Source organism: Lissotriton vulgaris, chromosome 3_2 (genome assembly GCF_964263255.1).
Source record: "Lissotriton vulgaris chromosome 3_2, aLisVul1.2, whole genome shotgun sequence".
NCBI classification, from domain to species: Eukaryota; Metazoa; Chordata; class Amphibia; order Caudata; family Salamandridae; genus Lissotriton; species Lissotriton vulgaris.
The window spans coordinates 140,527,969-140,672,147 of record NC_141690.1 but is presented as its reverse complement, the minus strand read 5'-3'; positions in this window follow the sequence as shown (position 1 = coordinate 140,672,147).

The window sequence follows — 144,179 nt, the reverse complement described above, 5'->3', positions numbered from 1 at the left end:
CCTGATTTTGAATCTGTTGAAGGCGACGGATCAGGTAGTCTGGGGCGCCATTGTAGACCACATTCCCATAGTCAAGGCGCGATAGCACCATGGCCATGAGGATAAGCTTAAGGGCGGGAACAGAAAAAAAACGGGACACCTTGCGAATAGTGCGAAGTGAAAAGAAACAAGAGGACACCACTGAGTGAACCTGCGTGTGAAGGGAGAGCTGGGAATTGATAAAAATGCCCAGGGTTTTGACCTTTGGAACCGGAAGGGGAGGGGAGCCAAGTGAGTCGGGCCAAAAAGACGGGGACCAGAGACTGCAACCACTCCCGGTCAAAACCAGTTCGGTTTTGTCGGGATTTAGTTTGAGGTGGTTGCAGTTCATCTAATCTTGGATGAAGAGCATCACCCTCTGGAAATTCTGGGCAGAGGAGGAAGAATGGGACAGGTTAAAAATAAGTTGGAGGTCGTCGGCGTAATTGAACACCGAGACCTCCATCTGCTGTAAAGAAAAAATAAGAGGTGAGATGTATAAATTAAATAGCAGGGGGGACAAAGAGGAGCCCTGGGGAACGCCGCATGTCACTCCACGAGGAGGGGCAGCGAAGTCGGCCAGATGGACAGCCTGCTCCCTGTCCGTTAGGAAGGACCGGAGCCAGGCGTGAGCCGTGCCCCCAATGCCCACCGCCTCGACACGGGTCAGCAGGATGTCATGGTCTACCGCGTCGAACGCGGCGGACAGATCTAAGAGGACCAGGGCCTGAGGGAGGCAGATGTCAATGCCCTCCCTCAGTTTGTCCATCACCGAAACTACCACCTTCTCGGTTGAGTGCAGCGGGCGAAAACCTGCCTGACAGGAGGAGAGGCGGCCAGTGGACTCCACAAAGGAGCTCAGGGTCCCGGTAACATGAGCCTCTGAGACCTTTGCTAAGTAAGGGAGAAGGGAAATGGGACGATAGTTAGCGGGCAAAGATGGATCGGCACCTGCCTTTTTCAGAATCGGAATGATAACTGCTGATTTATGGGCGTTTGGGACGATGCCAGTTTTAAGGGAGTGATTAATTAATGTGAGTGGAGGGGAATAACAGCTGGAGAAGATCTCTTTCAGGGCAAAAGCCGGGCCGATGTCCTGGGGTGAGCCCGATTTTACCCGAGCCAGTAAGGGGAGAAGGGTTTCTCGTGTCAGAAGGGGAAGCTGAGTGAGGAGTGGAGCAGCACTGCCCTATGACCTAAATTTAAACACAGATTATTAAGGAGACTTGTCTTCATAGAAAAATCTTCTTTATTCTTGATCCACACAGCCAACGGGTTTCACCCCAGCGGGCTTCATCAGGGCTGTTAAAAACAACAGATCATTGATAATGCATAAATATCATAAATACAATTATGAACCTTCACCATATGTGTAGTGGTGGAAATATTCTCAAACCGAAAAAATCCCAGCGATGGTACACAGAGAATAATAAGATCTGCCATGAGAACACCCTTATTGACAACCATAATCTCATGGAGTGATGAACAACAACAGAAAATATAAAGACCCAATCGACCCATATCTACAAGACTACACATCTCACCAATCTTTGTGAGGCTAAAAGACCGCCTGGGATGACAGCCATTCAATGCACATGTCAAACCCGTTTGGTTTTAACAAACACTAGGTAACCAAAAATCAATACCTAAACCACAACCAGGAAAGAAGACTAGTTTGGCTCATAAAACCATCCCACAGGACACATATTGCACCTGTATTTTTTTAAACCACCACAACAGTGACTCAAAAGAATTGAGAAAACATATTTTGTATATTGGAATAACTTTCAATTACCTAACCTGGAAAATTCTCTTCCCCATCCTAGCTAATCGACGAGTGATCCTCCAATATTCGCTTCTTATACAGATATCCTAGAGCAGAAAAGATCGAACCCTGTCAAGACCCAATGCTTCCTTATCCTAGTTGGTCATTTCTATTGTAACTTAACTATTAATCATCCTAGACCGAGTTTATTAAACTACAGAAACCACATAAGCGAAATCCTGTACCTTTTCAAATTGAGATTCTCTGTGAGGTATCCAAAGTTTGCAATCTTGCTCGAATTAGCCATGTCAGGCTCCAGACAAGTTCATTCCAAGCACTTAATCCTCAGTAAGTTCTAAAAAAATAAGAATGAACAAACCGCCAACGGAGAAAAAAAGCCAACTAATTTGACGGATTGGTGTCACTACAACGCATGCTTTTACATCGCATGCCTTTACAACACGGTTTTTACCACGCAGTCCATTACAACGCATAATGCTTTTAGGCGCTGGATAGTGAATTATTTAATTTACTATTCCAACTCCAGTCCCCGTGGATAGCAGGGAAGGTGTTGGATAGTAAATTAAATATATTCCCTATCCTAGAGCGCCCCCCAGCGCAATGCGTTTTAATGGTATGCGTTGTAATGGTTGCGATGTAATGGTAGTGCGTTGTAAAAAATGCGTTGTAAGTGATGTTCCCCAATTTGACTATCCAGTGTTTCTCCTAAAGCGCATGTATAAATAATCACCTTGCATAATGCTCCAAGGAAAAATAATCTTTAGAAAACACTACCGCATAGCGCCGGTAATTGTAAAATTTATATATATGCACCTCTCATACCGATTGGTTACAGGGGATCCTTTTGTATTTAGTCATATCCTACTCATTTTCAAGACATGACTAGTGTAGGTTCGAAGAAATATATACTCTTTTGTTGGAGGGTTTTAAAGTTTAGACCTCCCACCTAACTGTCCAGTATATGTGAACACAAAGGAAGATACCTCCCCAATCTTTAAAATGTTTTTCCTGCGGCATGATCCAGCATTGCCAATCCTATATAAAGGAATGGCTCGATGCGCAAATAGTCACAATAGGATTTTTTAAACGTGATAAATGCTGGCTTGTCTATAAAATCCTGCGCACACATTAAGAATAAAGCTGCTACCACATTAACTGTATATTGCTCACGCACAAACAGCAGACCAAGTTTCCACTTACCCAGATTCAGTACTCAGTTTCGTATACGACGCCTCGGGTGATCTGATAATCCACCCTGGTCAAAAAACATAAACGAAATCTATTTCGCGACTTGTGAATTTTAAACAGCCACCATCCAATCATAAACATATTGCGTTCCCCATCACATTTATTTGCTATCCCATCACGCCGTGATGAGTATCTGTGGTATGCAAAAAATCAAATGGGGAAAGGATCACTTGTCCTGCGTAACCTGGGTATGCAATGTTCCGACGTGTCCCAATTAAAAACCCTCATACTTGTGTCTTTTAGATGGTAGGGGGCGGTATATCTTGATTCTCCGCCTATTGAACATGTGTTTGCATCATCATGGGGTTAGTGATTATGCAACCTCAACTCGGAGGAATACCCCTGGTTAAAAACAGTAGTGATCAGTGATGTGTTGAAGGGGCAAACTCTATAAATTACTCGTACAGCCAGAATTGGATTTTAAAACGTCTGGATTTGAGATAGGTGTTAAAAATATCGGGTGTGCGTTTCTAAGAGTGTTTAGGGCTCTCACGCACTGTAATGAGCTGGTATACTTAAAATGGTCGACATATTTCCGCCCTTGGTCGCACAGGTGTGTCAGGTGGGCTTTCTTCAGGACCAGTGTGCAGTTTGATCAGAGATCGTGGATGTCTCAGAAAGTGTGATCCTAAAAAGAGATTTTTTTTTCAGGAAACAATGAGAAAGAGTACAATATATTAGTCTAAGTCTTGGTAAGGTCTTGTGGATACCTTTTGTGATAGAATAAGGTGCCTCAACGGGTCCCCGGGAGAGTATGGGACCTGCTGCGGTCTCGTTTCACGCACGACTTGTGCTGACTCCTCTCCTGTAAACCTCTCCTGTATCTGTGGTAGCCAATCATGTCTGCTATGTTATTCCAAGCACAAGCTTGAAACTCATCACAAGATTGGTTTGTTAACGTCACATGAAATCGTCCATGAACTAAACACAAAAACAACGACTGTCCAGGAGTGGGACAGCGTCCCTCATTCAGTTTCGCTGTTTTTTTCTTTTGTTAACACAACCTAACTTTATTGGGCCACACATAAACAATGATAAAGTCGTTAACATAATGTCATGACAGGGGAAAGGAAAAGTCAGCTTACCTGAGTATCTTACTTATCATAAAAGCGGATGAACGATCCCACATTAACCTGCAAAGTACTTAGCATAGATGTCTGGATTTGCAAATTGCTATCCCAATTTTAGATGGTGAATTCCTAATCCGCTGCCTTAATATCCTTTCCCCATACCGGGTGATGTGTGTCAGATTCACATTTCCCGTTAAACCATCGGAACAAGATTCTCTATTCCATGTAGGTATTCTCATGGCTGCTGAGCAGTAAACACCCGTAATAGAGGAACAATGTACATAAAAATTCCTAGTGGAAACAGCATTTTTCGGAAGTTACCTTACCGTTATACATTAGTATAATTTAAAACACCCCTATTCAATACACTTCTGAGTCATGATATTAATTTCTTATTTTAGAATCGCCACTAAAAGTCATTTTGGAAAGATCTGCTCAAACACACCTGACATCTGTTATTGGCAATATTAATTGGTATTACATCACTATAGTAAGTATGCATGCCTAAGGACATACTGTCTCTTTTTGGGACTCCCTAAATTGTGTACAATGAAAACTTTCAGTAATATATACAAACACACAGTGATCAAAATACAAATAGTTATATTAAGACCCATTCAGCTTATTCATGCAGGAAGAGACATTTTGCAGTAAATTCACTCATTCATTTGAGTGAAAAAGAATTCATTGATGCGACAATTGCCAACTCTCATATCAACTATTGAGCTACTCCTGCTCAGGTAATTTTAATAATATTGAGCACGGTAAAATGGACCCCAAGACTGGGGATCATAAAAAAGATTATGTTTTTCAGATTTATTAGGACTTCAGGAAGTATATTAATTGATCAAAACAGACCTGTTACAACAAATAATGTTGCTCATGGTTAAGACCCAGGGATACTGCACTCAATTTACAGAGCCAACTGACCTCTTTCTGTCGTAAGAGAAGTTCCCTATCCCCACCTCTTCCATCAGTAGTTATACAGTCAATTGCATGAAACTTGAAATCAAATCTGGGAAGGGTGGAACTGTAGTCATGTGAACAAATTACATATGATTGATCATTTTTTAAGACAGCTCTTTCATGTTCCTGAATTCGAATTTGTAGCTGCATAACCGTGCTTCCCACATATATTTTTGAACAATTGCATATGATCACATAAACAACATGTGTTGACTGACAATTGATGAAATGCTTAATTCCATACAACTTCTTGTTGTTATATGAGAAATGTGTTGTTCTATTGAGGCCCATGTGGCAGACGTTACAATTACCACACATAAAAAATCCTTTTGCACTCCTCAGCCATGAGTCAGACCCATGTGACTTGATGGCAGTATAGCTGGGACATAAAACTTCCCTCAATGTTTGCGATCTTTTGTAGGTCACACATGGTTTATCAGCAACCAATGTCGCTACTCCTGGAACACTTATTAAAATGTTCCAGTGTCTATGTAGGATTTTGTACAAATCCTGATTCAAACCAGAATGAGTGGTAATAAAAGCTAACCGCTCCTTCTGGGTTTTGCTTGCAGTTATTCTTAGGGTGTCCTCTCTTCCCACCTTCCTGACTCTTCCCAATGCCCGATTCAACTCATCACTCTTACATGGTGCTATGCAGTTTATTATCAGCTACAAACAATTCAAGGTCCAAAAAATTGATTTTTGTTTGTGACATGTTCATTGTTATTTTGACGTTAAACAAATTGTCATTAAGAAAACTGAAGTATTCTAGAAAACATTCTTTAGTACCTGTCCAGACTAAAATCATGTTGTCTATATAACGACCCCAAAAATGGACAAAGCTAGTCCACTTAGCTGGTCCAGGGGACCAGGCATGAAATTTCTCGTACCACTCCATAAATAAATTTGCGTAAGAAAGTGTGAATTTAGACCCCATTGCCGTCCCTTGTTGCTGGTGGTACCAATCATGGTTAAATAAAAAAAGTTGTTACACAGGATGAGATTGACCATCTCTACAATCATGGCACTATGTTCCAAATAGGAGGCCTCTCTAGAGGACAAAAAATGTTCTGTTGCTAAGTGCCCATATTCTCTTTTGATACACGTATATAAGGATTCAACATCTAACGTGACCAAATACATGGAGTCATCCCATTGTAGGTCATCAAATTTATTTAGTATGTCTTTTGTATCCCTAATATACGACGGTAAATTGATCACCAAAGGTTTTAAAAAGGAGTCCACATATTCGGACAGATGTTCTGTCATTGACCCGTTGCCCGAAATAATGGGACGACCTGGGGGGAAGGCTGATTGTTTGTACATTTTAGGTAAAAGGTACAAACAGGGATACCTAGGATGTACCACTCTAAGAAACTGATATTCTGTTTCAGATAACAAACCAACCTCCTTCCAATTGGACAAACGGTCATTAATGCGGGACATAGCTTGTGGACAGGGATTCTGTATTATTTTTTTGTAGCATTGAGAGTTGCTCAGTTGTCTGTGTGCTTCCTGTTCGTAATCCACATGATCCATAATCACTACATTCCCACCCTTGTCAGCCTCTCGGATGACAAGGGTGGGATCGCCCCTGAGTCTACTTAGGGCTTTTCGTTCTGCCATGGTTAGATTCTCCCGATTATGGACTTTCCTCTTACTCAGAAATTTGTCCTCTAAGCAATACACATCCTCTGTTACCAAGATCCAAAAGGTATCAATACTGTTAAGATGTTGCTCTTGTGGAATAAATTTACTTTGTACCCGTAAACCACTCTGTAGTGTATAATCCTGGTTTACACCCAATTCTTTTGCTAGGTCCACCAGGGACATAGACCCATTATCCTCCAGAGATAGCAAAAAAAAACACATGTTTTCAATGTGCAATGGAGCATTCTCGATTGTTGACCTACTTCCCATTTCCCTGTAAATTGTCTGTATTGTTTAACTGAAAATGAGATTTCAATTTAGCCCTACGAATAAACTTGAATAAGTCAGTATGAAGTTCAGAAAAAACACCTCTATACGTTGCACAGAAACCCAGCCCTTTATTCAAAACAGAGACTTCAGCATTATCCAACAAGTGACTTGAAAAAGTAACCACAATATTGTCTGTACCAGGAGAATGTTCTTGTCTTTCAACATCATAAGAAACCATCAATTGTTAATTTTCTTCTTCTGGTTCCTTGTAAGAACCCCAGTGCTTCTTTCTGTTTTTCTTATGTCCCCCCCTTCTGGTCTTCCACCCATTTTGTTCTGTTTGCTGCCAATTCGGTATCTTAACACATCATCTTAAAAAGAGGACGGAGAGGGTAGTGAAGCTGTATTAGCTTCAATTCCATTGCCTGTTACTAATGCTAAATCTTCTGTAGAAGATGCATTAGAACTACTCAGAAAACTCAAGGCTGCACTCGCACTTTGGGTATCACTGTCTTTTACTTTTGGTACTGAAATATTGTCAAATTCTTGAGCAAAAGTATAAATACGTCCTTTTGCATAGTCCCTGTCATCTCTGGCTATCTTGTTTAGTTTTCTCTGCTTTATGATGTACTGGTGTTTCTGAATTTGCTCTTTCAAAATCACATAGTTTTTTTCTGTTGCATCTTTTAAGTTAAGATTTTTTATCTCTTCCTCCAAAACTCGAATTTCTTCCCTCAGCTTTATACATTTACGATCTTGATGAAAATAATTGTTCAAAGCAAAAAGATTACGGGTCTGATATGTATATAATGTAAAGTTTTATTTGATAGATTCAATGTAGAACATGATAATAATGACAATTCTATATCATTTTTAGGGTCTTCAAAAATATCCATTTGTCCTGAAGATGGTCTCATCAATTCACTTTGTTGAATTTAGTATATCAATTGCAGCAAGGGAGAAAAGCGTAGACAATTGTTCCAAATAAGTGTTCAATTCATCTTTTTAATATGTACTTCTTGCAACATTGTTGATATTGATTGTGTACCCTTTCAAATTTTTTGAAAAGTATTAAATACAAATAATTCATATACACCCGTTTTGCTTCTGTTCTCTATGCTCAGATCACCTGATGTGACTACTACAATTTGAATGATTAATCACTGTTGCATATCTGCACGACTGACCGATATTACTGTGGGTCATAAATCAGCACTGTTTGTTTTAAGTTATAAATAATACGAACAAAATCTCTTGAAGGTACCTTTACCCTCTCATATTTCCAACACTAAGCAATCTACTTCTCGTGATGTTATGGTATGTTATGTTATTGGGATTTGTATAGCGCTCGGCTGCCCCAGCAAAGGGGCATCCCGGCGCTGCGAGCAAAGCTAAAGGCAGAAAAAGAAGAGAGCACCAGAGGAGAAGAGGTGCGGTTACTGAAAGAGGTGGGTTTTGATGGCTTTCCTGAAAGCCAGAAGGTCCTGCATGCCACGAATAGTTTCCGGGAGGCTGTTCCAGAGCTTGGCAGCGAGCAGGCTGAAGGATCGGCCGCCCATTCTGGCTAGATTGGTACGGGGAATGACCACCAGATGTTGTCCTTCTGAACGAAGTGACCTCCCAGGAATATACTCCGTCAGGAGGGGGCGCAACATCGGGGGGGAGGCGGTTTTAAGGATTTTGAAGGCAAGGCAGAGTGCCTTAAACTGAATCCTTTTTCCCACTGGGAGCCAGTGCAGTTTTTTCAGAGTTCCAGCCACTGAGGAGTGGCGGGGGAGACCTACCAACGCCCTGGCGGCAGCATTCTGCACTCTCTGAAGTCTGGTAGTTTCCGCCAGGTTAGCGCCCAGTAGGAGGGAGCTGGCATAATCCAGCCTAGAGAGGATGGTAGCTTGGACAATTACCTGGCGGGTGTGACAGTTGAAGAACTTCAGAATAGGTCTTAGATTCCGCAGGATGCCGAAGCAGGTGGCTGCGACTTTTTTGGTATGGTGAGTGAATTTCAATGCTGAGTCGACCCAGACTCCCAGATTTTTTACACATTCCTTGGGCTTAGGAGGTTGGCCTAAAGTATCAGGCCACCAATTTTCGCCCCAGGATGCGGTGTTTTTCCCCAAGAGCAGTATCTCAGTTTTCCCCGCATTGAGCTGGAGGAAATTTGCCGTCATCCAGTTGGTGATGTCAATAAGGGTCTGCTTGAAGTGATCGGCCTCCAGACCGTTGTTACCATTGAGAGCTACCACCAACTGGGTATCATCTGCGTAAGATACTAACGTCAGACCACTCTGTTTAACCACTTCTGCTAGTGGTCGGACGTAGACATTGAACAGGGTGGGGCTCAGTGATGACCCCTGAGGCACCCCCTGTCCAATGTTGTGCTCTTTAGAGATGTAAGGGGGGGTGGAGACTTTAAAGGATCTGTTGGCAAGAAAGTCTTTAAACCATCCCAGGGCCGTACCTGTGATTCCAGCTTCCTCCAATCTCATCAAGAGGGCCTCGTGTGACACCGTGTCGAAGGCAGCACTGAGATCCAACAGGATCAGTGCTGCCATTCCGCCGGTGTCAAGAATGGTACGGAGGTCCTCTGTAACACTAAGCAAGGCTGTCTCGGTGCTGTGACCAGCTCTAAACCCGTGTTGGGAGTCATCCAGAATGTTATTGGTTAGGAGGAAGTTGGTGAGGGTGGTGTTGACGTGTGCCTCTATGATTTTAGCTGGCCAGGGGAGAAGTGAGATGGGCCGAAATTTTTCAGGAAGGGTGGGGTCCAGAGTGGGCTTTTTCAAGATGGGGGATACCCATGCCTGCTTCCATTTAGAGGGAATTTTGGCCGTAGAAAGAGACCGGTTAATAATATTCCGTATCGGTTCCGTGACAAGCTCATTGGCTGCACAAAAGGTCTCGGGTTTTAAGGGGTCAGCCGGGGAGCCAGATTTTATTTTTTTACAGATTTTATGGAAACTCTCACGTTCTAGTGTGGGGAGGGAGGAAAGACAGGGTCTACTAGGGTCTAGAGTAACGGAAATCTGAGGGGAATAGGGGAAGGTCTCGTAAATTTTCTTTATTTTGTTGGTAAAGAAATTGGCCATGTTATTACATACGTCTGGAGAGGTGGCGGCAGAAATCGTCCTTGTAGTATTCAAATTCAAATCGTTTTGCTCCTTTGGCTATGCATGAAAACAACAAAATAGAGCCCTGTCCTGATAACCACAGTCGAGCCCAAGTGTTGTCAAACAACAGAGAGGGGGGTAACAATGTTAAATGCTCTAAAAAACCTCAAAGAGCAGATGAATCAATTGGCAACCCAAGTCTCTTCTCTTGCTCACCTTCTACACCAATTCTTTCCTACTCCCCCCTTTATGTGGGTGAAAGTCCCCAAAACCATGGTCTAAGAGTCAAATTGGCTGCCCCAGACATCCACTAAGCAAAGGGGTTACCTCTGACTAGACCTATATTACTTTATCATAGAAATTTATCAGAAATATTATAGAGAAGGATGCTATAAGGAAGAGGAAGACCTGTAATTTCTTCAAAACATTATTTTATTATTTTTCTTTTCTGTTTTTGTTTTTCAATTTAATGGTTTATACATAGATATAAATTATTTTGTGACACGCAAACATAGTCTTAAATAACAAGCTTTCTAAATGAAATATACATTTTATAAAGTGCAATTGAATTTTTATCTTCATTTTTGTAAAGATACAGTAGTTTGAAGACCTTTACATATATCTTTATGTTGGGCAATCTTGCCTTACAACAATATCGACCATTAACAGTACCCTTCATCAAGTAAATATGCAGGACTTCCCAACTAACTAAATAATGACGCCCCTGCATGGAAGCTCACTGTTCCAATAAAGTTTTCTCTCCACTACAAAAAACCGTCACGGAGATAGCAACATGGCACCTAATAGTCCTACACCTATTTCTCTTGCGCCTCAGCACAATAGCAGTCCTACTTCTCTGTCCGACTAAATAGTCAGAAACAATCAGTTTCACCTGACCCTTATCGGCACGAACATCGCGGGAAATTTTTACCATAAATCGGAGCCCTCTCCTCAGCGTCTCTGCAATGGCGCCCACACTAAGGAACCCCAAGCAGCAGTTTGCACTCTGAACAAAGCGGTAAGGAGACACGTAAAGGCGAAGCGCATTTACTGGATTTAGCCCGCTAGCGGTGCACCACGCTCCTTTAATAGACTTCGAAATGCGGTAGAACTACAGCAATTTTGTCAGTGCTAATATCCTCAACAGGTTTTCTCGTCCTAACCAAACACTCAGATGCATAACTGCTGAACGTTTTTCCACTGCCAGTCACAATTATTAACGGCTACGAGCCGAGGATCTTCACCACGCGCACATATATGTACGAGCGCACAGGATCAAATACGCCGCATAGTAATAATGTATCTCTCGGTGTCTTGCTCGTATTAAATTATACTTCCTAAACATCTATGCAGTGAATCAGGGTACTCGGTATTCCAAATAATATGATTTGTTATATTAGAACACCATATTAACATCACACATAAGCAGGGTATGTCGATAATCAGATGCAACAGCTTAAAATAACAGCAACTTATAACAAGCCAGTTACTATAACCAATCACATTAGGCTGCCTTCTGCGCACAGCTAGACCTCTCATAATATCACTGTAATCTCTTAAAATGTAGAATAGATAACTTAGTGATTTTTCTATACTTTCCAGATGATCAGATGACACATTGTTTTCAACTGATCTTCCAAAGTGCGAAAAGAAAAACGCTTTAAACCTGTCACTTCTAACAGGATTATAACTACGACCAGGTAAATATAGGAACCATCACGCACTTATTTAGAATGATCATCTATATATAAATATGTGGCTCCTAATATCGGTTACCATAAATCTCCCGTGCAGCAACAGTAGAAGAATTTCGCCTGCAAAATACTTTGTTACAAAAACTGCCCACGATTTGGCTCTCCTTTAATCCCTGGCATTCAAGATAAAATCAAATGATACCTTTTATCAGGTAATTCCCCTAGAACTTTCACTGCAAGTTTATCTTTCTGCTAAACTTAAAACAGAAATCTAATAACATTGATAATATTTTCAGATGTAAACGCACCTGCGATAAACCGTGCGTCCTATAAAGTCCACAAAGTAGAAGATCACGGACTTATGCCGATAATACGAATAGGTAACATCCGATATTTGCACTATAACGCCTGCATGTACTATGCGATGACTATAATCAACCGTCTTTAGCCAAATTTTCTATTCATCTAAACCTCTTCCTTGTGAATAACATCACTAAATTTCCTACCTAGCACACAAACTGAGTCTAACCCTAACTAGACAACACTGGGTGTTTCTTATGCTCAACTCTTGGAGTCTTAGCTCTCTGCCATCTCCTGCTTTGCAGAACCTGTCTTAGGGTAGTTTATATAAGACCTTATACTATAGCATGCATCAATAATTACATAGGTACACAGATTGATCTAGCTAGACAATATTGATAGAAGGATGCACCCTTATAAAACTGTCTTGTAATATTCTCTGACTGTAATAAGCAATGCAACATGTTTATGGATGCTTTTTCTTACTTTTCAGAAATTGAAGAACTCCCTGTTTTTTACTTGATGTATTTATGTTTTGTCCTAATTGTTCTTTTTATGATCTGGCCCTGAAGAAGGTGATTTAATTATCAACTATCACCGAAACGTACGTAGGCCGTACACATCAAAGACTTGGACATGTATCACAATTCTGATAACAATGTATAGATCAGTAAATGACCAAGCAGTAGGACCTCTCTCCTTTACATCTATAGAGGTCTACTTAGTACATTTTGTGTGTTAGTTTTATGTAAGGTTTTGTCATCATGTTCATATTTGTCTTTTTAGAATGGTAGTGAATGTAGCGGTATGCATGATGGAGTGAATGACAATAGGATTAGATGAATTGTTAGGGGTGTTTTGCTTCAATTGCACTTTATAAAATTTATATTTCATTTAGACAGCTTGTTATTTAAGACTATGTTTGCGCGTCACAAAATAATTTATATCTATGTATAAACCATTAAATTGAAAAACAAAAACAGAAAAGAAAAATAACATAATAATGTTTTGAGGAAATTACAGGTCTTCCTCTTCCTTATAGCATCCTTCTCTATAATATTTCTGATACATTTCTATGATAAAGTAATATAGGTCTAGTCAGAGGTAACCCCTTTGCTTAGTTTATTTTTCTCTCCCCCCTCTGGACCTGAAATTATACTGGGAGAACTCTTCCTTTTGTTTGCCCCAGACATCCACAACTTCCAACTGAAAACTGTCTATAGTAGTCAAACTCAAAAACTCACAATACTTGAATAATTCATCCTTGTAACAGGGCAGCATGAGGAAGAACTCGGGACTCGTGCCACAGGATTTACCTAGAGAAACTCTAGCTTGTCCTACAGGCCTCCCTCTACCTGAAAGGATGACCTCCGGTGCAATTATCGGGCCTGCCTAAACCATCCCAACATTCCTCAATCCCCGAGCATTTTTAGTCCAAAACTCAGACGTTGCACAGCCCACACCCAGTCTTACTTCACTGATGGTCCAGGGTACTAGAGAAAGGAGAGCGGCAAAGCCAGTGTTCATGCATAATGTCCAGAAACTCTGAGAAGGGGTGTGGAAGGTTATGGAAGATATTGACTCTTTGACCAACAAAGTGACAAATAGTTTTTCCATTGTTCCCTCAGACATAATTAGGGTCAATCGTCAATGCGCCCCTGGTGGTGCCTATGATTACATTGAAATCCTCTTAATTCCACAAATAGTGGTGGAGGAACTTATAGCCTGGGAAGTGCGATTGGCCAGTATGTCTACATCTGTTATTAAACTGAAGCTTCTACCTCCTGAAAAGGGACCACTTGCAACTCAAAGTGTTGGCTATACTCCCTCAGTCCAAATCAGAGAACAATCATAAAATTTGGGTTAAAACTATGCTCAACTGTAGAATATTAAGGGCATCTCTGAATTCTTCCAACATTTTAGGGCTACAATGTGTCACTCCTACAGGGAAGCACATATACATTTTTTATGTGAACAACAGACCTGGAATGTTACCACAGGGAATCACTGTGGGAAACCTCATCTCTGTACACTGTACTAAAATGAAGTACACTATGAAGAGAGTGTGAGAAATCCCCAAAAGGCAGGTGGAGGTAAAAGTAGATAAAACTAACGCTCTTTCTGTGGTAGTGTGGGAGAGCAGTTAGGCTTATCAGAGAGTAGTGTTAAGCATTTGTTGTACTCACAGAGGCAATAAATGAGGCACGCTCACGAATAAATCCAAGTGTAAAAATAACATAGATTTTTATATAATTTTTAAGACCATAACCACAGTTTCTAAGGTTTGTACTTTCGGAGTTACAATATTTCAAAGTTCGGAAAATATATCACTTCTATGCTCAATTAAGCACCATAGGAAACAATGGGGGAAAAGCTGAAAAATGAATAGATATTCAGGCGATGCTTTCACAAAGTTCACCTCCTTGTTTTGTGTTGATGTTGGGACCAGGTCCAAAGTTCCAGCAGGAGACGTTTGGGAGCATACCGGATTGGCCGGGAGGAGAGGTGCTAAGGTCTTGGAACCTGGTGAGCAAGACAAAAGGGGCCACTTGAAAAAGCCCTGCACAGAGGGACTTACAGGTATGTCCAGTGGGGCTCCTTAGAGGGAGAAGGTCGCAAGGGGACCATGGGAGCAGGGGTGGTTGTTCAGTGCTGGGGCTGATGGGGCCGTGTGCAGAGCAAAATGGTTAACCGGGTGTTGTGCATCTTGAGGTCCTCATGATCAGGAGCTAGCAACTTGGAGAAGTGATCTTGGGACAGCTGGTCCACCCAGGAAGTGGGTCCTGGGTGTATCGATGTCTCTTGATGGGTGCACGCTTTGGGAGCTTCTTCTTGGTTTTTACCATTGGGGGTCCGGTACCCCGGGTATTCATATGCCACAGCTCTGGTAGGTCCTGATGCCTCCAAACTTGGTGGGGAGTCAGATCTGACACTCCGAAGCTGTTGTGTCACTTATTGTTTTGCTGCTGCATTGAGTTTGTCGGGGAGCAGCAAGACGACAAACCAGAAGTCAAGGGATCAGTGCTTGCATTCTGCAGGGAAGTGATACCTTCACTTCAAGGGAACTTCACAGAGATTTTTTGAAGGCTGGAGAAGGAATGTGGTTCTTGGAGTCCTCCAAGGTTTCAGGGCGACACAACAGCAGCAATTGTTGAGTCCTAGAAGCAGCAGGCAGGATTTGGTGCCTTTTTCTTCCCCAGCAGGGCTTCAGTTCTTGAGCAGTGGGTCTTCCTTTGTTCTGGTCTCCTCTTGGCCTTCTGATCTGATGTTCAGGTCTTCAGGTGCCACCTAAATACTGAATTTAGCTAAGAGGGTGCTATGGGCTAAAGTGAGGAGGAATTCTCTAAATGCCTGAGGTATTACCACTCTCCTAGTGGCACCAGGTTTGGGGTCTCTAGCCTCAGTGTAAAGGATTCCATCCTCCCCATAAATCCTGTGGGAACTACTAACGTCACCACCTTCATGTGTAGCAGCTTGCTTTCGCATTCTTTCAAGAGTGGGGCAGGTCCTCTGCCCCTGGCACAGCACTTTGCTTGAGGGTCCCCCTAGGCCCAAAAGCTTAGCCTGGTAATGCTCCAGCTCCTAAAGCTTAGTTCCCTCTGGGGCTAACTCTTCTTCCCCCTCAGGAGAAGGGTCTGGTATCTTATTTGCAGCTGGTTCCGCAGTCTGCTTGCCTTTTTACTTGGAGGGCTGGGCCATTCTTTCAGACTCCAGCACCTCTTTTTGCACCCTGGGCTCTGCTCTGTGCTCTGGTTTTTACAATAAACCATTGTGGGATTCCAAGCATTTCCACATGGATTCTCAGTTCTGCCTCAGCCCAGACGGAGGACTGCAAATCATTGCCAAGCAAACAATCAACTGCTGTTGATGAAAAGACTGCAACTGCTCTTTTTTCAGCATCCTCTCCCCAGTCATAGGACACCATCGCAATGGGATTAGTTGTGGGCACTTTGTCAGCATTTGTGACTGGATAGGTAAAAAAGCTCCAACAACCCCATTCAAATTAATATGCAGTTTTTTATATTTGTTTGTGAATTAAATAAAATATTTAATCATTTTTGTATTTGTTTTATGTATGTTTCTATATTCTTTTGTATTGTTTTGGGGTCCAAATCATTAAAATTGCTTAGGGGAGGGGGGGGGTCCCTGATTACAGTAATGATTAAGTGGGTATCCACAGAAGGCAAAAGCTTAAGAACCAGTGGCACAGAGTACACTTTGGTGCATCCACTATTCCAACAAAGGTATGTGCTCCAGTAGAGAGAAAAACAAAACATTGAATCACCCCGGTGGATTCAAATACGCTAAGTTTGCTTTGAAAAAACAAGATGTAGTCAGGAGAAGTAAAAAAAGATCAGGATGGTACATCTGTTCTCGGACTTCATTCGCGGTCATCCTTACAGTTTTTCACAGATACCTTTGTGTTTGTCCTCTGCACCATGTTGTTGTATGAGACAAGATCAAGTGGAAACAATTTGAATTTTCTGCAGAGCGGTTCATTATATTAAAAAAATACGTGCTATTATAGTTATATAGTTTTCTGCATTTTCCACCATGAATATCAATGTGTCAATAAACCAAGACCATAATACATGACCTACATGCCTACTGGATATTTCTCAACCTACCGGTTCTCTAAATGTGGAAGGGGATTGCCTTCAGACACAGCACATTAAGAGAAGCTCTCCATTGACAACCTTACATCAAAACCCAGACACACATCTGCTAATTTAATTTAATTTAGTTTGATTTAACGTCATTTATTTATTGCTGTACGTTGAAAAATTATAACAGTATAAATGTTTTGTGGTAACTCAAAGAAGAAGGTGAGTATGTCGAATCCCAAATGATAACAATAATACGACTACACTTATTTATCACAATACTGCATTGGTACATATAAAAGCTATCTTCCAATCAGCTGCTCGCTGTGCTATATCTTGTTTGTATTAGATAGTGAACTATACTTGCTATTTTGTCAAGGTTTGCATGCTAGGGCTAGTTAATATCTGGCCAGTAAAGCAACATACTTACTTCGTGTGCTGGAAATAATTCATAACCACAGCATTCAATTCTTTAATTCACATTGATTACATAACTGAAACATTTTCTCAAGAACAACATGTTTTCCCAAAGCACTCTAAATATGTACCATACTTTATTACAAACAGTTCATCAGCAATTGTTTGCTTACGGGTCACCACCAATTTGCATTTGGCATGCAAATCAGTCATATCGCATCAGTCATATCACTGTGTAAAGGGATTTGTTGGCATATAGAAGTACCCAATGTGCTCGGATTTTCTGTATGCTTATTACAATGTGTTCTTCCAGCAAACAATGTAATGAATGTGGGATTGTATAGACTGACGTACAGAGACATTCCCCAACTAATGTTACAAGCCGATTGATTTCTTTCATGAACAACCTTAAAATCATGAACATTTATCGGTATTGTGCTGAACCCATGAATTAAGTATGTGATATCTGATTTTCATAGGGAGCTAGCTCCAAGGCTTGTACTGATGATGTTTACACAGATTTTTATGATGTTCGTGAATACCATAAGCAGACCCCCCAGGATATTGCGGCATGGATTAGCAAATTTAGCAGCATAAATATGGAGATTTAGCAGGACAAATATGGACATTTAGCAGCATTTTTGTTGCACTTTATTTTACTCAGAATCATTCATTTTCAACCTGAAATCAATGGATGCTGTTTTAGCAGAGTATTTCACTTTGAAATAGGCATGTTTAAAGGGTCTGCAGCTTTATGGAAGCACAGCTCCAGTCCTAACCTCGTGGGAGGGAGCTGTATTTCTCCTTGGGATGTTCTTGCGCCCATGTATGCACCCCTGCCAGCGCACTACTGCCTCCTGATCCGTGAGGCAGGACACCTCTTCCTCAGGTACCCTAGGTGCACAGGATCGTAGTGGCTGATCCAAACAAAGTGAGACAGACTGCATAGGGAGGTCACCTCTTGCTAACCTGGTCCAGTCCACATAGGTCGACTTGAGCATACACCTAACATCCTGGTACTATTCCTTGTGCATAATACACAGAGGCATCTTAAAACCTAAGAGGAAGTTGTTCAATTGCACCTGCTGGGTCTTTTACAGTAGGCCATGAAGGAACACACCAGCTATCCCTCAGGACTGGTAAAAACCTCCTAGAACCATACTGCCCACATTCTTCTGTCATGACAGCATTTAGTGAGGGTGGGGCTTGGAAGTGTCTTCATGAGGCACCCCATCATCCACAGAACACAAGCACTAGAGGAGCGAACTGAAAGATCTGTAGAAAAGCGAGCTGTTAAGCAAGTGATACAGAATTTAATACATAATTGCATGATGTATATTTTATAAAGAATGTGTATCTGCTTGATGAGCATTTACATCTGTATGTTTGCCTGCACTAAGCCCCAAGTCAAAAGTAAAGGTATAATTTTACAACCAAACATACCAAATCACCAACTTTCTGTCTATTTTTCTGTGGTGCTCTGCATTGACCAATATGTGCCAGAGAGGCACTTCATTAACTATGGAAATAAATTGATAACTATATATGATGCAAATAATAAAGTTTTCATAGACTTTGTTCCTGCCTTCACCAGTCTAACAAACAAACAATTAATTGTTTGAGTATGACAGTTTGCCTGGCCCAGGTAGTACAGCATTAGACTTCTCTGTCTTCCGCTACAAGTATGTGGTCCAAATAGCATTATGTCCACAGTCTGTCTATGTGCGTACTCTCACTAAGCTCCAAGATAAATAGTCTGGTGGTTACTCCCGCTGTGATCCACCTCAAGCCACATTAAATAGAAATTGAGGAGCTGCCAATAGTGCTGAGAGAGTCAACAGTCACATTAGCTGCATTCATGTTGGTGTTTAGGGGTGTGTCTCCTCAGCAGATTTTGATTTCTTAAACCATCATCTTAGCAGGTCTTAGACTCTGCCTCTTACTTGCATAAATCCGTTGTACCACACCGGATCACTTAAGCCATGCTGGTTCCTGAAGAAACTCCAGCTCTTTTATCAGTAAAATAAGTTTCTTTAGTCTCCGTCTGTGCTCAACTGTATGACGGCAGAAGTCAGAGCTCACAAAAGAATTGACTGTGTCAACACTGATCAGATTTGAGGGATTAGCTTTAGAATAAATCTAATAAATCTCCTGCTGGTGAATAAAATTGTTAATGTAGATCAAAATAGTTTGAGGATATTTTGAGCCGAGATGTGCTGGATTATTCTGCTGTAGCCGAAACTAACTGTATCTGAGTGCCCCAGTCCTACTCAGAAAGCTCAGGGAATGCTTTCTGAAATAGACTGATCATGAATCCTCTAGGGCCTACCCAAAATTCATAAATGATTGCAGTGCGGTCTATTTGGCAGATCCTTCATCTTTCCTCACACTATTCACATACCAGCATCTTGTAAATCCATGCATTCTCGTATACAGGTCACTAATTCCTCAGTTCTAAATATTTGCGGTGCCTACACAAAAGACAACATGTTCAACTTTGACACAGTCTTTCCTGCTTTTAGACGCCACCAAGAGGTCGTCTATGTATTGCACCAGGACTGATTCTCTACGCAACACCAAGGATTCAAGGCATTTTTTCAGAATTTGATTGAAAATCGAAGGACTCTCCGTGTACTCCTGAGGAACACAATTCCAGACGTAAACATGACTGTCAAATTCAAATGAGAAAAGAAATTTGCTCTCTGGATGCAATGGAATTGAAAAGAATGCATGGCATAGGTCGATGACAGTAAACCATCCAGCATTCCATGGTATTTGGTACAAGATCACTGCAGGGTTTGGCACAATAGGACAGCAAGGAACAACGATTTTATTTACCTGGTGCAGATCCAGTGCTACCCTGTACTTACCACTCAGTTTCTTTATTCCAATTATAGGCGAATTACAAGGACTGCTCAATACCTCTTGTATGATGTCTGCTTCCAACAACCTTTTTATTTCAATAGCAACCCCTGCTTTCACTTCTGCACTCATTTTATACTGTTTAGTATTCGGGTAAACTGCATCTTCTTTTATCGAAATTTTAATTGGGTCAACATTTGCCATTAGTCTTACATCTTTCCCAGTGAAATCCCACACTTCTGGTTTTACTGTCTGTTGGAGCTCTTCAGGTAAGTCTTGTATTGTCAGTTTTTTAATTTCTGAGTCAGGTCTTATCAGCATTAATTTGTAAATTCCATCTTAATCTGGGGTCTGAATTTCAATGCCATTTGGTGTGCAAAAGATGGTGCAGTTCATTTTACACAGCAAATCCCGTCCTAGTAAGTTCACAGGACTTGAATCGCAAACAACAAATCTATGCATTTCTTTGAAATTCCCTATTTTAATTTCCATGGGTTCTGTAACTGGGGTACTAATTAATTTATTAGAAACGCCCACAAGTTGGATCGCTTCTCCCGAGAGGGGTAGGTTTGGAACGTCTGCTGTTCTCACAGTAGAACGGGTGGCACCAGTGTCCAACAGAAAGGTGACGTCATTTCCTTCAACCTTTCCTTCAATGTATGGCCCTGACTGGTCCATCGGCAAGGAGGCGCCAAGCACGCACTCCTCGTCCTCCCCCTCAGGCACCGTCAGAAAGGCTCATCACAGAGGAATGTATCATTCAACAGAAATTGCGAAGTTGCTGCATTTCTATCCTCCCTTCCTTCCCAAACCTCTGCTTCCTCACCCTGTTGTGCTTTGCTCCTATAGTTTGGCCTAGGTGCACGAGGCAACTGATTCTGTTTTACCTGTTGCTGTGTCTTCCGTGTTCCCTTATTCTGCACCTGTGGATTTAAATAATTAATTTGTACATTATCATTCTGCATAGCCTTACCCTCGTCCCTCCAGTGCCCCATCTTTCCGCACCCATGGCAGGAGAACTTTTTCCTGGCCACCTCTCTGCTCATTTTTAGGTCGAGCGACCTATCTCAATGCGCATGCGCATTGAGCGGGAGCGAAGATATATAGGGACTTAAATAAGCTTTACCTAGACTGGGCGATTTGGTGCTGTGCCCGTGGCTTTTAGGTCAATGCGCAAGCGCATTGACTTAAAATGCGCGTGCACATCATCAAATCGCCGTCTGTTCCCTCAGCCGCACTCCTCCCACACCTTTGAAGTGAAGCTTAGCTTCACTTCAAAGGCCCCTGCTGCTTAACACCCTCTCCCCACTCCGCCCCCTCCCCTGCCCGCAGTGTCGCATTTCTCCTGCCCCCCTTCTCTGCCTTCAATCCATCTTGTTTCTCATTGTAATTCCGCACGGCTTGCCCAACTCTGTTAACATCTCTTTTTATTTTTGGCAACTCTGGCGCCGCACTTAGGGTGCACCACTGCGCTCGCTTTTCCACTATTTGCTCCTCATTGTCCTGCATTGTAACTTTAAGTATTAACTACATGGGCGCCGCGCTTAATATTTTAGCAGGCGCCTGGTTGTATATATTTTATTTGCTGCTTAACACCCTCTCCCCACTCCGCCCCCTCCCCTGCCCGTGTCGTGAAGTCTGCACCAATGGCTAGCACTAGGAGCCTCACCTACTCCTGGCCTCTTCCTGCTTGGGGTTTGCCAACCTAGGCGTCCGCAGGCTACAGCACCGTTGGGCGCTTGGCCTGCCTTCTCAGCCTTCCATGGAGCGCGACGTCCAGGCCACCCCTGCAGCACGGTCCTCAATGGCCTCTAACTCACAGCAGGATGCTTGGTTTTTTTCGGGATGGCTTCCGCCTTTGGTTGTGTAATGTTCTCTTTGTTCTAAATTCCGGAAGAATTGAATCTGTCTTAGACACAAATACAGACACGAATTTAAATGTTATTGAAATAAGATCATCTTTTCTCTGTCACAAACCCTTATGGAACCCACAGGACCACCACACCCACCACCACTACATCCACCACCACATCCACCACAACCACCACCCCATCCACCACCACCGCATCCACCATCACCACATCCACCGCATCCACCACCACCGCATCCACCGCATCCACCACCACATCCACCATCAACAACACATCCACCATCACATCCACCACCACCACCACCACCACATCCACCATCACCTCCACATCCACCATGACATCCACCGCCACCTCCACCACCGCATCCACCACCACCACATCCACCACATCCACCACCACCGTATCCACCACCACACCCACCACCACTACATCCACCACCACATCCACCACAACCACCACCCCATCCACCACCACCACCACCACCACATCCACCATCACCACATCCACCGCATCCATCACCACATCCACCATCAACACCACATCCACCATCACATCCACCATCACATCCACCATCACATCCACCATCACCTCCACATCCACCATGACATCCACCATGACATCCACCGCTACATCCACAACCACATCCACCACCACCACATCCACCACATCCACCACCACCGCATTCACCACCACCACCACCACACCACCACATCCACTACAACCACCACCCCATCCACCACCACCGCATCCACCACCACCACCGCATCCACCACATCCACCGCATCCACCACCACCACATCCACCGCATCCAACACCACATCCACCACCACATCCACCATCACCACCACATCCACCATCACATCCACCACCACATCCACCACCACATTCACCTCCACATCCACCACCACATCCACCACCACCACAACTTTACCACCGCATCCACCACCACCACCACATCCACCATCACATCCACATCCACATTGACATCCACCACTGCATCCACCACCACATCCACCACCACCAAATCCACCACCGCCACATCCACCACCACCACATCCACCACCACCACATCCACCACCACATCCACCACCACCACATCCACCACCACCACCACATCCACCACCACATCCACCACTTCCACCGCATCCACCACCACCACATCCACCACCACCACCACCACATCCACCACCACATCCACCACCGCATCCACCACCACCACATCCAACACCACATCCACCACCACATCCACCACCTCATCCACCACCTCATCCACCACCGCATCCACCACCACCACATCCACCACCACTGCATCCACCACCACCACACCCACCACCACATCCACTACAACCACCACCCCATCCACCACCACTGCATCCACCACCACCACCGCATCCACAACATTCACCGCATCCACCACCACCACATCCACCGCATCCACCACCAGATCCACCACCACATCCACCACCACATCCACCATCACATCCACCATCACATCCACCATCACATCCACCACCACATCCACCACCACATCCACCACCACCATATCCACCACCACTTCACCACCGCATCCACCACCACCACATCCACCATCACATCCACATCCACCATGACATCCACCGCCACATCCACTACCGCATCCACCACCACATCCACCACCACCACATCCACCACCGCCACATCCACCACCACCACATCCACCACCGCCACATCCACCACCACATCCACCACCACCACATCCACCACCACCACCACATCTACCGCATCCACCACCACCACCACATCCACCACCACATCCACCACCACATCCACCACCACATCCACCACTTCCACTGCATCCACCACCACCACATCCACCACCACCACCAACACATCCACCACCGCATCCACCACCACCACATCCACCACCACACCCACCACCTCATCCACCACCTCATCCACCACCTCAACCACCACCGCATCCACCACCACCACATCCACCACACCCACCACCATCACTTCCACCACCACATCCACCACTACTTTCACCACATCCACAACCACCACATCCACCACCACCACATCCACCACATCACCACCACATCCACCATCACCAGCACATCCACCATCACATCCACCACCCCCACCACCACCACATCCACCATCACATCCACCATCACCTCCACATCCACCATGACATCCACCGCCACAACCACCACCACATCCACCACATACACCACCACCACATCCACCACCACATCCACCACCACTGCATCTACCACCACCGCATGCACCACCACCACCACACCCACCACCACTATATCAACCACCACATCCACCACCGCATCCACCACCACCACATCCACCACCACATCCACCACCACATCCACTACCTCATCCACCACCACATCCACTACCGCATCCACCACCACCACATCCACCACCGCATCCACCACCACATCCACTACCACCACCATATACATTTACACCACATCCACCACTGCCACATCCACCACCACCACATCCACCACCGCCACATCCACCACCACATCCACCACCACCACATCCACCACCACCACCACATCCATCACATCCACCACCAACACCACATCCACCACCACATCCACCACTTCCACCACATCCACCACCACCACATCCACCACCACCACCACCACATCCCCCACCACATCCACCACCGCATCCACCACCACCCCATCCACCACCACATCCACCACCTCATCCACCACCACATCCACTACCGCATCCACCACCACCACATCCACCACCGCATCCACCACCGCATCCACCACCACATCCACCACCACCACATCCACCACATCCACCACCACCACAGCCACATCCACCACCACATCCACCACCACCACATCCATCGCATCCACCACCACCACCACATCCACCACCACATCCACCACCACATCCACCACTTCCATCGCATCCACCACCACCACATCCACCACCACCACCACCACCACCACATCCACCACCACATCCACCACCGCATCCACCACCACCACATCCACCACCACATCCACCACCTCATCCACCACCTCATCCACCACCTCATCCACCACCGCATCCACCACCACCACATCCACCACCACCGCATCCACCACCACCACATCCACTAAACCCACCACCCCATCCACCACCACCGCATCCACCACCACCACCGCATCCACAACATTCACCGCATCCACCACCACCACATCCACCGCATCCACCACCAGATCCACCACCACATCCACCACCACATCCACCATCACATCCACCATCACATCCACCATCACATCTACCACCACATCCACTACCACCACATCCACCACCACTTCACCACCGCATCCACCACCACCACATCCACATCCACCATGACATCCACCGCCACATCCACCACCGCATCCACCACCACATCCACCACCACCACATCCACCACCGCCACATCCACCACCACCACATCCACCACCACCACATCCACCACCACCACCACATCCACCGCATCCACCACCACCACCACATCCCCCACCACATCCACCACCACATCCACCACCACATCCACCACCACATCCACCACTTCCACCGCATCCACCACCACCACATCCACCACCACCACCACCAACACATCCACCACCGCATCCACCACCACCACATCCACCACCACATCCACCACCTCATCCACCACCTCATCCACCACCTCATCCACCACCGCATCCACCACCACCACATCCACCACACCCACCACCATCACTTCCACCACCACATCCACCACCACTTTCACCACATCCACAATCACCACATCCACCACCACCACATCCACCACATCACCACCACATCCACCATCACCACCACATCCACCATCACATCCACCACCCCCACCACCACCACATCCACCATCACATCCACCATCACCTCCACATCCACCATGACATCCACCGCCACATCCACCACATACACCACTACCACATCCACCACCACATCCACCACCACCGCATCCACCACCACCGCATGCACCACCACCACCACACCCACCACCACTAGATCAACCACCACATCCACCACCGCATCCACCACCACCACATCCACCACCACATCCACCACCACATCCACCACCTCATCCACCACCACATCCACTACCACATCCACCACCACCACATCCACCACCGCATCCACCACCACATCCACCACCACCACATCCACCACCGCCACATCCACCACCACATCCACCACCACCACATCCATCACCACCACCACATCCATCGCATCCACCACCACCACCACATCAACCACCACATCTGCCACCACATCCACCACTTCCACAGCATCCACCACCACCACATCCACCACCACCACCACCACATCCACCACCACATCCACCACCGCATCCACCACCACCACATCCACCACCTCATCCACCACCACATCCACCACATCCACCACCTCATCCACCACCTCATCCACCACCTCATCCACCACCACATCCACTACCACCACATCCACCACCACCACATCCACCACCACCGCATCCACCACCACCACACCCACTACCACATCCACTACAACCACCACCCCATCCACCACCACCGCATCCACCACCACCACCGCATCCACAACATTCACCGCATCCACCACCACCACATCCACCGCATCCACCACCAGATCCACCACCACATCCACCATCATATCCACCATCACATCCACCATCACATCCACCACCACATCCACCACCACATCCACCACCACCACATCCACCACCACTTCACCACCACATCCACCACCACCACATCCACCATCACATCCACATCCACCATGACATCCACCACCACATCCACCACCGCATCCACCACCACATCCACCACCACCACATCCACCACCACCACATCCACCACCACATCCACCACCACATCCACCACCACCACATCCACCACCACATCCACCGCATCCACCACCACCACCACATCCACCACCACATCCACCATCACATCCACCACTTCCACCGCATCCACCACCACCATATCCACCACCACCACCACCAACACTTCCACCACCGCATCCACCACCACCACATCCACCACCACATCCACCACCTCATCCACCACCTCATCCACCACTGCCTCCACCACCACCACATCCACCACACCCACCACCATCACTTCCACCACCACATCCACCACCACTTTCACCACATCCACAACCACCACATCCACCACCACCACATCACCACCACATCCACCATCACCACCACATCCACCATCACATCCACCACCCCCACCACCACCACATCCACCATCACATCCACCATCACCTCCACATCCACCATGACATCCACCGCCACATCCACCACCACATCCACCACATACACCACCACCACATCCACCACCACATCCACCACCACCGCATCCACCACCACCGCATGCACCACCACCGCATGCACCACCACCACCACACCCACCACCACTACATCCACCACCACATCCACCACCACCACTGCATCCACCGCATCCACCACCACATCCACCACCACATCCACCACCACATCCACCATCACCACCACATCCACCATCACATCCACCATCACATCCACCACCACATCCACCACCACATCCACCACCACATCCACCACCACATCCACCACCACATCCACCACCACATCCACCACTTCCACAGCATCCACCACCACCACATCCACCACCACCACCACCACCACCACATCCACCACCGCATCCACCACCACCACATCCACCACCACATCCACCACCACCTCATCCACCACCTCATCCACCACCGCATCCACCACCACTACATCCACCACACCCACCACCATCACTTCCACCACCACCACCGCATCCACCATCACCACCACATCCACCATCACATCCACCATCACATCCACCACCACCACCACATCAACCACCACATCCACTACCACATCCACCACCACATCCACCATCACCTCCACATCCACCATGAAATCCACCGCCACATCCACCACCACATCCACCACCACCACCACATCCACCACCACCACATCCACCACCACATCCACCACCACTTCCACCGCATCCACCACCACCACATCCACCACCACATCCACCACCACCACCACATCCACCACCGCATCCACCACCACCACATCCACCAGCACATCCACCACCTCATCCGCCACCTCATCCACCACCGCATCCACCACTTCCACAGCATCCACCACCACCACATCCACCACCACCACCACCACCACCACATCCACCACCGCATCCACCACCACCACATCCACCACCACATCCACCACCACCTCATCCACCACCTCATCCACCACCGCATCCACCACCACTACATCCACCACACCCACCACCATCACTTCCACCACCACCACCGCATCCACCATCACCACCACATCCACCATCACATCCACCATCACATCCACCACCACCACCACATCAACCACCACATCCACTACCACATCCACCACCACATCCACCATCACCTCCACATCCACCATGAAATCCACCGCCACATCCACCACCACATCCACCACCACCACCACATCCACCACCACCACATCCACCACCACATCCACCACCACTTCCACTGCATCCACCACCACCACATCCACCACCACATCCACCACCACCACCACATCCACCACCGCATCCACCACCACCACATCCACCAGCACATCCACCACCTCATCCGCCACCTCATCCACCACCGCATCCACCACCACCACATCCACCACACCCACCACCATCACTTCCACCACCACATCACCACCACATCCACCACCTCCACCACATCTACCACCACCACCACATCCACCACCACATCCACCCCCACATCCACCACCATCACCACCACATCCACCATCACCACCACCACCACATCCACCACCACCATATCCCCCAGATCCACCACCACCACATCTATATGTGTGTGGCTCTGTGTGTGTGTAGGTGCAAATGCAATGTTCTTGGATTTTCGTCACAATAAAATACACTGAACATAATCTTCACAAAAGTTATTTACAAAAGTTTAAGCTATTGCCATTATAAATTACAATAACTTTTATTTAAGTATTAATTATTTACAAAATTAAAAGCCATTGTTATTTGTAATATCAAGACATCTAAGTCACGTAAATATAACACACATTGCATTACAAATGCTATAGGTGTCACATTTGCAAAAGTTAAAACTATTGACATTGTAACTGACAAAGCTATTAATTTTGCTACTTTCAAAACCAACACATAAATAAAAAAAGTGTCATTTACAATACCAATAGCTCAAACTTTCCTAATGCGAGACCTATTGCATTTCCAATGCTTGTTACCCTTTGTTTTCCTCCACCCCCAGGGTTCTGATTCTGAGTATTTGTCATTTTGCTTAACTGCTGTTCTTGGTGCTCTGCAAATTTTACTTGTGCCCACATGACTTTTTCCTTCAATTCCTTTTCTTATTTTCTAGCTCATCTTCGCAGTATTTCGCATATTTAAGGACTTCATCTATAGGTTTGGCTTGCCAACAGATTTTATTATCTTTAATCCACTGTGAAATTTCAGGTCTTAATCCTAACACAAATCGATAAATGAAGTGGGTCATGTCCTTCATCTCAATATTATCCAGGCCACGGTATGTCTTAAACACCTGTAACAGTTGTTCATAGTATGAATGCACAGTTTCATCTCGATTCTGGGTAGTAATATCTATTTGTGTCCAATCAGTTTCTTTTGCAGGCACCTTTCCTTTTAGGTACAGGATTACCTGGTTGTACTTCCTCATCACCTCCCCGAGGGAGCTCCTGTCTTTGGGTCTCTGGCGTATTCTTCACTTGGCCAATCAACAGCAATTTTACATTCTGTCCATAAATCTACGGGAACTACAATGTCTAGGAACCCATCTAGATCTTTCAGGAGGCATTTCTGAATTTTAACAAATCTCTCAACTTGTCTGTACCACTCTACAGGTTTCTCTCGTAATTTTGGGAAATCATTTGTAAATGACACAATATCTTGTCTGGACCATGGAACATGTACATATCCTCCACCTGGCACTTCTCTCATAGGATATAATTGTTCTGCCTTGTCCGCTTCTTTTAGGACATATTCGGAAGTCATTTGTTTGGATCTACTGTCTTCCTTTTTCTTCGCCCACCTGGCTTTCCATTTTTCTAAGTCTCCCCCTTTCTGTAACAGGTTCAGCAATTCTCTTATCTGCACCTTTTTCCCTGACACGTTCATGTTTTCTAAATCTTTGTCCGAAAATTCTGCTCTGTAGGGCTTTTGCAACCCTTTAGATCTGCTAACGTTGATTCCCATGCTAGCTGCGGTGTCTATTAATTTTTCATGGAACACTCTGATGTTTCGAGTAATACTTTTGCAAATAAATAGTAATTCTTCCTCACTAAGGGTGTTCAGCCTGTCCAATCCTACGTTCCCAGCCATTAGTTCTTCCAATTCTATTCTCAATTTATAAATGTCTAATGGTTTTGGCTGAGGATTTATTTTCTCTAGTTCTCGGGTCCATCAATCTATTTCTTCAGGAGTCACTACTGTGGCACTTCTAGTACCAGATGAGGACTCAATCTGGACTTCTCTTGCACCAATATGAATGCTCTTTCTCTGTGAATTGCCTTCTGGTTCCCTTATGGGTAAATCCATCAGGGAAATTACAGATTCGCATTCACTTGCCTGATCATCAACTATTAAGGGCTCTTTTCTTGGCTGCACTACAGATGGAGTTACAACTGGATTTTTTGGACTAGCCTGTTTATCCCCGTACAGAGGAACAACTGGGCCAATAGTTACTGGAATTGTTAGAGCTTCAGTACTTGTATTTAAATGTGAAATTTTCTGGATAAGTTCATGTTGTGATGCTTCTTCCAACGCAGAAAGGACAACTCAGGAGACGTAGGCCTTTTCCAGGTAAGTTTTATTGCAGAAAGCAACCTGGCATCCGACCACCTCGAAAGCGCAGAACAACTGTCAGCTATCGAGTGTCGTGTACCAGATGTTCCACACGGAACACAGAGAAAGAACAGAGCGTGCGGAGAATCTTACAAACAGGTAAGATTCCAACATAACACATCCTCTTTTCTCGGAAAAGAAAGGAACAAACAAAAACAAAAACAGAGATCAACATTAACATGAAACAATACAGAATCCATCCCACTGCGCTGGGAAGAGAAAAAAAAAAACTAAGAAGTGACATAATCATTGAGGTAGGCAGGAGACTTATGCACTCTACGTCCAACAGGCAAACTCACACCCGGAGAAGGAAGAACCACAGAATCACACGCAGACTCTCGGGTACCAGAATCACTGAAACCAGAATCACACGCAGACTCTCGGGTACCAGAGCCCCTGAAATCAGAGTCAGGCATGAACATCGCACCTGAGCAACCCTCACCCTTGGAAGCAGGGACATGAAGCGAACCACCCTTCCGATAAAGTGCGACATTTCTAAGGTTCCATCTATCACCACCTTCCAGAATGAGAGAGAACTTGTTAAGAGAAACAACACGGAAAGGGCCTCCAAACTTATGCAGACCAGCCTTAGTTCTGCCAGACTTTACTTTGACCCAATCACCAACAGCAATCTTCCCAGTCACAACCACAGGAAGACTCTCACCATCGGAAAGTACCCAATCCTTCAACCAAGCAGGAACCATTCTGGAGCCTGGAGATCGCCCACGCATAACTTGGAAAGGAGACATATGAGTGACACTGTGAAGAGTGGTCCTGTACGACCAAACCATGTCCTGAACCAACCGTCTGGGATCTAAATCGTTGGCCAAAGCAAGTTGAATGGTACCTTTTATGAGTCGGTTGGACCTCTCGACCATACCATTTCCCATGGGATTGTACAAGGAGGTACGAGAGTGCTTGACACCACATTTCTCGAAGAAACATCTCATCTCATTAGAGGTTAACTGGGTGCCATTGTCAGTTAAAACCATATTAGGGAAACCCTCTAAAGAAAACAGATTCTCAAGCACCTCAATGGTGGACTTAGTGGTGATATCTCTAAGAAACTCCACACAAAGCCACTTCGAGTGTACGTCAACAATGACAGCAGCAAAATGCATGTCAGCAGGTAGGCCAGAAAGAGGGCCAATGAAATCCAAACAAAGATTATACCAGGGTTTTCCAGGATCCGAAATGTGCCCTTGATTGCCTTGTAAACCAACTTTCAACCTCTTTTCGCTCTCCTTGCAATAGCAACAATTTTCTACCCAACCGCGTATCACATCATCCATGCCTGGCCACCAAAATTCCTGCTTTATCCTCCTGATAGTCATGCCCTGACCGAGATGTCCCAAATGGGCTAGCTTGAAAATATGCAACCTCAGGCCAACAGGTGGTACAAAACGATCACCCCTCATTATGATCTCAGAACCTGAAAGGGACAATTCATCTAAGAGTTTCCAAAAGGGCCTGACAGCAACAGGCAACATACTCTCCCTGGGAGCACCTCTCCTTATAAGTAGAATCACTTCTTGCAGGGTAGAATCCTTCTTCATTTCAGACAACCACTGGTCTTGAGGAAAAGCACCCACAGAAGATTCACAAACATCCCCAACCACCGCAACGGCCTCATCCACGCTAGACTTCTCAAGATCCCGATCAACCAACTTCCAATCGACAGACAAACGAGATAAACAATCTGCCTGAACGTTTTTCCAACCTTGGATAAAAACAATCTCGTATAAGTACTCCTGCATTCTGGCTGCAAATCTGGCAAGTCGAGCTGAACCTTTACCACCACCACCACCCGACAAAATCTTTAACAAAGGCTTGTGGTCGGTTCTCAAAACAAACTTCACACCCCATAAATATACACGAAAATACTCCACACTCCATGCAGCAGCCAACGCTTCTCGTTCTATGACCGAGTAATTCCTCTCAGCTTGGGTTAGGGTGCTAGAAGCAAAAGCGATGGTTTTTTCAACTCCATGTTGAAGTTGTGAAAACACTACTCCAATTCCAGTTAAACTAGCATCTACAGTCAGGAAGGATTTGCACACAGGATCAAAAGGGGCTAGAATACCTGCGTTGCAAATATTTTCCTTAATTTGTTGAAAGAAGTCCTCTTGCACTTTTTCCCAGATAAATCTGTTGCCCTTTCTCAATAACAATCTTAAAGGTTCAGACAAACTTGCGAAACTCTTAACGAATTTCGAATAATATTCGACTAACCCTAAGAAGGATCGAAGCTGGTCTCTATCTTTAGGTGCTGGAGCTTGACTAATGGAAACTAGAAGGTTTTTTTTGGGAGCAATCCCACCAGCGGAGATAGTATAGCCTAAGTACTCAATACTTTCTGTTAAAAAGACACACTTATCTTTATTAACAGTCAAACCGGTATCTTCTAGTTTGAAGAGGACTTGACAATTGCTAGATTGTGATCATTCACACTTTTCCCAGATACAAGAATGTCGTCCTGAAAGTAGACAACACCAGACAGACCCTTAAGCATGTTGGACATCATCCGTTGAAAAACACTTGCAGCCGAGGCGAGGCCAAACGGCATGCGAGTGAATTGGAACGTACCCTCGGTGGTAATAAAGGCAGTCAGTGATTTGGAGTCAGGGTGTAATCTGATTTGGTGGTACGCGCTCCTCTAATCGATTTTGGAGAAAAATCTACCCCCCCCTAGAGATTGCAACAACTCGTTGATATTGGGAAGGGGAAAAGTATCTGTTATAATCTCTTGGTTGAGGGACCTGAGGTCAATGCAAAATCTCAACCGACCATCGGATTTCAACGTGATTACAAGTGGAGAAATCCAGGGCGAAGCTTCGACAGGCTCAATGACTTTAGAAGCTAACATGTCATGCAATAAATCCTTCAGACCCTGTCTAACAGAAAGGGGTACTCTTCTGAGTTTATGTTGCACAGGAGAAGCATTGGGCTTCAAAACAATTTTGTGAAGATAATCCTTGACGCACCCTAATTTATCTACAAATACTTTATGGGCAGCATTCAAAATGTCTTTAACTTGAACATCACTTTCGATTACCATAACCACATCAGGTGAGCTGGGATTAATCACAATATTTAAATCAAACTGGTGCATCCAACCCAAGATTGGAGGACCTTCTCTGGCTATATAAACCTTACCATTGATACTCCTGGATTTAAATACAATGGCGCCAACCATGTACCCAAGAACATCAATGGGTTTACCTTGGTACCCAACTGGATCAATGTCTTTTTCAGCCAGAGAAACATTGTGCCACAAAGAAGAAAAGGTTGATTCTGGAATTATGGTAAACAAGGAGCCAGAGTCGACCATGAGTGAAACATTTTGACCACAGATGGTAAAAAGCGCGGAAGGTCTTGTTAATCTGGGAGAATCATAGGTGGTACTAACCAGATCACATTCAAGTTGTTGAATCATTAAAACTCTGTTGCTTATTACATTCACCTTAGACTTGAGTTTGTCAATACTATCGGATGATTTGGCTTTATCATTACTCTCACCCTGTTTACACATTCTGAGATAATGGCCCTTGCGACCACATTTTCTACAAGTTTGTTCTAAGGCATAACACTTTTTAAAATCACCTAAGTGGAATTGGCTTCCACAACGCCAACATTCTTTACTCTTGACCTTGGAAGGAAAGTTGTTAGGGTTGTTTCTGTTAAAACGTTTAGAAACAGCATTAATTTCATAACCTTCTACACAATCATCACATTCAATACTCCCAATTTGTGAGGAACTTTTGTCTCTGCGTTCTAACTCTTTGATACACTTCTGAGACTCTTCAATGACCTTTGCCATGTCTATTGCATCTTTTAAGGAGAGATCTTTGGCAGCCCATAACCTTTCCTGAATTTTCCTGTGTCGACATTGAACTATGAGCTGATCCCGAATTAGTTCATCAGCCATGTTACCAAAGCGACATTTGATAGAAAGTTCACGTAATCTGGAAACAAATTCGTCAATACTCTCATTTTCAGCTTGCGGATGAGTATAAAAACGGTATCTTGCCATAACTAAGTTGACCTCTTTGGCAAATCTAGTCTCAAGCCTTTTAAGGGCCTCTTTGTAAGCGTCATCCATAGGTTGCCCATTGGGACCTAAAGCAACAGGTAAATACTTAAACACTCTCTGACCTTCATTACCAAGTGTGCTTAATAAAAGTGCTTTTTCCTTTCAGGGTGAAAGTTTTTCCCATCTATGGCAACAATGTAGTTATCCAACATCTCAACCCAGTCCTCCCAATCTATCAATGGTGTGCCTGGAGAGGATAGAAACATTGGAGGCATAACAATATTTGAGGCCATAACAGAGAAAGAAACGAAAACAAATACAAGCGTTTTTAAAATAAAGAAAACAAGTTAAACTGCAAACTTGAAAAGAGAGGTGTGCAAATCACAGTGAAAGTGTCTGCAAAATAGGTGAGCAGATCACCGTAGAAATGCTGTGAAGGTACCACTCGAAGAAAAGCCACTCGAAGTCAGGCAAACCACTCGAAGTCAGGCTGACGTCACAAAAGGAGAGTGGAATGCGGAGAAGAGCTGCGGTGAAGAGCTGAGGAGAATGACGTGAACAATAGACAATGCGTAGGAGGCAGTAAAGCGTAACAGCGTCAATACGCAGAGCGTCAAATGCGTTCCACGCACGTCAAGTGCGGTGCAGTGACGTGCAATAACCGAAGGGCTTGGAACACTGGGAGTTCAGCAAGCGCGAGGGGTAAAACTTAAACAACAGTACCTTAAATGTAGGCAAATCACTCAAACGCGAAGAGTCAAACACCGGAACAGCAGAAGACACACAGCGCTGAAGAGGATTACGAGTGATCACCAGGTTGCTTTTCAAACGGAAGGTCGAGCAGCTTGTCAGACGGTGTGCCGAGTCAGATGAGTCCAAGTATCAAGAAAGCGTCGCCAAAAATGTTGTGATGCTTCTTCCAACGCAGAAAGGACAACTCAGGAGACGTAGGCCTTTTCCAGGTAAGTTTTATTGCAGAAAGCAACCTGGCATCCGACCACCTCGAAAGCACAGAACAACTGTCAGCTATCGAGTGTCGTGTACCAGATGTTCCACACGGAACACAGAGAAAGAACAGAGCGTGCGGAGAATCTTACAAACAGGTAAGATTCCAACATAACAGTTCAGTTCTCTGTTTAATTAAAGCCTCTCTCTCTTGGTCCTGTAAAACCTTTTCCATGGTGGTTTCATGTAATATCTGTGGTATCAAGGGAGGGTAAAGATTTGGTGTACTTGGATTTGCCATACTTGGTCCCTCATTACAGGAAGGCCTATAATATGGAGCAGTCAGATCAGACGTGCTCGACCCCTCATTATAATTTGGTTTCAGGAATGGATTTCTCGTATTCAGGGACCTGGGCTCCTCATTATACGGTGGTGGATCTTTCATTAATAAATCCTCCAGGTATTCATCCTCAGAATCACCAGCAGTCATTAAATATCAGGTTTTCTCAGTCCTTTTTCCTCCCACTGGTTCGTCTACAGTTAATACTGGGAACAGTCCTTCTACCATCATGTTCTGTCTCCATTCCTTCATTCTTTTCTCTCGGGTCTCTTTCTTTGCTTTTGGATAAAATGTTGCTAACCCTTTGTCCATTCTGGGTCTGTCTCTCTCAAAAGCCTCTATTTCCCATTCCGCTAGGGCCTCATATTGCGTTAGTCTGGGTCTGGGATGCAAATCATTCTTTCGAGTCCTCAAATGAAACAAAATCCTACCATTAAAGGTACCTTCTAAGGGAAATTCTAAAATTCCGTCATCTTTAGTGTATTCCACCCAATTTTCCAACCATACGCAAGCATGGTAGCCTCTATCAAACATCACAAATGATGTGGGGGTATTAGGTGGCAGAATAATGACTCCTTCTCAAGTTTTGGTTGTCTTGTCTTTCTTAAAATAATTCTTTACTATGTTTACCAGAGTCATTTTTCTCTTGCCTCCGTACATTCCGTTTAGTCTACGACCTTTCCACTGATCTCTCACAAAACCTTGATATCTTGGATCAGGTCGAGTCTCGGGATGAGTCGGATACCACATATATTTCGTAAAGACTCAAATCGTGTAAAAATGTGTACTCCTGTTTACTATATTCCTCCAATGCTAGTGCGTCTTTCAATTTTCGATAACCAATCAACACTGTGGTTGCAAATAATTTCGACCAATGGGAGCGCGGCCTTTCCTTGAGACGCTTTCTCACGCTCCTGCGCTCACCCCTCCTTTACAATACCAGCTCCGTTACACACTCGCTGTTTCGACCAATACCAGCGCGGCACAGAGTGACGTCAGAGCAGCTCCGCGACTGACTCCCTCCTTCGCAAGGTAACGGAAACTCGATTTCTTTTCTTAAAGTGCAAGTGCTTTATTTAATTTACAATGTATAACATTCGCCACTGTACTCGAGTGTCTAAAATGGAAAGATTTGTTTCACTGCAAGTAAACATCTTCTGTCTACTTTTCATATACTGCGGATAGATCCCTTCTGCCTATCCTTCACGCAAGCATTAGAGAACCTGCTACTTCTTTGACTCATCCACTTCTTTTCGGTCTATATAGTAAGTCTAAAGTTTCACTAGCGAACCTTTTGCTATCACTCAAGTTCCGACGAACCTACTGCTCCTTCCGTGTGACCCTTACTAGGTTATATCACAATTGAAGTTTCGTTAGCGAACTCGTTGCTATCATTCATTCAATTATTCATACAGAAAACCCTAATTAGCGCTTCCAGTTCTGCCTAACCATGCACTAATTTTCCTCGAGCCACTGACCTCACTGCGAGGTGGATTTTCCTCACCACCCGCTATTCTGCCCATTCCAGACAAACATATAACAATCACTAACGAGTTGTGTTAGTACATAGATCATTATAACAGCATTTCACCAAAAATATTTCAAAAACATTTCATAACATTTCAAAGCAATTTTACATTCGATCAATCGATATTTTTAGCAGCAATAACATTTTAAAAGCAATTATATTTTACACAGTTATCAGCAATTAACCTATCTACCTATCTTAACTAGTCCTTCACCATCCTCTGTTCCTCTGCTACCAGAAAATTATTGAGAGAGCGCGCAGGTCACCCGACTAATTTTATTACCAAAAATGCACACTTGGGCCCATAATATATTTCACTACTAATCGGGTAACCTAAACTCTACTACCAGCAACCCTGTTCCTTTCTATTTATTCCCAATGTACCTGACTTACCAATCCTTGTCACAGGTACCTAAGATCACAATGGATCAAGGAGCTAGCTGTAAAATAAGTAGTCAACACAATACAATACAATATCAATTAATAATGTTTATACTCTTTAAATGACCACAGACTCAGGAAGTTTTGAAAACCTTTAACTAATCAGCATCATCATCATATGTCATGAGACAAAGATTTACACAGATAAGACTGTCTATAACTAGAATTAGAAATAGCGTATAGCTATGGATAAGGCAGAGAAAACGAACCATTTAGAAATCGAGAAATAAAGGGAAGGTGAAAATAAGGAACATGCTATTTTTAGAACAACAGACTTTCACAACTTTACTAAAGGCGGGTAAAGAAAGGGAACATGCTAAATCAAAGTAGACTTTCGAAATTCACTAACGGTTCAAAGGAAATGAAACTTATGCAATTTGATTTATCCAGATGTGCTTATTCTCTATAGGGAGGGTAAGAATGGAACATAAACTATATCTGAAACGATTTAGCATTTGACTAAAGGTAGGTAGAAAAGTTAAACATGCTAATAGACAATTAATGCATGAAAATCTCATTTATAAAGGGACAGGGGAGAAAAGGAACATATGCAATTATGCTTTGCAATTATTCGAGAGTTAGGAATGCAAGTATAAATAAACAATTACCCACACAGACTTTATATTTACCTAGGATAGAGTGAAGACCAACCCTAGCCACGGGTCAGTTGGAAAAGACGGGAAAGGACCCTCAAGGACTTAGGTGCCAGTAGGCGAGCAGGTACAGCTCATGGACAGTCAGGACAGGATAACCCCAGAATTTGTATCAGGACCGGGTTCGCCATAGGGTACGACCAACACCCGCAGCTTCGGTTGCAACACCTGCGCTACTCCAACTCTGCAAGGAATCTGCCAATAACCCCGATTGGGTTCTCGAACCTCCCAGCAAAGTGCTTCACCAGCACTTTAAGTCTGCATAAACCCTGAATGGGTTTCTCGAACCTCCCAACAGAGTGCTTCACAGTCACCTATAGAGTGCGTTGGGTCAGTGACAGGTCAGATATTCGGACAAGTCGGATAATTTCTCTAGCTAAACCTAGGCTAGTTATACTGTTTTTCGGGTCAGTGTACCACCCCCCAATGTTGCAAGTGTAAGGATCCCCAATTTTGATTGGACAAAGGAGGAGGTTAAGTCAGCACACCACCTACATTTTAGACTTTCTCAGGCTTAATATTCAGTCTTCGTACCCACCCCTTAAATTCTAACTTCCTTTTACAGTGAACAGTGGTGTATACAGCAGTTATTACAAATGTAACAAATTCTGGTACAGTTCAGCTTCTTCAGCTAGTTTGGAGTTCAGGTTCCCAGGAGCATCTTGGTCTTTGCGGCCAGCTGGCTGGGTTTCACTGCTGCATGGTTTTCTTTTCCCCGATCACATGACTGGTACAATACGGGCTTCCAAAATGGAGTAGTAAGCACCTCCCAGGCACAAAGAATACGATACATGAAAAGCAAGTGAAAACAATTCAGAAATACAGAATAGAAGATTTCACTGTATACCATGAATGGCTATACTACATCCCTTACTTTGTAATAACTATAGCATTAGGGTAAGTGCAGAACAAACAGCTTTGCGAAAGCGGCAATGCAAGCTCAGAGCATGTGAGAACACAAAGCAGCCATTTTAGCTGTACTGCGCATGAGCAACAAATTCCCACCAGAACTACGAGTACGTCACGTCACATGGGTATGACCGACGCATGCGCAGACTAAATTCCTGCGTAGCAGAGACCATTTTAATGGCAAGCGTATTAGGATTAATACACACATAAGCAAGCTTCACTCGGACAACCAAAAATGTCATTTCAAGGGGCAAATTAATGACACAAACAGGTTATTAGTTAATTAGGGTTATTCGAGGTTCATGATTACAAGCAGGTCGCTTAATGTGCGAATCCTTGCTCCATCACTACAACAGTACATAGGGTTCGTGATGAAACATTATCGCACCAAAAAAAAAACTACTAACATTGTAGACATCATACGTTGGCCACAAGAGGGCCTCTTTTACCAAAAGTTGGGAATTGAGAGGTGAAAATATCTGTTGTTTTCTCAGCCTTGTAAAAAAAGAAATCACATTTTTCTAATTTCGCGGGCTGTTTTGTAAAAATCTCAGCATTTTTACAAAACTGCAGATTTTGCAATTTTTCAGCCAATTGCGAAATTGCTAAATCCTGGGTCTGCATAAGGCTAAAATATTATAAAGTCATTAATAAGGCTCTATTGCACTCTGTGTGATATTAGCACCTATTAAGAATATTTCAAAATGAATATAACCTTGTACTGATGGAGAGGGGGGTTCTTGAATCTTAATCCACGGGTAGAACTATTACACAAACCCCGCCACTGGTCGTATGGACTTTTTTCTTTTATGTGAGAAGTAATTAGAAGCTAACATCAATATTTATTACCATAACCATGAAGACCAATGGGGCTCAACAGAGAACTCAAGTGAGTTTAAAGGGTTTATTAACAAACCTATGTTAAATTCATTGATAACCAGATTTTAAATCTTAAGCATTTTCGTTACAAATGTAAATTGTCAAGAAGCTTATATTTTAGCAGGAGATAGAACATGACAGAAACCAAAATGACATAAAGTATACAGTATACCCAGAAAGTATGTTCCCTAAAAAAATCCCTATTCTAAATTAATTGAAATAGTTCAGGAAAAAGGCATTTAGTTTGGGTAAATAAGGTGAGGTGTCAGCTTCAGAAAAACCGAATAAAGGTCTCAGAATGCAAAAATAAGAATGCTTAGGCATAAAGCCTTTGCAATCAACCTGTGGAAATCTGAAGAGGTGAGAAGGGTCTTCTTAGTGGAAGTACGCAGGCGTCTTTCCTTAGCCCACAAGGGCGTGAATGAGAGAGTATGTGAGTGTGCAAGGGCCTCTGCAAATGAGAGTCTCTCTGAGCAAGTCTAAGGAACACACTATTATATGTATTTATTTATCTATGTATTTGTTTATTTATTTATTGATTTATGGGTTTTATAGAGTGCGAACTTGACCCATTAGGGTATCAGAGCGCTTTACAGAGTCATAGAGTTGTACAAGAGGCATGGGATCACAAGAGTATAACATAAATTAGGGAGGGTGGGGGGGTACTGAGTACAAGAGGGATGGAAGTATACAGTACAGTTAGAATTACAGTTTCTTGGTTGGCCGAAGGTCGACGGAGGAAGGCATTAGTCTCTGTGGTGGTTGGGGGAACGGGGTTTAGACGAGGAATTTACCCATATAAAGGAGTTGGCCTCCTTTTTGAAACGTGCAAGAGAGGGGATTCTTCTGATGGCTTGTGGGAAGGAGTTCCATATTCTTGGTGCAGCCCCAGCAAACGCCGGATTATAGGTTTTTTACTTCCAGAAGCATGCAGGCTTGAGTAGGAGGTCACTGGCAAACCGTGAGTTTCTGATTTTTCCGGATACCACAAGTTTCTGTGCAAGATATGCAGGGGAGTTTGAGTGTAGGGACTTGTGTGTGATGCATGCTAGCTTCAGTTGTATTCTGGGCTCGAGAGGAGGCCAGTTCAGTGCTTTCAGATGTGGAAAATTTGATAAAATTTCCTAGTGCTAAGTAGGTAGTCTGGCGGCAGCATTGAGGCAGGCTTTTAAAGGTGCTCGGGAGATCTTGGGAAGACCAGAGAAGGTGGAACAGCCATATTCCAGTCTAGAAATGACTAGTGCTTGGACTGCCAGTTTTAGGCCGGGAGCGTCAAGGAAGGGTTTCAGTTTCCATAGGTAGCTCAGGTGGAATCTGGCAGATTTGGCCATTGAGTTGATGTGGTCTCGCATGTTCAGGTTGCAGTCCAAGGTTATTCCCAGCGATTTAGCCGAGTCCACGATGATCGGTGAACAATTTAAGGTGTTTTGGTTTAGTTTGAGTTGGTTGGAAGAGAGCCATTGAACGGTCAGCCTCAGTGCCTCATTCAGGGAGAGAATCTCTTCAAGAGATGAGATTTTGATGTAGATCTGAGTGTCGTCGGCGTACATATCATTGCGGTGTGAAGGACTTTGGCAAGGGGTTCTAAATAGAGGTTGAAGGGGGGGGACAGCGTTGATACTTGAGGGACTCCAACCGTGACCGAAGAGGGAGCAGACAGGTTACCGTTAATTAAGAATCTCTGAGATCGGTTTTGGAGGAAGGATTTAAACCATTCGAGGACAGGGCCATCTAATCCCATCCTAAATTTGAGGCGTTCGAGTAGCTTCCCATGGGTGAACGTGTCGAAGGTCCAGGATAGATCTAGGAGGATTAGGAGACAGGTTTTGCTTTGGTCAAGGGCTTGGAGGGCATCATCAACGACGTGGAGCATGGTGGTTTCAGTGCTGTGTCCAGGACTGAATCCAGATTGGCAGTCATTGAGTAGATGGAAGTTGTTGATGTGATGACTTAGCTGCAGTTGCACACATTTCTCCGGCACTTTGGCTAATAGACGAATGTTGGAAATAGGTCGGAAATTGTCTGGAGAGGCTGGATCCAGCAATGGCTTTTTCAAAATGGGGAGGACTTGGCCCGCTTTGAGGGAGTCAGGGATGGATCCCTGCCGAAGAGAGGCATTCATTATCGCAGTCCAGCTAGGAATAATGGTTTGGGCGATGGCAGTGAGACAGTAAGAGGGGAGCGGGTCGTTGAAATGGTTGTTCGCGTTTAAGGTGGAAAGGATTTTGGCGATAGAGTTTTCATCATAGAGAGTGAAGTTGGTCCAGTGTGCTTGATTCTTAGGTGAGGTCTGCTGAGGCGGCATCGGTGGAGGAGGTACGTCGGGGCGGTAGAGAGTGTGAGGCGGAACTCAGTTCATTGCCCAATGTTTTGATTTTGTTTGCAAAAAATGAGGAGAATTCATTGGATGAAATTAGAGACTTGGGGTTTTCTTTTGATGTTTTGGCCAGTTTGTTAGACTGGTGTTTGATCAGTTCAAAGAGTTTGCGGGGTCTGTTCTGGGCGTTCCCTAGTTCCGAACTGAAGAATTCTTTTTTTGAGGTGAGGACATTCCTGTTGTAAATATTTCTGGCTTGGCGGAGAAGTTTTAGATGAGCGGCAGAGGGGTGCTGTCTCCAGATTCTTTTGGATTGTCGGAGGGATCGCCTCTCATTGTTGAGGGACCCGGTGAACCATGGGTTTCTATCTTTGATTTGAGTTCTTTTTAGTTTAAGCGGGGCTAGGTCATCCAGAATGGTCTACATAGTTGCAGAGTAGTGATCGTTGAGGTCACTGACCGATGTGATATGCGGGTGAGGTCAGATTTGCAACGAACCTCATGTTCCTTGTGGTCCAGGTTCTTGGTGTCCCTGACCCGGCGTTTAGGAAGCACCGGTTGGGGTGCCCTGTCTTGTGGGTTCCAGTTGGAAGGAAGGTAATGGTGTGGTGGTCAGACCAATTACAAGGGTCTATAGAGATAAGCTTGATGTTTGCTTCCTTGGAGATGATCCAGTCTAGAGTGGCCCCTTTCGAGTGTGTTGGGAGTGAGCAAGCTTGGATCTGGGCTTGATCGGTCAGGAGGTCTTTAATGGCGTTGGCATGAGGATCCTTTGGATCGTTCCACTGCAGGTTGAAATCGCCAAGGTAAATGTCTTTGGCGTTGCAGGAGCTATTTGCTGTGAGAATTTCCATGAGGTAGTCAGTGAAGGAATATTTCATGCCTGGGGGTGGTAAAAGATGTGCAGGTTGCACAATTGGGAGGTGTTACTGCAAATTGAGAAGGTGAGGTATTCGTAGGAGTCAGTAGTATCCGCCAGAAGCTCCGTGACAAGAAGGTTAGAGCGATAGATTCAGGCGATGCTACCTCATTTCTTGCCATGTTGTCTGTCTAGTCTAGCAATGTCATAGTTGGGGGGGACTAGGAGGTCCAGGCATGGGGATTAGGACTCATTAAGCCATGATTCTGTTAGAATTGCTAAGTCAAGTTTGTTGTTCTGGATGAGAGCAGCAACATCGGCGGCGTGCTTTACTGCCGATCTGCAGTTAATTAAGAGAGCAGTCAGGGAGGTGTCGGAGGGTGTGTTGGGAGTCGGGGCAGGCAGGTGTGCAGGCACTAAATTACTTCTGATCACACTTCTGTTACTGAGGGGAGCTGGTCTGCAAGGGTTGATAGCGACAGTGCGGATGGGATGTTCTGCACTCACGTCTGCTGGATAAGGGGTAACTGGGGCAGCTTTGTGCTCCAGGAGAATGGTGAGGATTTCCTTTTCAGTGAGGTCTAACGTGTTTGGTGTGATGAGGGAAGGGTTGTAGAAGAGGGAGAGAGCTAGGGTTTCCTCCTCCGATAGGTGGCAAGGTTGCTTTCACGGGCGAAGGTGCCTCAAGGAAAGCGGTAGTGGGTATTTGGGGAGCTCTGAGATAGGAGGGGAAGTGGGATTCAGCAGGGGATTGAGGCTGGCGAAGGAGAGTTCAGGGAGGTGAAGGAGGTTTGTTAGATCCCAGATGGAGTAATGGATGCTCTGAATTAATATGGTGGCTTTGGAGTGCAGAGTATCGGTGTCCATAAAAGGGGGGGGGCGGTAGAGGTGCTAGGAGGGTTAGGATGGGCTGTGTTAGGGAACATAGGAGGCGTGGTTTGTGGGCTAGCAGGGCTAGCTTGCCCTGCATCGTAGGCTCATCATGATCATCGAAGGGGTTAACACAGGGGCTGCTCATAATAGTTACATACAGATTCCTCCTACAGATTATATCATTAATATGCACTGTGTTTAGTAAATTAAAGTTTATTCGTAAATGTGTTAGTTATGCAAATGATGTGTTTTAACTCTCCCAGTACTGCTCTTGCTAATAACTTGCTAGTGTTTCATTCACAATTTTAAAAGCAGCTGATGGCAGTTCAGAAACTGAATATATTCTTTCTTTCAGTATATTAAGGACTCAGTGTACCTACCATATTTTCAGTATCCATCTCTCTAATACCTTTGGCTGCTTTCCTTGCAAAATTGACTGATTTCTGCATAAGTGCCACATCCATCCATTATATCAGATTTCTTTTGACTTAGCGCCTGATTAAGAGTTTGGCGGGCCATTGGATCGCCAAACCTGTGGTCGAGGTGCGGTGGAGGTCGGGGACCATCGCACCAGCAGTCCAACCACCGTATTACAAGTACAGCGGTTGGAGCATTTTGGGACTGCCACATCTGTGAGGGATCTGCGATCCTGGGTTGTGGTGCGGTGGTCTGTGTGTTTATGCTACTGTATAGAAATGCACAAACAATCAAAAGTGAGATATGAGTATGGGATTATTTAGGCATAAACTTGCTCCGAGTCTCAAAAGAGAGAGGCTTGGTGTGATCTTATTGATAATATTCCTGTAACATCCATGTGCAAATGATGATTTCTAACCTATTAACTAGACTAGGAAAATAGAAATATGTGTAAATAATCAAAAGATCACTCACCATATATATGAAAGTTTCAGTCTGTTATAAATTAAAAGGAAAGACTAAAAAGAAGGAAGAAATGGAGTAAGAGACATAATAGTACTGTCACAAACTGATCTACTGTCTTATAAATCATAAAAGTCCCAAATACTTATCTTCGTTAACAAGGTTGGGCAACAGGTATACAATTGCTGAATGTTCTCCCAAAATTAAAGATAGATCAGTGGGTCATACTAAAGTTGTAATGCAGTATCAATAATATATTTAGGAAAATGTGGCCCAACCAATTGATTATGTTTATGTGTTGGAGCCTAAAGTGAAAGGAGGATGGTATCCGTCTTTAGTTCCCAAAACACCCATATATCACTGTAAAGGAAAACAAATGTACGACATGTAACCAAAAAAAGGGGTCGGAAAAAGTGCAAAATGCAGAAAGAATTGCTGAGATTGAAGATAATAGCCAATTCAGATTCACTTACTGTGGTCCTTAAGAGCATAGTCGCGGGGCATGAAAGACGCCTCTACAGTCAGAGATACATCACAGGAAAGTGCCATACTTTACCCAATGTCATATGAGCCAAAGGAGGGCCTCATTGCAATGCTAAAGTGTATTAAAAGGTCGAAAATGATACAGCCATCTTTGAGTAGTGTATCTCAAAACTAAAAAAATGCACAGAAGTCCATATAGATGCACAGAAGTAATATCAAGTACATTTAGTATTGCTGCAAGGGTGTGAAAGTACCCTGGTAAGATAAATAAATTTCATCAATGATACGTATGTGTGTCATTAATTTGACACAGATTAAGAAGTACTTGCTGCAAAGGAGTAGTCATGTTGTTAACAATAACATGCATGCTTGGCAAAGCCTTGCATGGCATACAGTATGCTTTAGGAAAATTTAGGTGGGGCCTGAATGAGAAAATAGCGGTAGGTAGCATGTGACATAATATGTCTCTCTGACGGGGCATGTTGAAACGCGTGTTGATACTGAAGGAACTTCTGAGTTGTTAGTGTTGTGTCATTTTCAACGTGAACACCCACACTTACCTTGCTTGTACCCTAACACACCCAGAACACCTGAAAGGCTCTAAAATTTGATATGCTTGTTTTTTCAGCCACTTTTAATGACAACACAGGCAAAACTGTAATGAATGTCCTGCCTTGTGTGATGGGCCTTACTTTAATCATGACAATTTGCACTGCTGTGAGAATTTTTTTATCTGAGCGAAATGTCCCTGTTTTCCGGACTATAAATGGAATTCATAAGCAATATTTGTAGTCTGGCCTGTTACTTAAACTCTGCCTGATTAAGGAGGATCCTCATGCCGAATTGTATTTGTTGTCCCATGTTTGTAGATGAGCATTTGCAATCATGTCCTTCTGTAATCCTCTAATGAATTTAATGTGTTCTTCCTTTTAGTCTCTCCTTGTGAATGTAGAGATGATTATTAGCAGGAACGATATTTTTTCTCTCTCTGGATAACGAGGAAATCCCAATAATACTTCTAATTTCTTCAGTGTGTTTGGAATATCAGAAAATCCCATTAATGCGTGTAATTTTTAAGTGTTTGGGAGCTAAAAAATATAACAAAATGAATACAAAATAAAATAAATAAAAAAGTACATAAGAATGCACATTAAATTCTTGTAGCAACAGCTCGGTCATTTGTAGGCCTGGACGGTAAATTCCGTTCTGCTCGCGGAATTTGGGTAATTTCGCGTTCCGCGGAGAACGCAAAATTAGCCCAAAATTCTGTGTTTCGTGACTTCATCAAATATTTTGCTTGTTTGCATTCACAAAATGCGTGTTCGCAAGATATTTCCCCCAAGCACGCAAACAGTGATTGCGAACAGTAAAAAAGCATAGCCAACAAGCAATTCCGCGTGTTCGCGGAATTTCTACGGAGATTTTTTTACCATTTTGCAGAGATTTGCGTAACGCGATTATGCAAATTCCGCCTACCCCTTGTCATTTTGGCAGAGAACACCCCCTATGCTATATTTATACCCTTAGGGAAATCTTGTGAATCCATGTTGTGCCACCCCGAATGTGAATGACATTAAGATATATGATTCAGGAGCTGTACTTTAAGTTAAAATAAAAACATTGGGCCCGATTCACCATGGTAAACTGAGATGAAAGTCTAAATTGATGACTTTCTGTATTCACAAAGGTCATTTGCGAGTAGTAAAGTTGAACATTTGTCTCAGTTAAACTGAAGTTTTGATCTTAAGTTTAACTGAGACTAAAACTGGAACAAAAGTTTAACTTTATGACTTTCGTATTAAAGTTGGACTTTTGCATCAGTTGTGGTCTCAGTTAAACTTAAGACTAAAACTTAAGTTGAACTGAGACACAAGACTAACTTTACTACTCGTAAATGCCCTTTCTGAATACCGAAAGTCGTAAAGTTTACCTTTGTGAATTGGGCCCATTGTGTCAAATTTTATTATGTATTTATACCATTTGAGTTGTGTCTTTAATTCAGTACACAAGCATTCCCTATGACATAGGCTTTATAACACTGGTTCACATTGTGACAGTGCACCATAATCTCCAGGATGTGTCTGCTTTTAATACCAACAATATTGGGGGGTTTATGGTAGATGGGCACAGGGTAATTGATCCCTGATGTTGGAATTCATCTAAAATGTGTTTCAAAAAAATTTTTGTTTCTGAATTCCATATACATATTTTCTGTACCTATAGTTAATTTTGTGAGGGAATCACATGTGGAATTGCCTTTTTATGTCAACCTACATGATGTTTGGATCACGCTGGAAACACTTGAGATACTCAATTTGTGGCATACCAGTCCTTTAAAGACAGGTCCATTAGTGAAAAACGGCTGCCTATAAACCTTCTTCTATTTGGTTATCTATCATAACTTTGAGAGAATCAGCCTTCTTCAGCAATTTTGATGTCACATCAATCGGTCTTCTGGGTCCAAAAAATCATCAAATTTGGTTGTTCAAGGTCCCGATCAATTTGGACATGGGTTCTGTAAACTAAATCTGGTATTTCTACCTGAGCATAGTCATTTGTATCTTAGGTAAACAAGAGCATTTTGAGCTTCAAGTGGCTGTTGAGATTTTGGCCATTCTATCCAGAACAGCTACTGCCAGCTCTTTTCTCTTCAACAGAACCATCTCTGAGACGTGCTGATTTCTAGTTGCAGCTACCTTTTTTCTGAAACTGCTGCTTCAGTCATGATTCCCTTCTGTCTCCTGTCCCTCGCTGATAAGTCTGCCTCTTATCAGATCTGTGGGAAAAATGAGCACCCTCCCTTATCTACAATCTTTTGAAGGATGAGAATAATGCTGGTCAGAGGATTTCATTACAAGACCGGAGGCTACATTATGCATTAACCTTTTAATGAAGTCACAAGCAGTCGCACCACATCACAAGCAAAACAATTCTAGAATGGAATGAACATAGGCTACAAGAGGCATGAGCAACAAACAGACTGCCTCTTTTAAATGCGGCTCACAAGCAGATAAGTTCCCTTTGCTTCTCTTTACTAACTTTATTTATACTGGTTTTGAGTGTTATCTTTTAACAATGTGATGCTTTATATATCTCTCTACTGTACAATTAGCGTTTTGCTTAACTTCTTAGCACTGATTATATAGCCCTCCTGACTTTATTGTTTTTCACTGGGGATCGTCTACCCGCTTCCCCCATCCTCCCTCCCTTTAATATCAAATATATGGTCATCACCCTACCCACCCCCCAGAGGATCCACCACCAAAGTTATGGTCGAGGGGGCCAAAGTATAAATCGAACGGGACGGATATTTCCCGCCATTTTCAAAAAACCTAGCTCATGGCTTGAACAAATAGGCTATCAATTTAAACGGAAGTGAGACGCCGCCAGCCACCCCTCGCGTGTGCGTCTCCCCGCCAAGCATCTAGCCGTTACCGCGGCTCGTATATCCTGAATCTTGTCATTCGTAGGCTGAACGAGCAATACGGCACATTCCCGCCTTGCATTAACAAGATAATATATCTCTGAACATCTATTTCGGAGCAAATAAATAATTCCTTCATTCTAGTTGGACGTTATTTTCACAATTCTTTTGATAAAATCACTACTACGTTTTGATACATACCGTTCTGGGATATGTGTCATTCCCTATTCTTTGACCGACTGCCTAGAGAAATTCCGCTCTTTTATTTATAACTGCAGTCCTCATTATTAAGGTGACTGTTCGATTGAATATAGGATTACATTGAAATTCCCAGAACTATGCCGCACAGTCCTTAGTTCTACTACACATCAAAGAGACCCAGGATATGTTCCTTTCTTCTTTTTAAAAATGTATGCGGCTCCTGAAGAAGGTGTTGTGTTAAATGCTGAAACGCGCGTCGACTACATTAATTGCCACTTTTTAATATTAATTGTGTCTTTTTAATTGATTGTATTTTTTGTAAATCTGTTTCATATTATTGTTTTATTACTTTTTTGTATTTTATTGTGCATATAATATGTTGATTATGAATTCTGTTTGTATATTTTAATATTATTGTTTATTAAATAGTATATGGGTTTTAATATATAGTTTCTTTCCTCATGTCCTCCTACCATGACTAGTTCCCTTTGCTATTATTGTGATTGCCTAGGAATGGTTACATACATTTTTTTTAAACAAATACCTCACCTTCCCAAGCGCTCCGTTCGTACCTTATTTAGTATTATGAGCGTCATTTAATATTCCCCGGCCGCTCCTGGCTCGAGCGTCGACATCGCTCCTTTCCTCATTAGAGGAGTGCACCTTGGCAACGACGACGCTACGCGGTCGCGTTTCCAGGGTGCACTCCTCTAACTAAACACAGCATCAGCTGCTCGGGCTCGAGTCAGTTACTCAGTACTGGCTGACGCTGTGACTTTACCAATCTTTTCATCTTTACCCGCATGTTACCCGCATTGCTTGTTTTGTTAGAAAATCAAGTGGCCATATAAAAAAAAGAGGGTAGATAATTTAATTCCTTTAAATTTCTCTATATATTAAAAAAAGAAAAAAATAGGAGAATTAGCTTTTTCTAAACCTACTATACTTTTTTCTCTATTTATATATCAGCCCTTCAATTTATTTAATACTCTTGTGGCTATATTTTTACTCTCCTTTCAGCAGTCATTTCAGACTTTGATTCTGATGACGCTGCTCAAAGCTCCCCCAATATTTAATATAAGAATCTTTGAAAAATGTTATTCAGAAGGAAATGAGAGCTGTTATGATGGACACTCTAAAAGAGGTTATGTCCTCTAAAAGATCCCTTTCCTATGATCAAGGGGATGTTGGAGCCAAAAAATCTAACCACTCTGAGCCCTTGAGGAGCACTATCGGAGGTCCCAGCACCTCAAATGCATTGGGATGTTCTTACACCTCAAATGATCAAGGAGGTCCTCGCACCTCAATACCTACTGGTATCCCTTGCGGCACAATTTATTCAGGTGTCCCACACGGCACAAATGCTAAGGCTGCACTTCGCGGCGCAAATAAGATCAGTGTCCCTAGCGGCACAAATTTGGAAAGAGCTCTTCATACTCCAGAGACTGATTCTGAAGATGAAATAATTTTTTCTAACCCTAACAATGAATTTGTCCTCGATTTAGACGATGAGGATCTTGATTTTGACACTCAACCTGACAAACAACATGCTTCCTCCTCAAAAGCAAAAGATGGTATCCTCAACCCCCTGGGTGAAGAGATGTTCTCCCCCCTCAATATTTCACACCCCAGAAGCACTCAATGGTTTCCACAGGAACATGTGGCCAAGTTTATTCAGAGATGGCACAGAAATTCTCTCGAAAAGTACATTCGTAGTACCCTTAGATCTGAGTGCCCTAGACCAGCAATTCAGGACAAAGTCTGCCAAATCCCTAACCTAGACCCCGATTTGATTACATTATTGTTTAAATTGGGTAGAGACCCAAGAAAAGGTTTGGAAAGAGCTTTTAAAGGCTGCCAAGATCGGGATCTGCTCAGGGGACGTCCTGGGTCCCCTGAGCAGAATCCTAGATCTATCTGAAGAATGCCATATCAATGAAACTCCCCTTGACGTTGACCTTATCAGAGGCTGGAGTCAAAGAGCCTTAGTACTCCTGGGTAATGCTAATTCAAGCCTCAATATTGAAAGATGTAGAGCTCTACTTATGAAAGTTACTCCAAAGTTAGGTTGTTTAGCTGAGAAAGAACCATCCATTAACCCTAAAGGGCTTCTTTTCGGAGAAGATATGATCAAATGTATTGGCAAATATTTTTCTACATTCACTGCCCTTGATAAGGCTCAATCTAATATGAAGAGAGTCTTCAACCCAAATCTTTTTGGACGGGCCAGAAGAAGAGGCCTTTCTTTCGGCTGAGGTAATCAGAGGCCCTACTCAAGATACAGAGGTCCTGGAAGAGGCTTCTTCACCTCCAATCAATTTTACCCTCAAAGAGGAAGAAATTCCTGTTATAGAGGTTCCAGATCACGCAGATTCTCAAACAACTCCACCACCAATACTCAAAGTAATTACTCCTCTTCATTTTGCTTCTTCCCCTCCAAAGGTAGGGGGCAGACTTCAATTATTTTATCACATATGGGAATCTCTAACTCAAGACCCTTGGGTTTTGGAAACTGTTCGCGGTTTCAAGATAGATTTTATTGATGTTCCAATACAATCTTCCCTTCCGAAAACTCTACCTCTTTCAGAAGATCAGCAAGAAATTGTAGAGGAACCGATTTCCTCCATGTTACAGAAAGGCGCAACTTTAGAAGTTCCATGGACGTTAAGAAGGTTTTAAGAACACTCTTTCTTGTTCAAAAAAGGAAAAAGGTCGGAGACCAGTTATAAATCTATGAGAATTAAACAAATACCTAGTCCATTTCAAAATGGAGGGAATCCACCTCCTGAGAGACCTTCTTCTAGAAGGAGACTGGTTGGTGAAACTGAATCTGAAAGACGCCTACTTTACCATTCCAATGGCCAAGGAACATCAAACTTTTCTCCAGTTCACTTGGAACAATCGTCTCTTTCAATTTCAGGCCCTCCATTTCGGTCTTTCCTCCGCCCCTTGGTGTTTCACCAAGATTATGAGGACTATTACCTCTCTTTTAAGAGAAAGAGGTATTCGCCAAATCGTTTATCTCGACGACATCCTCATTATGTCTCAACACCATTCACAAATCTTGCTGGATCTGAAAACCTCAATGGACCTCATAGAAAGCCTAGGCTTTATTATAAATTGTGAGAAATTTTTCATTACCCCCTCCAGATCCCTGGAATTCCTTGGCTTTACTGTAGACACCACAAAATGTCTTCTTTTACTTCCCCCGAAGAAAATTTCGAAAATTCTTAAGGCGATAAGATTTGTCTTAAAACAAAAATCTCTTTCCCTGAGAGACTTAGCCAGAATCCTAGGCCTAATCTCTCCCTCTATTCAAGCCATCTTCCCTGGTCCTCTCAATTAACAAGCTCTTCAGAGGATAAAAGGTAAAGCTCTCAGATCTGGCTTTTGGTATGGAGACTTCATAACTTTAGATCACGAATCGAGGTCAGATCTATCCTGGTGGCTGGAGAATTTGGACGCCTGGAATGGAAGAGCAATTTTTGGCTTTTCTCCAGAATCCGTTCTGGAATCGGAGGCGAGTCTTCATGGTTGGGGCGCACGTTTTCTCAACCAGAACACTAGTGGCGTGTGGTCTCTCTCAGAGACTTCTCATCCTATAAACTATCTAGAACTCACTGCAGGCCTCTACGCTCTAATGAGCTTCAGACACTCTCTTCATGGGAGATCTGTTATCCTCAAGATGGACAACATCTCTGCTGTCTCTTACATCAATCGCCTTGGCAGTACAAAATCAGCAGACCTCTCCAAATTAGCCAAAAAGCTTTGGATGTTTTGCCTGGAACACAAGTTCTCCCTGAAAGCGGAGTATCTTCCGGAAAAGTCAAATGTTTCCGCATATTGGATCTCAAGATTCCTTCTAGATTTCAGCGATTGGAAACTCAATCCTCTTTTCTTCAACACCCTACATTTTCTTTGGGGTCCTCTAGATGTGGATCATTTTGCCAGCAGATTAACCTTCCAGTTAGAGAAATACTTCAGCTGGATGCTGGATCAGAGTGCTCTTGCAGTGAACGCCTTCCTTCAATCCTGGTCAGACCTACGGGGTTATGCCTTCCCCCCCTTCGCAATGATCCAGAGAGTTCTTCAGAAAGTCAAACAAGACCAATCCTCACTGGTTCTGATAACTTCATTTTGGCCTTCCCAAGCCTGGTTCCTAACAGCTCTGGAACTGGCCTGCCAAATCCCTTCTTGATTCCTGCGGTCCAAGGTCTGGTTACAAACAGAAGGGGAAGATCACCATCTAATTCTTTCAGGGAATTTGAACCTTCTTGCTTGGAAAGTGTCAGGAGATCTTTCGTCATCAGCTGCAACTCTCCTCGGAGAATCTTGGGCTCCAGGAACACATTTTAGGTACAACAACATTTGGAGAAAATGTGTTTGTTGGTGTCTGGAGAGGGACTTGGATCCCGTGGAGGCTCTTGTCGTACATATAGTTAATTTTCTTGTTGAACAATTTGATAATGGCCTTTATTATAGATCTATTAATCGTTATAGATCAGCTATCTCTGCCGGTCACTCCCTTGTCAATGGTAAAACGGTAGGTAAACATTTTATTATTTGTAGAGTTATGAAAAGCATTAGACTTAAAAGACCACCTAGGCCTAAATACCAGTCCTTATGGGATGTTAAATCTATTCTTGATCTTTTTATTTCCTAGCCGGATAATTGCCTTCTTAACAGGAAATATCTTTCTATTAAATTAGCTTCTCTCTTATGCCTTATTTCTTGCCGTAGAGTTTCTGATATCAAATGTCTCGATATTTCTTATAGGTCTTATGATATGTTTGGTGTTAAATTTGAAAATGTTAGAAGAACCAAGATTATGTCAGAATTTTTTTCTATCCTCGCTTTGATATATGTAAAAAGCTTTGTGTTTTGAACTGTATGCAAGAATACGATAATAGAATGAAAGACCTTCGCCCTCCTGGCACTAACCAACTATTTATTTCTTTTGTTAAACCTTTCAAGCCCATTTCTTCTTCTTCTATTGCTAGATGGGTTAAGTGTGCTATGAATCTAGCATGTGTTGACTTCTAAAAATTTCAAGCACACTCTATTAGAGGCGGTATGGCCAGTAAATCCTTCTGGTCTGGTGCTAAATTAGACTATATTTTCAAAGCTGCAGATTGGTCCAACGCATCCACATTTGCTTGACATTACTGTAAACCTATCGAGCACATGTCTGATGTTGTCCTTCACGGCTACCAACATGCATAATGTAGCCTCCAGTCTTGTAATGAAATTGCGATTCTCATATTAACATGACCAGAGAATCTGGATTTCATTAAAGACATGGAGGCTAACATTATCCCTCCCGTCCCTCCCTTGCAGAATTTGTTTCTATGTATTGATTGTGATTTTATCATTCTGATTGTTGTTTTCTGCTATGCCTTGTTGTTATACTTAATTTTAGTATGCTTTGTTATTTTATTTATAAGTACTTCTTTATTTTCACTTTCTTTTTTCTTCTTTTTTCCATTTGTTTCAGATAATCTATATTAATGGACTCCTCCATTTCGGAACCTTATGAATTCTTCTTCTAAGAACTTATTCAGTGTTTTTCCTTATGGATCTTTCTTCATGATTTTCTTCATCCAGAACTTTACAATCTTGTTTATTTTTCAGCATTTAAAAGAGGCAGTCTTTTTGTTGCTCATGCCTCTTGTAGCCTATGTTCATTCCATTCTAGAATTGTTTTGCTTGTGATATAGTGCGGCTGCTTGTGAATGCATTAAAAGGTTAATGCATAATGTTAGCCTCTGTGTCTTTAATGAAATCCAGATTGTCTGGTCATGTTAATACGAGAATAGCAATTGATAACTCTATAAAGCCTCTCAATTTCTATACCTGTGCCCTTTCTCTCTATGATAGACAGAATTGACATGTCTTCTTTCTGAATCCACTCCAAGTTTTGTCACCCTGCCCTTGAAATTACTCTTTATACAGGTTCTTTTCTTTAGGCTCCTTTCGCTCTCATATTTTAGTTTTTATTGATTATTTTTTATTTTTCTGCACAGGGTATCTCTTCCCATGCAGAAATAACCTTGAGAGATAATCTTAAATGTCATACCTCAGTTCACTGGGGCGTCAGTATTCCCTGCGGACTGGATCAAGGTGCCCTTTGAAGGTTGTTAGAGCTTTTTACCTGGCACCATGCTCACCTGCATTTGTTTTAAAACCTCAGGTAGTGCAACTATTTAGGGAATGCCATGAAGACTTGTAAACATGGTTGCAAATATGCTTTTACATGACTGGAATTATTTCAGAATTGGCACCATTTCCATTAGGAAGTGAGGTTCCGTGATTCTGAACCCGTTCAATAAAGGTCATCGTATCAAGACGATTTTGGTATCAGTGGACCGCAAATGACGAGTGCGGTATGTACGAGTGTTTCCTCATGATCGATTGATGGATACACTGCGCATTCAGGGATTTCGTTCGAACCTTCGGGTTCCATTTTGTGTACGGCAGCCATTTTGTGGTTGCCCTCACATAGGCCGATGACTACGGCCGAGCGAGTCCTTGGGACACGTACACCTTTGGCTGACTTCTGTGTGACCTGAGAAAACTGACTCCCTTGCCTGAAGCTAACCTTGTTGAGCCAGTTCCTTGTTCGGCAGCTGGTCAGATAGAGATAAAAGAGCAGGACATTGCTAAGTTTATGGTACACGCACACACCCTTCTATCTTGCTTCTCATCTGTTTCTGTTCCTTCTTTTATGGCCTATTTATGGTTTGGGTTGAGGTCCTTTTATTATGGGTTTGTCCGGCCTGTCCGAGCAAGAATGTTGGGTTTTGCCTTGTCATTGATGGTGGGCTGGACAACTGAAAGTGGGCTTGTCGTTATGCGATACCTTCTGAAATGTCACTGTGTGATTGGACAGTTTGCAAGGAATCGATGCTAGTCAGGAATGTGATTTTTGGCATAAAAGACGATGTCTCGCAATAATAAAATTGTACTCCGACCTATGAGCTCTATTTGAAACATGGCGTGGGCCCTATCACGTATAATGAAGTATGGATTAGATATACTAGGAAGGACAGTGTCCTAAAGTGGCCCCAATATGGTAGTTATGACACGGAGATTTTAGATAATCTAGAAGTTGAACTTTTCAATAAGAAAGCCCGGCCGGCAATGTTTGACTCTTTCCGCCTATGGGGAAAGGAAGCCAAACAGAAAGAAATTAAATTAGCGAAGAGGAATAAAAGAGAGAAAGGTATCTCGTTAATGCAAGCTGCTATACAGTTTAAAGATAATGAAGAAGAACAAGCGAGTGAGCAGTTGCACAGGCAACGTAAAATGGCGATTGATAAGTGTTATCCAGCTTTGCCACCTCATTAGCAGAGTACAACGAAGGACCTTGAGAAAGATCCATTGATGTCACATTTGTTGAGTTCGCCACCCCCTTATGTGCAGAGTGCTACAGCACCTTCGCAACCTTTAATTGCGCAACCTCCGGTTGCTTTGCCTCCTGTTGTCCTACAACAGCCAGCTCCTCTTCAGTTGGCTCCTATTCCTCTGGTGCAGCCTTCTCAAGGGCCGCCGACTTTGCTACCTGCTCCATCTCCAATTCCTAAGACTTTGTCTCCTGTACTTGCTACTTCTTCTGCTACTGCTCCGACCTTGGTTTGTTCTCATTCTGCTTTGTCTCCTGTTCTTATGTCAACTTCTCCTTCTGTTCGACAGAGAATGACCGACACTGTTACTGGTCTCTTTCCTCCTCTCTTTGGGTCATTGGGTATGACCCCTGTTTCAGCGTGTACACAGTTGCGTAGCCAACTGCCTGGTCCCGATAAACGGGAAGTGTTGGATCATTTATCGCGTAAATGGGTGACTCATTCTTTAAGATATCATTTAGAGTCTGTTATGGATGTCTTCCGTCAATGGGAAGCACCGAAGCAGAGGTATGTTTTCGAGAAGATGTGTACTTTCCTTCGTGAAGAATGGGAAGATGGTGATTTGGGACAGACTCCGTCTGAGTTGTTCCGTGTACAGTCCGAGTTTGCGAAGGGAACAATAGTGGGTCTCGACGCTGAAAGAGCAGTTGCGACATTGTTGTCGTTTAGGAGTGAGTCTCCTTCTCAGCCGTTGTTTGAGCCTGATCCTTCTGTTAGGAGAACAGTGCGACAATATCCGATGAGAGAGGTTCCCCCAGTTTGGAGAGAAGGAGATGCAGCCGCTAATCCACCTATTCTGCCACATTTTCAGCATGTTTGGGTACATGTTTCATGGAAGCGAGCTGAAGTTTTGGCCCTTAAGCAGACTTTGCCTGATCCACGTAAAAATCCTGCAGGGTACTATAAGGAATTATCACAGACTGCAGACTCATGTATTATGAATCTAGCCGACATAGACATGTTGTTTGGAAATGTAGTTCCACAGCCTTTATGGGGACTGATTCGTCATACGGATCATGCACAAGAGTTAGGTGACACATGGGCTAATATTGGTGCTGCAGATGGCCGACAAGTTGGTGGTGCTAAACCTGAGCCTTTAGTTGCAGAACTCCCTGGTAGGATTGTTAATTATATGAAGACCTTGATGCCTGCTATGCGTGTCAACTGGGACAAATTGTCTGCATGTAAGCAGAAGAAAGACGAAAGAGTGTCTGATTTCTTCACTCGGTTTGAAGAGATGTTTATCAACCATAGTGGTCAGGACATGAGTACGGAAGGTGGTCAAAGGTTGTTTGTTGATAAGTTTGTGCATAATTTGCCTCCAGATTTGTGCACTAAGTTGAAGGATTCTGAGAGTTCTTGGGCTGTTTCTTCTTCGGCGCAGATATTGGCTACCGCACAGTACTACGAGAATAGAGATAAGGATGAGAAAGATAGAGCCGACAAGAAGACTAAAGAGTTGAAGACGAAGGTTCTTTTACAGCAAGCGTATCCGCCTCGTAATGATCAGCGTGATTATTAGCAACCTCAGCAGTATCAGAGAAACTCGCAAAGGTTCGAGTCTTTCCTGTAGGCCCAAATCAGTGTGCGTATTGTAAAGAAGAAGGTCATTTCAAGAATAGTTGTCCGGTTCTCTTACAGCGCACGAATGGTGCTTCTGGTGTGAGAGGTCGAGGTGTTGAGCAAGCTCCTAGAGGTAGAGGACGTGGTGTGTTCCCCCAGAATGTGCGTCCCTTGCCTCCACAGAATTCGATGAATAGTTTTGATCAGCAGAATGGTGCGTCTGGTAGGACGGCTCAGTACTATGCGGATGACTACTATGTCGAAGGTGAGAATATGGATGGTAATGATTGCTAGGACAGCCATAGACAAAGAGAGGGAGTTGTTTCAGTTCCAGTAGATCAGAGTGGACCTTATGTTGAAGTGATTACATCAGGTGTGTCAAATTGATACTTGTATAGCGCACTACTCACCCGCAAGAGCCTTTTATGTTGGATACTGGTGTTGCGAAGAGTTCTATCATGCACTCTAAACTCCCTGGCGCACCTTTGTCTGGCTTGATGAATGTTTCAGTAGGTTTTTCTGGCGCCCCGGTTAGTAATTCGATTTCTAGTCCTTTGTCTCTTTCTGTTGGACCTTGTGAATTCGAAGCACCCTTATTCTGACGACAGGTTGTGGTGAGGATTTGTTGGGTTTAGACTTGTTGAAAAGATTGTATGCAACGCTACATTGTTCTCCTTCGGGAGTACAGCTTACATTGGGTAAGAGAGTGATCTCTCTGATGTATTTATCTAAAGATCGACTTCCAGCAGAATTGTCTTCTCTCCCTGATTCTCTTTGGGCTACTGGTCCTAATGATGTGGGTCTTTTGGATATCCCGCCATACGTTGTGACGCTGAAAGAAAATGCTATATTGCCGCGTATTCCCCAATATCGGATTTATAGTGATGGTGAAAGAGCACTTTTGGCGATCATTAATGATCTGATTGAGAAAGGCGTGATTGAAGAAACCAGAGGTACTGTGTGCAATAGTCCGGTTTTGCCTGTTCTGAAACGTACTGATTCTTCGCAACCGCCTGTATATAGGTTTGTGATCGATCTTCGTGAGGTGAATAAGATCGTGGTTCCGCAATTTGATGTTGTACCAGATATCACTGCTTTATTGACTTTGATTCCAGCTTCTGCTACCTGGTTTTCGGTGATTGACTTGTAGAATGCTTTCTGCAGCATCCCGATTGCCGAGGAGAGTAGAGATATTTTTGGCTTCTCTTTAGGAGGCCGAAGTTTCCGGTTCAAGCGCGCTCCTCAAGGCTATTGTGAGAGTCCATTCATCTATAGTCAGGCTTTGAAAACACAGCTTGATTCGATTGTTTTACCTGATGGTGCTGGTCTTATTCAGTATGTCGACGATTTGTTAGTTGCTGCTGACAATGAAGAGATTTGTAAAGGGGCTACTTTGTCGTTGTTGCGTCATTTGTCTGACTTCCATCATAAGGTGTCTCTTTCGAAGTTATAGTATTGTCGACAAGAAGTGACCTACTTAGGTCATCTCTTATCGAAGGAGGGAATAAGATTGACCCCAGAACGAATTCAAGCTATTGCGAAAATGAGTATGCCAACCACACAGAGAGAAGTGCGTGCTTTCCTGGGTATTACGTCGTATTGTAGACAGTGGATTCCGAATTTTTCTCTTCTTGCGAAACCTTTGATAGCCCTTGTTAAGGAATTTTTCCCTAGGTTTGGTTTGCCGAGAATGGTCTGGAGTGACAATGGGAGTGAATTTGTGGGTCAAGTGATAAATAGAGTGTGTGAAGGTTTAGGAACCGACAAAAATTTCATGCTGCAAATCACCCCCAATCAGCTGGTTTGGTAGAATGCTATAATGGCACCCTTAAGCTAAAACTGGCCAAGATTCAGGCGAGCTCCGGTCTACAATGGCCCGATGCTTTGCCGTTAGCACTTCTGTCAACAAGGATGACTGTACATTCACGAGTGGTACTTAGTCCCTATGAAGTTGTTTTTGGTCGCCCGGCAAATATATGGGGAGTGCCGCGGCCGACTGAATTCAGTGAAATAGAACACCCTGTATTGCTTGATTACCTTCATGAATTGACGGCTAAATTGCGTGTTTTGCACCAACAGGTTCATGATACACTGCCACAAGCATCTGATGATCCGGGACACGCCATCGGACCTGGTTCCTGGGTTTTGGTAAAGAATTTCCAGCGGACCAAGAACGACTAGCCCCGCTGGACCGGACCCTACTTGGTGCTACTGTCCACGCGATCAGCAGTGCGAGTGCGCGGTAAAAAGAACTGGATCCATGGCGTACACTGTAAGAGGGCCCCTTTGCCTCTGCCGTACAACCAGTGGGTCCAGAAAGGTATTCCAGACTCTGAAACTGAAACTGTGCCTCGTTTTCTGCCTTTTAGCGATGCACGTTTAATTGGGACAAACTCTGAACGAGAAAGCGACGATCTTCTTCAAGAAGCTGTGCCTCCGTCAAATCGTTTGGACATTCTGAACCTGAACTTTTGTTCCGTGAACAGACATTGCCTGGCAAAAGCCATTATAATTTGCGACCAAGAGTCGTGGGACAAATAAATTGAAATTCTTTCTTTCCTATTTTTGAATTTATGCTCTCTCCTCCGAGGAACTGTTTTTTACCGATTTTTGTTTTTTGAACCGCCATCCTGGTTCAGCTGTAAGGTTGCGGTGTAAAGACTTGGGAGTGCAAGCCGAAGACACAAGGTCGACGGTTCTGGTTGGTCTCAGGGCGTTCCCTGGACTGGCAGACACATTCCTTAGCACGGAAGACCCAACCGTCGCGAACAGCACGGTTAGAGGATGGAGTTTTTTTGAGATGGAGAGACCTGTTGAAAGAATGAGCTTTAAGAGCAAAATGTGTAAAGTACTGAGCAGAAAGTGTTTTTTAATACTATGTCTTTTGATGCTACTTAGTTTAATGATGTTTTTGATAGGATATGTGACTTTCTCTTTCAAAGTGACGTTTACACCCACTACACAACCTATGCCTCCTCCTACTGTTTCTTTGCATTCTTTTCACCCTCTATCCAAACATGAATCCATTAGAAGATTGGAATTCGTCAATAATTCCTTTGTTCAGCTTCTGCACCAACACCAGCTAGTAGTGAACACGACTAATTGTTGGGTGTGTGGTCTTATGCCTCATACTACCGATAAAGGTATTCCTTACCTGGTCCTGCCTTTTAGCTACAATGGTTCTGTGTGGGCATAGAGAACAATGTTCATCTATGCTCGTGAAGTTTACCCCTACATTCTGTGAAGGATAATCCAAAGAATAGTGCTCTGGTTAAGGGTATATTCGACATGATTAGAGGAATTAATTCCTAAGAGACTAATCCGAGAGATGAGACACTAGCGTATATTGTATGGAACGTTACTGGGTATGGAGTTAGTCCGAGTGGAAACCAGCGAGCGAAAAGATCCTCTCCGATTTGGATTGTACCCCATCAGGGTCATTATTGTCTGCAAGGTAATGGCAAGAATCCGAGAGCTCAGTTAGGGAAGAGTGTTTGCACTAAGACGTATGTTTTTGCGTCCCTGACTCCCCCATCGTTTTTAGCAGCTAAGGGTACCTATTTTGTCTGTTACGATAGAGCGTACACATGGTTGCCCCCTGATTTCTCGGGCACATGTTTTGTCTCGTTCCTGTTGCCTCCTACGTATACAGCTGTGGCAGATTACCACAAGATGAGAGTTGTTAGAGGTGTCTTCAGTAAGGAAGATACTGCAGGACAAGAATTAGGAGATTTCTTGAAGGGTTTTCTGCCGTTTTGGGGACCTATGGCTAACAGCAGGAACATTCGACAACTGACGAGAATGGTTGAGACCACCATAGTCAAAACTGCCGGTGCCCTTAGTAACTTGACTGCTGAGCTCCAGTCGGATCTCCTTATGACTCTTCAGAACAGAGTTGCGTTAGATGTCATACTTGCAGATAGAGGAGGGGTATGTAAATTGATTCAATCGAGCTGCTGCGTTTTCATTCCAGACAACGCTCAGACAGTCTACCAAGCTATTTCCAAGCTACAAAAGATCGCCGAGTCTGTACGTGTGGATGAAGGAGATTGGTCGTTAATAGGATGGTTTTGGGGATTGTTATCCACCTGGGGATGGAAGATTCTGATGATCATTGGGATGATCTTAGCTATCCTTTTCCTGTTCTGTCTTTGCGTACAGTGTGCTCCTGCTATATGTGGCCTCTGTGCTACTTCGTGTGAGAGGAGACCTGTCCAGAGAGAGCTACTAAGTAATAGGATGATGCTACTGCAACATCTTGATGATCTGATGAATATAGACCTTGATTCAGACTGACATGAGTTTGGGTTTATTGCCTATGTAAGGGCAAAAGGAGGGTCTGAGGTTCCGGGATTCTGAACCCGTTCAATAAAGGTCGTCGTATCAAAGACGATTTTGGTATCAGCGGACCGCAAATGACGAGTGCGGTATGTACGAGTGTTTCGTCATGATCGATTGATGGATACACTGTGTATTCAGGGATTTCGTTCGAACCTTCGGGTTCCATTTTGTGTACGGCAGCCATTTTGTGGTTGCCCTCACATAGGCCGATGACTACTGCAGAGCGAGTCCTTGGGACACGTACACCTTTAGCTGACTTCTGTGTGACCTGAGCAAACTGACTCCCTTGCCCGAAGCTAACCTTGTTGAGCCAGTTCCTTGTTCGGCAGCTGGTCAGATAGAGATCAAAGAGCAGGACATTGCTGAGTTTATGGTACACGCATACACCCTTCTATCTTGCTTCTCAACTATTTCTGTTCCTTCTTTTATGGCTTATTTATGGTTTGGGTTGAGGTCCTTTTATTATGAGTTTGTCCGGCCTGTCCGAGCAAGAATGTTGGGTTTTGCCTTGTCATTGATGGTGGGCTGGACAACTGAAAGTGAGATTGTCGTTATGCGATACCTTCTGAAATGTCACTGTGTGATTGGACAGTTTGTAAGTAATCGATGCTAGTCAGGAATGTGATTTTTGGCATAAAAGACGATGTCTCGCAATACTAAAATTGTACAGTCTCTGACGAACCACCCGTGTTGTGCTTCGTAGACCTCTGTTCCTGGTTGCAGCCAATAAATTTGGTCTTTGACGTCACCGAGAAGTATCCCATGTCTCTGTACTCTATGACAGGTGAACCCGAAGACATTGGGCGCCACTGAGTTCTAAAACCCGGTTCTTCAGAAGCACATATTCATTTACCCGGTGTTTAGCATGTGGAGTTGAGTGAGGATAAACTACATTTACTTCATTGGCCTTTGCAACATCCCAGAATAGAATTCGACTAATTTAGCTCGGCAATTACCCATTATTGCATTAATAGTTTGTGGATTAATGCAGAGTACCTGTGGTTTCTATGTCCCTTTCTTGTAATACAGTACTATTGCTATTATATTTATGAACATTTACATAAACCCTCATATGGATAATCAATGCCTATACTGGTGAGATGTATATTGCCTAATACAGGCATATCTGTCCTGTTACCAGGGACCACTTACTTATTGATTTTTTTAATAAAGACAGGTAGCAGTGGTTTACTTAGGTCCATATTTAATCATTTACTTTTATTCTTGCTCCTGATTCATTGCTTATTGGTGGATTTGTTTGATACCAGTTTCCAGACTAGCAGGTTTGCCATTTTTATTTTATTGTAAATGTTCACTTAGCAGCAGCCATACAGCGATGGTTGAGGCTCCAGTGGGTTTCCCCTGCAATTCAACTTATGTTCAACTTATGTGTAGAGGCAGGAATAAAAATCAACCCAAAGCATGAATGCACAGCAGGTACGTGGGTGGGGCACAAAAGGTGTGCCAAAGGCAAGCCTATCTGTGTGCATTTACACCCAGATCACAATCAGTAAGTGTGTGATTAATGGACTCAAATATTTTCTTCCTTTTACCGTTTGCATAAGCAAATCCACAATGTACACAGGGAGGTTAATCTCTGTATGGAGGATGTTTCTTTATTGTCCACCAACCTTCTTAACCACAACAACCTGAAATGCATTAAACAGAATCTAGTTACACCTCTGCCCTTGCAGCTCTGGCTGGAAAAGTTCAAAACCATTGTGGATCCTATTGGTCATTTGTTGTTGTTTATCGTCTACTTCATTAGAATCAGAAAGCACTTGATTTACTTTCTTTGACTGTGGTAAATTGGGTTGTTGTTTGAAGGAGGTATGAGCCCTCCCAGGCAACAAACACCGTGCTTGTCAGGGTGAACCACATAAGTCACTAAATTAACCTGTGTTTAACCCTCTGGCAGCTTGGCATAAAAGCAGCCAGGCTTACCTCAGAGGTAACGTGTGAAGTATTTATGCAGCCCACATACAGTAATAAAGTGAAGATATAACATAGGAACAATCGTGCACTCATTTAGAAAAATATTGCAAAATGTGTTAAATTATTTGACACAAAAATGAAAAAATTAAGTTATGAATTTTCAAAGTTTTTAATGCAATCTAGAGCCTAAAATATCAAATGCACAACCTTGGATAACTAGTTGCACGAAATGTGGCAGAGTTAAAAGTTATGGATCACAGCAACGAGGCAAAGTTTGTATATAAGTGGATTGGGCCCGGTATCTGCTTACCTTCAGACTTAGAAGACATTTCAAAGAAAAATGCCTGAGAAGTTCAGTAGGACAGGGCAGCCAGCAGTGTCCAAGGAGGAGGTATCATCGACATTGAAGTTGCGATGAAGATTTCTTCATTTTGACTCAGGACGTGATTTCGATCGTGGTGGATAGGTTACTCCATCACAAAGGTGACGTATAGCCTGTGTGCAGAAATATAAATCCCATTATATCCTACGGGATTTATGTTTAGGCAACCAGAATATCTGTCACTGTTGTGACAGATTAAGACGTCCGCCAAGATCTAAATCGGGCACTTAGTCTTGTTTTTGGAACTCGAAGATCTCCAGAGGGATGAAGGTGCAGGCTTTAGCGTACGAGGGTTCTACCAGGCTGGATAGCCTTTCAGAAAGGAGTTGCAAAGCAGGATTTTCTGCTGCAAAGATGCAGGTAGCGGTAGCTACCCAGAGTCAGGCCGATCAGCAATGCACCTTGGGCAGATCGGTGAGCAGTGTAAAGAAGTTCAAATGTGGATTGTAAGTGAAATAAGTATTTTTTGTAGAATAGGATCCCATCCACAGGATAAACAGTCACCAGTAGCAAGGTCCAAGCTCAACTGCCTGGATACTCTAAACATCACAACCACAGAATCTGTACAGAGCATTCCAATGCATGTGGCAACCTGGCAACAGGCTGCATAACCAGGATGCCACACATCTCCCTCCTTATAACAAATAACAATAAACAGAAAACATTATTTTACAAAGTCATTAAAACGAGTAGGTATACGTGTAATCCTTGAAGATTTCCTCGCGATGACAGGACCAACCACAGCCCGATGAGATGAAGTAGCTGTTGAAGGTTTCCTTGAGATGAGAGGACCAATCACGGGGCGATGAGATGAGGTACCTGTAGGTGAAGAACTTGACACAGGAGATTTGGAATTGTCAACAAAGTCTTTCTTGATCACCACAACCCTGTTCAAGTTCCAAATGCGATGATCAGTTGTTTTGATAGCATTACCTAAAACCTTCATGACTTGAATAGGCTTCAAAAATGAAGCAGATAACATCTTGTTCTTCTTACATGGATTTCCTATGAGAACCCAATCACCCACATGCACCACTGTGTGTTTTACAGAATTTCTCAAATCATGAATCCTTTTCCTAGCTTGTAGCTTTTTTCCTGACCTACCTTCCACTCCTCATTTCCAGTTGAAACTTTCAGATGTAAATCATTTACCCAAGGCGGGGTAACCAAAGTGTTGGTACACCTACATCTGAAGAGCTCAAAGGGTGTTTTGCCCGTAGTGGCATGTGGTGATAACCTGTAAAGCTTAACCTTTTCAAAAACATCTGATCTCCAATCTGAACCTGCAGATTTAGACATTCTAATTGTCTCCTTGAGCACACGGTTAAATCTCTCCACGGTGCCATTCGTCTCTGGGTGGTACAGAAAAGATTTTTTATGTTTTACACCATGTTTAGACAAGAATAATTCCATCTCCCTAGAGACAAGTTGACTTCCATTGTCTGTCAAAATGATGCTGGGAATACCCTCCCTAGCAAAATGTTTCTCGAAAAAGAGTATTACATGCTTGGATTCTATGCCACGAGTGATGGCAATCTCTGGCCATCTAGAAAAGAAATCTATTAAAACTAGAACATACCATTCAGACCCCGCTGAGTATATAGGCCCAAGGATATCCAGGCCAACTTCTTCCCAAGGGCTGTTTGGAAGTGTTCTGATAATCATGGGCTGAATTTTGGGTTTCGCTACCTTCTCACTCAAAGCACACTCCATGCAGTCCCTAACTTTTCTCTCGATTTCCAAATCCATGCTGGGCCACCAGTACGACATCCTCAAATTCTCCTTTGTCTATGAAATGCCCATATGCCCACTATGAGCCAGAGAAATGAGCTCACTCTTAATAGATATCGGAGGAACCAACCTAGTACCTCTGACAAGTAAACCGTCATGTTCAGATAATTGGCCTTTAACATGCCAAAATTTCTCCAAAATGTCACCATCTTTTGGCTTGACCTTCCATCCAACCTTGATCAATTTCAAAATTTCCATACGAGCCAAATCTTCCTGTGAAGCCACCAACCATTTGCACTAATCAATGACACTCTCACCAACTGAACAAACCATTTCATCTTCACCTTCCAAATCATCCTCCAGATCTAAATCTTCCTGAGAGACAAGACGAGATAAGGCATCAGCTACCTTATTTTCAACACCTGGTAGATACTTAACCTCAAAGTTATAATCCTGTAATCCTACAACCTATCTTGTAATTCTACTGGAAACAGCATCAATCCCTTTGGTTTTTAAGATCTCACATAACGGTTTGTGATCAGTTCTCACTTCAAAAGTACTTCCCCACAAGAAGTTTTTCAATTTTTTTACGGCCCAACAGACCGCTAACGCCTCACGTTCTACAACAGAATATCTTAGCTCTGGACCCCTCAAACTTCTTGACAAAAACAAAATGACTACCTCGCTCCCTTCAATCTTCTGTGTTAAAACTGCCCCTAACCCTTTTAAGCTTGCATCTGTTATTAGAATAGATTTCTTCTCAGGGTCAAAACTATTCAATTTGGGGGCATTGTTCAATTTTCCCTTCAGGACAATGAATTCTTTTTCACATTCATCACTCCATACAAACTCAGATCCTTTTTTCAACAACGATCTCATGCTAACACACAAAGAAGCAAAACCACATATAAACTTGTTATAGTACTCCGCCATACCTAGAAAGCTAATCAATTTCTCCTTGTTCTTAGGAGAAACATCTTCATCATGGTGTTAATCAGACCAGCTTTCGGTGAAATACCATCTTCCGAGATTGTGTGGCCAAGATAATCTATGGAGTTTTTCTTAAATTTGCATTTTTTCCAATTTTACTGTTAGCCCAGATTCACACAAACGTTGCAAAACACCAAGAGTGTTTTGCAGAGTGCGAGCAAATGCAGAGTGCGAGCAAAGGAGCGCCTTCCAGATAAAAATTATTAAACAGCGCTGTGCACACTGCCAAATGACGATTTGCCACTGCCAAAGATTGTCATGAGAAGCAAAGCGCTTTTCCCAAAGCACACAATCAGCCCAAAACTGCTTTCTATATAAAAGTCTGTCCAGGAAGTTGGACACAATATGGTTCAAGGGAAATAAAAGTTCCTTAATCCATGAAGGGTTGAAAGTTTCAAAAGAAACTTGAAAGTAATAGGTTGAAAATGTAAAATAACAGTACCTTTCATAAGTTTCAAAATGAGGTAAAAGGAGATATCCTTGTATCCTTGTTGAGATCCTTTCTTCTTTTCTTCACAAATCCCATCCTCGTCGCCAATGTGAAGAAGTTCAAATGTGGATTGTAAGTGAAATAAGTATTTATTGTAGAATAGGATCCCTTCCACAGGATAAACAGTCACCAGTAGCAAGGTCCAAGCTCAACTGCCTGGATACTCTAAACATCACAGCCACGGAATCTGTACAGAGCATTCCAATGCATGTGGCAACCTGGAAACAGGCTGCATAACCAGGATGCCACAAGCAGGTAGGTCCTGATCTCCTCTCAGTTCTCCAAGCACTTTTTCACAGAAGATTTTCTATCTGCCATGTTTTCCATTTTTGCTGTTTGGGCACAATTAGCACCACTTCCAGGGGTCCAGGACTGGGTGACAGCACTTGGAGGGTCTTGACTCACTCAGGCTGTATTAAGCTGTACTATAAAGGTTGTTGAATCTTTTTGAATCCCTTTGGCTCTGAATAGGAGGCCAGCAAACTAGCCCTTGGAGTCACTCTGGTGGTGCTAGGTTCTCTGTTTAACCTAAAAAGCAGCTGACAAGCAGCACAGCAGTCCTCTGTGGGCACAGGGCAGACTTCAGGCAACAGAACAATACTTCTGGAGCATAAGGGTATGTTGTAGGTACGCAGAGGCAGGTAGTTGCATATTGCTGATTTAATGTTACAGGCTACACGGTTGTGGAGCATGTGGGGTGCATTGCCTCCACCAGTAACATATCAATCACCAACAACAATATACAATGCATACTATTCTGTACTTTCTAGGTTACAAGCAGGTACATTCCAATAGATTGTTCCTTCTCAAGGGTTCCACAGCAAGAAAACCGGAACCGCATTACATCACAGAGCACTGCATAGATACAAGCTGTCAAGTACACGGGGCAGTCCTCTGAAGTATTCAACAGGCCTCAGGCAAGAGGTGAGTCTCTATATAGCCTGCTGCAGGTCTAGAAGTGAGCTGAAGATTGGGTCTGAGGGTCCTATATTAATATTTGGTGCCAGCTTTGAAGTGTAAGAAACTTCTAGAGTTTTGTCCCCACGGATGCTTCAGGAATTTCCTGCCTCCCTTACAAGTCTCTGTAGTAAATGACTTCTCCACTGTCCTCCACTAGATAGACTGTACTATGACATCTGTGACATCATAGAATGCCTGGGTGACTCTCTGGCTCACAGTGTCTCTCTCTACCTGTCTGTGGCAGTTGGTCAACTCAGGCTGAGCTGCTAACAGCTGGCTCCTGGTGGGGTTGTTATATCTGTACTTATTATCTTGTCTTATCCATCTAACCTAGAAGGGATCTACAATAAAGGATTATCTAACTATACAGCTGAACTCTGCATCTTCCTTTACTACAGTCTCCACTGAGTCTGGGGTGTCAAAAGGCTTGTGTGTAGTCCTTCGTGTTTGTGAGCTGAGGCAGTTTGTTTGAAATGTAAATGGGTTGTGCACTGTAACTTTGCCCATATGGACATTGGCATTTTTCATTAAGTTAGCATTAGCACGTTGCAGCTTGCCTGCTGCTTTTGCGCACATTACTACACGTCTTCATTTTTGCAATATTTCAATGTTTGCTTTCACATGAGAACTCATCGCTGTGTTCACTCTCTTCATGTTCCTGGGATTTGCACTGAACATTATGTGCAAGGTCGAACAATGACTAAATGAGGCCCTGAGGTCGACTGTTCAGTGGCTCACTTCCAACCAGCTCAAGCTAAATGCTCAAAAATCGGAGTTCCTTCTAATCTCCCCTACCAAAACCAACATTGACGTTCGGGAATGCACTAAGTTGATCACCGCTCTAAACTGTTCACCGACCATAGTGGACTCAGCCAAATATCTTGGAATAACCCTTGACAGCAACCTGAATGTGCGTGACCACATCAACTCGATGGCTAAAACCGCCAGGTTTCACCTGAGCTATCTGAGAAAACTAAAATTATTCCTTGACACTTCAGACTGAAAAATGGCAGCCCAGGCACTAGTTATCAAAAAGAATCGAATATGGATGCTCTACGCTCTCTGGCCTACACAAGATCTCCACGACCCCCCTAAAAGCTTGCCTTAATGCCGCCGCCAGATTCCTAACAGGTTCAAAAGAATTCGACTGCATCTGAAATCTCTGAATTGGCTACCTCTTGAAGCCAGAATACACCTCAAATTGGCATGTATCACTCACAAGGTGCTATACACTAAATCCCCTGCTTTTCTCACCCAGAAACACATGGTGTCCAAAGGAGCCAGAAACTCCGAATCCTCCAGAGACCTTTTGGTCCAGCCACCCCTCTTTTGAAAGAAAAAAAACTACAATTGTGCATTTTCTGGGGCTGCACCAAGAATCTGGAACTCACTGCCGCCCGTCATCAGGAGAATTGTGTTGTACAATTCCTCTCCTCTCAACATGGCCCTCTGCTATCACAAAGCCTTTCTTTGTGTTCCCTTCTTTCCCTTCCCTTCCAGAATACCTGCGAGTATTCTAGCATGTTATACACTGAGTATTCCAGAGATGTGAGTTGTTTGTCTGGTCAGCAGTTGAAGTGTTTGCTCAGCTGTTACTCTTAATAAATCTATGCTTTTTACCTTATGAAGTGTCCAAGCTGCATCCTTCATTTCCGACAATTTTGGCGATGATCTTGTGGAGCAGCGCTGACCAGACCATTGAAGGCGAGCTTTAGACGACTATCCGGAGCCATATCCTGAGTCCAGCATGTCTAGCGTATAGCTTTGTCGAACACTTCGGAACCAAGAATCCACTGCGATCTTTGAAACTGATGCCATCCTGCCGTTAAATCGTTTTTGGCCACTATAGGTGTGGCAGGGTATACTCAGACATGAGTCCCTTTCTCACTGCTCCATCAGGATTCAAGCAAGCCGGGCCGAAGAAGGCTGAAATGCCAGAAACCGGTCCCCGGTAGCTTGTCTCCTTTCTGGTGAAGAATTGGCTTGGTAGTTTAGTCTGCCCTGTTCCCATGATGCACTGGGCCAGGGACAGACTGATTTGCATATAGCCAGGTTCTGAGCTGGGATGGGGCAGTGAGATAAATAACGGTGATGGATCAAGCCCTGATCTTTGGACTGGGTAAGAGTGGTCTGTTTAACTCAGACACTCTGTTCATCACCACCCCCTTTTCTAAATCGTTTTTGGCCACTATAGGTGTGGCAGGGTATACTCAGACATGAGTCCCTTTCTCACTGCTCCATCAGGATTCAAGCAAGCCGGGCCGAAGAAGGCTGAAATGCCAGAAACCGGTCCCCGGTAGCTTGTCTCCTTTCTGGTGAAGAATTGGCTTGGTAGTTTAGTCTGCCCTGTTCCCATGATGCACTGGGCCAGGGACAGACTGATTTGCATATAGCCAGGTTCTGAGCTGGGATGGGGCAGTGAGATAAATAACGGTGATGGATCAAGCCCTGATCTTTGGACTGGGTAAGAGTGGTCTGTTTAACTCAGACACTCTGTTCATCACCACCCCCTTTTCTAAATCGTTTTTGGCCACTATAGGTGTGGCAGGGTATACTCAGACATGAGTCCCTTTCTCACTGCTCCATCAGGATTCAAGCAAGCCGGGCCGAAGAAGGCTGAAATGCCAGAAACCGGTCCCTGGTAGCTTGTCTCCTTTCTGGTGAAGAATTGGCTTGGTAGTTTAGTCTGCCCTGTTCCCATGATGCACTGGGCCAGGGACAGACTGATTTGCATATAGCCAGGTTCTGAGCTGGGATGGGGCAGTGAGATAAATAACGGTGATGGATCAAGCCCTGATCTTTGGACTGGGTAAGAGTGGTCTGTTTAACTCAGACACTCTGTTCATCACCACCCCCTTTTCTAAATCGTTTTTGGCCACTATAGGTGTGGCAGGGTATACTCAGACATGAGTCCCTTTCTCACTGCTCCATCAGGATTCAAGCAAGCCGGGCCGAAGAAGGCTGAAATGCCAGAAACCGGTCCCCGGTAGCTTGTCTCCTTTCTGGTGAAGAATTGGCTTGGTAGTTTAGTCTGCCCTGTTCCCATGATGCACTGGGCCAGGGACAGACTGATTTGCATATAGCCAGGTTCTGAGCTGGGATGGGGCAGTGAGATAAATAACGGTGATGGATCAAGCCCTGATCTTTGGACTGGGTAAGAGTGGTCTGTTTAACTCAGACACTCTGTTCATCACCACCCCCTTTTCTAAATCGTTTTTGGCCACTTTAGGTGTGGCAGGGTATACTCAGACATGAGTCCCTTTCTCACTGCTCCATCAGGATTCAAGCAAGCCGGGCCGAAGAAGGCTGAAATGCCAGAAACCGGTCCCCGGTAGCTTGTCTCCTTTCTGGTGAAGAATTGGCTTGGTAGTTTAGTCTGCCCTGTTCCCATGATGCACTGGGCCAGGGACAGACTGATTTGCATATAGCCAGGTTCTGAGCTGGGATGGGGCAGTGAGATAAATAACGGTGATGGATCAAGCCCTGATCTTTGGACTGGGTAAGAGTGGTCTGTTTAACTCAGACACTCTGTTCATCACCACCCCCTTTTCTAAATCGTTTTTGGCCACTATAGGTGTGGCAGGGTATACTCAGACATGAGTCCCTTTCTCACTGCTCCATCAGGATTCAAGCAAGCCGGGCCGAAGAAGGCTGAAATGCCAGAAACCGGTCCCCGGTAGCTTGTCTCCTTTCTGGTGAAGAATTGGCTTGGTAGTTTAGTCTGCCCTGTTCCCATGATGCACTGGGCCAGGGACACACTGATTTGCATATAGCCACGTTCTTAGCTGGGATGGGGCAGTGAGATAAATAACGGTGATGGATCAAGCCCTGATCTTTGGACTGGGTAAGAGTGGTCTGTTTAACTCAGACACTCTGTTCATCACCACCCCCTTTTCTAAATCGTTTTTGGCCACTATAGGTGTGGCAGGGTATACTCAGACATGAGTCCCTTTCTCACTGCTCCATCAGGATTCAAGCAAGCCGGGCCGAAGAAGGCTGAAATGCCAGAAACCGGTCCCCGGTAGCTTGTCTCCTTTCTGGTGAAGAATTGGCTTGGTAGTTTAGTCTGCCCTTTTCCCATGATGCACTGGGCCAGGGACAGACTGATTTGCATATAGCCAGGTTCTGAACTGGGATGGGGCAGTGAGATTAATAACGGTGATGGATCAAGCCCTGATCTTTGGACTGGGTAAGAGTGGTCTGTTTAACTCAGACACTCTGTTCATCACCACCCCCTTTTCTAAATCGTTTTTGGCCACTATAGGTGTGGCAGGGTATACTCAGACATGAGTCCCTTTCTCACTGCTCCATCAGGGTTCAAGCAAGCCGGGCCGAAGAAGGCTGAAATGCCAGAAACCGGTCCCCGGTAGCTTGTCTCCTTTCTGGTGAAGAATTGGCTTGGTAGTTTAGTCTGCCCTGTTCCCATGATGCACTGGGCCAGGGACAGACTGATTTGCATATAGCCAGGTTCTGAGCTGGGATGGGGCAGTGAGATAAATAACGGTGATGGATCAAGCCCTGATCTTTGGACTGGGTAAGAGTGGTCTGTTTAACTCAGACACTCTGTTCATCACCACCCCCTTTTCTAAATCGTTTTTGGCCACTATAGGTGTGGCAGGGTATACTCAGACATGAGTCCCTTTCTCACTGCTCCATCAGGATTCAAGCAAGCCGGGCCGAAGAAGGCTGAAATGCCAGAAACCGGTCCCCGGTAGCTTGTCTCCTTTCTGGTGAAGAATTGGCTTGGTAGTTTAGTCTGCCCTGTTCCCATGATGCACTGGGCCAGGGACAGACTGATTTGCATATAGCCAGGTTCTGAGCTGGGATGGGGCAGTGAGATAAATAACGGTGATGGATCAAGCCCTGATCTTTGGACTGGGTAAGAGTGGTCTGTTTAACTCAGACACTCTGTTCATCACCACCCCCTTTTCTAAATCGTTTTTGGCCACTATAGGTGTGGCAGGGTATACTCAGACATGAGTCCCTTTCTCACTGCTCCATCAGGATTCAAGCAAGCCGGGCCGAAGAAGGCTGAAATGCCAGAAACCGGTCCCCGGTAGCTTGTCTCCTTTCTGGTGAAGAATTGGCTTGGTAGTTTAGTCTGCCCTGTTCCCATGATGCACTGGGCCAGGGACAGACTGATTTGCATATAGCCAGGTTCTGAGCTGGGATGGGGCAGTGAGATAAATAACGGTGATGGATCAAGCCCTGATCTTTGGACTGGGTAAGAGTGGTCTGTTTAACTCAGACACTCTGTTCATCACTACCCCCTTTTCTAAATCGTTTTTGGCCACTATAGGTGTGGCAGGGTATACTCAGACATGAGTCCCTTTCTCACTGCTCCATCAGGATTCAAGCAAGCCGGGCCGAAGAAGGCTGAAATGCCAGAAACCGGTCCCCGGTAGCTTGTCTCCTTTCTGGTGAAGAATTGGCTTGGTAGTTTAGTCTGCCCTGTTCCCATGATGCACTGGGCCAGGGACAGACTGATTTGCATATAGCCAGGTTCTGAGCTGGGATGGGGCAGTGAGATAAATAACGGTGATGGATCAAGCCCTGATCTTTGGACTGGGTAAGAGTGGTCTGTTTAACTCAGACACTCTGTTCATCACCACCCCCTTTTCTAAATCGTTTTTGGCCACTATAGGTGTGGCAGGGTATACTCAGACATGAGTCCCTTTCTCACTGCTCCATCAGGATTCAAGCAAGCCGGGCCGAAGAAGGCTGAAATGCCAGAAACCGGTCCCCGGTAGCTTGTCTCCTTTCTGGTGAAGAATTGGCTTGGTAGTTTAGTCTGCCCTGTTCCCATGATGCACTGGGCCAGGGACAGACTGATTTGCATACAGCCAGGTTCTGAGCTGGGATGGGGCAGTGAGATAAATAACGGTGATGGATCAAGCCCTGATCTTTGGACTGGGTAAGAGTGGTCTGTTTAACTCAGACACTCTGTTCATCACCACCCCCTTTTCTAAATCGTTTTTGGCCACTATAGGTGTGGCAGGGTATACTCAGACATGAGTCCCTTTCTCACTGCTCCATCAGGATTCAAGCAAGCCGGGCCGAAGAAGGCTGAAATGCCAGAAACCGGTCCCCGGTAGCTTGTCTCCTTTCTGGTGAAGAATTGGCTTGGTAGTTTAGTCTGCCCTGTTCCCATGATGCACTGGGCCAGGGACAGACTGATTTGCATATAGCCAGGTTCTGAGCTGGGATGGGGCAGTGAGATAAATAACGGTGATGGATCAAGCCCTGATCTTTGGACTGGGTAAGAGTGGTCTGTTTAACTCAGACACTCTGTTCATCACCACCCCCTTTTCTAAATCGTTTTTGGCCACTATAGGTGTGGCAGGGTATACTCAGACATGAGTCCCTTTCTCACTGCTCCATCAGGATTCAAGCAAGCCGGGCCGAAGAAGGCTGAAATGCCAGAAACCGGTCCCCGGTAGCTTGTCTCCTTTCTGGTGAAGAATTGGCTTGGTAGTTTAGTCTGCCCTGTTCCCATGATGCACTGGGCCAGGGACAGACTGATTTGCATATAGCCAGGTTCTGAGCTGGGATGGGGCAGTGAGATAAATAACGGTGATGGATCAAGCCCTGATCTTTGGACTGGGTAAGAGTGGTCTGTTTAACTCAGACACTCTGTTCATCACCACCCCCTTTTCTAAATCGTTTTTGGCCACTATAGGTGTGGCAGGGTATACTCAGACATGAGTCCCTTTCTCACTGCTCCATCAGGATTCAAGCAAGCCGGGCCGAAGAAGGCTGAAATGCCAGAAACCGGTCCCCGGTAGCTTGTCTCCTTTCTGGTGAAGAATTGGCTTGGTAGTTTAGTCTGCCCTGTTCCCATGATGCACTGGGCCAGGGACAGACTGATTTGCATATAGCCAGGTTCTGAGCTGGGATGGGGCAGTGAGATAAATAACGGTGATGGATCAAGCCCTGATCTTTGGACTGGGTAAGAGTGGTCTGTTTAACTCAGACACTCTGTTCATCACCACCCCCTTTTCTAAATCGTTTTTGGCCACTATAGGTGTGGCAGGGTATACTCAGACATGAGTCCCTTTCTCACTGCTCCATCAGGATTCAAGCAAGCCGGGCCGAAGAAGGCTGAAATGCCAGAAACCGGTCCCCGGTAGCTTGTCTCCTTTCTGGTGAAGAATTGGCTTGGTAGTTTAGTCTGCCCTGTTCCCATGATGCACTGGGCCAGGGACAGACTGATTTGCATACAGCCAGGTTCTGAGCTGGGATGGGGCAGTGAGATAAATAACGGTGATGGATCAAGCCCTGATCTTTGGACTGGGTAAGAGTGGTCTGTTTAACTCAGACACTCTGTTCATCACCACCCCCTTTTCTAAATCGTTTTTGGCCACTATAGGTGTGGCAGGGTATACTCAGACATGAGTCCCTTTCTCACTGCTCCATCAGGATTCAAGCAAGCCGGGCCGAAGAAGGCTGAAATGCCAGAAACCGGTCCCCGGTAGCTTGTCTCCTTTCTGGTGAAGAATTGGCTTGGTAGTTTAGTCTGCCCTGTTCCCATGATGCACTGGGCCAGGGACAGACTGATTTGCATATAGCCAGGTTCTGAGCTGGGATGGGGCAGTGAGATAAATAACGGTGATGGATCAAGCCCTGATCTTTGGACTGGGTAAGAGTGGTCTGTTTAACTCAGACACTCTGTTCATCACCACCCCCTTTTCTAAATCGTTTTTGGCCACTATAGGTGTGGCAGGGTATACTCAGACATGAGTCCCTTTCTCACTGCTCCATCAGGATTCAAGCAAGCCGGGCCGAAGAAGGCTGAAATGCCAGAAACCGGTCCCCGGTAGCTTGTCTCCTTTCTGGTGAAGAATTGGCTTGGTAGTTTAGTCTGCCCTGTTCCCATGATGCACTGGGCCAGGGACAGACTGATTTGCATATAGCCAGGTTCTGAGCTGGGATGGGGCAGTGAGATAAATAACGGTGATGGATCAAGCCCTGATCTTTGGACTGGGTAAGAGTGGTCTGTTTAACTCAGACACTCTGTTCATCACCACCCCCTTTTCTAAATCGTTTTTGGCCACTATAGGTGTGGCAGGGTATACTCAGACATGAGTCCCTTTCTCACTGCTCCATCAGGATTCAAGCAAGCCGGGCCGAAGAAGGCTAAAATGCCAGAAACCGGTCCCCGGTAGCTTGTCTCCTTTCTGGTGAAGAATTGGCTTGGTAGTTTAGTCTGCCCTGTTCCCATGATGCACTGGGCCAGGGACAGACTGATTTGCATATAGCCAGGTTCTGAGCTGGGATGGGGCAGTGAGATAAATAACGGTGATGGATCAAGCCCTGATCTTTGGACTGGGTAAGAGTGGTCTGTTTAACTCAGACACTCTGTTCATCACCACCCCCTTTTCTAAATCGTTTTTGGCCACTATAGGTGTGGCAGGGTATACTCAGACATGAGTCCCTTTCTCACTGCTCCATCAGGATTCAAGCAAGCCGGGCCGAAGAAGGCTGAAATGCCAGAAACCGGTACCCGGTAGCTTGTCTCCTTTCTGGTGAAGAATTGGCTTGGTAGTTTAGTCTGCCCTGTTCCCATGATGCACTGGGCCAGGGACAGACTGATTTGCATATAGCCAGGTTCTGAGCTGGGATGGGGCAGTGAGATAAATAACGGTGATGGATCAAGCCCTGATCTTTGGACTGGGTAAGAGTGGTCTGTTTAACTCAGACACTCTGTTCATCACCACCCCCTTTTCTAAATCGTTAAGGTCCCAGTTTTGGCACAAAACTCACTCCCGAAAACCGTGAGTCAGTTGATAAGCTGCGCGAATCTGTTTGTGTACATGTCCTACGACGCGCATAATAGCTATTACAGAGAAGCCGCTAGTCAGCGTTGCAGTTGTTGGACTGTGTGTCATCACGTAACACAGGCCGGCCATCTTAGAGTGAATAACCTCCGTCTGCTAACTAGTGTGGAGGCTTACAGCAACGTTTGTCAACACGCAACATGACAAATTCCCTCTCTAGCACTTTTTAAAAAGGAAGCCAAAAGATTCCTATTGAGCAAGTTCCTCTCTTTACTCTTGCATCGCACACATCGTTCAGTGACCTTGTTTTATTTTGTTTCTACTACACCCTGGACTGTCCAGCTCCTATCCACCTTGCACCTCCCTGTCCTCTGACACATCTAACTCTTGACCTTTCTCCACATTTTAACGTAACATTTGTATGCACTTGTTTTCGTCCCTAATGTTTCACCCCGCTACCTACGTCTTACTTGTATGCAACTTGTTATCCCTGTAAAGAGCTCTGATACCCTAACGGATCATGTTTGCTCTCTATAAAACACTAAATAAATAAAATAAATAAAAATTCCCCTAGTTATTTTGTTCTCGTCACACTTTAGCCCTTAGACAAAACATACTGATGCAGCTGTTGTTTGGACAAATGTACCTGAGTTTTATTAGAATACACAAATAGGTAGCACAGACTTGGAAAGGGACCTTTCCAGAGAGAAGAGCGAGACAGAACCTATGATGTGGATCTGCCATCTATAGGTTAAGGTAAGGGGTCTGCTGACAAAGCCCAGAGATATTCTATTATATAATAATACTTCTTCTTAGCAAGGGGAGGGAGGTTAGGCACTATAGTCTTTCCTCCATTGTCTTTCTATGATAACATCTCTCTTCATGCTATATGGACTAGCTGCTACGCTGACTATATATATACTATGCATTTTCCTGATTTTGTGGCACTTATACAGCATGTTAAAAAGCATGTTAGTTAAAACAAATAGTTTAAACAGTTTTGTGGCTCTGTCAGATCTTATTGTGGATAAGTACAACAGTGTGAGTGAAACGGTGTGTCTTGTTACCGCTATTCCTGAGAGATCTGGGAGTGTTGTGTTTCCGGGGTGTCTAATCATTTGTTTAAATGGGAGTGAGTAGGAGAGCAAGTGAGACACTATAGCTAGTCAATCCTGGGTTCGTGGGTACTAAGGTGGTAGGAAGGCCCAGTTCCAATACACTAGGGTCCCATATTCCTGAGCATAGTTCTGTGTTTGTGCATAATCCCTGCAACATCACAGCTCCACTGCTTCTATCCGGTTAACACCTAGTCCCCCCTTTGTGATACTGCCTGAGGAATACACAAAGGTCAACTGACAAATACACCTGATAAATTGACCAAGGATTTTGGCTGCATGCACCAAATGGTTAGGACAAGAAATTGCGCTTCATGGATGGTGGGTTTCTGGGACCCAAAGAATTTGACTTGTTATCCCAAAAATCTCCAAGGATCCCAGTAATCTATTTTTTGCCCTAAATACATAAAAGGTTAAATGACCCCTCAGGAAGACTAATAGTTTTAGGGAGGGATTCCCCGCTAGAACAAATTTTGAAATACGTCGATTTTTTCTTGAAGCCATTTTTGGCGGTTGTGCCAATATATCTGAGGTACACCGCTGAAGGAAGACTAATAGTTTCAGGGAGTGATTCCCTGCTAGAACAAATTTCGAAATACGTCGATTTTTTCTTGAAGCCATTTTTGGCGGTTGTGCCATCATATCTGAGGTACACCGCTGATTTTATCAATTGGGTTGAAGGCCAAGAATTTGATGAACAAACACAATGGATGGCTTCCTTTGACGTAACTTCTTTGTATACGCAAATGCCCCAGGACGAAGCGCTTCAAGTGATAAAAACCTATTTGGGAGACAGACCACGTCCGCAAGGCGTACCAACTACATTCATTTTAAAAATTGGCTGAGGTGGCACTAAAGAAGAACTATTTTTAGTTGGAAGATTCCTTCTTCATCCAGGTGAAGGTAACCGCCATGGGATGTCCTTTTGCTCCAGAAATGGCGGTCCTCTTCATGGCCGAGTATGAGGATGGGTTTATCTTCAACAACAACCAGTTTCAAGACAAATAACGCAATGGTTGCGCTACATAGATGACATTTGGTGTAGGATAAAAGAAGAACTATAAACCTTTTATGGTTGGCTCAACACACGCCATGAGGACATAAAGTTTAGCCTGAAATTAAGTAAGAATATGTTGACGTCCCTTGATGTGGAGGTGTCTTCTCATGAGAAAAGCTGACCACTACATTACACAGGAAGTCCACTGGTAAAAACACAATTTTACATCCTAAAAGTGCACACCCTAGGAGTCTAATGGAAAGTTTACTGTATGGTCAACTACTACGAGTATGGCAACATTTTTCTAGAAAATCTGATTACGAACAGCATGCAGCCATTTTTCAAGCACAATTGGGGTAAGACATTACTCATTAATTATATAATAAATTGTACTTTTTATTATGCCCACTCAAAGATGAATTCCCTTTTGTCTTACAGAGGGGTGATTTTCAGGGATCAAGTCTGACAGAAATTGGGTCGACGTGGACCTTGTTCGTACGTAGAATAAAACGGATTCTCTATGTGATCGTGCAGCGGTGATTATTTTCTCCGAGTAATTCTAGGAACCAGTGCACTTAATAATTATATGTGTGCTACGAGGTATGTGTAATCTACTATATGATCAACTATACAGAGGTCATTGGTTATATTTTTTGTGTTTGCCTAGGAAGGTGGCATACCATTGACCCCGGGAGATCGTAATATTGGAACCGAAATAGCCTCTCAACTTTATAGGCACACACATTTTTGGATAAGCCTTCGCCCACTGACGGGCACGTCCCTTTTTACTTTCCATTATACTCTTTAGTATAATGTTAGAACTGGTGAGCGTGACTTCGCCCACTAATCGTTGAGCAGTGTCTATCTATAACTCTGACCGATCCTGTAGCAAGTGGGGTGCCAATGGGAATTTTATATTTCTATTTTTTCACTTGATCCAAACAGGTTGATCTTAATACTCTTTGGACAACGGAACTGGTTGAGATAAACATTGTGCATAGCAGTATTCATGACACATGCATTTCGTTGCGCATATCGGTGGGTTTGATATGTGCTAAACAAACTTTCTATGATCCACACTTGGGAAAATGTCGTTTTTTTAATTATCTTAATAAACTTGCACACAGTAGGGTGTTTATCACTACAGGGTTTCTTGTAATTCGGTTTGATTTTTTCTTTTACTGATGTTTCAATGGGGAGCACAAATTGACTTTAATTTTACTTCATCTTTTCCCTATTCTTATCACAACCAATCTATGGGGCATATTACCAACAACTAGCGATAATTATCGCTATGTTGTGTTAGCAGCGATATTTTTATCGCCGAGCTGCGGCGATTTTTATCGCTAAGGATCCTTGCTATTATCAAGGTTTATCTCCTAAGCGATAAAAATCGGCCGAAATGCATGAATATCGCTGAAAAGTCAGCGATATTCATGCATTACCGAGCTAATGCTCTTAGCCATGTTATCCACCAACCATTGGATAACATGGCTAAGAACTGCTCAGGGCAGGTGTTAGCTTTTTGAGATATTCGCGCTTAGCGCGAATATCTCCAAAAGTTGGTAATAGGAGATAGCGATGTTAGAGACTGTTTTCAGTCTCTAACATCTTGGCACGCCCACTTTGCATGTAATTAGTGATAAATATCACTGACATGCAAAGCGGGGCCCAAGATGGTCGCAATCTCCTACTAGCTGTCGCTAACTGGTGTTAGCGCCAGCTAGGTAATATGGAGATACATTTATCTCCGCTTTCTTGGCTTTTAAAGCCATAAAACGGAGATAAACCACCTTGATAATATGCCCCTATGTTTTTTTAAATTCTAATTCAGTTGACTTTGGATCTTTTCTCTGGATTTGCAACCTTCTCTGATCTCTACAAAATATTGGGCTGTATTTTGACGGTCCTAAACTTGTAATGTAGTCCTGTTAAAATTTATGACAGAACGGTTTTTGTACCAACAACAAACAATATATATGGTATTTATTGCTCCAGTCTTGGAAAAGTCTAAGTGTAGAAGAAACACGCGTTGGCAATTGCCGGATTCCATGCTGGGAGTACCAAAAAATAAAGACATAATCAACAAACTGAATCTTTGGACTACTTGGGACTTTTTGTACTTTGTGCAAATTTATCATTGGCCTTCTCTGCAACATTATAGAAATTAACGGAGTCAGATAATATAATGTATAATGGTTATAATAATCCAGTACATTTGGGACTATTGGTATTACTAAGGGGAGTGCTGAACAGAGCTCTAGATGTTCATTATTGGTCCGTAGTGTAGATTGATCTCAATCATTGGATGGTAGGAGTGCTCCAGGACTCAAGGTGTTGATAAATGTTATGGACTTAAAACTGGGTAGCATGAAGTGTGGATGCACACTCAAGCCCTTAGTTACAAGAGGCCTGCGCCACCGGAGCATCACTTTTTATGACAATCCAGTAGAGCGGGCCTCTCAATCATATCTATGAGGTGAAGCAAAGCCATCCTGCATGGCTTTGCATAGAGTAATACGGTACAAAAGGGGGTGGTGATGGACGGAGCATCTGAATCAATCAAACACTCACACCCAGTCAAAAGATCTGGGTTTAATCCATCACCGTTCTTTAGTCCACTCTGCCACCCCAGTTCAGACATGGCTATATGCAAATCAGTCTGACCCTGTGCCTCATGGGAACAGTCCAGCCCGAACTGCCAAGCCATGTCTTCCCTGGACCGGAAACAAGCTTCCGAGGACCGGTTACTGGCATTCCAGCCGTCTTCAGCCCGGCTTGCTTGAATCCAGTGGCAAAGTGAGCAAGGGACTCACGTCTGAGCATACCCTGCCACACTTATGGTGGGCAAAAGCGGTACAAAAGGGGGTGGTGATGGACGGAGCATCTGAATCAATCAAACACTCACACCCAGTCAAAAGATCTGGGTTTAATCCATCACCGTTCTGTAGCCCACTCTGCCACCCCAGTTCAGACATGGCTATATGCAAATCAGTCTGACCCTGTGCCTCATGGGAACAGTCCAGCCCGAACTGCCAAGCCATAGAGTAAGGCATGGAGTAACTGCAAGGGTTAAGGCAAGGCAGTGCAAAGTGCTGTCTTGCCTTACGTTAGATCAAGGCAGTGTCCCATGGGCATTGCTGTGGTGTTACCACTTAACACCCATAGTTTTTGCATTGCCCCAGATTTACAACATCACCAGGAGCATCACTCCACTGCCTGGCTCAGAGCCAGTAATTGAAAAATAAAACAATGTCATTGTTTTATTTTTCATTTTCGGGCTCTGAGCCCGCTTGGAAAGGTATGTAGTGAGGGCTGGGCCTTGTTGCGCACACTGTTATGTTGGCATAGGCTTATTAGAAGTTTAAACGCCATTTTACCTTTTTGCTGCATTTGCACACAACACTGCATATAGCTGTTGTTGTACGTTAGGCTGCGTGAAATGCTTCACATGAGAATGGCTTGTTTTCGGCATCACCAGACTTACATCGCGACCCTAGTCTGCAAAGTGAGTGCTAAAGCCTCCAAAGTTATCATAACAAGGTAGCTGTTGTTCGGGCTGATCGGCTCATGTTTTAGACATAACATACATGCAGCTGCAGCCAACCCGATTTCTGGTGCCTTTAATATCGCACTGTAAGCATGATTTGAGGCACTTGGAAGAATCCAGTTTTTCCAGAGAGACCGAGAGCTTTTGCAGATCCTGATGTGATACACTCCTGCTGAACTTGGAGGTATGGGGTCTCCCACACAAGCCTAAGAGATCTTCTATATTTTATAAAAACATAGTTCCTAGCTAGGGAGGGTGTTACACTAGGAAATATAAGACCTGTTTTCACCATCATTGTAATATGAATTCTCCTTTTGTGTTTTATGGGATTGTAACAATGCTGATCATATTATTCCTAATTATATGTCTCCTTATGATAGCAAAGATACTGCATCTTAGAGCACGTTGTTAAAATAAATATTTTAACCTTTCCCGTGTCTCTTTTTACTCCTGTTGTGGACTGTTATGAAAGTATAATGAAAGATTGTTCTTGCTTCCCACCATTCCTGAGTATAACCTAAGTCGCATGTTCTGGGTTGTCTAATCATTGGTTCCTTTGCTATACGACGAAGATCTAATGTGACACTGATTCTAGCTGGTTAGGGTTTTTAGGTACTAAGGTGAGTTTTTTGGTCCACCACAATTCACTGAGGTCCTGGGTCTCTGTGCACAGTTCTGTGTAAGAGCAGAATCCCTGCAACAGGAAGGGGTGGGGCATTTGGGAGAAGGAGCGCGGCGTGCACTCCACTCCCTAAGTGTGCATGTGTGTTTTGGCCAGCCATCTCTGGCTGACCAAAACACACATGCACACTTTGGTTTTCTCCAGTCAAGCTGCATTGAGCAGCCGGACTGGAGAAACCCCCACAGACTCCATGATCTGAGCGGGGTGATTGTCCTGCCTGGTCAGACCAATCCCTCGGCTGCCCTTACATAAGAGCAGTGCGGGGATTGCAGGAAGTCCATGACGTGGTCCTAGTGCTTGTTGGGACCAGGAAGGACTGTGCTGAGGGGGATGCCGAAGGAGGGAGGCAGCTCTGGGTGAGTTTTTATTTAACACCTTCCGTGCGGCCCGATTTCCTCAGTGTGCTGGACATTCCTTAACTGGGTGTGGTTGGGACGGAACAATTCCGTCATCAGCACAGCTCAACCGTGACTGATGACGGAATGGTTCCATCACAAGCATCGAAGGGGTTAAAACATTTTCATTATTACAACCCGCCCGCGTGCGCTTCCCCACCTGCGATCCCCCGTTCCCTCTCCCGCTGTCCCGCCACCTCTTTATTATGGCGGCCGCAACTGAACATCACGTAAACCTGGGCCAATGCCAAAAACGACGCCTCTCTGAGAAGGGGTAATGAGGAGAAATGTTTACATTTCTCCTAATTTTTTCCTCATCCCATGTGTTCTGCATTCTGCAGCACACATAGAATGAGGAACACCTCATTTATGATTTTATTTTGTAGGAAGGGGTACCTTCCTGCACAAAAACTATCATGCCAACAACACAGACACCCTTGCACCATGGTGCAAGGATGCCTGCATTGGTGCTCAATTGCAAATTGTGTACCGGCTGAAAGGACAAGAATGCTCAGAATCTTGTAAATGCGGTGCATTTCTGCCTTTCCAAATTTGCATAGGACAGCGCAGAAAAAACTCTTGCAGCGCTGCCCTACACCAATTCTTACAAAAATGAAGCCCTCAGTTTTAGTTAACATTAATTGCACGTTTTATACTCCTCTTTTAGGAGTGCAACCCTGCCACCAATGGAACCCCTTCCACCCACAGTGTACATTAATCCATAAATAGTACATAAAAAAGTGTAGGCGTGTCATAATGTGCACCGCCAGATAAATGCCAAGTACTGGCACTAGCAATCACTATTGTATCATGGTACATGAAGTCATTCATATTCGTGCATAGACGTTATATGTAAATGGAAGTATACTTCATTGATGAATGCCCAATGTGTACAAAATGTAATTCATTTCGTGACTTCCTTCATCACATGACGAAAGAACGTGGTGACAAAACTACAGAGGGAAAACAGAGTGACTCTGTAATCCAAGAATTACCTCAGCTCACTTTTCAAAGCTTCTCAAAATAACTGAAATACCATCATCACACTTCCCCTCTGACTAACACTTGCACTAGTAAACAATCTGAATCTGGTTAAGCCCTAGAAAATGTCACTACCCACAATCGCTATCAGATACACTAATGACCTCATGCCTATAATAAACACCAGAGTAGTAGCAGCTTACCTCAAATACAGAATTTAGTTCTAGGTGAGAGTCTGCAATAACACCAAAAGTAAATTGCAGCCCAAATCCAAATTATAAACTGGTGCTGTGCACGAATCGTGTTGGCATGCAGCAATTAACTCCCCGCCTCCCACAACAGAATCACTGTGGCATGATGCTCTCTCTATGGCATGACAGTAGCGCACCCATGTAAGCTTCCTTCTTCATGGAGATTGGGCACCTGGGCTCCGAGAATGTTATATAGCCATGCAGGCCACCCCCTGGCATGTTTCCTTAGAGCCCTATCTGCTTTAAACTCGTTCAGGTGTTACTTTAGAATTTTATGTGTGGGTAAATGATGAGTGCAGTACTGTATGGACGGTATAAAAGTAAGATCGTACAGTCCCATTTCGCACTGGTGCACGTATACTAATCGCAGAAAACAATTGCCCACATGCATCATTGTTACATTTTGCGTTTTTTCAATTGCGAAAATTAAGGAATCGCAATTAAAAAATTGCAAAATGCTATGCATTAAAAAATTGCAATATTTTATGCGATTCGGTATTTTTCCTTAATTGCGATTCACAATGTGCGAATCGCAATTAAGGAAACCCTTCCCATTGATTCCTATGGGCCAAAAGGCCCATAGGAATGAATTGGAAGGCATTGACATTTTGCGAATTTAATTTTGCGAATCGCAAAATGTGAATGCAATTTCAAGGGTGCAGGGGGGGTCCAAAGAACCCCTCCCTGCACCCCTAAAATTTAACTTTGAGTGCAATTTACACACACACAGGACCCAAGGACATGTGTGTGTGTAAATTAAAACTTTCAAATATGCAACTAGTGCATGTTTGAAATTTTCGGTAAATTAGCATGAAGTTTAACTTCATGCTAATTTACCCCTTCCAAATAGCGAATTCGCAATTTAAAAATAATCATGCATTGCATTTAAGAAATCTCAAATTGCGATTTCTTAAATGCAATCGCAATTTTAGAAATCGCAACATGGTTGCGATTCCTAAAATTGCGAAATGCATGATGCATTCCAAATTAGTCAATTGCATTCGCAAACGGCCGAAAATTGCGATTCGCACCGTTTGCGAATGCAATTGACTTTGATGCATGTGGGCAAATGTGTATTGTACACCTGCTGACATACTTTAAGCCTCATTTGCAATATTTTCACACATGGCAGGGCAGCAAGCCTTTCTGCTGCGGTGCCATGCGTCAAAAGAAAAGGGCAGGAATGTGCTGTACATACGGCACATTCCCGTCCTTTTTCCCTGAGTTGGTGCGTTGGTGCATAATAGGCTGCCATGCACCAATGCAGGCACCCTTGCATCATGGTGCAAGGGTGTCTGCATTGTAGGGGGGATTGTTTTTGTGCAGGAAGGGACATCTTTCTGCCCAAAAACAATCACAAGAGGCGTTTTCCTCTTTCTATGTGTGCTGCAGAATGTAGCACACAAAGAAAATGGAAAAACAAGTAGAAATAATGGTATTTCTCCTCGTTTTGCCTCCCTTAAGCCTCTCCTGGGGAGGTGTAGGAATCTGACGCATTCCCTGGTTTACAAAACCGTGTAAATATGGGAATGTGTCAGGCTCCATGGGTGTTGCGTGCGAACACCCACAGCAACACCCGTGGAATGCTCCTTTCATTCAAAGTAATGTGTGAATGAGGTGCCTACTTACAAGACCATGAAAAGTCAAGAAGGGTGGCTTTATGTGGCCATGTAAATATGGGCAGGCACACTGCGCCCCAGGTGCGTCAAAAAACAAAAAAAATGACACACTGGTGGTCCAATGGGCTCGAAATAAACCCTATGTTAGTAATAGGGCCAGGCGAAATGTCATTTACCCTGGCAGGTTCCTGCTTTATTTCCAGTATTTCACATTACAACTGTTAAGCGAAATGAATCAGATTTCTTCATTATGCCACAGTGCATGATTGAGATTTTTTTCTGGTAAAAATCCTGTTGTGGGTGCAAAGGAAGAATGCGAACAAACAGAATTCAAGAGCCTGTTGTTCGCATCATGTATAATTTTACATTGGTTTTAGTGCAAAATGGAGAAATGTACCCTTGAATCAAAAAAGGAGGTAAGGTGGCATTTTGTTTTATAAGATCGTGCTAAATACTACACCGGAATTTTACATAATGAGACGTATTCAGCACAGGCCGAATTAGTTAGTACGTATTAAAGAGATTAAGATCTGGCTTTTTCCAACATGAAAACCATTTGGAAATAGAAATATGTATTCTCCTAACTACCATCTGAGAAGGAAAGGAAAATTGGGGGTTTTACCTACAGAAACATCCACCCTAAATATCTCAGTTCTACTACATTATAAAATTGTCATCCCATCCATAGAAAAGAGAACCCACAAGCATTACACATATCAACTGGCATATATTTCTTCACTGGAGACATATGCAACGTATATATACAACTAATGATTTGCAGAAATTCTGTTGTGCGGCCTAGCTGAAGCATAACAACTATGCGACTAGCAACACATAGAATCCTTATTGCTGCCCCCAGTTAGTCACCACACAGAGGAATTGCTGAGACCTTGGTGGAGGCCCCACCCCCTTTCTCAACCACTCTGCATATGCATCTCCTGGTCCATGATGGAACCTAATGGGTCGAAGGTAACATCAACAATAGCTTCTTTCCTCTGGATATACAAGGCGTGATTAAAATCCGGATGTCTATTCAATCTGGTTCTCTGTTGGATCCATGCCCCGCCGAAGCGATAAAGTTAATTCCAGATACCATTGCGACAGCTCTCACTCTTTTATTCAATAACATTTTTAATATGGGACATTTCCTGAAAAAAATGTCATCCATCCTGCTCTTGCTTAAAAAACAGAACCTCGATCCCAAAGACCCAAACAACTATAGACCTATCTCTCGCCTCCCACTACCCGTGAAAATGATCGATAAAGCCTTGAATGTACAACTCAGTCAATTCCTGCAGACTAACAACATCTTAGACCCAACGCAGTTTGGCTTCAGAGTGGAACACAGCAGCAAACTAGCTTTGATCAAGTCCACCGAGGAGGTTAGAAAGGCCCAGGACCAAGGAGGCGCCGCAATTCTGATCATGTTAGATCTCTTGGGGGCATTCGATACGGTCCACCATAAAGTTTTTATGGACCGGCTACCCAAAAGTGGAGTTCACGGCACGGCCTGGAACCTCCTTAAATCATTCCTTACCGATAGATTACAATCAGTGGATCTGGACAAGGCCAGGTCCAAGCCTTTCTCCTTGCCATGTGGGGTACCCCAGGGGTCCTCCCTAAGTCCCACATATTTTAACGTATACGTGTCACCGCTGAGAGCCCTGATAAGAACATTCGGGTTCCAATTGACGTCCTATGCGGATGACATGCAGATAGTACTGTCTCTTCCGTTGTGCCAGGAAGTGGAAACTGGAAGGAAATGTCATGACTGCATGAAAGCTATCTCTGGTTGGATGGCAATCAACTGCCTGAGACTGAATTCTGGGAAAACTGAAGTCATTATCTTCGGGAATAACATTAACATCTGGACACCGGAATGGTGGCCTGGTGAACTAGGAACGCTTCCAGAACCAGCTGAAAAGGTGAAGAACTTTGGGGTGATTGTAGACAAGAAACTCACTTTTCAAGACTAGATCAATAGGGTATTCTCCTCATGTTTTTTGTCTTCAGAATTCTGAGGAAAATAAAGTTTCTTCTTTCTGAAGACAGCCTGAGGACTGCAGTTACAGCACTTATCATGGCACGCTTGGACTATTGTTACGGTCTCTATCTGAACATTCAAAGGAGACTCTTGAACAAACTCCAAGTAGTGCAGAACGCAGCAGCAAGGTTATTGACCGGTACGCCTAGGTTTGTCTCAGGTAAGAGGGAACTAAGGCAGCTCCACTGGCTCCCTGTAAAACCGCCAGTTCAGTTCAAAGCCCTTTGCACAGTTTTCAGGGCACAAATGGTAATGGCCCTATTTTTTTTTTTTTAACCCCTCCCATGCTCGTGATGGAACCGTTCCGTCATGAGCCTCGGGTGGGCGGTGCTGGTGACAGAACGGTTCCATCACGGCCCGATCGCCGCCCCTGCGAGGCGCGAACTCCACGCCTGCGCTGACGTTCTAAAGAGCGGGCGGGGCCGTGACGGAACCGTTCCATCACAAGCACAGCTCACCCGCGGGCCGTGACGGAGCAGTTCCGTCACGAGCACGGGAGCGCCATGCGGCCACGCCTCCCCCTTAGCGCTGCGGTGAAAGAGCCGCCGCAGCGAAGGGTTTAAACAACAAATTCAATGGTACATCCAGAGCAGAACCTTGCGCTCTCTGACAGCAAAACAAGTGATCATTCCTTCTGTCAAAAGAGCCTCATGGGGTGGTAGGAGTTTGCTTACCTCCACCTCTAGGGCCCGGAACATCATACTGTTCCACCTTAGACATGCAACTGGGCTCCTTTCCTTTAGAAGGGATTAGAAAATGTGGCTTTTCACAGTATAGACACCTCACTTGGCAGAAACCATTTGGGCAGTACTATACATTTTAATAACATAACACTACTGGTTGGGGAATGAAGCCCCCTTGGCTGCTGAGGGTCCTTGGGGTCCAAGAACCCCTATTGTTGACACTAGTAAGTCCCTCACACATTGATAGCTGAGACCTCATAAGAAGCCTGCCCCCTTTTATAATCACTCTGCAAACACACCTCCTGGGGCACTGCTGGTTTGGGGATGAAGTTCCCTTGGATGCTTAGGGTCATTGGGGGCCACTTTCAGCCGGTTTCTGACTTTTATTTCTCCTCTTTCTGCTCATTTCTGATCTCTATTTTGCCTCTCTCTGCTGGTTTCTAACCTTCATTTTACCTCTTTCTGCTTGTTGCTGACCTCTATTTTGCCTCTTTCTCCTAATTTCTGACCTATATTTTGCCTATTTTTGTCAATTTCTGACCTCTATTTTGCCCCTTTCTGCTTGTTTCTGACCATTGTTTTGCCTCTTTCTGCTCATTCTTGATCTCAGTTTTGCTCTTTCTGCTCGTTTCTGACCTTCATTTTACCTATTTCTGCTAATTTCTGATCTCTATTTTGCCTCTTTCTGTGCGTTTCTAACCTTTATTTTGCCTCTTTCTGCTTGTTTCTGATCTTTATTTAGCGTCTTTCTGCCTGTTTCTTACTGTCATATTGTCTCTTTCTACTTGTTTCTCACCTTTATCTTGCCTCTTTCTGCTCGTAGTTGTCCTTTATTCTGCCTCTTTCTGACCATTATTCTGCCTCTTTTTGCTTGTTCCTCACCTTTATCTTGCCTCTCGCTGCTGTTTTTATACCTTTATTCTTCCTCTTTCTGCTCATTTCTGCCCCTTATTCTGCCTCTTTCTGCTCATTCCACTCTTTTATTTTGTCTCTTGCTGCTCCTTTTTACTGAGACTGTGGTGGGGGAGGCTCAAGGCCCTTATGGTCCCTATTGGTTCCCCGCCTCCGGCAGGATCCTGCAGTGCTCCTGCATGATGGGAGCTGCTTAAAGGCAGCTCTCTCCATGCAGGAGCCATTCTTTTGTCTGTTTTCCTTCGCGCTTGACAGGAGGCAGGGAAACCGTCAAAACTTCTGCTTCCAGCATGCAAGAGCATTTTGTCAGCTCTCTCTTGCTGGAGCAGATTGTTTGCTGTGACTTAGCTAGAGATGTCAAAGCTCTCGCAAAGTCATATCAAACAGCTATGTCCTGCGGATGGGCACCTCAGTACATAGCCCCCCTCCTTTGATCTGCATGGGCCGGTCCCAGGGAGCTGGTGGTCCCCAGAGCTGTGTATGACCTAGGAGGTATTTCAATTACATCATAGACCCCGAGGAAGTGGGGGTCCCCGGATCCCGGGGAGGTGATAATTCCCACGCCCAAGGGCAGGGGGGGGGGGAATGCGGCCCCCCTCCATTGCTTTTGATTTCCTCCAGGGAGATGGTGGCCCCTGGGGCTTGAACCTGCCACAGGAATAGGAGTCCATGCAGCCACCTCTGAATTTAGAATTAAATCTGGGGAGATGGTGGTCCCCGGGGCTCAAAGAAGTCCATGGAGGGGGGTCCATGTGGTCCCTCTCCATTATGTTATAAAAGCTCCGGGGAGGTGGTGGTCCCCGGGGCTTAGAAGAGTCTCAGGAGGGGGGCCAGTGATCCCCAGTTCTGTTTTTTAATCCTGCATGCCCCCGGAACCTGGCCCACCTTGTGGCTAAACAGTAGAGAAGCGCAGGAGGCCGCACTTCTTCTTCATTTATTTTATTCAGAGCCACAAATCCAGCATGATTCCCACCAATTTTTTTTATTTTAATTCCTTTTTTGCCTTAGGCGGGGTCTGTATGGAACCACCCCAACCGCCCCACCCTCCCCACAAATGGTCTAATGGGGCAGGGTATTCCTTCCCGGCCCCTTTCTTTTTCTAATGTTTTTTGTGAGACTCAGCTGAAGCTGAATTCCACCTCTGGGATGAAATGTTGGCAGCCAATCACATTTCAGCACGGGAATAGTCAGATCCTCGGAGGATCTGTGTCCCTATATATACAAAAAAACATCTTTTATAAATTTCTCAAACACTACTGAATGGATTCACACCAAAAAACAAAAAGGGTTCTTTCTGTACAAAGAGCTACATTTCTGCCAAATTTGATATAATTCCATCCAGCGTCACGGGATGCAGTCGTGTCTCAAAATCTATGTAAGATCCTGGTTCTTGATAAGAAAGCAGCAGACACAGGATTGAGTTGAGATGGAGCTCAGGTTTATTGGAGGTAAAAAGGAGACACATCCAGATCTCATCCAAGCTCAAAGTATTAACCAACTCAGCTTGAAAGCATACATTCTAGTAGCTGTGGTAACCAGATGGAATACATGATGTCACACAGTGTAAACCAGAGAGTGAAGGATGCTACACATCTTCCCCCCATAAAAAGAAAAGGTTAGAGCAAAAAAAACAAAAAAAAGACAAAAGTTATGAAACAAGAGATAAACAACAATACTTTTGTTAAGACACATAGTCTTTTAAATGAGAAGGTTTCTTGATTGACCTTGAAGAGTTTCGTAGCACTTTAGGTACCTCGTGATTGGTGTCAAGCCGGGAACCGTCAACATCCGTCCTAATATCAAGAGCAGGAGGTTGAAGATTTCCAGATAAGACACAAATTCTATTTAAGTTCCATATTCTGTGATCTAGGGTTCTCACCGCATTTTTAAAGACTTTTATTACCTTTATAGGCTCAGAGAATTTGATTTTTTTACCAGGAAGCTTAACAACTACCATGTCACCAACTTTTACAGGCGTTGCTTTAACAGCATGTTTGGAATCGAAGTAGAGCTTCCTGTTAGAAGAGTTCAAAATCTCTTTCTCATGCCAATTGAGTTCATCATTTGAATCACTATCTTTAGAGCAATTGGCAATTTCATCACTCAAATCCCTCACCCAAGTTGGTTCCAAGAAAGTACAAGGTGACCTGCCTCTAAATAGGACAAAAGGTGATTTACCATTGGAAGTGTGAGGAGTGAATCTATAATTCTCCACTTTTTTCAAAACTTGTTCTTTCCAATTGAGACCTGCCCCTTTAGCCCAAGAGATAGTTTCTTTGAGCACTTTGTTGAATCTCTCCACCATTCCATTGGTTTCTGGGTGGTAAAGGGCGCATTTCTTATGATTTATCCCACACCTAAGTACTAAAGACTCCATTTCCCTGGAAACCAATTGAACCCCATTATCGGTGAGGATGGATTGAGGAAAGCCTTCCCTTGCAAATAGGGACTCTAAGAATTTTATAACACAGCTGGTCTCAATGTTGGAAGTGAAATGAATCTCAGGCCATCTAGAAAATAAATCCATCAAAACAAAAATGAAAATTTGCTGCCCATCGGTGTAAATAGGACCAAGGATATCAAACGAGACCTCTTTCCACGGAGCACCAGGAAGATCCCTAATGATCATAGGTTGCACTCTAACAACTTTGGATTTATCACTAAGATTACAGACAACGCAATCTCTAATGACACGCTCAATGTGCAAATCCATGCCAGGCCACCAGTAGGATGAGCGAACCCTTTCCTTAGTTTTTGTCATACCAGAGTGTGACTCATGCGCCAGGTCAATGATGTTCTTACGTAGTTCAGACGGAGGAACTAATCTAGTCCCCCGAACCAAAAGATCATTACACACAGCCAATTCATCCTTGACTCCCCAGAATTTCGCACACTCAGTAGATCCCTGTTTCTTAGAATGCCAACCCTTCTCCAAGAGAGACATCACGTCAGAGAGAACAGGATCAGAAGATAGTTTAGAGCGCCATTCAGATTCATCAATGACCTCAACGGATACAGGGCAAACCTGATATTTATCCTCTTCATAGTCATCTTCTAAAGGTATGTCCTGTGAAACATCAACCAGTCTTGACAAGGTGTCAGCAACACAATTCTGCACCCCTGGGATATATTTTATTGTGAAATCAAATTCTTGAAGAGCAATCACCCATCTAGTTATTCTGCTGGATACTAGATCAATACCCTTTTTGGCGAAAATCTCACACAAAGGTTTGTGATCAGTTTTGATTATGAACTTGCTTCCCCACAAGAATTTTTTGAACGTCTTGACAGACCAAAACACAGCCAGACCCTCCCGTTCAATAACAGAATAGCGAGTCTCAGGGTCCTTAAGACCACGTGAGGCAAACATAATGGTCTCTAAGACTCCGTCATTCTCTTGTTGGAGGACAGCTTCAAGACCCTTGATACTGGCATCAGTAGTAAGGATGGAAATCTTTTGAGGGTCAAAACTTCTAAGATTAGGCGCTTTTTCAAGTCCTTTTTTTAATGTCTGAAATTCAGACTCACAAGTATCATTCCAAATGAATTCAGAACCCTTTTTTAATAGACTCCTTAAACCCACACACTGACTAGCAAAGCCTTTAACAAACTTGTTATAATATTCTATCATACCAAAGAATTTCATCAATTCTTCTCTGGAAGAAGGAGGAGGCATCTTAACAATCGTATCTACCAAGTTGGCTTTAGGCGCAATACCATCTTTTGAAATTGTGTGACCTAAATAATGAATTGATGAAACACCAAAATGGCACTTGTCAATCTTGATAGTAAGGTTGGCCCTTTCTAGTCTGCTAAGCACATCAAACAAGATAGACTCGTGTTCAACATCATTTTTACCAAATACAAGAATGTCATCTTGGTACACACACACCTTTTCACAACCCTTAAGCACCTTCTCCATGATACGCTGAAAAACAGACGCCGCTGAAACAAGACCAAAGGGCATTCTGATGAACCTAAATGTCCCAAAAGGAGTAATAAAAGAAGTGAGATTTCTTGAAGATTCCTCAAGCTCAATCTGGTGGTAAGCAGAGGCCAAATCCAGTGTGCTGAAAATCTTTGCGTTACCCACTTTAGTTAGAAGATCAGAAATGTTAGGGAGAGGATATCTGTCACTGATCACACACTTATTTAACTGCCTCAAATCAATGCATAGACGCAAAGAACCATTGGGTTTGCGAGCAGCGACCACGGGCTCAATCCAATCAGTGCCTGTGACTTCCTCAATGATACCACCCAACTTTAGTTTATCTAATTCTCTAATCATCTCATCCCTGAGAGAAATGGGAACAGGTCTAGGTTTGCAAGCATAGGGTAGAGAACCAGGCCTTAGTGGAATCTCAAGTTTGAAGTCTTTGAGACATCCCAGTTCATCCCTGAATACCTTTGCAAATTGCATTTTTATGCGTGATAATAGTTCAACATTGGAATCAACTTGGACAGAGCTGACAAGTTCTTTGAGTATTATGGGATTGTGAGAACTGGGATCAAGCATTATGCGTAGATCTCCTTGATGAAACCAGCTGATGATACTGTCACCCTTCTGTGAAACATAGATCTTTCCAACAGTGTGACGACCTTTGTACTCAATTCGACCAGTGAAACATCCCAAAAGAGGAATAAGTTTACCCCCATATGCTAACGGGCGAATGTCAGCTCTAGATAATTGAGACTTGTTAGACAACTTACCCAAATAAAAATTCCTAGAAAAAATTGTTATTTTTGCACCAGAGTCAAAGAGAACATCAGTTGACTCACCTTCAATTTCAATAGTGTCAATAGGACAGTTCTTAAGATCAGCTGTGGTAGTGACCTGGACAATAACCTGCCCACACACAAAATCCTCTTCTAAACATTCATCATCAACAAATTTCACAGAAGTAGAAGGGGTTTTGCTTTTGCATAAACTCGAAAAATGTCCTTTTTTTTTACATTTTGAACAAATGGCATTTAGTGCTGGACATTTCGTGTCGTTGGCGTAATGACCAACCTTGTCACACCTGAAACACTTAGGCACAAATGATTTCTTTTTAACTTTTGAATGATCAAGTGGCCCTGAAGATTTTTGTGAATCAGCTGCTGTATTTTTAGCAACATGTACAGCAGGTTGTTTGTCTTTGTTTAAGGTATCTACACATTTTAGAGAATGTTCAACTCTTTTAGCAAGTTGTAGAACCTCATCTAAGGAAGGTTCATCCTTCAACCACAATTCATCTCGAACCTTTTCAATGTTACATCCCACCATGAACTGGTCTCTAATTCTTTCTTCAATGGAAGTAGCAAATTTACAAGAGGAGGCTAATTTTCTTAATTGTGTGACATAACCCTCAACAGTTTCCCCTTCATTTTGTAACCTTTTAGCAAATTGGTATCTTTCTAAAATTGTGCTAACCTTGGGTAAACCTTGATTCCTTTCTTCTTCAGGAGTAAGTTCTGCTAGATGGTCAAACACATCTTGACCTTCTGACCCAAGACAATGGAGCAGGAGAGAAGTTTTCTGCTCAGCACTCAAACTAACCCCACAAACTTTAGCATAACGCTCAAATACCTTTTTCCATTTTTGCCACTTAATAGGAGGATCCCCAGGAGAAGAAAGAAAAAATGGGTCTGCAGTGACATTTTGCATGATTATTACTTAGAAGAGGAACTAATCTAATTATTAATTAAAATTTTAAAGTATTAAAATGAGCAAAACAGCCTAGAAAAACATTAAGCCTTGTCTCACATGTAGATTAATTATGAAATAACATGAAATAATCAAATGGTTAATAATAAGAGACAAACTTGTGAGGAGTTGTCCAGGAAAAAATACTCCACAAAGTGCTTCTAAGAAGGAGGTGTTGACAAAAGAATGAACGTTATCAATGTTAGAAAAGAAATAAATGATAAGCACTGTGAAATGAAAATTACAGGTTAATAATGTTGCACAATTATACGTTGTAAATGCTAGGAATGAAATAAATGATAAGCGCTGCACACGTTTTCCACTGCTGCAAAAGGAATAAATGTAAACCCGATTTTGGCAAGGACGTTACATCACGTAGCAGAGCGAGTTTGTCAGAAGCGTTGTCAAGGTGACTGAAGACACGCGTTGCTTCACGCAGCAGAGCAAGTCTATCCGAAGCGTTGTCACGGTGATTGAAGAGACGCGAAGTCGGATGAAATGGATGCAACTGACGTAAGACGTTGCTTCACGTAGCGCCACCAGTCAAAGTAAGAGCTGCATTGAAACACGCAGCAGCGCGAGTCTGTCGGAAGTTCAACAATGGATATCACAAGCTGTACGTTCGGGTGGATTACAAGCTCCAAAACGATGACGTCGCAGATTTCAAGCGATAACAAGGGTGAGTGAAGGCTTTCACGTGCAATCGCTCACAGCTTTGTTTACTTTTAAAACAGTTGCTGTAACCATTAAATTTCAATGACAGTTGCACCAAATGCGAGTACGATAGTTGTTCACATCCAGCTTAAGTTGATGTTTAAAAACAAAAGCTGTAAATCTTGACACTTCAGTTCTAAATGAATAAACGACAGTTCACCAGCGTAAAGATGTTAGTTAAAAATGAAACTCCGTGGAAAGAGTTTCAAAGCTGTTGCAAAGGTCAGAGTGTCTTCTTTGTAAATTAAAGTTAAAATAAGAGATTGAATAACCAACAAAAGTAGCGGTAGGTGCAGTCAAAATGGTATAAAGAGTACAATTTAAAGAATCACCCGCTAAAGTGTTGGTATATGTCAAGAAGACAAAAAGTACCATTAAAAGGTAGATGAATTTGAATTGAAAACAGCCGCTGGTGCAATCAAAGCACAGTTAATATTAACAGCCGCTGGTGCAATCATAGGCACATAATAAAGAGGAAATGGTACCTTGAAATTGAAGAAAAGTATTTTCTTTTCATTTGTTGAGATAGTTGAGTCTCCCTTTTCTCCAGCTGCCGACTACGCCAATGTAAGATCCTGGTTCTTGATAAGAAAGCAGCAGACACAGGATTGAGTTGAGATGGAGCTCAGGTTTATTGGAGGTAAAAAGGAGACACATCCAGATCTCATCCAAGCTCAAAGTATTAACCAACTCAGCTTGAAAGCATACATTCTAGTAATTGTGGTAACCAGATGGAATACATGATGTCACACAGTGTAAACCAGAGAGTGAAGGATGCTACAGGTTCTTTCTGTACAAAGAGCTACATTTCTGCCAAATTTGATATAATTCCATCCAGCGTCACGGGATGCAGTCGTGTCTCAAAATCTCTCCGGATATTAAAAATGAAAAAACACTTATTTTGACCCCCCCCCTTTTTTTCGGGGCCCACATGACAGATTGCCCTGAAACTTTTCATGCACAACAAGAATCACCAGTGCACTTTTTGGGGAAATGTTTGTGAAGATTCATCAAATGGTGCCAAAGTCAAAAACACTTTTCCTATGGAAACATGGTCCTAACTGTAACTACCTACTGGCAACTGCTAGTAGGTAATAGTATGTGTGTGTCTATATATCTCTATCTATAGATATACATAAAGATAGATCTAAATCTATACCTAGCTTTATAGATAGATAGATAGATAGATAGATAGATAGATAGATAGATAGATAGATAGATAGATAGATAGATAGATAGATAGATAGGATGCATCACAATGCTTTTGATATTCCTTTTTCTGTAGCATTTAGTGCCAAGCTTAGATACACTCTGCCCTGAATTCTGCAGCTGTTTTTCTCTATTGGATTCGCCAGCCTGAAAGATTATGCTAGACTCTATTCTGTCTTCTGGGAGGTTTGATGTCATCTTGAATCAAGAACTATCCAGTTTGCTAAGAAGATTTTCAACACCCTTTGTGTCAGGTTTCTTGGGATATGCAGGGTTTGAGGCACAAACCAAAATGATAATCAACCAACTCTGCTTCCTGCAACATCCACACAAACCAGAATTGCTACCCCTGCTCTGCATAATTACCCCAGGGGAAAATGGGGGCAAGGGAAGGGGAAGAGTGAGAAAGACAAAACATTGGAATTGGCTTTACCCTCAAGACTTTATCAATGGCTGCTTCTTTTTGACCAGTTGAGAATACACTAGTAGCTATTAGTTAAAACTACTAGATTCGCACTACTTTTTTATTGACTTAGAAGCAGCGAGGTGTTTATTAAAGTTCTTTTCCTCCTGTCTATCTAATTTTAATAACACTTTTTTGTTTATTATCACACCTTTTTCACATGCACTGCTTTACAGTAGTCTCCTGTTGCCCTAACTACTTGGCTATACATCACTGGGTCACATTTCAGTCTACCACTAAAAAACTACCATTGTAGACTATCTTCCTTCATGGTATGGAGGAACCCACATGATGAAAAGGGTGGTACAGGTCGAATACTGATGGGTATTTTCTTCAAACTTGAATGAAGTACCCCGTTGATTCCAGTTTCGTTAGTTCACACCACATGGTTTGAGAGCACAGTCTGTCAGTTGCATAGTTAGTCACTCCTTATTGCCTTGACCCACCGCTATTATTTGTTGTTATTACTGCTTCTTGAGTATGTCATTGAGTCGTGAGGAGAACATGTCCTTAACTGACCTCTGGACTATCACGTCTGACAGTTTTGATGAAGTTGTCTCAAAAGCATGAACAGTAGCAGTAAGAGTTATAGTTTACCCAATTTTTACTGGCATACACATAAACAACAGTGGTTACTTAGTAATAAAGGACGTCAGAGGAATAAAGCTTTTATTATCAAGCACTCTCACCCAATACTCAAGAGCTAAAGCTGATAAGGGGTCTTGATTATCGTCCCTCTCCAGGACTAGGGAGCATTAAGGTGAAGAAGCAAGATGGAACCAGAAAAGGTCATGTCAATGAACTGCAACAAAATAGGAATTGGGTAAAAGTAGGAGAACAACAAAATGCAAGGAACACCAAATGGTAAACTAGAATTAGTGACAGTGGGGCCGATTCACAAAACTAATCTGAGACAATATCCTAAACTTACTACTTTTGGTATTCACAGAAGACATTTATTAGTAGTAAAGTTAGGATATTGTCTTAAGTTATGATTTTTCTAAAGTTAGGATTTTGTCTTAAGTAAAACTAAAATTTGTCTTAAGTTTTGGTCTTATGATAAATAAGAGTAGAATATCCAGTGCAAAACTAAACTACTTATTAGTGTGTTTAGTTTTGCACTAGAGATTCTACTTTTATTTATTCACCTGCAAATATCCAATCTCTTTCCTATGAAAGAGTAATAGGCAAACAATGTAAATAGTTTGTGGGAGGGGTGATGGTGTGACCATGTATTATAAGGAATTAAGTACCCCTGCCATACATTATAAGCATATTGAAAGTCACCTCAGAGTTCCATGATTCTATAAAGGAACTCTGCCTTCGTCCTCGTTCATCTATATGGTCGTGGAACCTCTTGGTGACTTGTAATAGCCATATAATATATCACTTGGGGTACCTTATCCTACATTGAAACTCCACTTTCAATAGATTCTCACTCATGCAAATTATAATGCTTTATTTTGCAGAATCTTGTTAACTATACAGTCTTGGCAACCTACTGTTGTAACACTGATTGTTTATTTTATTTTTATATTGCACATCTCTCCCTTTTTCACTCTTTTCCATTATAGTTCGATGTAAATGTCTATTTGATTTCAAAACTGTGAGAAATTAGGTTGTTGGTTGACAGGGGTGTGAACCCTGGTCTAGCAACAGCCACATTTCTTTGCAGGGTGAACCACAAAAAGTCACTAAATTAAACTGTGCTTTATCCTGATAAGCTTGCCATACAAGAAGTCAGGTTTAACTTAGAGGCAAGGTGTAAAGTATTTATTCAAAACACCAACAGTAATACAGTGATAAAAGAACAAAAGAAACCCCCCATAAAAAATTTACACTATCAGTCCTGAGCCTGCAGAAGGAGCAATCTGAGCCAATAAAACACAGCGAGATCAACTTGGAAAAAAAATCAGAGAATAAACTGGAATTATCAAGGGAATTAAACAGCTCAACGACACCCTCTAAGAGTGTAGAGGCGGGCCCTTATATACTCGAAACTGGAACTGAAATTGAAAATGCTGTTGACTCCTGCAAATTGATGGATGAAAACACAGATAAACGATCAGAGATAAAGGGACCAGAAACTCGGGGAGCCAAGGCAAAGGAAATTAAAAATAAATTACGAGAGGAAGGGCAAGGGAGAGACAAAGATAAAAGCAAGGACAAAGCAAAGGGCAAAGGTTTAGAAAAAGAAAAAGAAAAAGATAAAGACAAAAACAAAGACAAAGAGATAGAAATCGAGAATGAAAAAATCAAAGAAAGAAATAAAAAATGCTATGGGAAAAAAGAGAAAGTCCAACGAAAGGATAAAGGGAAGGAGAAGAGCCTTGAAGTAGATGAAGATGTGGAGTTAATGGCAAAAAAAGCAAAGAGACTTCAAACTATTAAGAACTTAAAAGCAAACGCCAAAGCTACTGCTACTGAACAAGCGAGTACACTTCAGCCAAGTATATCTAGTATCTTTAGCCCTATACCCAAGGAAGGGTCAAAAAAAGTCTCGAAACATCCTGTTACAGAGGAATCATCGAAGAATGAGGAGAATATGATGACACATCTGACACCAGACCCTGAAACATCTACATCAACATCAACAAATTCTCCTTTAAAGCAATCTGGCTATAACGAGACTCCCAGCTCCTTACGCAATCCATCTATCGCGAAATTGAGACAATCTGAAGCAGAAAATCCATCTGAGGGTTCGGATGCAGATATATATGAGGCTGGTATATCTACAACAAGCGAGATCAGTGACGATAATATTAATCCAACTCAAGGCTCAACACCCGCAGGTACAGACTCCTTAGACCCCAAGAAATTCAGTGCCGCAGATCAAGGTTATACTCCACGGGGAAAAAAAACTCGAGAAAAGAAGAACAAGGAACCAACGGCTCAACAAGTCAAACTTCGAAGAAAGTTCAGATCAAGGAAGCATTACTGAGCAAGTCAGCGAAAGTAGGAACAAATCTAATGATTCTGACGAAGCTGTACCGTCCCAGCACAGGGAAGAGGATTCAAACGGGAGCGACAACCTACTACAAAATGGATCGGCAGTAAGAAAAGGGAAGCTGGCTGAGCCCTCTTTAAAAGATATTTTGACGACTATTAGGGACCTCCACAAGGATATAAAGAAAGACAGTGAAAGGAATCATGCTGCAATTCAGAAGCTAGAAGGGGTAGTCAACAAAGTAGGTAGTACCTATACCGAGATATCGGAAAGGATGACATCCCTAGAAACTCGTACTGAGTATTCAGAGAAAGATGTTGCCTGCCTCCAAAAGCAAGAAAAATCTCAGGAAGGGATCATTAGAGACTTAATGTTCAAGGTTGAAGACCAGGAGAACCGCTCCAGAAGAAACAACCTTCGTTTTCTTGGCATCCCGGAAGCCGTGGAGAGAAATGATCCTAGGGGATATATAAGCAATCTTCTGAAAAAAACTTTCCCGGAATTAGAATCCTGGGACATGGACAAAGAAATTCAGCGGGCCCATCGTTTTCCCCTTACACATTAACAAAATGAGAACCCTTCTAAATACCCCAGGGCAATGCTAGTGTATTTAGGTAATTTTCTTTTACGGGAAGCCATCTACGACCTAGCGCGTCCTACCAGTAAGCGTGAATACAATGGATTCTTCTTTTTTGTTAGACCCGACTTTGCACATCCAACAGTCGAAAGAAGATGGAGAATGCGGCAGCTCTTCACTCCTTTCGAAAAAGCTGGTGCTACTGTTTACTTACAAAACTCTTCCCGCCTGAAAGTAATCTTCAAAGGTACCACCCGCTTTTTTAATAGTGAAATTCAAGTGGAAGGATACCTGCAAGAAATATCGGACAATGCAAGGAAGGACAACTGATAAATACTATGAATCAAAAAAAAATGTAATTCTATTGGGGACAAATTAAATTAGTTGTTGGAGCTTCGTATTAACTACTGCTATGATACAGGCTCACACTCTTATTTCTTTTTGATCAGTTTTCTTTCCTCTTCTTCTTTTTTGCCTTTGGTGCTCTTTTGTTATTCTCTAATGGCGGGGCAGGAGGCTCTGAGAGCGATTGTCGGCGTACGGATCACATAGACGCCCACACCTGGATCCGACCGGACCCAGGATGCCTCAATGGGTGGTGGGGGTGGGGTGGGAGGGACGGGAGGGACGGGGTGGTGGAAGGGGGGGGAGGGAGGCTTGGGGTGGTGCTGGGGGTGCAAAACTAAAAAAGAGAATTCATGATACTATTGCAATTATAATTAGGCTGAAATTTAAAGCTGTAACAAGGTATGTAGTCAAATGCGCTTTTATTTTGTTAAATGGAAGGTTGAATAGAAGGAAAGATTTAAGACAGAATTATGTCAAAGCTTAGGATCTGCTCTATGAACACAGGGGGCCTAAATGATTGGAAAAAAAGGGGAAGACTAGAGGAATTTGTTAAATTTACACTAATGGATATCATGTGTATGCAGGAGACCCATTTGCCATGGGGAAAGAGGCATTGGTTAAACCTAAAGGGATTCGAAATTCTTTCTTGCTCCTCCCAAAAGTCTACTATCAGGGGGGTCGCTATTATTGGTAAGGTGGGTTTGGGGGGAGCCAAGCGTTCCAAGGCTGATACTATGGGGCGGTGGCACGATGTGAAATGAATCTGGGCATCACTATCTGCTGCATCTATGGGGCTAATAGCGATGACCCTGATACCTTCGATCGTTTGGAGAAGGAGCTAGCAGCTTGGCCAACACCCATAGTGGTATGCGGGGATTTTAACATCTCGGCAGATTTCGAAGGGGGAACCGGGTACACTGGACGCAAACCCCGGGTGTATCGGGCAGTACGCTCAATGATGGATTCACATAGCTTGAGAGATGTCTGGGGTAGTATTGAAACCGGGAACCCAGGTTTTACATATTTTTCTCATCCATTTAAGAAATACTCCAAGCTAGATTATTTTATGATCTCCACCACAGAGATCAGTACAGCAGGAATCAGTAAATTACCTATGATAATTTCAGACCACAATCCATTATTATTAACAATACCTCTTAACAGACCAGTTAAACCAATGAGACCATGGACTTTCGATAAAAAACTTTTAATAGATAGCACTTATATAACACATATGAAGAATTGGTCACAGGCCTTTTTTGATGCAAATAGATATAGCGCAAAACGAAACTCTGTTTGGGACAGTTATAAAGCTGCCTTAAGGGGAGAAACCTGCAGTTATACCTCTTGAAACTGGAAATGACTCAACTCAGAAAGAGAGCAATTAATGAATAAATTAACAGCGGCCGAGGAACAGCTCAGGAAAGATATATCCCAGGGAAGGCAGGATACCATAAGTTTTGAAAGGGTGAGCACAATCAAAACCGAGATACAAAAGCAATTCGCTAAAAAAGCAGCTGCTGAATATCAAGCACAAAGAAGAAACATGTACGAGACGGGGGAACAAGCTGGGAAAGCATTGGCATTACGAATTAGACAAGCGACTTCGAAAAATATTATTACACGTATAGAAGAGCAGGGCAGGACCTATGAGGAGCCAAAGGACATTATAAACGTCTTCAAAAAATACTATCACACACTGTATCAGGAAGATCCGGTCATTGAGGAACCAAGGAGTGAGTGGACAGGACTGGGGACCAAAGTGGCTCAGGGGGACAGAGAAATTTTAGAACAATCCATTACTATGGATGAACTCTCGGAGGCCATACAAGAATTAGCAGCAGGGAAGGCTGCAGGCCCCGATGGTCTACCAATGGAGCTTTATAAATACTTATTTGAAGAAACATCTACACTTTTGTTAGACCTTTTCAACGGGATTATAAATACAGGCGTAATCCCTGAGTCATGGATGAACACCAATATAGTGGTGTTTCACAAAAAAGGCAAGCCCATGGAAAATCCGGGATCATATAGACCCATATCCCTAATAAACACAGACAATAAATTATACGCGAAGATCCTCGCAACCCGCTTGGGATGGATAATTGGGACCCTGGTGCCTCCCTGGCAGCATGGTTTTATCCCTGGTAGGGGAACTACCGATCATATTAGACGAGCTATCACGTTGTTTGATATACATGCTGCCGGGGAGGGAGGGGTCGCAATGATCCTCCTAGACGCGGAGAAAGCCTTTGATCGCGTCAGATGGGAATTTCTTTGGAGCACGCTCTCTGAAAGAGGGTTTGGACTGAGGTTTATGAAGGCTATTCAGGCTATGTATGTTACCCCAGTCACGAAAATCCAAATGATGGGCGAGAGTTCGGATAAGATCTTCATTACGAGGGGGACAAGGCAGGGATGCCCTTGCTTACCCATTCTATTTGCATTGTATATTGATCCCCTAATACGCCAAATAATTAATAACAGAGCAATCACACGGTTGTCACGAAGGGGTTTCAAACAAAAATCTTGGCATATGCCAATGATTTGGCCTTATTACTACTGATCCCGACGTGGCTATGCGTGAAGTGGTGAGCATTACGAGCAAATTTGGTGGTCAATCGGGTTATCGCTTAAATGTGGGCAAGACTCAGGTCCTCTGTTCTAAGAAGGTAAATAAATCATCCAGATTCGTTGATTCCGTTTTTTATCTGGGGATAACGATCAATGCACAGCCGGAATTGATAATTAGAGATGACTTCATTCCTCTTATGAACTCCATGAGGCAAAATCTAAAAAGAATGGATACATTACAACTCTCAATAATAGGTTGTGCCAATGTCATCAAAATGACTATGTTCCCCAAGGTCCTATATAAATTCCGGTCAATCCCATTTAAAATAGAGGGGACAATCATAAAAGAAATAGAATCCATCTTCATGAATTTCCAATGGCAGTATGGAAAGGTTAGAAGATCTATGAAATATATGTCTTTGCCTCAGGAAAGGGGGGGCTTGTGAATGCCAAATCTTAGATACTACCATTGGTCTTGTCTTCTTACGCAGATGGCTATATTATTCGATCCAGGGGGAAACAGTACAAACCCCCCGATCAGACAAGATGTGATCCCATCTATTTTCGAATTACTGCTCGGTAGCGAGGCTATTGGGGTATTATTAAGGAGACCAGAAAGAAGATAATATAACAAGTCTAGATTCAAGACACTTGAAGGGATATGGGGGGTCTGGGTAGCAGTTCAGAAAGTATTGGCAATCTCTAAATACAATCACCACACCCCTCTCTGGAACTCGGGCCTCTTTCCTAACCTAAGTAAAGATGGGTTCTGGAGACACTGGGAGCGACAGGGTATCTTGACACTTGGGCAAGTCAGGGTCAGGGATGAGTGTAGAACTCTGGAAGAATTAAAACAAAGGCACTCCCTCCAGGGTAGTCAAGATCATAAATATGCTCAGGTGGTCAGCACAATTAGATCAATAAGGCCCCGTATCATCTTGAGGGAGAGGTGTAAGATACTGAATTATCTGAAGGGGGTGAACCTAGAATCAACGGACTGTATAGGCTCTTCTTGGATGAATCCCAGGATGACATGGACAAAACTGAGGCAGCCTGGGCTTCAAAATTAGAGGACCCGGACATTGACCTAGGCAGAGCCCTTGTAATGGACAAACGATTCCACCGCTCCTCCAATCTAAGAGCCTAGCAATTCAAAACACTATTTAATCTTTATTACACCCCCTCCAAGCTTTATGATTGGGGTAAGAGGGAGAACAGCAACTGCCCTAGATGCTGCAAAGGACCAGCCGATAATACCCATATGTTCTATGAGTGTGAGAAACTTGAAGCAATTAAAATAGAGATTGAATCATTCTGGGCGAGGCTGTTGGATGCTCAGATAACCCTGTCTCCTACACTCATGATTATAGGATGCCAAAGCAAATTGAAATTAAATATTGAGACTGAAGCTTTAATTTTTATCTCCACAGCCATACTTAGAATTTTAATTTCAGCAGCTTGGAAAGACACTGAGGCCCCAACCTTTCAAATGTGGCTGTCTAGACTATTGGGAATACACAATATAGAGGCGGCTATGTATGAACTTAAGGGTAAAAAATTAAGAGAAGTGGGGCTGAAGACCTGGCCACCAGTTGCTGCCTGGCGTGATAGCAGATTGTAGCAAATTCATTGATTTTTTTTTTTTCTGGATTACGGCTACGCTAATGTTCTTATTTGCTATATTCTCTTCTCATTTCCTCTCTGTGTACATTTGCCCTCACAATGTATACTACATTCATATTAATAACACTGACATAACATTGACAGGACCATTGCATGCTCCATCATTCCAGGGGACAACATCACAGGCTGCGAAGTTCTTGCCTTCTCCCTTTCTCTCTCCTCTCACCAATCTTGTATTGGCCTGCTGATCTACAGACCCCCTGGCCCCACGGGCACCTTCCTTGAAGAACTCCACGCACTGATCTCTACATTGTGCCTTAGATCTGACCATTGTCTGTTGTTGGGCGACTTCAATATCCATATGGATAAGGTGGACGACCCAGACAGCATTAAACTCAAAGACATCACTTCTGCCCTTCAGTTCCTGCCGTACCTCGGCCTTCCTACTCACTGCAAAGGACACATTCTAGATCAAATCTTTTCCACTGTCTCTATCGTTCTTACCTCCCTCGCCCCTGTATTGTGGTCAGACCACTTTTTAGCGGACTTTGAGATCCCCCGTATTACTAAGCAAGCTGCTAATGGCCACTGGCGCGATGCGCTCCCTTCTAGGGCTTTTGAAAATATTTCTCCAGCCATGTTGGCCAAGTCCCTCGAGACTCACCCCTGCCCATTGACAGGATCGCTTTCTATCGACCTCGATCTCCTACAGGATTGGCTGACGCAACAACTGGCCATCCTTGCCCCCCTTGTTCCGCCTAAGCCTCGCTCAGTGAGATCTTCTGCCCCTTGGTTCTCGCCGGCATTGGCCGCCAAACGTCGACAATGCAAACAAGCCAAACAGACCTGGCGTAAATTTTATGACGCCAGCGCCAAAGAAACTTATAGGGCATTGATCAGGGACTATCATCATGATATTGCAGCTTGCAAAAAATCTTACTTGGCCAGCAAAATTGATGGTGCTTCCAACTCGTGTAAAGAAATCTTTAAAATAGTTTTCATCTCCCCTCCTTGGGTCACTCCCTAACTGACTCATTCTGAGCCCTGGATCATCGAACTGGCCAATTTCTTTACTAATAAAATTAGGACTATCCAGGTCTCTTTTGGAACCACTACCCAGCATTCCCTCATCTTTTTAAGTTTTCCTGACCCTTCACAGACACCGACCACTCCCTCTCTCTGGAGCTTCCCTCCATTATCCCTTCAGTCCTCCCTTGACCTGCTCTCCAAATTAAAATCTGGTTCCCCTCTTGATCCGTGCCCTGCCAAATTTTTGGCACGCATGGCCCCTACCCTTAATCATCTTATTAATCCTATTCTTAACCTCTCGTTCAACACTAGGGTAGTACCCCAAGCTTGGAAGCAGGCCCTCATTCTGCCCCTTTTGAAGAAGGCTAACTTGAACCCGGATCTTCATCTTAATTATAGACCCATCTCCCTTTTGCCAGCTTTGGCGAAAGTGGCTGAAAAACATGTCCATTCCACCCTGTCCCACTTTCTGTAGTCCCATGACATCTTGCATAGATCCCAGTCTGGTTTTCGCTCAAATTTGAGCACTGAAACAGCTTTGCTCGAGGTCACGGAGATGATCAGAGAGACCATGAACAGGGGAGGAAAAGCTATGCTGGTGATGCTTGACCTATCGGCGGCCTTTGACACCGTCCACCATGACCGCCTCCTATCTAGACTCTGGGAGATAGGTCTAAGGGGGACGGTGTTCAGATGGTTCAGGTCCTTCCTCACTGGCTGGCAGCAAACGATCTGGGCTCCACCTTTCTCTGCCGCAATGCCGCCTCTGGAGGTTGGAGTGCCACAGGGCTCAATTCTGAGCCCCTCACTCTTTAACATCTACATGACCCCTCTGGCGACACTTGCGGAGAGTTTTGGGGCTCAGATCGTGTCGTACGCTGACGACACTCAACTCCTGTTCACTTGTGACAGGGGACAGGACTTCGACGGGGCCTCCATTCGGGGCTGTGTTTGACTGGTTTAGTCGGCACAGTCTCAAGTGCAACTCCGACAAATCCGAGGTTCTTTTCTTTGGCTGCCCCGCCGACCCCGAATAGAAAGACTGGTGGCCGGCAGCCATGTTCCCTCCTACTGGCGACTCAGGGGCTGCAAAAACCTGGGTATTCAGATTGATAACTGTCTCTCCTTTGGGGCCCAAGTGTCAGGATTAGTCGGCAAATGCTATTCCACTTTAAAGATGCTGAGGAAGTTCCTGCCGCTTTTGTCCCTGGAACACAGGAAGATCACTGTCCAGGCCCTGATCGGCTCCAGGCTGGACTATTCCAACGTTCTCTACCTTGGTCTTCCTGATTACCTCCTATTGCGTCTTCAGGTGGTACAGAACTCGGTGGCCCGTGCCATCTTCGGCCTCCCCAGGAGAGCAAGGGCCAGTGAGCTTCTCAAGACTCTCCACTGGCTCCCCATGAAGAAGCGTATCATCTTTAAGGCCCTGACCATTGCATTTAAAGCTTTGCATGGTATGGGTGCCCGCTATCTTCAGAAATGGGTCTGCTTCTATTTTCCAGCCAGATCCTTGCGCTCTTCCTCTCAAGCCAAGGCAGCCACTCCCATGATCCGTCGTGCTCGCTGTGGTGGGCGCTCTTTTAAATTCCTTGCCCCGCAGCTATGGAACGATCTCCCTTTCTCCTTGAGATCCAGCTCCAATCTTCTGGCTTTCAGAAAAGACCTGAAGACATTCCTCTTCCTGCAATAACATTGCCTGCGGATCTATGCTTCTGTCACTCGTCCGTCTTTTTTCCTCTCTGGACTTGCTGAGGCTCTTACAGCGCCGGGACACTCCTCGGAGTAGCCGTGCACTATAGAAGCACCCCCTTAACATTAACATTAATTATTCTTTGATTTACAAGTATAAATTTAATCAGACACTAAGCTATCTAATTCGACAACCGACCTCTACATTACCTTTGTAATGTTAATTTAGGTGGTTTGCTTATGTTGTATATTGTCTTGGTATTTTTTCATCATGTACATTGATTTCTTATTGTGCCTTATGGATTCTCAATAATAAAAAAAAAATTTAAATTTTGAAAAATAGATTTTATTTTAATTAATTCTGATGAGTAAAACTGGAGATATTGATTTTTAAGGAATTTAGTGAAAATAGCACCAAAACCATGAAGTGCCAAAAACAAGGGATATCTGGTTGCGTTGAACCTGTACAAAGTCAAAAGTTCAGGCCAACCGCAATGCTGCATGGGCCAGCTACTGGGACCAGGAATGGCATGCTGAGAAAAAGTACCTTAGTCCCGGTTTGCCGACGTAGAGGACCCTGCCAATGATAAAGATGCGGAGCACAGACAAGGGGATGCGCCAGTATCAATCCACACTGTGGCGTTGATGCGCTGGTCCTGGTATCTTTGCAGGGGCAATGTGTTGGCTCCAATGTGTTTGTTGCTGCGATGTGGAGTTTCAGTGTTGTCGTCGAGGCTTGCATCAACGGATATGCGGGGATCTTGCTTTAAGTAGAGATATGCACACTGGTAGTTCCGAAGGTGAAGTGGCGTCTACGAGCCATGCAACAACAGGAATGCACCAGTTCTGATCTATGCCAAAGGAGCACTGCACCGGATCTGATCCATGCATTAGTGGCGATGTCTCAGTGCAGACCATGCAGTATTGGCAATGCACTTCTTCTGTTCTTCACAGTGGCGATAATGCATTGGTTCTGTTAGAGCAAGCACCTTTGGCCCACTTCCAAGGGTGCAGGACTGGGGTATTTATGTTTATTCAGAGCCACAGATCCAGCATGACTCCCACCAATTTCTTTTATTTTAAACCTTTTTTTGCCCTAGGTAGAGTCTGTATGGAGCCACCCCAACCGCCCCACTCGCCCCCCTAAATGGCCTAGTGGGGCAGACTCACAGATGGAAGAATCCAGGTGCAGGATAGTTTGAAGTCTTTTATGTCTGTAGGACTTAAGATCAGGAGGCAAGCCAACTAGCTATTAAAATATGTTGCAGGCTAAATCAGCTCCGCCGGTATATATGAGGGTTTTAACATGGAATTTGAATGGCTTAAGGGTAAAACATAGAAGAGAGAGGATATTTCAATACTTGAAAGATGCACCTGAACATATTTTTATTTTGCAAGAGACGCATTGCACAGAACAAGAGTTAAGAGAGGTCTGTAGCAGCAAAAAATGGATTCAGCACGTCATATGTACATCTCAGCAGGTTACTATAAAAGGGGTCGCAATTTTGATTAAAGTAAATCCAGTTATTACAGTGGAAGAGTCAAGAGTAGATAAAAGAGGGCGTTGGGTCATTGTAAGAATAAAATATAATTCTTATAAATTTACATTAGCAGGATACTATGGCCTGAATTTAGACGATCCTCTTCCGCTCAGAGAATTGTTGGTTGAACTCAGACTTTGATGATCCCTTAATTTTAGCAGGAGACTTTAATTTAATTCTGGATCCCCAAATAGATAAAACATATAAACTCAAGTTAATGCATAATCTTAAAACCATATCTCTACTAATTAATGCAATGCATCAGTTAGGTTGGAAGGATATTTGGAGGAAAAAATGGGTATTAAAAAAGTTTACTTTCCATAATAAAAAATTGGGACATAAATCTAGATTAGATTTTTTCTTAATTTCAGATCAGCTATGTGCTGCTGTTCACGAAGTTACTCATGTAGGAGCACATATTTCAGATCATTCTGCAGTTTCTCTAGTCTTGAAACTCTCTGGACTGTAGACTATTAAAATATGGACTATGGATAGAAGTATTTTGTTAGAGGAGGAGGTAGTAGAGAAACTGACGGATGAGCCGGAAAGGTTTTTTGAGCTAAATTTAGGGACGGCCGCACTTCCAATTGTATGGGACTCATATAAAGCATTTTTGAGAGGTATAATTTTATCCATCCAGTCCGCTAGGCATAAGAAGTTGAGGGCCATGGTATCAGAGATTGAGACCAAAATTACCAAATTAGAGTGTGATCTCCTAGACCCAATCTTGAAAGCAGAAGATAATATGCGGAAAGAACTCTCAACATGCAAATTACAACTAGAAGAGATTCTTGATTCCAGAGTTAGGAAGCGATGGCAGGCTAGTTCCCTCGCTCATTTTGAATATGGGGAAGCTAGTGGAAAGCTTTTGGCTCGGAAAACTAAGAAAGATCAATGTAGGAACACTATCAAAGGAGTTCAACTGGGTAATATGGGGGTGATTTCAGAAAATATCTCAGACATAGAGGAATCCTTTTTTGATCACTTTGATCAGGTACACAGGGAAGACTTAGCTCCACAAGATAATTTAATTCAATCATGGCTTGAAAAATATGCTGTACGCCAAATTGACGATGAGGCATCTAATAATCTAAATAGAGGTATTAGCTTAAAAGAAGTGGTGGATGCAATAGATTCGGCAAAAAGGAGTAAGGCCACGGTCCGGATGGGCTACCGGCCAAATTGTATAAAGTAATAGCTCCAGCTATCTCTCCCTTTCTTCAGATGCTTTTTATATCTATTTTTGAAGATGGAGGGGAAATACCACCCTCCTGGAATGAGGCCACGGTGGTTCTTATTCCTAAAACCTTGAAACCTGCAACACAGTGTGACTCTTATAGGCTGATTTCATTGCTGAATTTGGACTATAAGGTTTTCGACAAAATATTATCAGAGAGATTAAATGGAGTGGCAGGTAGATTATTACATCCGGATCAAAAACGTTTTGTGAGGTGGCGGACTATAAAAGATTTGACGCAAGCACTGGTGGGGGCAATTGATGTTGCAACTCTATATAAACTTCCTATGGCGATTATAACGCTCGATGCGACCAAGGCATTTGATCGCGTAAATTTGGGACAGAGTTTTAAAAATAAGTAATTTGGGTAGCAATTTTTGTAGAACTATATCCTCTCTTTATAATTGTCCAACGGCTAGAGTTCTGATAAATGGTGTTCTCTCAATACCCATAAAAATCAATAGAGGCACAAGACAGGGGTGTCCCCTCTCACCCTTACTTTTTGATTTATACAGATTTATACATAGAGTCGCTGGCCGAGAAAATTAGCAGGATCAGAATATACTACCCTTTAACTATAAGAGCTGGGAGAAAAAAGTGTCTCTCTTTGCAGACGATATGATGATATTTACCTCAGACCCAATACAAGCAATTCCCTTAATCTATAGTGCTGCAACCCAGTTCAGTAAAATATCAGGATATCAGATTAATCAATCTAAGTCTGAATGTATGGCCTGGAATTTAACACTTTCAACTTCGATCTTGAAACACAAGATAAGATACTTGGGGGTCCAAATCACGCAGGACATAGAACAATTAACAGGCAGAAATTTAGCTAAAATCGAGAGAGAGTCTGTTGAATCTTTGAAAAGCTGGTCTCTTCTTCCTCTTACTTTAATTGGGCGAGTCAATATTATTAAGATGATGCTGCTTCCTAAACTAATATTCTTGTTCCAGAATATCCCGTTAGCCTTTAAGGAAGCTAAGTTAAGTAAAATCCAAGGTAAATGGAACTCTTTTATACGTGCCTCAAAAGGTATAAGGATCGCTTGGAGAAAGCTGCGAAGAAAGAACAGTAAAGGAGGCCTGTGTGCTCCAGATTTGAAATTCTATGCTTGGACTCTCTTATTAAAAGCAGGGATAATGTTATTTGATAAGCCAGACAGCACGGAAACAGGAACTATGTTTGAGACAATGATATCAGAAATTTAAGGGGGAACTCGTGGTTTTTTATTGAAGTTTGGAGATCCGCGCTTTTTTAAGAAAGTGCGTCTGAAGATGTTGAGAGATATGAAGGAAGAGGTGTGGCGCCGCGGCTAGGGCAACTGACTCCGGAATCTGGGGATCACGGTTCGATCCCCTGCACCGGCGGCAGATTAGCCCAGCACCTTGTGACTCTGGGCAATAGCTTGCTTAATCTTCCCGACGGCCCCCAGCGCCTAGAGACCCTAACGGGTGATTGTGCGCTTTACAAATGTGGATTATTATTATTATTATTATTATATGGCCTATATTTGGGCTAGAACAAGGAGATCATTGAATATTCCATATTACTCTGCTATGGGTCCTATTTGGGAATCACCGGGTTCGCCAGAGTGGACCAAGGACTCTTTGGTCACACCCCTCGTGGACACTAATTTAAAATGCTGGGGTCTGCTCTTCCCTGAAGGGACATTGCTAAGGTGGGATGAGATTTGCATATTGGCTGAGGATAAATTATCTAAGTTTAAATACTTGCAAATCAAGAGATGGAGCCAGGTGATAGGATAGGAAATTGGAGTTACGGTTGTGCTGGAGGAACTACTTCTTCAGGGGAAGAATAGGAAGATCAAGACATCAAAGCTGTATTGGACCATTCTGGAAATTGTTGATGGCGATTTCATCCTGCCAGCTCAACTATGGGGAGAGCATGTTCCAGACACGGAGTTGGAGGAGTTATGGCAAGTATCCTTTAACTTACTACATACCACAGTCTCTCCCGCCAATTTTAAACGCAACCATCTTTTTTCTCTTCACAGAGTATATTGGTCTTCTGCTAGGCTAGCCAAATTTTCTAAAGCTTTGATTCCTTGTTGCCCAAAGTGTAAGCAGGAAAAAGCTGATGACCTCCACATGTTTTTAACTTGTCCTGCTCTGAGCAATTTTTGGTCTACCGTAGCGTAAGGTATGAAGAAACTGTTTAACTTTGATATACAGGTTAGTATATCACATGTTTTTTTTGGTATTGTTAGCAATCATGAGGTACTTCCTCAAGATATAAATAAGTTGTCTCTATATTTGATTATTTTGGCTCGCAGAGAAATATGTAAACTTTGGGTTAAAGACATTGCACCTTCATACCTAGATTGGATAAATGCAATCAAATGTACATTGAATTTAGACAGGGTAGACTAGAAGAGAAGAAAGCATTTTTGGATTCCTTGTATCAGTTGGCTGGATAGGATGTAACCGTTATGGTCCAATGATTATGCCTTTTTGCAGAGGGAACGACCATACGATCAGTTCCGGGGCCTGGGAAGACAGATGAACTGAATTGACTACCTCTTGGTATTATGTGGGTACCCGCAGAAAGTGAATCCATTAAGATCTTCAGAGTCTACGATCATGTAAGGAGGGATTTATCCGCTGCGTAGCGGATGGCATGGACTTGGTACTCTGAGAATATCTTAAGGCGTATGAGGACAAAAGAAGAAGAAAAAGCCAACCAGCTATTGGAGTCACGCTGGTTTCTGGGGACAAGTGATGCAGGTCCAGTTCTTTTCACCCAGGCAAGGAGGGCAGTGGGTACAGATCAGCACAGAAAGAAGCAGTTCTTCCAGAGCATTAGTTCATTAGAGTGGCATTCCTTCAGCAGTGCAGCAGTCTTTCTTCTTGGAAGAGTATGCACAGGTCCAGAAATGTACTGAAGTGGTAGCATCTGAGGTCCTGTTCTTATGCCCTGTGATGTCTTTGAAGTGGGAAAAACTACAAAGAAGGAGCCTTAAAGTACACAAAGGTCTTCCCTTCCCGTCCTGGCTGCAGACCTGGGGGGTATGCAGCCCTCTGTATGGGGACAGGACACAGCCTATTCAGGTGTAAGTGTGAGGCTGTGCTCAGGTCCTACCTCCCATCCTTCCAGCATGGCTCATCAAGTCACACCTAAGCTCCCGTTGGGTGTGGCTGTATAGGGGGAATACATTATGTCCAGCTGTCACCCAACCCAGACATTCTATCAGAGACAGGCTGCAGGCACACAGGTCTAAGAGCAGGAAATTGGCAACTATGAAAAAAGGCACTTTCGAAATTGTAATAATAAATTTGACTTCGTCATTAAATCATTATCATTACAATAACATTGGTACCAACCATGATATATCTTACTGACTCTCAATTAGGAATTACAGCTTATTAAATGTAATAAGGAATCCCCAATGTTATCCTGTGAGAGGTTTAGGCCTCAAAATAGTGACAAATGAATTTGGGAGTTTGTCTTTACCAGGTCATATAAAACTTAAAAGTATATGTCCTACCTTTATATTACACAGCAGCCTGCCCTATGGGCTACCTAGGGGTTACCTTAGGGGTGACATATATATATAATAAAAGGGGAGTTTAAGGCTTGGCAAGGGGTTTTAAATGCCAAGTTGACATTGCAGTGGAACACTCTATTCGGGATGCAATGGCAGTCCTGAATGCAGTTTTAGAGTGGTACTTAGGTGGGTGACACAATGAGTGCTGCAGTCCTACTGGTAGCATTTAGTTTACAGGCCCTGGGTATAAGGAATATACGCCAATTAGGTATATTCAAAACAAACAATCTTTAGGGGAATGAGCACAAGTACTTTAGCATTAGAAAGCAGTGGTAAAGTGCAAAGAGTCCTAATGCCAACAAAAACGAATTCAGCATGAAGTAGTAGGAGAAAGGCAAAATGTTTGTGGGCGATCGTGCAGAGAGGGCCATTTTCCTACAAAAATGTATTGCTTTTCCTGGTGAACTTTTATCATCTATGTCTGATTTGTCTAACTAGTGTATTTTATGTAGGCTCTACTTGGCATTAACAAATACAGTTGCCCTCCTGCTCTTAAAGTGGTATTTGTGAGACGCTTTGAGTTATTCTTGATCACAGGGGTATTGGAGAGGATTATGTACTAGTTAATGACTGTTTTAGTTTTTAGCCATATAGCCGAATAGTAAGAGGCAATACTTTTGTTAAGCAGATTGTGCCCTCTCTATGCTCACTTTATATTACAACATTACATTATTTAATATTATTTTGGTCACAACTAAGGCAACTATTTTTTCATTTTTGTCTGCAAATTTTCTTGGGCTTCATTAAAACTGTTGAGAATCATGTTGCTCTCTGAAAACAATGTATTGGTATAGAAAGTATGACCTTATTAATATATATTGAAGTGAACCTTTAACCCCTGTGTTCATACCTACATTTTTGGAGTTTAGTGTAATTGGATTATCTATAGTCTTTGTGGCGGTGTTTATGTATAGTTTCATTTATTCATGGCAGGTCTCAAGGTCAATATTTGCAATAGGGACATTTTTAACTTCCCAAAAAGACCACCTTTACTTCAGGGTTACTTTGGTTATCTTAAACATTCTGGGACATAAAAGGTAGGTCTTTAAGTTTACATGAGGATTGTGGTAGAAACTAGTACATTGGAACATTTCTAGAAAACATGGAGATTTCATTTAATTGAAGAAGGCACAGTTTAATTGTAAACCGTTTCAGTAGATTAAGTTGGTGTATCAATGTAAGTCAGACATCTGACCAAAATTGCAATAGAAATGCTCGTCTTTTCAGTGCTCCTTTTCAAGGCAATTTAGGCACGTGTCTGCCCACTTCTTTAATTTGTTTTTCAGAAAAACAACTATAACATAACCATACTACACACAAAACAAAAAAATCCCAATAATAAATAATTAATGAATCAACAACTATGTATGCGCTTTACAAGAATGTTTAACATAACAGGAATAGCATTAGATCGAACATTCATTAAGTTAAATCTGATTAAATCTAATTCCAGCCCCAATATTAATACAACAAGCTCATACTTTTATAGTACATTTCTTCTCTCTGACTAATCATCCTCATGTTTCCCAGCCATGAATCAAGCAAAGGTGGATTTTTTGTCCCCGATAGTTTGGTAATGAGTGACATAGATACTAGCATTTCTATAAACCACGACCTACGCCCACTAGCAAAGGTCATACTCAGGTGTTTAGAGCTGCCTAATAATATCAGCAATGTGTTAGGAGCACAGTTTGATATGTATATTTGATAATAGAAGAACATTTAGGTCTCCAAAATGAAGGTAATATTTGCCATGTTGCAATTATATGATGCCATTTTGCCCTTCCATAGCATATTGGGCATTGATAAAATATGTTCGGATTTCGCTTATGTAAAACATTGGATGTATAGTATACAAGCCATTTAAAAAAGGGCCCCTCTAACTGCTTTATTGGAAAGATCTGAAGCTTCTGCCCAGTTTTCCCTATTTTTCCTAAACTCTCTGTAGTTATCCAGCAGTTTCTATAATTCCATTTATAAATACTTTTTGTCTAAAGTTCAGATTGGGTAGATATCTGACCCATGAACCTGTCATTTCATGAGTATTTCAATTCAAAATGCTTTTATTCGAGTTGTCAAAACAATCCATGTAAGCAAAAACATGCATTTATAAAATAAAGCTTCAAAGTACAAATAACACATTACAGCTTTTGATCAAGCAACATTAAAAAAGAATTGTCGTTGAATGTCCGTTGCATTGCTCCTTAGCACAACACATATGTACCACATTATACACCCTTCGGGGAAAAAGGCTGTGCTATAATACATTTCATCCTACATGGTGTACTTGTTTGATAGGTGAAGTGGCAAGCGCAGAAATAGAAATTGGAGCAGAATTTCCAATATAAAAAATTTCGCTAAGTGCAAAACAGCTATTAAGTGCCCTATGCTTTCAAGATAATAAAGATAGTTTAGATTTGCAAACTCTAGCTTTTGTGCAAAAAATACATCCATAAAATACAGAATACTTTGTTAGAACCAAATTTACATCAGTGCAGAATGCAGCTATAAAGTGCCATATGCTTCAAAAAATGATAAAACCATAAACATGTGCAAACTTTTAGCTTCTTTACAGTGATGTATTCATAAAGTGCAAAATGATTCATTAGATCCAAGATTATTAAATGGCCTATTTTATGAAGCAAAGTATGATAACAATAAAAAGTTTCCATCATTTGCCTGAAGCAAGTTGATAATAAAACAATAATTTAAAACACAACTATATGCAATAATATTCTTAGACCTCTAAAAAAGGAAAGATATACAAACAAGATGAGGATATAGTTGATGTGTTCAACTAAAAATTACTATATCAAATAATTATAGATTACCTAGCGGTTATACATTTCATTATATACCTAGCAACAGAAAAACAAATATCTGGCCTTTCTAGTAGCGTAATTAATTTCATTGCTGATTTGGTGGATTGAACATTAAATTTTAAAAAGATTGGTTTTAAATAAAATAACCGTAAGAAGTGGTAAAATTTACAGAACAGTAAAAATTGACAGCAGCTTTGTCGTGAGGTTTGGTCGCAGGGGCAAATGGAAGTTGAGCCGATTTTCATATGTGGAAATGCCACCAAATGATGCAGGGTGCTCAACCTGAGACGCGTTAAAACAAATCGATGTGAGTTGTGTGTAACCATTGATAAATAGGCCTGGAAGCCTTGATTCAAATTTAGCTCCTGATAAAATACAACTGTCGATAGCGTCCTAAACTGCCTTACCCTAATCTCCCTCTTATATGATAAAAACCTTTCTTTCAGTTTCTTTTTGGAGATAGAAGCAGCAAACTCGAGTGCAGAAAGAATGTTGTTATTAAATAAAATACAATACCAATAAGGAATTGAATATATATCAACCACGGGATGCGGGAAAAGTGGTCAAGCCTTAAGCAGTCTCTAATTATTAGCTGTGTGAACAGCGTTTCTGATTTTGATCATATAGATCGCCAAAGTGTCAAAGGGCTTATCGCTGCTAAGTCAGTAATATAATTGACACCTACTTCCTCATGCACAAGTATGGTTGAGGCCGAAGGAGGGACACACAGCACCTTCTTTAAAATTTATTTTCATCACGTTGTAGAGTTTTTCCCCAGTGATAGCCCCAAATTCCTGCCCCATATAATGCGGATGACAAACATCTGGCATTATAGATAGTAACCATGTTCTTAATTCTTCTGGGGCCCCCTAATTTGGTGGAAAAACTAAAGATGCTATTTGTATTCCTATTCATCTTCAGGCCTATATCATTAAATTTGTTTGTCCATTTCCCATCACCGGCAAATGTTATCCCAAGATAGCAAAAGCTCTTTACAGTTTGCAGCTTCTCATTGTCTATAAAAAAGGAACTTGCTGATTTGATTTTTTCCCGCATGTCATGGCAACGGTCTTGCTTTTAATAATTTTTAGGTTCCTGCTCTTTATAAAAGCTACAAAGTTGTCTATGAGGCGCTGTAATCTGATTTGGGTACGAGAAATTAAAACAGCGTTGTCCGCATATAATAGAATTGGGACCGCCGTACCATCTATATGTGGGGCGTCTGCTGGAATTTGGCCTAGGGTTGTATCTATCTGATTAATGAATAATGAAAATAAAAGCAGTGCCAGTACACAACCCTGGCGTATACCTCTTGTAACCTTAAAAAAAGGGGTACATTCTCCAGAAGGACCGTATCGGACTTTACAGGACAGCCTTTCATAGAGCCTTGCTAGGAAGTGTACTATTTCTTTGGGTGTGCCCAGGTCCAGTAGAATTTTCCATAGTATGGTATGATCCACAAGATCGAAGGCGCTACTTAAATCTGCAAAACAGACAAATAAGTTGCCCTCATTAGCAACAGTATATTTATTTATAAGGAGATGAAGGTTGACACATTGTTCTTGGGTGCCTAGGCCCTTCCTAAAGCCATATTGTGCCCTGGATAGAATATCCTGCTCTTTGACCCAGATTTCCAATCTCTGTAGCATAACTCTACTCATCACCTTGATAGAAGCATCCAACAAGGAAATGGGGCGATAATGTGGCTCACTGGTTAGAGGCGGCAGACCCGGAAACAGAGGTCGGCCCGGGACCAGGGTTCAATTCCCGACGTGGCAGGGTCTTGGGCCATGGTCAGCGGGCTCGATAATTCTTGCCTCGGTGCCTACTCCAACCATGGGTCCCACTCAGCAACTCTGGGCAATAGCTTGCTTAATCTCTACTAACGGCCCCATCAGCGCTGGGGATGCTGGTCTTCACCTTGGAGATGCCCAGGAGGAACCATCTCACAGGGAAAGCCAGGAAGGGTTCCCCAGCCGTATACAGCGCCGGGACACCCCTTTGCTGGGGCAGCTGTGCGCTTTACAAGTATACGACATTTAACATTTTAACATTTAACATTACACGCCTCAGATTTGGATCCTTTCTTAAAAAGTGGTATGATTAGCAATTGGCCCCAAGTTAACGGTAATTGTCCCTCTGCTGCCATATTAAAAACCCTTACTAGGATGAGTGCCCATAGATCCATTGCTGTTTTACAAAGGTCTATAGGAACTCCATCCGGTCCGGATGCTTATTCATCTTCAGGCCTATATTATTAAATTTGTTTGTCCATTTCCCATCACCGTCAAATGTTATCCCAAGATAGCAAAACTCTTTACCGTTTGCAGCTTCTCATTGTCTATAAAAAAGGAACTTGCTGATTTAATTTTTTTCCCGCATGTCATGGCAGCGGTCTTGCTTTCATTAATTTTTAGTTTCCTGCTCTTTATAAAAGCTACAAAGTTGTCTATGAGGCGCTGTAGTCCAATTTGGGTACGAGAAATTAAAACAGCGTCGTCCGCATATAACAGAATTGAGACCGCCGTACCATCTATATGCGGGGCGTCTGCTGGAATTCGGCCTAGGGTTGTATCTTTCTGATTAATGAATAATGAAAATAAAAGCGGTGCCAGTACACAACCCTGGCGTATACCTCTTGTAACCTTAAAAAAACGGGTACATTCTCCAGATGGACCGTATTGGACTTTACAGGACAGCCTTTCATAGAGCCTTGCTAGGAAGTGTACTATTTCTTTGGGTGCGCCCAGGTGCAGTAGAATTTTCCATAGTATGGTATGATCCACGAGATCGAAGGCGCTACTTAAATCTGCAAAACAGAGAAATTAGTTGCCCTCCTTTGCAACAGTATATTTATTTATAAGGAGATGAAGGTTGACACATTGTTCTTGGGTGCCTAGGGCGTTTCTAAAGCCATATTGTGCCCTGGATAGAATATCCAGCTCTTCGACCCAGATTTCCAATCTCTGTAGCATAACTCTACTCATCAACTTGATAGAAGCATCTAACAAGGAAATGGGGTGATAATTACACGCCTCAGATTTGGATCCTTTCTTAAAAAGTGGTATGATTAGCGATTGACCCCAAGTTAACGGTAATTGTCCCTCTGCTGCCATAGTAAAAACCCTTACTAGGATGGGTGCCCATAGATCCATTGCTCTTTTATAAAGGTCGAGAGGAACTCCATTCGGTCCGGATGCTTTACCACCTTTACTGTTAGTTAGACCTTCGTATACCTCTTCTAAGCTAATCAACAATGGTAATGGGTACCAGGTGGATATTTCCCAACTATTTGAGTCTAGGGTATTCATGTTTGGGTTAAAAATCTCAGTGAAATGCTCAATCCATGCATTACATTCAACATAAGAAGTTAATTCAGGCGCACTATCGTTCTTTAAAAATGGGCTATTTATTGTCTCCCAATAAAGTTTACTGTTGTTTGTATCTGCCGCAAAATTAAGATTAGTCCAAGCCTCATCCTGAAGGTTTTTCTTCCTGTTAAAAATAGCTGCCTTATACTCTGAACGTAGTAATTTGATAGTTGCATTATTATGGGGTTTAGCACACAAGGCTTGTTTTAGGTCTTGTAAAGCCCGGGTGCAGTTTCCATCAAACCAACCTGCTTTTACCGCCCTTTTTACACTAGTTTTCTTGGTAAAAATATCTTCTATGGTACCATTCACCTTAACAAAGTCATCAAATACGATACATGCAGTAACTTCATCACTCAAACAGTTCTCAATTTCTACACGACATTTCATTACCACCTCTTGATGTTTTTTTTGAGGGTCAATGCCAGCCCATTTGATTCTCGTTCCATTTGGTCTTATGGGTACTACATTGGTTAGGTAATTATTGTCAACAGGTTCTTTATTTCCCCAACATAACAATGATATACGGATGCTATTGTGGTCATTAAAGGTTGCTCCGTAACCCAAAGGTTTGAGTACTCAGTGTTGTTGGAGTGTAGGATGTGATCAATATTAGTGTTTGTATTTCTGCCTGTAAAGGTCGGGCAAGGGATATTTTCCTTATTCATGGAGCAGTTCAACAAGTCCAAATTAAATTTAGCCAATAATTTGTTTAAGGCTGAGCCATAATTACAATGGGGGAAATGAAGGTCGTCCCCTGCCTCCCCATTACCTGACTCCTTTCTAAGGCCACAGGAATTGCTTATGGCCAATGGGCAGGATTTGATGTTGAAATCACCTGCACATAAAATAATGGCCTGCTTGCGTGAGACCGCAAGGGCCTTTTTAATTTCACTCTCCAGGAAATAGACAATTTTCCCTCTATTATTACTAAAATTGTTATTATAATAGTTGATCAATATTAGATCTTTGCCTTTACTAAATTTTAGACGGAGCATCTGACTATTTGATCCGTCTGAACTATAACTTTGAGTTTGACAAGCAGTTAATTTATTTGATACTAGTTTTAAGAAGGCCACCCTTTGCTCGTCCGGCAACAGAATTGGCCGCAGTTAACCAATGTGAGGTGTAGCCCTCGATAAAAATGGGTTCTTTGTACCATGTCTCCTGGAGACAGATGATATCATAACCATCAGTAATGAAACCCTTCCAGAACGGTGTATCCAACTTTCTTTTAAGACCCGCTATGTTCCAAGTAACTAAGCTATAGCCCAATTCTTGGCCTGGGGTGCTGTTTAATTGTCTGTCTACATACAAAGTAGATCGGTCTTCAGATGTGGTTATCGATGTTTCTAAGATAGATCGAATAGGAATTGGTACCTGCCTTGGTGTATCCGGTTGCTCAGCCCTAGTATCGATCAAGTCCCTAGGACTGCCCAATTCAGGTACTCTATTACCCGGCTCTAGAATATCTGGGAGAGGTTCACTACTGGATTCATCTATGTCTGGTGATTGTAACCCGTGGGGCGATTTTACTGACGTTATGGCCATGGGCAGCAATTTTCAGTCATTGTCCTCCATGGAGTCAAAAACCTGATATCTGTTATAAGTTGGAATTGTATAAGTAGAAAACTGCATAGATGGAGCAGTTGTTTTACTATTGATGAGACTGTTGTTAGTATGTAATGTAGGATCCAATAAGTGTCTATAAAAATACTCCAGAGGGAGGAGGGTCATATTGAACTCCCAGGGCGATGGCGGTGGGGGATTAGCTAGGCTGTTCCTTGCCCAGTGGGGGGATCTAAACTTTATAATTATGCAGTCCCCCTCAATCTTTTTCCTAAGAGGGCCTACCCAACCAACCCTTTGTGCCATGATAATCTGATTCGCTCCCCACTCTGGGTAACTACATTTATTACAAAGCCAGTGTAAAGTTTTGTTTTTGAGGGCATCATGAGTTTCTGTTTGCCCCTTACTCAATTTGGGTACATTAACTAATGCAGCAACATAAGCGCTACATTCTGGGGGAAGATTGCATGTCAGTATCTTTATTCAGGTCGGTATGAGGTCTACTAACTTGATCTACCAGTGGTGGTTTCCCCATAGCTTGTGTGCCCATTTCAGTAGATGGGGGAACTTTCTCTATCTGGGCGACTACTGTTATGTTGTTCATTTGGGCTTTATTGATATTAGGCACCGTTTTGGGGCTGTTAATGGTCGCTCCCATGTTTCCCTTAGTTTCCCTTAGTTTTTTAATTTTTTTCTTTGTTACCGCTAATTCCCGCTGGCCTGATCTTGATCTAAATGGGACCTCACGATAACATCCTCTATTTTATTGCTTAGTTTGTGTACTTCTTTAACCAGCTTGTCCACCATATTGTGCAGGGGTCTGATTAATTCGGTCATTTTGTCAAGGATGGATTCCAGACTATAGTTGACAGATGGTAACTCTGGTCTTAGCTTGGCCCTTGTACGGGTGCTGACCATGTTCCCTGTTGGGTAACTTTTTTGTCCCTTTTGCCCTTAGGGTTACCTAGTCCTAAGATCTTATTGCTCCTACCCTTTTGTTTAACCTGGGGTGAAGATGAAGGGCAAAGGCTAATATCCGTATCTGACAATCTTGGTGAATTAGAGATGCATGAGTTCATAGTGCCACTATTAATAATGTCTTGTGGCACAACCACATCAATGTCATCTTCAGTTGTGTGAACAGACATATTGCCCGGTATTACCTGATCTGCTATTAGAATACTAGATCCCATGGATAGCCTCCTTTCAGTACGATCTATTTCTTCATTGAGGGCTGTTACAGCCTTAACTAGATAATTGTCAATGATGTTACAGGCATTATCTGGCAGTGGCTTACCTCGGCGTCTTGCCATATTCAAGAATTACCCGGATATTTGCACCAATTAATCTGTAGCGCCGGCCACCCAAAGAACAGTATAATTGTTAGCATGAAATTTCACAGCAGAAATATAATGCAATAGATATATAAGGGTGCTGAACATAAATATCAATAGCGCGATGATCCAGACCTTGTTAGGGGGTGGCCGAGCCCAGCTTCATGTAGCCTCGGACGGCCTCAGACGGCTAGCCCGTGTCCTGGGTAACGGTGGGCGGCCAGCTACGCTCCGTGCACAGAGTGTGCGTAGTGCCGCCTACTCCGCATTTTGCGGAGCTGGCGTAGCCAGGCGGCACTACGCACGCTCCGCAGACGGAGCGTAGCTGGCCGCCACCCGCCTCCCTCCCGCCCTCCCTAAATACTTTCAAATAAAGGAATCAAATAATTTAAAAAGCACTTACCTTGCCCGCCGCTGCCCGCCGCGTCCCCGGGGCTCGCTATCTTCTGCCTTCCGTCTTCTTCACTAATGCGCATGCGCGGGCGGCCGCGCATGCGCATTTTCACGAGAAAATGCGCATGCGCATTAGTAAAGAAGACGGAAGACGGAAGATAGCGAGCCCCGGGGACGCGGCGGGCAGCGGCGGCAAGGTAAGTGCTTTTTAAATTATTTGATTCCTTTATTTGAAAGTATTTAGGGAGGGCGGGAGGGAGGCGGGTGGCGGGGCTGGCGGTCAGTGGTGTTTGCGGAGTGGGGCTACGCGGAGTGCGGAGGTGGGCGTAGTTTCTCGCCCACTTCGCGTAGCCAGCAGGGGACGCTGGGATTTGGAGTCCCCCCACTCGGCGGCAGTTTGGTGGTTTTAGCGGCAGCGAGGGAGACAGCAGAAAAGGTTCCCCGGGCTCCTGTGCAGCTAGTGGCAGGTAAGACTGCCGCGTAGAAGTCCGCCCTGAAGGAATAATGTCCCTGCTCCACCGCAGAAGCAACTCAGTTTTAATCGCCTCCGGCCGCGTGTGTGGGCAGAAATGGGCGTGCCAGCAGGGGATGCTGGGATTTGGAGTCCCCCACTCAGCGGCCGCTTGGTGGTTTTAGCGGCAGCGAGGGAGACAGCAGAAAAGGTTCCCCGGGCTCCTGTGCAGCTAGAGGCAGGTAAGACTGCCGCGTAGAAGTCTGCCCTGAAAGAATAATGTCCCCGCTCCACCGCAGGAGCAACTCAGTTTTAATCGCCTCCGGGCGCGTGTGTGGGCGGAAATGGGCGTGCCAGCAGGGGACGCTGGGATTTGGAGTCCGCTTGGTGGTTTTAGCGGCAGCTAGGGAGACAGCGGAAAAGGTTCCCCGGGCTCCTGTGCAGCTAGTGGCAGGTAAGACTGCCGCGTAGAAGTCCACCCTGAAAGAATAATGTCCCCGCTCCACCGCAGGAGCGGATTATGTACTAGTTAATGACTGTTTTAGTTTTTAGCCATATAGTCGAATAGTAAGAGGCAATACTTTTGTTAAGCACATTGTGCCCTCTCTATGCTCACTTTATATTACAGCATTACATTATTTAATATTATTTTTGTCACAACTAAGGCAACTATTTTTTCATTTTTGTCTGCAAATTTTCTTGGGCTTCATTGAAACTGTTGAGAATCATGTTGCTCCCTGAAAAAAATGTATTGGTGTAGAAAGTATGACCTTATTAATATATATTGAAGTGAATATTTTATCCCTGTGTTCATACCTACATTTTTGGAGTTTAGTGTAATTGGATTATCTATAGTCTTTGTGGCGGTGTTTATGTATAGTTTCATTTATTCATGGCAGGTCTCAAGGTCAATATTTGCAATAGGGACATTTTTAACTACCCAGAAAGACCACCTCTACTTCAGGGTTACTTTGGTTATCTTAAACATTCTGGGACATAAAAGGTAGGTCTTTCAGATTACATGAGGATTGTAGTAAAAACTAATACATTGGAACATTTCTAGAAAACATGGAGATTTCATTCAATTGAAGAAGGCACAGTTTAATTGTAAAACGTTTCAGTAGATTAAGTAGGTGTATCAATGTAAGTCAGACATCTGACCAAAATTGAAATAGAAATGCTCGTCTTTTCAGTGCTCCATTTCAGGGCAATTTAGGTACGTGTCTGCTCACTTCTTTAATTTGGTTTTCAGAAAAACAACTATAACATAACCATACTACACACAAAACAAAAAATCCCAATAATAAATAATGAATCAACAACTATGTATGCGCTTTACATGAATGTTTAACATAACATAAATAGCATTAGATAGAACATTTATGAAGTTAAATCTGATTAAATCTAATTCCAGCCCCAATATTTTTCATATTTATACAACAAGCTCATACTTTTATAGTACATTTTTTCTCTCTGACTAATCATCCTTATGTTTCCCAGCCATGAGTCAAGCAAAGGTGGATTTTTTGTCTTCAATAGTTTGGTAATGAGTGACATAGATACTAGCATTTCTATAAACCACCACCTACGCCCTCTAGCAAAGGTCATACTCAGGTGTTTACAGCTGCCTAATAATATCAGCAATGTGTTAGGAGCACAGTTTGATATGTATATTTGATAATAGAACAAAATGTAGGTCTCCAAAATGAAGGTAATATTTGGCATGTTGCAATTATATGATGCCATTTTGCCCTTCCATAGCATATTGGGCATTGATCAAATATGTTCGGATTTAGCTTATGTAAAACATTGGATGTATAGTATAGAAGCCATTTAAAAAAAGGGCCCCTCTTAATGCTTTATTGGAAAGATCTGAAGCTTCTGCCCAGTTTTCCCTATTTGTCCAACACTCTCTGTAGTTATCCAGCAGTTTCTATAATTACATTTATAAATATTTTTTGTCTAAAGTTCAGATTGTGTAGATATCTGACCCATGAACCTGTCATTTCATGAGTATTCTTGTATGCAAACACGGTTGTGTCAGTGAGGCATGATTTTTTTCTATTTCATTTATAGGAAAATTGCATAATTTAGCTGTGATTTGCACATAAGCAAATTGGCACAACACCACTATGTGTTTACATTCAATCCAAACTTTCTCTTACGTGATAAGATTTCCATGTATAATCCAATTCCCAATTGTGCTGAGCAGTGGAGTTCATTTACCATTAAGTTGTCAAATATTACTTCTAGTTGAGTCTTAGCATGAGTGGAAGGATCTGTAATCTTTTTTTTATAACATATTTTATTGATTTTCAAAATAAGACAGAATAAAGGAAAACAAAAAAACCCCAGAAAAACAAAAACACAGTCACGTTTATGCCCCAGCGGCATTGCCACGGCACATATAAGAAATACTAGAGAAGACATACAGCATTATATTATCAGTGTTCCAGGAGAGCAACAATAGAGTAAAGTAGCAAAGGTATCCTTTGAGCTCCATAAGTGGGCACTGAGAAATGGGCAAGAGGACGGAAGTCACCTATCTCAGGAATCTGTATTCTTGTAATCTACAAAATAGCATATTTTCAGAAAGTACAATGTACGATTTTGTACCAATTTAGGGTTGTGTAGTTTTTGTTTAAGGACAGCTAAGCGCCCGCTTCTTTCACTTCACATCAGATCGAAAAAGTAATTATCATAAAACCCCCTGGCTGTGAACCTGGGAATATGTATTATATTTGCTGTCCTGTAGTATCCTCTAAAATCAATAATGATAATCCACCCATTGCACCGTTAGAGATGACGTTTATTTAATCTGATCTAATGGTACATATGTTCTCATAGGAAAGAACTAACAGCAGTCTCCAAATTTTGAAAAAAAATTCTTGTAAAGAACACAAGGTAGCATCCTAATTAGAAAAAGACAAACTGATGTTACCTATCAATTTAATGGGTAGCCTATCCATCTCTATAATACATTTTGGACCTTCTTCAGCAATGGTATGGAATTTAAAAATAGGTGATAAGAGTGCTTTCTACTATCCAAATGCCTTGGAATCTCTTGAGGCTCCTATCATAGGTAGATTGGAAAGTTGGAGGGAGCGTCTCTACCTATGCATTGAACACAAGTATCTCAGTGTTGAAAGCTGGATTATTACTGGAGTAAGTCTGCACCTACCACTAGCAATAAGGCCATCAACATAATGTAAGGTCCTGACAAGGTCTCAATAAATTATCCCCTTGGTAGCTGACAATGAGCAGACAGGCTTAACTTAGGAGACAGGTAAGTAAAACATGTTAAAATACCAATACATGAAATAAGTAAGACACAACACACAATAAAAATCCCATACCATTAATGAAAATAGGAAAAAATTATATCCTTAAAATGACGACAAAACAACAAAAATCCAATACAGTCAAACGGAGATATGAATTTTTAAAGAAAAAACACTTTCTAGTGCTTACAAACGTATAGCGCCAACTTGGGACATCTGGTGGTCGCACTTGACCAGGACAAAGTCAGAGTTTGGACCAACCACAATAGAGCCTTGGTCAGATACACTAAGCAGTAGGCCACGGTCAAAAGTTTACCTTCAGACTGAGAAACTGCTCTGGAGGTTTTCCCCTTGACGTCAGGCGGTCCCTTCCAGAGGGCAGCTTCTGATGTGAAGTCGTTGGATTGCTTCTCTGTGAGACCCCAGTCAAATCCTTAAACTCAGGAGATCCAGAGCTTTCAGTGGAACGAACCTGAAATCCAGGCCAGGTTGCGGTTGAAAATAGTCGGCATGACTCTCAATGTGGGGTTGGTCCACTCATGGAGCTTTTTCCAAAAGTTGTTTCACTCATCTTCAAACTTCTGCAACTTCTTCCTGAAGTTTCCCTTGAGGGTTCGAAATGTCCAAAACACAAATCCAAGGGTCTAGAAGCTCTGAGATGGTCCTTGGAAGGTTGGACCTAAAATTCCCATGATGCACCAGGCCTAATCTTAAAAGTCTACTAGACACTCTCCAGGCTGGGGACCTGGTGATGGAGATGGTGCAGGGAAGCACTCTTAACCGGTTACTTTCAAGGAGTCTGCTCCTTAAACCTTTTTGAAACAAGGCAAAGTCATCAGGGCTATAGTTCCAAGTATGCAACAGGAGCAGTCCTTCAAATTGCAATCCTGTGTGATGCAGACCAGGGTTCCAGCAAGGCAGACACTCTTCTTGTAGTTTTAGGCAGCAAATCCGAGTTGCTATGCAGCTCTCACATATTTATTCAATGATCTGGGGTGACAAGCAGGGACATCCCTGTCCAATGAGGTGCAGGTTGCCACCCAAAAGCATGACAGATTCCTCCAAAGTATGGCATATTCTTGTCTTACAATGCACTGCACTTTTAAGTTCAAGATGAGGATTTTCTCTCCTTTGGAGTAAGAGCTGGCTAAACCAACTTACTGGGTCAGAACTTTTCCATTAACACTCCCCCTCCTCATGTTCTGCAAATGCCATTCCTGGGCCTGCCATCTGGCTCGGGGAACAGGAAGAGGGGATAGGCCTGGCTGGCATTCCTTGCTCTCCTGCTTTCTCTGAAGCCCAGTTTGATTTACCCCATCAGATAACCTCTGCTCTATGCAGGCCACTTATCACCTCATCTAAGCAGCTTTGCTAAGCCTGTTAAGGCTGACCAATCAGGAGAGGATGGTATACGGCTGGATTTTGGTTCACAGAAAAGAAAGTCCTATAACTTCTTTTTTCTACTAGTTATGATAAATTTAACAGTGGCAAATTGTTGGATTCATCATTGTCAATCTTTCAAGTTCTTGAATGACATTTTGAGCCCCTTCCTAGCAAAACTTGTACTTAAATAACATATTCTGTAGTGTAGTTCCTATACTCCCAATAGGCTCTGCGCATTGGAATAATATATACTATAGTTTAGACGTAGGACTGAGGTCGACTATGTCTCTATAGAATATATTAGACTTAATTGTGAGTGCCAGCCAGCTCAGAGGTCACTAGAAACTTTCTCAAATTCACAAGAAGGGATCAGTTTCTGACAACCGCATAAACATAACTTTGATTCCCAAGAATAAGAAACGTATCTCTAGAGTCGCGGAAACAATAGATAGATATTTCACTCAGTCAATCGTGCATGCTTCGTTTCACCAGAGGTGCAGAGAAATAGAGAGACGGGCGTTTTCAATAAAAGTGTTTATTGAAAAGTCTTCTGTCTCCTGCAGGAGAAATGAACTGCGACAAGTGTAATACTGGTTGCAAAGTACAATGCGTACAGTACGAAGAGTATTATAAAATAATACTGTAAAAGCATGATATGGTTTCTAAGCCATAAAATATAACATAGAATACATACATTAATAAATAATGACTAAAAGTACTCAACTGGTGCTTCTAAAATACGCCTACCCCGGTGAACCTAACCTAGATCTAGTACGAGGGAAGAAGTAAGTGAGGTGTAGCTTAAGTTTAGTATTCTTTGCCAAGAATCTCTCCAAGAATTCTCTAAGGGTCTAATCAGCTCGGTTTCTTGGTTTTAGAATGAAGGAGGTCTTGTATCTCTCTCTCAGAACTCGATTTCCCAGCAACCCGCAAGGGCAGCCTGGAAACACTGGAGCTGGATTTCTCGGCAGGAGAAAAGACAGCGCCTCTCAGTGCGTCTGCTGGAGGGTTCGGCTTCTTTCGGCATTTGCTGCGGCGAGCTGTGTCGTGTAGGTAGACAGTCGAACTGCTGCAAACCACTGTGTGTTTGCCTGGGCAAGTGTGGCCATATTTATACCTCAAAGGTGCCTAGTTTGACGTAAGGTTGGACATGATAACGTCATCAAAGACTCAGTTCTTTGAAAACTCCACGAGTTCTTGGATGAATCAATATTCAAGCAAGGGGAAGTCCCTGACTGCTGAAGGCGGGTTTTTTCCAAGAAATCGTTGTGGATTTTCGGAACTAGTGGAAGTAGCAATGCAGTATTTGGACTGCATAGGCGAAGTCTAAATATGGTTAGCATTTCTATGCCTATATAAGGATAAGGTGATTTATACCTATATATGGGCATGAATCGGGAAAAGTACACTAGGGTCCTAGATTCATATACAACAATTCCAATGTTAACATATGGAACTAATAACCTACATGGGGGAAAACTAAACTGGCAGTTTTTCCTTCACAGGGGCATATAAAACACATTTTATAATAGCCCTGCTTATAGATACATGGCATCCCACCCCAGGGAAAATAGGGGAGACCTTAGGGGTGACATATATGTACAAATAAGGTAGATTACCACTTTGGAAGTACCTTCAATTCCAAAGTTGAGTTTGTATACAATTTAATTGCAAAGCAAGCAAAGCAGGGCTGCCTTTAAAAATTACAGCAGGCAGCACAGTAGTGCGCACTCTAGTGCAGGAAATCTACTGGCATAAACCCCCCTGCCGTATTATATGCTAGGGAATTATAGGTAGTTTCATTCCTCCTTGTCTAATTATATACTAGGAACTTTAAGGGTCTGTCATTGTCAATTGTAATTATACCTAATTACCATATACGTTTCTCATCAGAGCATTGGCCCTGGCCTGGTAAGCAGAGCCCATGACACAGTCAGAGTCAGTTACCACTAGTATCAGTCAAAAAAAATGGGGATAAAGAAGGCAAAATGGATCACTTTCTCACACTTTATAGCCTCTTAGTTCTGCAAAGATAGCTATAATATCAAAAGTTTTCAGAATGTTGGCTTGTACTGTGCAGAGTAGTAGAACCATGCCATCTGCATAAAGTTTGTGCGGACTGCAATACCAAATGTTTTTGTGAATAATGGAAATAGGGTAGGAGATGTTTGGCATCCTTGTTGTGTTCCTCTCATTAGGTTTATTGTTTTAACAAATGTATCATTCAGTTTTACTCAGCAGTAGATTTTGTGTATAGTGAAGCAATCATTCTGGTCAGTGAGTTAGTGGACCACATTTTCTGTAAAGCTTTAAATACAAAATCACAACGGACTAGAACAAATGCTTTTTCAGCATCTAAAAAAAAGTATTGCAGCTGGGTTACACAAGGTAGAAACATAATAAGTCTCTTCCTTTATGAAGTGGGTATTGGTATGCAGTTGTTGTATTTGTTTGAAACCATTCTGTTCTGACTGAAGCAAAGTACAGGGGAAGCTAAGATCCCAATATTTGTTTTCTATTTTATAATCACTATTTAGCAATGTAATAGGTGAATATGAGCTGGAGTCTATGGTGTTTTAGTTTTTTTGAAGAAAACATATTAGTATGACTTTATGAAAAGAAGTAGGTATTTTACCGCCTGTCAAGATGTAATTGAATAGCCTTGTTAAAGGTAGATTTAATTCTAGTATAAATATGTTATGCATTTCTACATGGAAAACCATCTATCTCTAACGCTTTGCAATTGGGTAAGCTATTGAGTATTTTAATAATTTCCTCTCAGCTAAATTATTTATCGAAATCTGCATCTATTTCTGTCAGGATCTCTAATAAGTCATTATATTTTCTAATATGTTCTTTTGTGATATGAATTCATTTATGTTAGATGTTTTTAAAGTATTCAGAAATATTCTGCCTATTTGTCAAAATGTTGATGTAGTTTGTCCACTTTTAAATTCAGCTATAAGATGAATGGCATTTTTGATGTTTGGCGCCAGGCTAAGATTTTACCAGCAGGATCTCATTCCTCATATATTTGCCTATCTACCATTTTTTATTTTTCATTATTTCTTGCTTCATCAAATATGTCCTTAAATTAGTTCTAGACTCTTTATGTTTTTGTAATGTGATCTATAACATATTTGATAGAGAACCTGTTCTGCTATGTTTAAGTTATTCTGCAGTAGGTCCAATTGTTATTGTTTCCTTTTCTTCAGCTGACTTTGATAGACTATTATTTCCCCTCTTATGGTTGCTTTAAATGAATCTCATACAACTTATGAAGTGGAAGAGCATTGAACTTTCTCGGTGTAAAGTTCTATTCTTTTTGATGTGTGTTAAAAACTGTATGTCTGTTATGAGACTTTTATCAAACATCCGTAGTGGAATCTTACTATCTGTTGTTATTAAAAATCTAAACTGTGTGATCTGATTTACAATTTGGGAGGAATTTTACATCTCCTTTCATTTGAGGAGATGTAAGGGAAATGTCTACCCTAGAGGTGAATTGATATTCTCTGAAGAGGTGGATGGCTTTTTAAACAAGTTCTGATATAGCATTATTAATGGTTTTCAGTTTTTTGGATTGCCTAAATTGGAGTCATATTTACAACAAGGGGTGGTGAGGGACAGAGTCTCTGAATTAAGCAGAAAGCTCTCACCCAGTCAAGAGATCAGGGCTAGATCCAACACCGTTTTTTAGCTCACTGCACCATCCCAGTTTCAGAACCTGGCTGTATGCAAATTAGTCTGTTCCTGTCCCAGTGCATGATGGGAACAGGGCAAACCAAACTACAAAAGCCAATTCTTACACGGGGAAGGAAACAAGCTCCCGGGGACCGGTTTCTGGCATTACAGCCGTCTTCGGCCCGGTTTGCTTGAATCCTGATGGTGCAATGAGCAAGGGTCTCACATCTGAGAATACCCTTCCACGCTTAGGGTGGACAAAAATATTTACAACAAGGGGTGGTGAGGGACAGAGACTCTGAATTAAGCAGAAAGCTCTCACCCAGTCAAGAGATCAGGGCTAGATCCAACACCGTTTTTTAGCTCACTGCACCATCCCAGTTTCAGAACCTGGCTGTATGCAAATTAGTCTGTTCCTGTCCCAGTGCATGATGGGAACAGGGCAAACCAAACTACAAAAGCCAATTCTTACACTGGGAAGGAAACAAGCTCCCGGGGACCGGTTTCTGGCATTACAGCCGTCTTCGGCCCGGTTTGCTTGAATCCTGATGGTGCAATGAGCAAGGGTCTCACATCTGAGAATACCCTTCCACGCTTAGGGTGGACAAAAATATTTACAACAAGGGGTGGTGAGGGACAGAGTCTCTGAATTAAGCAGAAAGCTCTCACCCAGTCAAGAGATCAGGGCTAGATCCAACACCGTTTTTTAGCTCACTGCACCATCCCAGTTTCAGAACCTGGCTGTATGCAAATTAGTCTGTTCCTGTCCCAGTGCATGATGGGAACAGGGCAAACCAAACTACAAAAGCCAATTCTTACACTGGGAAGGAAACAAGCTCCCGGGGACCGGTTTCTGGCATTACAGCTGTCTTCAACCCGGTTTGCTTGAATCCTGATGGTGCAATGAGCAAGGGTCTCACATCTGAGAATACCCTTCCACGCTTAGGGTGGACAAAAATATTGACAACAAGGGGTGGTGAGGGACAGAGTCTCTGAATTAAGCAGAAAGCTCTCACCCAGTCAAGAGATCAGGGCTAGATCCAACACCGTTTTTTAGCTCACTGCACCATCCCAGTTTCAGAACCTGGCTGTATGCAAATTAGTCTGTTCCTGTCCCAGTGCATGATGGGAACAGGGCAAACCAAACTACAAAAGCCAATTCTTACACTGGGAAGGAAACAAGCTCCCGGGGACCGGTTTCTGGCATTACAGCCGTCTTCGGCCCGGTTTGCTTGAATCCTGATGGTGCAATGAGCAAGGGTCTCACATCTGAGAATACCCTTCCACGCTTAGGGTGGACAAAAATATTGACAACAAGGGGTGGTGAGGGACAGAGTCTCTGAATTAAGCAGAAAGCTCTCACCCAGTCAAGAGATCAGGGCTAGATCCAACACCGTTTTTTAGCTCACTGCACCATCCCAGTTTCAGAACCTGGCTGTATGCAAATTAGTCTGTTCCTGTCCCAGTGCATGATGGGAACAGGGCAAACCAAACTACAAAAGCCAATTCTTACACTGGGAAGGAAACAAGCTCCCGGGGACCGGTTTCTGGCATTACAGCCGTCTTCGGCCCGGTTTGCTTGAATCCTGATGGTGCAATGAGCAAGGGTCTCACATCTGAGAATACCCTTCCATGCTTAGGGTGGACAAAAATATTTACAACAAGGGGTGGTGAGGGACAGAGTCTCTGAATTAAGCAGAAAGCTCTCACCCAGTCAAGAGATCAGGGCTAGATCCAACACCGTTTTTTAGCTCACTGCACCATCCCAGTTTCAGAACCTGGCTGTATGCAAATTAGTCTGTTCCTGTCCATGTGCATGGTATACTCAGACATGAGTCCCTTTCTCACTGCTCCATCAGGATTCAAGCAAGCCGGGCCGACGACGGCTGAAATGCCAGAAACCGGTCCCCGGTAGCTTGTTTCCTTTCTGGTGAAGAATTGGCTTGGTAGTTTAGTCTGCCCTGTTCCCATGATGCACTGGGCCAGGGACAGACTGATTTGCATATAGCCAGGTTCTGAGCTGGGATGGGGCAGTGAGATAAATAACGGTGATGGATCAAGCCCTGATCTTTGGACTGGGTAAGAGTGGTCTGTTTAATTCAGACACTCTGTTCATCACCACCCCCTTTTCTGAATCGTAAATTGGAGTCAAGCAGATTGAAGAAACTTAAAATCCCCTCCTATGATGGTCAAATCTGTGAAAGAGGCTAATGTTTCCATTAAGTAAATAAAAGGCATGGAATCATTTTCTATATGACCATAATACGAAACAACAGTGGTTTTGAGGTAAGATGTTGAATGGCTAATGCAATCCATCATTCAGCACACTTATTGGTGATCTTTATAACTAAACCTGAAAAAATATATTTAATATTATAACCACATGATGTGCAGCTGAGTAAAAGGAATAATATGCTTTATTTAAGCATTTAACCAGGGCCAGTTAGAATCTGTATCTTTAACAATATGCTATACCTTGATTAATGTAATTGCTGGTTTAATTGTCAGCAAACAAGATAGAGCAGCGTTTTTCTTAGGACAGTTGTTATTTATATTTCTGAAATAATTTTTCAAATTTGAATCCATAGTCTTTGTGGTAATAGTATACACTTGTGCAGCATTCATGTAGTACTTTTGATTTATCAATTTGTGCTGTTGTAAAAAAACAATTTTGATTAAATTGTTTCCTGCCTTCCAGTGTCCTCCTCTTCCCACAACCCTACCAGCAAATAAGAATATGAAATACTCCATCTAAAAACACCTTTAATCTTGATGTTTGAATTAACATGGCATGAGGGCCCACTGATTTAAACTATGGGATTAACTGTTAATTTTCCAGTGACGCTGGGAGTTTCAAAAGACATATTTGGAAATACTCATAAATCATATCGATTTCCTATCCTAAAACTGATGTGTCTGTTTTAACATGATTTTCTCTTTTATTCTACAGTCCCTGAAATTCATCAATATAGTTCTGTGTTTTGAACTTGATTGTGGTGCTGAGAAAGCGACCCTTTGGATTTTCCAGAAATGAATAGTTGCTCAGTAGTGCTAGGTGAAATGCCAGGACTTATCATTTTTTCGATCAACTGAGAGATTTAAATCTCATTCTCTTTTGATTCTGGTACACCCACAAGTCTTAGATTACTCCTTCTCATGTGATTCTCATAGTTATCTGGCAGTATTTTATAATTCTCTAGTTACTAGTGTACTATTACTTTGTACCGAAATTTTGCAAAATCTTGACATCAGCAACCCTATGTTTCAATTCTTGAATTTGGTCTAAAAAATGGTTCATTTTTAAGGCGAGTTCTTTTATTTGCTGCTCCAGGTTGCTCTCCATGGTTTGGTCATTCTATTGTGTTGTCCAAATTTCTATGAGAATTTTTTGTAGAAAGGAAAATTAATTTGTACTGGAATTGTGCATAGGAGAAGTTGTTTGATTAAGCTAAAGCAACATTGGGGAGTTTAGGGCAGGGCTGATAAACAATCCTTATTCTGCCCGGCTTTTAACTATGTCTTCAATGTCTTGGAGGGGCTCCATACTGGAATGTATCAGCAGAGGTGATTTTAGACTGCCTTTCTCAGAATCTATTGGATTGATCATGGTTTCAGTATAATTGTCATCATCAATCTGCTGAAGAACTGCATATCTATTATTTTTTTCTAATATGAATCTGTCATTTGTTTTTAAGTTGTGGGTGACCTACATGGATGATGTTGAGAGAAGGCACCTAATGCTTTACGCTGCTGCTGGACACGCCTACTCCTCTCTTAGACCTGGCCACAGCTTCTCACCCAGTGCTTAAGGTGCTACAGTTGGGGACAGCTTTTGGCTGCTTTCTCCCGTTCCCAAAAAGAACTGGGAAGTATCTGGGTGGCAGGAGACCAATGTGCAATTATTTAAGGGGAACTGAGTCACTGGTCATTTCTTTGAAAGATAGAGTAGAATAATGCACACATAAAAGAATAGATCAACAAGTTTTCAAGTCCATTCGTTAGAAAACGTGTTCCGTTATTAAAGTCCAACTTTAACATTTTGAAATCCAAAAACTAAAGTCTCTCACTCACAAAGTTTTTCATCAATATCTTTACCTATGAAAAATCAACGTGGTAAACAGAAGCACCCACACTTATTTTCCACATGGAAGGAAAACCACAAGGTGAATCATAAGTGATCTGAATGGGATCACAATCAGTCTCCGTCCAAACAAGTAGGGGGACAGAATCCTGAGCACCAGAGAAAGACCTTCTCAGTGTGTACACAATGAAATCATAGTGTCCCCTAAAAGTATGTCTATTTCATGGATGTTTGTACTTCATGTTAATAGTGCAGGTTTCGAGCCAGTCTTGGAGACTAGTATGTGTTCTAAAGACAAGGGTTAACAATTATCTTTTTTGAAAGAGTGGGCTGCCACCCTCACTTAGCTGATATTTGAGGCAGGTCTAATTAGCAAAACTTGAAAAGGCGATATCTCTCCTCCTGGAGACCCATTATGCACCTGGGACAGGAAGGTAGTGGGAGAGGTAAGGATGAGCTAGAGAGAACAGAAAGTACCAGGAGAAGAAGTGGTGGCGACAAGGAAGCAAAACTGAGTGGAATCAGGGCCCATGTAATATATCATGTGCTATACAGAGCCAACACTCATTCTGCATCGCTTTTTGTGCTCCACTGGAAGAGGCTTGTCTGCCTTCTTCTTCTACTGAAAAGAAGTCTTCCCAGAACAGAATTCCCAATCATTAGACACATTTGCTCTTTTGTGTTGTGCACCACCTTACCTACATTTAATATTTGAAAATGTGCAATATTGTTAACTCTTTGGACTAAAAACAGAAGGAACAATACCATTCAATAACCATTCTTTTAATTCCAATATTCTTCTTGTTCTTCTTTTAACAAATAACCTGTAGACTTTCCTTCTGTGATAGATGCTCTGCTCCTTCCACTGCTTTCCTCTCCTTTGTTTCATGGTAGTCCACACATATGTTTTGCTTCAATATGGTGCACAATTGCCCTATGTTTCTAATCATCAATATTTTCTATCCCTTCCTTCAGAATAAAAGACCAAACTTATGTGAAATTACACGTAGGTTATATCGAGATAGGGTCCAATTAATAAATTCATTTGTGCAGCACTGTATGTAAATAAAGCCAGGACCCCTAGTTGGTAACCGTGGACCATATTACATGTTACGTGTTACGTATTTTTCATATTATATGTTTATTCTGGGGTAGTTAAAAAAATCTGTTTTGTTCAAAGTGCACCTTACAATGGGCACTGATTGTAAATAAAGGGTTTTACTGTATATTCACTTGATTCTGTGGCTGCAGTGTTTACCACATAACAATGTCTTTACCACATTTGCTGCATAATTTCCCATATTATTTGCAGATTTTACGGATTAAGATAATACTGCAAGTGAAGGTGTAGCATAAATTGGGATTTTTCCACATCTGTTATAGTCTTGTAGAATAACTAAATTATATAATTAGGTAGATAGGAAGATAGAAAGACAGAAAGGCAGGCAGGCAGACACAAACAGACAGACAGACAGACAGACATGTTTGGGGCCCATGATTAAAATAAGGCAATATTTCAAGGTCCCTTTATAATACAGGTTTCATCATCATAAAGACACTCCTCAAACCACTATACAGATCTTTAACATTGTCAAAGCCACTTGGATTTTACAGCAAGTTTATTTAAATTATGCAGCAAGGTTATCTAAATCATTTATCAAGAAAGGCAATATATGCAGCATGTTCACTGATAGTATCATTTTCGTTCATTTGAACAAGCAAAAACATTTCTTGCGAGCACAACAAATTATGCAAAATATGTGGCACACTATGCAGCAACTGTCATAAATGCAAAAACCACAGTTGATGGACAGAATGCAGAACAATGTCACACATTCACCCCAGTACAGAGATCTGGGCCTAAATCCATAGTTTTTTTGCACTCCACACCACCCCAGTTCAGACATGGCCATATGCAAATCAGTCTGACCCTGTGCCTCATGGGAACAGTCCTGCCTAAACTGCCAAGCCATGCCTTCCCTGGACCGGAAACAAGCTTCCGAGGACCGGTTTCTGGCATTCCAGCCGTCTTCAGCCCGGCTTGCTTGAATCCAGTGGTGTGGAGAGCATGGGACTCACGTCTGAGCATACCCATCCCACTTGGGGTGACAAATGCAACAACCACAGTTGATGGGCAGAATGGAGAACAATGTCATACATTCCCCCCAGTACAGACATCTGGGCCTAAATCCATCGTTTTTTTGCACTCCACACCACCCCAGTTCAGACATGGCCATATGCAAATCAGTCTGACCCTGTGCCTCATGGGAACAGTCCAGCCCGAACTGCAAGCCATGCCTTCCCTGGACCGGAAACAAGCTTCCGAGGACCGGTTCCTAGCATTCCAACCGTCTTCAGCCCGGCTTGCTAAATCATTTATCAAGAAAGGCAATATATGCAGCATGTTCACTGATAGTATCATTTTCGTTCATTCGAACAAGCAAAAACATTTCTTGAGAGCACAACAAATTATGCAAAATATGTGGCACACTATGCAGCAACTGTCATAAATACATAATAATGTGATAAACGCTGCAGCCAAAGAATCATGTAAAGTCACTGACTCTTATCTCATTATCATATCAATAATGTATTCATGAAAGGTGAAGCTAAACATTTAATTTTAGTCAGTACCAAGTGTTAGCTGCCATTTGAAGAATATTGCTTTTTAAAGCTAACTTCCTCAACATGTGATATAAAAATACGTAAAGAGTAACTTTTAACATGTTCCTATATTGCCATCTCGGGGTTCTGGTAAAATTCACAAACTACTTGGCAGTCAGTCTTGTTAGGTAGAGCATTCGAGACCTCTTGTATATACTTTAGTTTATACTAATATGTGTAGGTACTTTGTGGGCTCTGGAGATCAACCCTAGGACTTGTCAGCTTCTGCTTAGGGACTTTTTTTCTGTTTAACTGCCTCTATTTAACTGTCTTGTTAGAAAACGACCAGTAGAGGTCAGTAAAATATGAGAATTGCTTTCTGCTTAGGGACTTTATTTTTTTTTATTTTTCTGGCAACTGCCTCTATTGAACCTTCTAGACAGAAAACAAACAGCAGAGGTCAGTAAAATACCAGAATCACTTTAGCATTCTCTGGATTCCAGCCCATAGAAATGGTCTTTCACGAGCACCCGTAGATAATAATATTTTTTCAAATCTTGTATTTTGCGAGATATGACCACCGAAGGCCGATTTTATATTAAAAACAGAGCTTTGGACTATACTATTTCCTGCTGAAAGGCAATATTTCTCTCCATGTGTTCCCATACCTGGCATGTCACACAGTTTGGTGCTTACTTTACCTCTCTGTTAAAGAACAGCAGATGTTTTAGCACCCAGGCTAATGTGCTGCATAGCTAAATACATATAAGGTCCCAAAGGCGAGACCAATTGCATTGCAAATGCCTATTGTTTTTTATGTCACCAGAACCCCTCGATGGGAATCTTGGACCATATTACATGGTTATTCATTATGTATCATATACAAATACCTACAGATATTTCAACATTTAGTGACAGTGTAGCCTATGTATTTCGTAAGGCTAATACAGTCTTCAAGTAATGATAGTTGTGCCAGACAAGCAAAGTAGCAGACAGAAGAGCTTCTCTATGTATGTTGCGGACACCAAGCCAAGTATTTCAAAAATATTGTTTATGCTTTTAATGATTTGCTTTCCAAGTTGATCTGAAGTAGTCATAATGTTGGGTGGTGACCATTTTACTTGTTAAATGATGCATGAATGTGAATCTGTTGACAAAGGCAAGCCCGTCTGCGCCCGTCCCCGCCTGTGCGCTGCCGGCTGCCCGGAAGTGCTGCCCGTGTTCAAAGACAGGATAACCCCAGTCACCTACACTAGAGAACAATTCTTGGGATTAAGGCGAGGATGTGGGGTAAGGAGCCTACCGATAGCAGAGGTTGGGGGGGATGATGAGAGGGATCAGGATGGGCTGGAAAATCTGGGAAGGCCTGCAAATCATACGCCCTCAGTCTTCCAATCATTGAGGGAGAGAGGCTCCCCCCTGCCAGAATATCACCCAGGAAGAGGATTGTTTCAGGGGCTATACGTGAACACTAGATCAGTCTCCAAACATGCGGGAGAACTATGGGACCTTCTGGAAGAAGGGCAGCCCGACTTATGTCTTCTGAATGAGACCTGGTTTCAAGACCACTCCTCCCCAGTGTTAGCATTGGCATTCCCTGAAGAATATAAGGTGACTAGACTGGATAGAGTGGGTAAACACTCGCCCCTTACATTTTACAGTCAGAGTGTTTTACATTAGTGGGGGACTTCAATCATCATCTGGAAGATCCCCCAAATATAGAAGCAAGGACCCTCCTCTCAGCAATGGAATCACTGGGGCTTCTATCTAAAGTACAGGATCCGACGCACCGGGCAGGGCACACCCTGGACTCTATTTATACTAATGTCCCCAGCCTGTCAGTAGAAATACCCCAGGAGCTACTATTGTCCGACCATCGGGCCTTAAGGTTCTCCTTTACTCAACCAGAAAGGGCTATAAAGAACCTGGGTAGGAAGGGCATTTGGAGGGCCTGGAGGAAAGTCACACCTGAGGCATTTAGGGGAGCAGTCATAGCCCCGTCGTCAGAGGGGAGGGACAGAAACATAACATTGGAGAGGTGGGAAGGGGCGGGGGTGAAGGCCTTGGACAGGATTACACCGCTAAAACGGTTACATTAAAGGAGAAGTAAGTACCTACTCAATAGTACTCAGTAGAGTTGAAGCAGGAGAAAGCTTGGTGTAGGGGGCGGGAAAGAAATGGAGAAGAACTAAATGTGTTGAGGACAAGCAGGCTTATAACGAGGTGGATAGAGTCTATTTGGGCCATTGTAAAACCGCCAGAAGAGAACATTTGAGCAGGAGGATTGGAAAAGCAAATAATTCCTCTAAGGAACTGTTTGCAATATTAAAAGAATTCATGAATCCCTCTGTAAGCAGTTCAACGGTCCCCCATGTGTGCAAGATCTATGTGATAAGGTGGCCACCCACTTCCGAGAAAAGATAGACATCATCTACAATTCTTTGGGGGAGGAAAGAGTATAAAGCTACCCAATCCAAGGGCGAGGGTCTCCTCTCTACCCAAGTTTAACTCCTTCTCCGCTATCATACAAAGGAGCAAATAAGAGTGGCTCTGGAAGCAATCAAGTCAGGAATAGAATCGGACTGTGCACCTCCTTTTGACATGGCAGCTTTGGCCAC